Source organism: Chiloscyllium punctatum, chromosome 49 (assembly GCF_047496795.1).
Source record: "Chiloscyllium punctatum isolate Juve2018m chromosome 49, sChiPun1.3, whole genome shotgun sequence".
Lineage (NCBI taxonomy): Eukaryota > Metazoa > Chordata > Chondrichthyes > Orectolobiformes > Hemiscylliidae > Chiloscyllium > Chiloscyllium punctatum.
The window spans coordinates 25232179-25376357 of record NC_092787.1 but is presented as its reverse complement, the minus strand read 5'-3'; the positions used below and the strand labels follow the sequence as shown (position 1 = coordinate 25376357).

General features: G+C 46.1%; 3 protein-coding genes across 9 annotated transcripts in view; all 3 read right to left on the bottom strand.

The window, feature by feature from the left end:
• LOC140469425 (endophilin-B2) overlaps nt 1–11875 on the bottom strand; it is a 99569-nt gene extending 87694 nt beyond the window's left edge. The window contains exon 1 of one of the 3 annotated variants that reach the window (XM_072565931.1): nt 11531–11875. In XM_072565931.1, coding sequence (XP_072422032.1) covers nt 11531–11593 — 63 coding nt within the window. In that variant the 5' untranslated portion in view covers nt 11594–11875. The remainder of the gene's footprint in view (nt 1–11530) is intronic. The other 2 variants (XM_072565930.1, XM_072565932.1) reach the window with 2 other exon arrangements.
• Nucleotides 11876–23408: 11533 nt separating this feature from the next.
• pip5kl1 (phosphatidylinositol-4-phosphate 5-kinase-like 1) lies at nt 23409–107681 on the bottom strand. 3 transcript variants are annotated; one of them, XM_072565928.1, is made up of 10 exons: nt 107279–107681; nt 59805–59996; nt 49445–49495; nt 48474–48628; nt 47429–47553; nt 40857–40891; nt 35396–35451; nt 34331–34443; nt 32547–32709; nt 23409–27217 (listed from the first exon to the last, which is right to left on the bottom strand). In XM_072565928.1, the coding sequence occupies exons 2-10, from the start codon at nt 59973–59975 to the stop codon at nt 26788–26790; spliced, it is 1299 nt and encodes a 432-aa protein (XP_072422029.1). In that variant the 5' UTR covers nt 59976–59996; nt 107279–107681; the 3' UTR covers nt 23409–26787. The 3 variants fall into 3 exon arrangements, with proteins under 3 accessions (XP_072422029.1, XP_072422030.1, XP_072422028.1); XM_072565929.1 differs by having other exon boundaries at nt 107316–107338; XM_072565927.1 differs by lacking the exon at nt 107279–107681 and adding an exon at nt 86439–86929.
• A 15684-nt stretch (nt 107682–123365) lies between these two features.
• dpm2 (dolichyl-phosphate mannosyltransferase subunit 2, regulatory) lies at nt 123366–138642 on the bottom strand. 3 transcript variants are annotated; one of them, XM_072565926.1, is made up of 4 exons: nt 138583–138642; nt 132709–132798; nt 128685–128787; nt 123366–123791 (listed from the first exon to the last, which is right to left on the bottom strand). In XM_072565926.1, the coding sequence occupies exons 1-4, from the start codon at nt 138583–138585 to the stop codon at nt 123733–123735; spliced, it is 255 nt and encodes an 84-aa protein (XP_072422027.1). In that variant the 5' UTR covers nt 138586–138642; the 3' UTR covers nt 123366–123732. The 3 variants fall into 3 exon arrangements, with proteins under 3 accessions (XP_072422027.1, XP_072422025.1, XP_072422026.1); XM_072565924.1 differs by lacking the exon at nt 138583–138642 and adding an exon at nt 138479–138572; XM_072565925.1 differs by lacking the exon at nt 138583–138642 and adding an exon at nt 135832–135864.
• Between the last annotated feature and the right edge of the window lie 5537 nt (nt 138643–144179).

Here is a 144179-nt window from a genome sequence, read left to right as displayed (position 1 = left end):
AACTCTTTAAAAAAAAAGGATACAGTCCGAACAATAACAGTAGGCAGTTACTTCAGTCACAGGGAATATACATTGAAAGATTGGATCTATTATTCCACGTGTTGTTCTGCTCCGAGGGTAACATCATGGGCAACTGGCCTGTCGCTTATAAAGCCCATGAGTTCATGCTTTCGACACCGAGGTTATTCAGAGTGCAGTCACGTTTTTGTGGGTTAGCGGGTGCTCATATATCCCTGGCTACCCCTCAACACAAGCTCTTTTGGGAAAAACACCATTGTACATTGTGTCACAATAAGGCAATGTGTACTTTGAGGACCCAGCATCTGCAGTTATACCTGACTGCCCTTTAACAAAGTAGAATAAACAGATTAGTCAATGTATCAAGATAAGATAAAAGACAAATAGGCCATTCAGCCCATCGTTCGGTAGGCCATTCAGTCTGTTCTGCCACTCAGTGAGCATGTGGCTAATCTGATTATCTTCAAATTGCCTTTCCTGCCTTTTCCCCATAATCCCCCATTCCTCTCACCTGATTAAACCTGTTTCTCTCAGCCTCCCATGTGATCAGTGACCCAGCCTCTGCAGTAAATTCACCAAAGATCCTCACACACCACCTTCCAAACCCACGACCACTTCCACCTGGGAGTACAAGGGCAGTAGATTGATGGGAACACCAGGGAGGTGTTGGCCTAGAGGTATTACCGCTGGACTGGTAATCCAGCGAGGCAAAAGTGAGGACTGCAGACGCTGGAAACCAGAGTTTAGATCAGAGATGGTGCTGGAAAAGCACAGCAGGTCAGGCAGCATCCGAGGAGCAGGAAAAAAATCGACATTTCGGGCAAAAGCCAGGTAATGTTCTCATGACCTGGGTTTGAATCTCACCATTGCAGATGGTGAAATTTGAACTCAATTTTTTAAAAATCTGGATTTAAGAGTCTAATGACGACCATGAATCCATTGTCGGAAAATTCCACCTGGGTCACTAATGTCCTTTAGGGAAGGAAACTGCCGTCCTTAACCTGGCCTGGCCTACACATGACTCCAGACCCGCACCAATGGGGTTGCCTCTCAATTGCCCTCTGGGCAATTAGGGATGGACAATAAACGCTGGCCTGGCCAGTGACACCCTTATCTCATGAATGGTTTTTTTTTAAAACCATGCAAGCTTCCCTCTAAGCCACTCACCATCCTGACTTGGAAATATATCGCCGTTCCTTCAATGTCACTGGGTCAGGATCCTGGAATTCCCTCCCTAAGGCCATTGTGGGTCAACCCACAGCACATGAACTGCAGCGGTTCCAGAAGGCAGCTCACCCCCACCTTCTCAAGAGGCAACTAGGGACGGGCAATAAATACTGGACTCCCACACTCCACGAGGGAATAAAATAAGAATTCCACAGATTCACAGTCCTCACAGAAGAAACTCCTCCTCATCCCTGACCTAACTGGGTCACCACGTATTTCCTCTGGTCCTCGACTCTCCCACAAGGGGGATAGGAACTGGCCCCATTGACCCTGCCCAGCCCTCTGACTATCCTGTCTGTTTCAATACAGTCGCCTCCCATTCTTCTAAACCCCAATGAGTACAGGCCCGGCCTGCTCAAACTCTCCTCCGAATGCAGTTCCTCCATTCTCTGGGATTAGCCGAGTGAACCTTCTCAATGCCGGTCTACCATTCCTCACAGAGTGGACTAAAACTGTTCAGTATTCCAGCTGTGATCTGACTGGCCCTTGTATAGTTTTAGCAAGACGCCCCTATTTTTAAACTCCATTCCCTTTGAAACAAAGGCCAACATTCCACCTGCCTTCCCTATTACCCACTGAACTAGCTTTTTGTGATTTATGCACAAAATCCCTCAGTTGGCACTTTCTGCAGTCTTTCTCCACTGAAATAATATGCAGCTCCTCTCTTCTTCCTGTCAAAGTGCATTACCTCAGAGTTTCCCCACATTACATGCCATCTGTAAAGGTTTTGTTCATTCCTTTAACCTGTCTGTCTCCCTCTGCAGACTCTGTGTCTCATCCTCACAACTTGACTCCCCACCCATCCTTTATGTGTCATCCTCAAACATTGTCCCTGAACATTCTCTCACCTCATCCAAGTCTTTAATATCCATTGTAAATAACGGTGTCCCCAGCCTGATCCCTGTGACACTCCATTAGTTATAGGCTACCACCCTGAAATATAAGGAACATGAGTAGGCCATTCGGCCCTTCAAGTCTGCCCCGCCATTCAACATGATCATGGCTGATCATCCAATGCAGTGTCCTGTCCGTGCTTTCTGCCCAACACCCTTTGGTCTCTTTAGTTTGTGAACTATAGTTAACTTCTTCTTGAAAACATACAATTTGGCCTCAGCCACTTCCTGTGTCAGGCAATTCCTGAAGACATTTCTCCTCATTTCCGTACCTCCCGTGTATCTTTAGGCTGTGACCCCTCCCTGGTTCTGGCCTCTGTGGTCATCAGGGATATCCTTCCTGTCTAGTCTAGTCCTGCTGGAAATATATAGGTTTCTATGAGATTTCCCACCCCATTCGTCGAGAATCTAGTGTACAGAGGAACAGCCATCACTTTAAAACGCAATCCAGAGAATGTAATAGAGCCATCTGCTTCCAGGGAGGCTGTGCATTTGGTGTACAGCACCAACAGATTAGATTACACACAGTCACTACTGACCTGTTAACTCCACTCGGTCTAATCATATCACGATCAGGAGGTGTGTGTGTGTGGCGGGTGGTTGGAGGGGGGGAGGTGGGCAGGGAAGAAAGTTAAAAATAAAATCAGGATTCTTAGAGAAATACCAAAGATTGAAGGTGTGCACTTGCATCTGCACTGAAGATTATAATCACATTATGGGGTTAGAGTGGAGATTAGAAATTGGGTTCAAGTTAAACAGTGCTCCATTGTGTAGGAGGCTGTCATGTTCCAGATCATGGAAAGGCCTCATTGTTCTTTATTTCATTTTGATCTGTCAGAGCTCAAAACAAGCCCCTTCAAAGCTGCCAGCCTTTCAAAACCACAGCAGCAAGGAGCGAGGGAAGGAGGGAGGGAGATACAGCAGCAAGGAAGGGAAATGTGGGCGTGGGCATGCGCGCACACAATCACACACGCACACGTGCGCATACACACAAGGTACACACACACAAGGTTCACACACGTACAGGTGCACATACTCACAGGCACAGGCACAGGCAGGCACACACACACACACGGTGGACACACGCACAGGCGCACGCACACACACACACACACACGGTGGACACACTCACAGTGGACACGCACAGGCACACACACAAGGTGCACACATACATAGACAGGCACACATGTGCGCACACACAAGGTGCACACACACATATTCATAGGCACAGGCACACACACATACTCATAGGCACAGGCACACACACGCACAGGCGCACACACACACGCACAGGCACACACACACACGCACAGGCACACACACGTGCAGACACACAAAGTGCACACACATACTCATAGGCACAGGTACACACGCACAAGGCTCACACACACTCACAAACTCACACGCTAACATGCACTCTCACATACATATGCATGTGTACAGATTCGCCACACACAAACTCACAGGCTCACACATGCTCTTCCTCTCACACACACACGGCCAGTCCCGAGTCACATAGAGGAGATCCACAGGGTGTGTTAACCCAGTACAACTGAGCTCCGTGAAGGAAGCGGTAAATGCTGGTTGTGGTTGTTGGAAGTCAGTCAGCTCAGCTCCAGGATGTCTCTGAAGGAGTCCCTCAGGGTAGTGTCCAAGGGCCAACCATCTTCAGCTGCTTCATCAAAGACTTTCCCTCCATCATAAGGTCAGAAATACACAATCCTCAGTGAACATGCCTGATACTCTGCACTGCTAGTGACTCCCCAGATACTGAAGCAGTTCCTCTCCAAATGCAGCAAGACTTGAGCCTGGACAATATCTAGGCTTGGCCTGATAACTGGCAAAAAAAGCGTCACATTTGGCCCTAGCAATGACCATCTCCAACAAGAGAGAATCCAACCGTCACCCCCTGACATTCAGTGGGATTGCCAACACTGAATGCCACCTCCACTATCAACATCCTGGAGGTTATATTGATGATGAACTAAACTAGACTGAGTACATAAACACAGTGACTACAAAAGCAGGTCAGAGGCTAGGAATACTGTGGCAAGTAACTCCCCAAGGCCTGTCCACCATCTACAAGGCACAAGCCAGGAGTGTGATGGAATACTCCCCACTTGCCTGGGTGGGTGCAGCTCCAATAACATTCAAGAAGCTCAACACCATCCAGGACAATGCAGCCCCCAGCGCCACATCCACAAACATCCACTCCCTCCACCACCAATGCTCAGTACACACTGCTGTTACCATCTACAAGATGCGCTACAGAAATTCAGCAAAGATCCTCAGGCAGCACCTTCCAAGTCCACGCCACTTCCATCTGGAAGGACAAGGGTAGCAGATACATGGGAACACCACCCCCCTGCAAGTTCCCCTCAGAGCCCCTCACCATCCTGACTTGGAGAAAGATCGCCATTCCTTCAGTGTCGCTGGTCCAAAATCCTGGAACTCTCTCCCTAAGGGCATTGTGGAGGGCCCTGCAGCAGTCCAGCCTCTGTTCCAACCTGACCCCAGACTCCCTGACCGAACCCCTGCACAATGAGACTCCTGTAGCCCCAGGTCAAAACCACAGTCTCTCTCTCTCTCTCTCTCTCTCTGAGAAAGTGAGTCATACTCACCGAGATATGACCAACAACATTCTCTCTGAACACATCCCTGGATTTAGGAGACTCCCCCCAGGTCCCTGCCATCCAAATACACGGAGGAGTGCAGGCAGGGAGTCACCTGGCAGCAGGGTCTGGAGCTTGAGCCCGGAAACAGAATCCTAGAACCAGAGTAGGCAGCATCCAAGGAGCAGGAGAGTCGACGTTTCGAGCATAAGCTCTTCATCAGGAATGAAGATGAAGATGATATTCCTGATGAAGAGATTTTGCTTGAAATGTCGACTCTCTTGCTCCTCGGATGCTGCCTGACCTGCTGTGCTTTTCCAGCACCACACATTTTGACTCTGGTCTCCATCATGTGCAGTCCTCGCTTTCCCCCTAGAACAGGGCCTAGTAGGCCCTCGAGCCTGTTTCGCCATTGAATGGCTGACCTGAGGCCTGACTCCACATAACTGCCTCCTGCCTCTCTCCCTTAAAACCCTCACTGGACACCAGCTGAGAGCTTCCCCTTTCTGAGGTACAAACTGATACCTCATCACCTCCTGACAAAACACCCACAACCATTTCAATCCTGAGGTAAAGGCCCAACGGGAGGAGAGGTTTACTTCGTGCAGTAAGTTCCAGGATCTCCTCAGAAACAGCGTTGTGGTGACAGATCCAAATCAGGGCTTTGAGTGATGACATGGACCATGACATTGGGGTTCTGGGTAGGTGGGGAGTGGGCCTCCATCCAACACCAACACAGTGGGCTGAGTGGCCTCCCTGCTGCATTATCAACATGACCCTACATTCCTAGTCTTACCCACTCTTACTCATAACCAGCACAAAAGATTAGCACATTCTGTTAAACAAGCCCCAAAGTTCACTGAAAAGGAGCTGTTTATAAATCCTCAAACCGACGTGATGTTAATTGTGACAGGATTCCTCACAGATCCTGTGCCAGGCCGGGAAACGGGAAACAGAATAATTAGTCAAATTGAAGAATTGGGGCAGGAATTGTTAGCAGCTCCTGGGTTGGGGCAGAGATAATGCCAGGTCTGGCTCAGCTCAGTACAATTAACCAGCATCTTTATATAAAAAGATGAATTCTAGTCTCAAGCTCAGCAGAGAACTCCCCCCTGAAGTTACACACAGACTTTAACCTGGATCGAAATCTACTCTCCACCACCTCCCAAACGACAATGGTTACATTTAAATTCATTTTAGAAAACGGTTCAGTTTCCCAGCCGTCCTGAGTCTGGAGGAATTAAAGTGTCACACCATCAGACCATTCCAGCTGCTGGGATCTGACACCAGAGGGATTCGGCATCCTGTTCATTACTGTCTCTCTGAGCCTCATTTGTTACACTCTCTGTTTCCGTCACCATCTCTGAATCTGGGTCTCTCCCTGTCGCTCTGCCCCTGTCCCACACCCCTCCCCCATTCCCCGCTCCCTGTCCCTCTCTCTCCCCCAGCCCACGCTCCCCCGTCGCCCTCTCCGATCCGAACCCCTCTCACCCCGCCTCCCCCAACACTGTCTCTCTCTCTCTCCCCCCCCACATCCCCCCCCCACCCCACCCCGAGGCGTGTACACTGTCGCCTCTCCACCTGTCCCGAGGTGTGTACACTGTTCCCCTCTTCCCCACCTCCACCCCCCCCACGAGGCATGTACACTGTCTCCCTCTCCCCCTGTCCCTGTCCCCCTCCCCCTGAGGCATGTACACTGTCACCCGTCCCCCTCCCCCTGAGGCATGTACACTGTCCCCCTGAGAGTGTATCCTGTCCCCCTCCCCCTGGAGTGTACACTGTCCCCCTTTCCCCCTCTCACTCCCCCTGAGGCATGTACACTGTCCCCCTGTCCCCCTCCCCCTGAGGCATGTACACTGTCCCCCTGTCCCCCTCCCCCTGAGGCATGTACACTGTTTCCCTCTCCCCCTGTCCCCCTCCCCCTGAGGCGTGTACACTGTCCCCCTGTCCCCCCCCCCCCGAGGCGTGTACACTGTCCCCCTGAGGTATGTACTCTGCCCCCTCCCCCAGAGGTGTGTACACTGTCCCCCTCCCCCTGAGGTGTGTACACTGTCCCCCCCCGTCCCCCTCCCCCTGAGGCATGTACACTGTCCCCCCGTCCCCCTCCCACTGAGGCGTGTACCCTGTCCCCCCGTCCCCCTCCGGCGTGTACACTGTTCCCCCCGTCCCCCTCCCCCTGAGGCGTGTACACTGTCCCCTTGTCCCCCTCCCCCAGAGGCGTGTACACTGTCCCCCTGTTCCCCACCCCCTGAGGAATGTACAATGTTTCCCTCTCCCCCTGTCCCCTCCCCCTGAGGCATGTACACTGTCCTCCTGAGGTGTGTACACTGTCCCCCTCCCCCTGAGGCGTGTACACTGTCCCCCCCTTCCCCCTCCCCCTGAGGCGTGTACACTGTCCCCCGACCCCTCCCACTGAGGCGTGTACACTGTCCCCCTGTCCCCTGTCCCCAGAGGCGTGTATATTGTCCCCCTGTCCAACATTCCGAGGCGTGTACTCTGTCCCCCGTCCCCCTCTCCCTGAGGCGTGTACACTGTCCCTCTGTCCCCCTGAGGCATGTACCCTGTCCCCCTCCCCCGGAGGTGTGTACACTGACACTTCTCCCCCTCCCCCTGAGGCATGTATACTACCCCCTGAGCTGTGTACACTGTCCCCTTGTTCCCACTGTCCCCCTCCCCCTGAGGTGTGTACACTGTGCCCCTGTCCCCTGCCCCCTGAGGCGTGTACACTGTCCCCCTGTCCTCCTCCCCCTGAGGGATGTACATTGTCCCCTGTCCCCTTCCCCCTGAGGCGTGTTCACTGTCCCCCTCTCCCCCTGTTCCCCACCCCCTGAGGCGTGTACACTGTCCCCTGGTCCCCCTTCCCCCTGAGGCGTGTTCACTGTCCCCCTCTCCCCCTGTTCCCCGCCCCCTGAGGCATGTACACTGTCCCCCTGTCCTCCTCCGCCTGAGGCGTGTACACTGTCCCCCTGTCCCCCTCCCCCTGAGGCATGTACACTGTTTCCCTCACCCCCTGTCCCCTTCCCCCTGAGGCATGTACATTGTCCCCCTGTCCCCCTCCCACTGAGGCGTGTACACTGTCCTCCTGTCCCCTTCCCCCTGAGGTGTGTACACTGTCCTCCTGTCCCCTTCCCCCTGAGGCGTGTACATTGTCCCCCTGTCCCCCTCCCACTGAGGCGTGTACATTGTCCCCCTGTCTCCTTCCCCCTGAGGTGTGTACATTGTCCCCTGTCCCCCTCACCCTGAGACGTGTACATTGTCCCCTGTCCCCCTCCCCCTGAGGCATGTACACTGTTTCCCTCACCCCCTGTCCCCTTCCCCCTGAGGCATGTACATTGTCCCCCTGTCCCCCTCCCACTGAGGCGTGTACATTGTCCCCCTGTCTCCTTCCCCCTGAGGTGTGTACATTGTCCCCTGTCCCCCTCACCCTGAGACGTGTACATTGTCCCCTGTCGCCCTCACCCTGAGACGTGTACACTGTCCTCCTGTCCCCCTCCCCCTGAGGCGTGTACACTGTTCTCCTGTCCCCCTCCCCCTGAGGCATGTACATTGTCCCCCTCCCCCTGAGGCGTATACACTGTCCTCCTGTCCCCCTCCCCCTGAGGCGTGTACACTGTTCTCCTGTCCCCCTCCCCCTGAGGTGTGTACACTGTTCTCCTGTACCCCTCCCCCTGAGGCGTGTACACTGTCCTCCTGTACCCCTCCCCCTGAGGCGTGTACACTGTCCTCCTGTACCCCTCCCCCTGAGGCGTGTACACTGTCCTCCTGTCCCCTTCCCCCTGAGGTGTGTACACTGTCCTCCTGTCCCCTTCCCCCTGAGGTGTGTACACTGTCCTCCTGTCCCCTTCCCCCTGAGGCGTGTACACTGTCCTCCTGTACCCCTCCCCCTGAGGCGTGTACACTGTCCTCCTGTCCCCTTCCCCCTGAGGTGTGTACACTGTCCTCCTGTCCCCTTCCCCCTGAGGTGTGTACACTGTCCTCCTGTCCCCTTCCCCCTGAGGTGTGTACACTGTCCTCCTGTCCCCTTCCCACTGAGGCGTGTACATTGTCCCCCTGTCCCCCTCCCACTGAGGCGTGTACATTGTCCCCCTGTCTCCTTCCCCCTGAGGTGTGTACATTGTCCCCTGTCCCCCTCACCCTGAGACGTGTACATTGTCCCCTGTCGCCCTCACCCTGAGACGTGTACACTGTCCCCTGTCCCCCTCCCCCTGAGGCATGTACATTGTCCCCCTCCCCCTGAGGCGTATACACTGTCCTCCTGTCCCCCTCCCCCTGAGGCGTGTACACTGTCCTCCTGTCCCCTTCCCCCTGAGGTGTGTACACTGTCCTCCTGTCCCCTTCCCCCTGAGGTGTGTACACTGTCCTCCTGTCCCCTTCCCCCTGAGGCATGTACATTGTCCCCCTGTCCCCCTCCCACTGAGGCGTGTACATTGTCCCCCTGTCTCCTTCCCCCTGAGGTGTGTACATTGTCCCCTGTCCCCCTCACCCTGAGACGTGTACATTGTCCCCTGTCGCCCTCACCCTGAGACGTGTACACTGTCCCCTGTCCCCCTCCCCCTGAGGCATGTACATTGTCCCCCTCCCCCTGAGGCGTATACACTGTCCTCCTGTCCCCCTCCCCCTGAGGCGTGTACACTGTTCTCCTGTCCCCCTCCCCCTGAGGCGTGTACACTGTTCTCCTGTACCCCTCCCCCTGAGGCGTGTACACTGTTCTCCTGTACCCCTCCCCCTGAGGCGTGTACACTGTTCTCCTGTACCCCTCCCCCTGAGGCGTGTACACTGTTCTCCTGTACCCCTCCCCCTGAGGCGTGTACACTGTTCTCCTGTACCCCTCCCCCTGAGGCGTGTACACTGTTCTCCTGTACCCCTCCCCCTGAGGCGTGTACACTGTTCTCCTGTACCCCTCCCCCTTTCCCTGCGACGTGTACACTGTCCCCCTCCCCCTGAGGCATGTACACTGACCCCTCTCCCCCTGAGGAGTGTACACCGTCCCCCTGAGGCGTGTACACTGTCCCCTGTCCCTCTCTCCCTGAGGCGTGTACACTGTCCCCTGTCCCCCTCCCCCTGAGGCATGTACATTGTCCCCCTCCCCCTGAGGCGTATACACTGTCCTCCTGTCCCCCTCCCCCTGAGGTGTGTACACTGTTCTCCTGTCCCCCTCCCCCTGAGGTGTGTACACTGTTCTCCTGTACCCCTCCCCCTGAGGCGTGTACACTGTTCTCCTGTCCCACTCCCCCTTTCCCTGCGACGTGTACACTGTCCCCCTCCCCCTGAGGCATGTACACTGACCCCTCTCCCCGTCCCCCTCCCCCTGAGGAGTGTACACCGTCCCCCTGAGGCGTGTACACTGTCCCCTGTCCCTCTCTCCCTGAGGTGTGTACACTGTCCCCTGTCCCCTTCCCCCTCCCCTGAGGCGTGTACACTGTCCCCTGTCCCCTTCCCCCTCCCCCTGAGGCATGTACACTGTCCCCCTGTCCCCCTCCCCCTGAGGAGTGTACCCTGTCCCCCTCCCCCTGAGGCATGTACACTGTCCCCCTGTACCTCTCCCCCCTGAGGCGTGTACCCTGTCCCCCTGTACCTCTCCCCCCTGAGACGTGTACCCTGTCCCCCTCCCCCCTGAGGCGTGTACCCTGTCCCCCTCCCCCCTGAGGCGTGTACCCTGTCCCCCTCCCCCCTGAGGCGTGTACCCTGTCCCCCTCCCCCCTGAGGCGTGTACACTGTCCCCCTCCCCCTGAGGCGTGTACACTGTCCCCCTGTTATGTGTACACTGTCCCCCCTCCCCCTGAGGAGTGTACCCTGTCCCCCTCCCCGAGGCGTGTACCCTGTCCCCCTGTCCCCCTCCCCCCTGATGTGTGTACACTGTCCCCTCGACCCCACCCCCTGAGGAGTGTACCCTGTCCCCCTCCCCCTCCCCCCCCTCCCCGAGGCATGTACACTGTCCCCCTGACCCCCTCCCCCTGAGGCGTGTACCCTGTCCTCCTGTCCCCCTAGGCGTGTACCCTGTCCCCCAAATCCCTCCCCCTGAGGCGTGTACCCTGTCCCCCAAATCCCTCCCCCTGAGGCGTGTACTCTGTCCCCAGTCCCCCTCCGGAGTGTACCCTGTCCCCCTCCCCCTCAGGAGTGTACCCTGTCCCCCTCTCCCCCTCCCCCACTCTCCCTGAGGTATGTACACTGTACCCCTGTTCCCCCTCCACCCGAGGCATGTGCACTGTCCACCTCCCCCTGAGGAGTGTACCCTGTCTCCCTGTCCCCCTCTCCCCTAGATATGTACACTGTCCCCCTCTCCTCCTCCCCCTGAGGCATGTACACTGTCCCCCACCCCAAGGCGTGTACACTGACCCCTGTCCCCTCACCCTGAGGCACGTACACTGTCCCCCTGTCCCCCTCTCCCTGTGGCTTGTACACTGTCCCCTGTCCCCCTCCCCGTGTGGAGTGTACACTGTCCCCCTCCGGCATGTATACTGTCTCCCTCTTCCTGAGGCGTGTACACTGTCCCCCACCCCCTGAGGCATGTACACTGTCCCCCTCCCCCTGTGCAGTGTACACTGTCCCCCTGAGGCATGTACACTGTCCCCGTCCCCCTCCCCCTGAGGCGTGTACACTGTCCCCTGTCCCCCTCCCCCTGAGGCGTGTACACTGTGCCCTCAATGTCCCTCCCATGTGAAGGCCTCTCAGTATGAGCCTCCTAGAACGTGCCCCCATCGTCCATCCCCACCAGCCCTACCCTGGGGTAGGTGCAGGGAGACGGAGGGTGGGGGGTTGCCTGGACAAACAGCTCCTTACCTGAACAGCTCGACTGAAGAAAACCCCAGCGTCTGAAGCCAGCTTCTTGACGTTGAAATCCATGGCTGCTGCTGCCTGCTCCTGTCTCTCACACAAACTGAGCTAACAACAAACACATCCAAACCCTAGCAGCTTAACCCATCCATCTCAGCAGGCATCAGCAGGCACTGCCTCTTAAACTGGAAATAGCCTTGGACAGTGAGGTTCCCCAGCTGGCAGCCCCTTCCCTGGGCGACGGGACAGGACACACAGGCTGGTCCCAGCCTGACCCTGTGTTTGAACCTCACAGGGGTCACACCCCTGACGAACGAGAGAGAAACACCAGAGAAAATGCTCAAATCCCCCTGATCTCATCCACATTCTCAACAATCAGCCAGACAGCCTCTTAAAAGGGCAACTCCACGTACCAGTCCCTCCTCCCTCTCGCTGTAACCTGACCCCATCCCGGGCTCAGGCACTGTGGCCAAGTTAGGAGGAGGGTCCCCAACGGCCCGTTAAATGCCAGACTATGTCAAAAAGGTTGCAAAGCCTTGTGTTTTGTGATGTGTGATTGTCACAGAGGATGACAGCAACAACACAAATCACTGAAGTGGGGAGCTGCTCTGAGCTGGAAAACTATAGTGTGCTCTAACTCACTATAGTGGGGCCCAAGGTGGTGACAGTACAGTGAGGCCTTCTAGATATCCCATATCGCTCCCCAGAGTCAGGCCAGTCCCAAAACATTAATCCTGTTTCTCTTCTATAATGTCTTTTCCCGAGGGTGGGAGATTTCAAGATGGCGGGGGTGGGGATGTGGGAGTGCACATATTTTTAAGGTGAGAGGACAGAGATTTTAAAAATACATGAGGAGCAATTTTTTTTACACAGACTGTGAAATGAACTTCCTGAGGGAGTGGTGGATGTGGGCTCAGTTACAACGTTTAAAAGACATTTTGGATACGTACATGAATTGGGAAAGGTTTGGAGGGATATGGGAGCAGGCAGGTGGGACTAGTTTAGTTTGGGATTATGGTCGGCCTGGACTGGTCGGGCCGAAGGGTCTGTTTCTGTGCTGGAGGACCCTGTGCTGACAGACCTGCTGAGTTTCTCCAGCTTTCTCTGTGTTTGTTTCAGACTTTCGGCATTCGCAGGATTTTATCTTAATCATGTAATTATTACTGATTGTCAGTCAAAACCCACCTGGTTCACTCGTCCACTTACGGAAGGAAATCTACCGTCCATTAGTCGACTATATTTGCTGCTCACAATGTCGTCACTGGGGAAACAAAGCATGGACTGTGTGATCACTTCACTGAACACTTACGTTCTGCCCACCGTCCCTGAGCTTCCCATCGCCTGCCACTCTAGCAGGCCACCCCTGTCCCCTGACCAGCCTCTCTGTCCCCTGACTGTCTGCAGTGCTCCAGTGAAGCTCAGTGCAGACTGCAAGAACAGCACCTCATTATCTGCTTGAAGACCCTGCAGCCTTCTGGACTCAATATTGAGTTCAACAACTTTAGGGTCTGAGCTCTCCCACTTCATTACCCCAACCCCCACACACCAGGCCTTGTCATCACATGGTCTGCTACCACAAACTACCCACTGTCACCTGTCAATGGTCCCCATTAGCAGCTATTGATTCTCCCAGGTTGACCTTTACCTGATCTATCGTGCTTCCTTCCTCTGGTCTGTATCTCCACCTATCATTTACTCCAACCCATCTCCCCCCACCCCACCATCAGCACTTATACCATTATCATCGTCGGCAGGCCCTCACAGAGGAAGATGACTCTCTCCCCCTCCTAGGGTGAGTCTGTAGGCGGCTGTACAGACCGATGCAGCTACCGCGGGCACTGTTATACTTGGGGCAGGTAGTGGTCACGGGAAGGGGGTCATGATTTGGAGGAGACAGTGTCGGACTGGGGTGGACAAAGTTAAAAAGGTTATAGTACAACAGGTTTAATTGGAAGCACTAGCTTTCGGAGCGCTGCTCCTTCACCAGGTGGTTGTGGGATGTTGGTATGGCAGTGCGCTCCTTGCGTTCTTTTCTCCCAGATTCCATTTTTAGCCGAGAGCGAGTCTTGAGGTGCTCAACAACTTCCTGGATGGTGCTCCTCCACTCGGATAGTCTTGGGCTAGTGATTCCCAGGTGTCTGTGGGAACGCTGCACTTCCTCAGTGAAGCCTTGTGGGAATACCAACCAGCTCCAATCAGTGCTGAAGCAGAGTCATTGGACCCAAAACGTTAACTCTGCTTTCTTTCCATAAATACTGCCAGACCTGCTGAGTTTCTCCATCAATTTCTGTTCTTGTCTCTGACTTCCAGCATTCTCGGTTCTTTCTGTTTACTCGGTGAGGGAATGGGATTGGATAATCTGAGTTGCTTCCTCTCTGGCCGAGAGAGATTCTGCTGAGAACATTACGTGTCAGTGAAAGGTTACTTAGACTTTTAATGACCTGAATTTCTGTGGCACCTTCACTGAACAGTTAATACACTAATCAGTAAATTTTAAGAACCTTTTGGGAGATTGAAGGCAAGATGCAATTTTTATGAATTTTGGAGGTAATCAGCCATTTGGGAGGGTTCATATTTCATGGGTAGCTCCTTCACTTCAGGTTTTGCAGATGAACATTAATAACTGCAAAACTTCAATCACACACCATTATTTCGGTCTCAATTTCCAGCCCACTCTGTTAGTTACTGGTAAGTGTGATAGGAGAACCAATTCAATTCAGTAGAGTTCATAAAAACCAGCCAATAGGTTATTTATCAACGAAATTATTAAATCAAGTAATCTGGGTCAAAGCTCGAGAATCCCCTCCCTAAGGGCATTGTGGGTCAACCCACAGCAGGTGGACTGCAGCAGTTCAAGAAGGCAACTCACCCCCACCTTCTCAAGGGGCAATTAGGGATGGGCAATAAATGCTGGGCCCAGCCAGTGGGTCCGACATCCCACAAACTGAATAAATATATTTTTAAAAAGTGATCGATCCAAGTAATTCTTCCTCCTGGCAAACACAACTTTGAATAAATTTGTGCTTTGCCAACAAGACATTCTCTGAACCTATACAGCGTCATATTCACCGGCTTTTCAAATCCTGGGGTTGCGGCTGGCGAGAAAATTAAATTTATATAGCAACTTTCTGAAATGCCTCAAAGCATTCCCGCTACATTGGAGGCCTGGCTGGTACTGTCCCATAAGGAAAAGCACTGGCCATCCTACACACAGCCAAGGTGTAACAATCAGCATTGTCCAAGTACCATTATCCACCTCGGAAATTCTGTGTCACTGGTCATGGATTCTATGGGTCCTTGTGTGGGTGGTGATCCTGCAGCCACATCTCTGACCACTCACTGGTAAGAGTTTCAGGGAAGCAGCATTGGCCATTGGCCCTTGACCTTGAGATAGCTAGCATTCCCTTCTCCAGTTTATTTTCCATACTACCTCTTGCTGATGGGTCTTCTCAAAGAATTGTGCCCCTGCAAACAGGAACTTCCTCCAAGACAGTTTCAGTTGAACGAGGGTCTCCCACGCCTTGACATCTACGCTCCATTTCTTGAAGGAAGCCTTCAGAGAATCTTTGAAAACTCCTTTTGTCCTCCTCTCATTCAATTGCCTTCCTTGAGCTTGGCAAAGACAATTTGCTTTGGTTGTGGGAACACAGGCACCCTAAGAACAAAGCCAGCCCAATGCAGTTGGTTTCGGATGACCATGGCCTTGATGCTGGTGCAGCTACTGGGTGCAACTAATATCAGGAACCTGAACGATCCCTCTCTTCAATTTCATTGCAGTTTTCAAAAATTCAGTAAAAAGACCTGGTCTTGGCTGGTGGATGTTAGATCTCTTCTTAAACTGCTACAGTCCTTGGGATCTAAGAAAACCAACAATATTGTCAGGGAGGGAATTCCAGGATTCTGACCCAGTGACCGTGAAGGAACAGCGATATATTTCCAAATCAGGATGGTGATTGGCTTGAAGGGGAACTTGCAGAGGGTGGTGTTCCCATGTATCGAGATGGAGGTGGCCGTAGGTTTGGATGGTGCTGTCTGGGGAAGTTTGCAGGTTGCTGCAGTGAATAATTTGACAGAAGCATGTCTACAATATGTAAACTCAGTTATTGTGTATGTTCGAGAGAAAAAATCAAAGATTTCTAGGAATGAAGGAGCTTAAAAGATCTGGGAAATGGTGTTGAGACAAGTAACCAGCCATCACCTGGAATGGGAGCATAGGCTTGTGGGCTGAATGGCCAACCCCTTGTTTCAATGATTTTATTTTGATAGCATTCCTAACACTCCTTTAGCAGTATCTAAGGATAGGTGCATTGTTTCATGTCAATAATAGACAAGTCTCACTTTAATGTCTCATTTAAAGGACCACATCACAACCTTCGGATCTCTCCCTCAGCACTGACCCTCTGACAATGCTGGGCCCTCTCAGCACTGACCCTCCGACAGTGCGGCGCTCCCTCAGCACTGACCCTCTGACAGTGCAGTGCTCCCTCAGTACTGACCCTCCGACAGTGCCCACTCCTTCAGGACTGACCCTCCGACAGTGCCCACTCCCTCAGCACTGACCCTCTGACAGTGCAGTGCTCCCTCAGTACTGACCCTCTGACAGTGCAGTGCTCCCTCAGTACTGACCCTCTGACAGTGCAGTGCTCCCTCAGTACTGACCCTCTGACAGTGCGGCGCTCCCTCAGCACTGACCCTTCTTTTTCCTGACAATCAGCAACAGGTTTCCTGGCCATCACTAATTGATTGAATTCAAATTGCACCCTCTGGGATCTGAACGCAGGACCATGGAACATTACATGGTTGCCTGGATTAATAGTCTCATCATAATACCATTAGACCATCATCTCCCAGTGTTAATGCCCCTTCCAGGTGCTCCATTTAACAGCACAAATTATCTCCCACTGCCCCACCTCCCAAAGCTTCTCCCTTCCATCACCTCAACCCCTTTTACTGATGGCTGAGCCCTCCGTCTGCTAGGGAGGTGGTGGTGTCATCCGAATGTCACTGGGTTTTGTTCACTCAGAGGATGTGGAGTGACTCCCACGACAGCACCTGGTGAAAGTTGACTTCAATGTGGGGGAAGACAAACATCTGAAGTAAAAAAGCTTAGTTTAATTACAGCTATCTAACCACCAGTGATTGCTGTTTAATCCCCTTCAGGTTCACTAATGTACTTTGGGAAAGGAAATCTTCCATCCCTACCTGGTCTGGCCTACACAAGACCCACAGCAATGAGACTGACACTTAACTGGGCAATGGGGAATAAATGCTGGCCCAATGGTTAATAAATGCTCCTGATTTAATCTTGTGAACTTACCCTTTGACCTCCTGTGCTCTAAGGGGGAACAATCTTGGGTGTTGAGTCCCTCTGTGTAACTTTGTCCCTGTCTGTGCTGTTCTGTAAGTCTCCTGTGTCCCAACACGAGATGGAAGCATATCAGATTCAGAGGGTGTTTGGTAGGGTCAATGTTGGCAAGGTAATCAAAGGCAGCAGGGACAGTGTAGAATTAAAGGGTTGCTCAGTGGTTAGCACTGCTGCCTCACAGCGCCAGAGACCAGGGTTTCATTCCAGCCTTGGGGGACTGTGTGGAGTTTGCACATTCTCCCCGTGTCTGCATGAAATGGGGCAGGGAATTTAAAACACGGACACTGTTTCAGGACAAGGGGTTGACCCTCAGACTGAGATGAGGAGAAATTAATTGACTTTGAAGCTTGTGAATCTTTGTAACTGTCTCCCTGAGAGGGCTGCTCCCTCACTGAGGCAAGGATAGAGATATTTTTAGTTTCTCAGGGAATCGAGAGACAGGGGAACAAGCCAGATTGTGAAGCCCATGCTAACCATGGTGACATTGAATGGCTGAGCAGGATTGACAGGCCGAATGATCATCCTTCTCTCCTCACTGACAAAATTCCGTTCTTGCTTTCTGTCATCTCAATGTGACTCGGACGGCATGGTGGCTCAGTGGTTAGTACTGCTGCCTCACAGCGCCAGGGACCCAGGTTCAATTCCCGGCTCGGGCAACTGTCTGTGTGGCTTAGTCATGGGTAAATGTAGGGGAATGGGTGGGTTGCTCTTCTCGGAGGGTCGGTGTGGACTTGTTGGGCCGAAGGGCCTGTTTCCACACCGTAGGGAATCTACTCTAATTCTGGGGTACAAGTCTTTCACAGAGTCTGTGAACCACTCCCAGGGCTGTCCCTCTGAGTAATGTGAAGAAATCTTCGAGATTGGGCTAATTCTGTCCATGTCTCTGTCCTAGGGGGGTAGCTGGCTCCCTCTAGTGTTTGGGGCAGGTAGATCAACTTCATTCACCAAGTCAAACCATCGATGACTCTGAAAAGCCAGGAGACCAGTTATCAATGTTATCAGAGGGACCCCAGGGTTATACCCAGGGTTATACCCAGGGGTGATACAAAGTATGCTTCTTTCCTGCGCTGAAACAATTCAAGTTAAGTTCTAAAATTGTAAAGAAAATATAGGGAGGCTAATGTACTCGAACTAGGGGGCATATATAATTTCAGTGACATCACACTGTAAACATTTGCTATAAATTGTGTGTCTTACGATCTTATTCACCACAACCACCTGATGAAGGAGCAGCGCTCCGAAAGCTAGTGCTTCTAAATAAACCTGTTGGACTATAACCTGGTGTTGTGTGATTTTTAACTCAAAGTAAGGGGGGAGAGATTTGGGACTGAGCTGAGGAGGAACTTCTTCACCCAAAGGGATGTGAATCTGTGGGATTCCCCGCCCAGTGAAGCAGTTTGAGGCTACCTCATTGAATGTTTTTAAGGCAAAGGTAGATTTTAAACAGTAAAGGGATTAAGGATTTTGGTGAGCAGGTGGATAAGTAGAGCTGAGGCCATTGAAAGATCAGCCAGATGGTCTCCTGCTGTTCCTCATTCTTATGTTCTTATGTATAGTTCAACACAGCATTGGTGGGTATTGTGTACAGTGTTGGTCTCCATATTTAAGGAAGGGAACATATGCATTTCAGAGAAGATCTACCCAGACTGAGACTTGATTCAAGTGGTGCTGGAAAAGCACAGCAGGTCAGGCAGCATCCAAGGAGCAGGAAAAACGACGTTTCGGGCATTCCAGATGAAGGGCTTTTGCCCGAAACGTCGATTTTCCTGCTCCTCGGATTCTGCCTGACCTGCTGTGCTTTTCCAGCACCATTCTGATCTAGACTCTGGTTTCCAGCATCTGCAGTCCTTGTTTTTACCTACAGACTGAGTCTTGCCATGGGCAGGTTGTCCTTATACGGAGAGTTTGGACGGACTGGGCTTGTAGCCATTGGAGGTCAGGAGAGTAAGATCTGAGCAGGGTCATGAGGAGAGGATACTGCCTCTTGTGGGAGAATCTAGAATTACCAGTTGCTGTTAAAAATAAAGTGTCGCTCCTTCAAGGCAGTGATGAGGATTTTCTTCTCTCAATGGGTCATGAGTCTTTGGAAGATTCTTGCTAAGTAAAGGAGGGAGAGTGTCGGCAAGAACGTAGAGTATTCAGATCAACCATGATCTTATTGAACAGCAGGGAAGATTCAAAGGGTTGATTGGCCAACTCCAGCTTCCAATTTGCCTTATGTTCATATGTGTTGGCAGGTCAGAGATATAGCAGAAAAGTCATAAAAGCAGGTACAGTGTAGGATTAAAGGGTTGTTCAGTGGTTAGCACTGCTGCCTCACAGTGCCAGGGACCTGGGTTTGATTCCAGCCTCAGACGACGGTGTGGAATTTGCATATTCTCCCTGTTTCTGCATGGGTTTCCTTTGGGTGCTCCGATTTCCTTCCACAGTCCAAAGGTGTGCAGGTTAGGGTGGCCATGCTAAATTGCCCATAGCATTCAGGAATATGTAAACGAGGTGTGTTGGTCAGAGGTAAATATAGGATAGGGGAAATGGGGCTGGGTGGGTTACTCTTCAGAGGGTCGGTATTGACTTGATGGGCTGAAGAGCCTGTTTCCATACTGTAGGGATTCTATGATAACTTCAAATGATGAACTTAGAAATAGATGATGTGTCCTTCACAATAATGTCACACGATCTTTTGCAGAGACTGGTTCCCAATAACTCTGGCAGTGCAGCACTCCCTCTGTAGTACTGTCATCCTGAATTGCTTCTTCAAATGTCCAGAGTGGGGCTTGAACCCACAACGTCTCTGAATCAAGATCGGAGAGTGCTACCCAGCGAGGCAGTACTGGCCTCCTTACCCTAACTGCAGGTTTGGTCAGTCCACAGGCAACAACCCTCAGAAATCCCATTGGATTTTATTTCAGGTAATCTCAACGACCAACTTCCCTTGAATTCAGGTGCAGTTTCAGAGGATTTGAGAACTGTGAACATTACACTCTTGTTCAAATTAAAAAAGTTTCAAGGATCAAGCCAGTAACTACACCACCAGGCAGTTAAACTTTGGTCTTGGGGAAACTTCTAGAAACAATTATTCAGGCTAGAATTAATACTGTATGTGGAAAAGTGTGACTTGATTGGGAGGACTCAGCATGGATTGGTTAAGGGAATATTGTGTCAAATAACTTGGAGTTTATTTGAAGAGGTAACAGATAGGGTTATGAGGGTAACACTGTATGTTTGATACAGGCCGCACAATAGGCTTGAGGAATTGTACAACTGGTGGGCCAGTAGCAACATGGATACAAAACAGGCTGAGGGACAGGAAACAGAGGGTACTGAAAACACCACGTGCTGGAGATCACAATGGGGTCAGACAGCATCCCTGGAGAGAGACTAAGCTGACACTTCGAGTCTAGATGACTCTTCACCTAACGTTTACTTCAGCTTGGATGAAGAGTCATCTGGACTCAAAACTTAAGTGTGCTCTCTCTCCATTCATGCTGTCTGACCCCAGTGTGATCTCCAGCATTTGTCGTCTTCAGAACAGGTTCCAGCGCCTGCAGTAATTTGTTAGGACAGGAAACAGAGAGCAACGGCCAATGGCTGGAGGAAGGTTTGTAGTTGAGTTTCCCAGGGATCAGAATTTAGGACCCTTGTTTTTCCTGATACATATTCATTAATGATTTAGATGTTAGTCTGCAGCGGACAATTTCAAAGTTTGCCTTTAACACAAAACTTGAGAGAAATGTAAACTAGAGAACTTCACAAGGACTTTAACAGGGTGGTAGAGTGGACAGGTAAGTTAATGGGTAAAATTCAAACCAGAGATGTGTCAGGTAATGTAACTGGGTGATGTGATATTCCTTAGAGATGACACAAAGATAAATGAAGGGACAGGTAGCGTTGAGGATGTGAGGAGGTTGAAGAAGTCTTGGACAGGCTCGGAGAGCGGGCAAAGCAGTAGCAGATGGAATACAATGTCAGAAAGTGTAAGATTATGCATATTTGAAGGAAGAAGAGGCATAGACAATGCTATAAATGGGGAAAGGCTTTGGAAATCTCAAGCACAAAGGGACTTAGCAGTCCTAGTTCAGGATTCTCTTCAGGTTAACATGCAGGTTCAGTTGGCAGTTAGGAAAGCAAATGCAATGTTAGCATTCATTTCAAGAGAGCTAGAATACAGGAGCAGGGATGTACTGCAAGGGGCGTATAAGGCTGTGGTCAAACTGCATTTGGAATATTATGAGCAGTTTTGGGCCCTGTATCTAAGGAAGATTTGCTAGCATTGGTTTGGGGAATGTGGGGGGTGGGGTCCAGAAGAGGTTTACAAGAATGTTCTGTGGGATGATGGCTTTGACATATAGGGAGTGGTTGAGGACTTTGGGCCTGTACTCGATGGAGTTTAGAAGGATGGAGGTGGGGGGGGGGGGGGAGTCTGATTGAAATGTACAGAATACTGAGAGGCCTGGATAGAGTGGACATGGAGAAGATGATTCCTCTAGTAGGAGACACCAGGATCCAAGGCACAGCCTCAGCGTGAAGGGACAATTCTTTTCTACTGAGATAAAGAGGAATTTCTTCAGCTAGAGGTGGTGAATCTGTGGAACTCATTCCCACATAGGGCTGTGGAGGGCAAGTCATTGAGTGTCTTTAAGACAAGTAGGTTTTTGATTAATAAGGGAAATAATGGTTACAGGGAGAAGGCAGGAGAATGGGGTTGAGAAACATGACCTAATGGCAGGGTAGACTCAATGGGCTGAATGGCTAATTAGATTAGATTCCCCTACAGTGTGGAAAAAGGCCCTTCGGCCCAACAAGCCCACACTGACCCTCCGAAGAGTAATCCACCCAGACCCATTTCCCTCTGACTAATACACCTAACACTATGGGCAATTTAGCATGGCCAATTCACCTGACCTGCACATCTTTGAATTGTGGGAAGAAACCGGAGCACCCGGAGGAAATCTATACAGACACGGGGAGAATGTGCAAACTCCACACAGTCGCCCAAGACTGGAATTGAATCTGGTTCCCTGGTGCTGTGAGGCAGCAGTGCTAACCAATGAGCCACCGTGCTGCCCCAGTAGCTCCTCCTAATTCTCCTCCTACACCTTATGATACAAAGGAGATATGGAGGCAGTATAAAATAAGGGCACAATGCTACAGGATCGGGGAAATCCACATGACATGTACATGTAAAATAGCAGAACGTGTAGACAGTGCTGTTGATATGGAGGGAGGTTAAGATGAACTTATTTAAGAAACTGATTCAACCTCAGCTGAAGTACTGTGTACAAAACTAGCTGCATTGCAATAGGAGGAACGTGAATGCTTTAGGAGAGTGCAGAAGTGATTTACAACAATGGTTCCAGGCAGTAATGAGGATAGATTGGGAGAAATTGGGACTGTTTCCCCTGGAGAGGAAAAGGCTAAGAGGAGATTTGATTGAAGACAGATCAAAGGCAGGCATAAGGGTTTGAGTAGCCGATGAGCTGAGGCACAGGCAGAGATAGATACCAGGTCATCTGGTTGGGGCCGTCAGATATAAACTGCTTCCAAATATTTTGGTGCATTATTTTCAAGTCTCCTGCTTGTGAAACGTTCAGGTGCCCTCAGTGTCAGGTGGCTCTCTCAGGCAGATGTGAAATGGACACCATGTTGAAGGACAGCGCACGGGATCCTTTCTGATATCCTGGTCAATATTTGATTCCTATCCTTCAATAAATATCCCAAAATCAGATTAGAAGCAAATTATTACAAATGCTGGAATCTGGAATGAAAACAAAAAGTGCTGGAGCTCACAGCGGGTCAGACAGAATCCATGGAGAGAGAGCAAGCTAACGTTTCGAGTCTAGATGAGTCTATCGGAGCTGAGGTTAGCTGTGGAAGGGGCAGCATTTGTGCTATAGTTGGCGGGGGGGGGGGGGGGGGGTTCATGTGGAGTGCTGAGGGAGAAAGAATGTTGATGGTGCAAAAACAGATTACCTGGTCATTACCACATCCCAATTCGTGGAAGTGATCTGTGCACAAGTTGGCTGACACATTTTCTACATTGTAGGAGTGTACATCGGTGGTGAAGTAGTTGGCAACGTCCTGTGGATTAATGTATGGTTAACCATACTGTTAAGTTTGTACATGCTTTTTATTTCAGGTTCAGAAGAAAGAGGTAGTTGTATTAATCGTTGAGCACATATATAGAAGAACAGGCTCTTGTGGCACAGTGGTAGTAATCCTGTCTCTGAGCCAGGAGGCCCAGATTCTAGTCCCACCTACTCCAGAGGTGTAAAACAAATTCCTTGAACAGATTGGTCAGGAAGCCATCCATAGATAGGGGAGTATCTGTCCCACTGTGAGTAGAAGGAACTGTAAGACTGAGTAGTCAATAAACTACAGTCACAAAGGAAGGTGTTTTGGTTTCTGTCTCATAGACTGACATGAATCCTGACTGGCAGTGAACGGTTTTCAATAAATGCAAGTGTCTCCCTTTTTCGATCAGATTGATTGCACCTGAAAATACCAGAACAACAATAGGGGTGGGAAAAAAAACAATTTAATTCACCAGATTTTGCATTTACATTTTCAAATGCTGTACAATTTATTAAATCAGTTATTTGCACAGTGTGAATTAATTATACATGATGCCTGAGTGTTCACGTTCATATTTTACAAATGCATTAAATCCTCACAACTCTGAACCCACAATTCCCTGGGCCACAATGAAGAGTGCTACTGTTTGAGCCAGATTGGCACCTGACCCTACACTTGGCCTGTGGATTGTTACATGTTCTATGGTTGAATAAAGGTATATTACAAGTCACATGATTTAAAGAGGATGCATTTCAAAGTCATGTGGTTTTGTACGAGTGTTGTGACAAATTGTGGAATCCTATTGGATCCCGGTAAACATGGTGCAGTATGATCCATTGGGGCTTTGTGTGGTTCCATGGGCTTGCAATGTAAGTCACAAGGGACAGTATCCAGCGCCTCCCTATAGAGTCATAGAGTTGTTATAGTACCAAAGGAAGCCATTTGGCCCATCAAGGCCCTGCCAGCTCTCTAGGTAATAACCGTCAATCCTACACTCCACTCTCTCACCCTAGCCTTGCAAGTTTATTTCCCTCGAGTGTCGATCTAATATCAGTTTAAATCTTTGACCATCTCCATTTCCACCAGATTCGAAGGTAGTGAGTTCATTAGCGCCCCTCTTCCTCACACGTCCCCCTCATTACTTGCCAAAGACCCTGACACCTGATTTCTTGGATTATCTGACAGCAGGGAAAGTTCCCCTCACCAATCTTGTTTTAATTCTGTCACAGTCCTGCCTGGTTTGTGATACGGAGTGACACTAACAGTGTCTAAGGTTACCATGAAGGACTCTCCTTCTCACACTCTCCTCTCACCTGAGGTGGGGTGGCTCAGGTTAAACCATCACCAGTCAGCTCTCTCTCTCTCTCTCTCTCTCTAGAGAGCAGCTCTATGATCCAGTAGGATACGGCGTCTTTACCTCCATTAAATGTCCCCTCAATCTCCTTCACTTCAGGAAGAACAAACCCCGATTCTCCTCACCCTGGGAAGCGTTCTGGTGAATACCCCTCTGCACACTCTCATTCTGCTCAAAACATCACCACTGGACACAACCCTCGAATCGTGGCCTACAACATTGTACAGGGTCAGCCTGACTTCTCTCAGTTGGCCAAGTTGGTAGGAGAGTCCTGATTGCCAATGAACATTGCTAGAGAAACTCAGCAGGTCTGGCAGCACCTGTGGAGAGAAAGCAGAGTTAATGTTTTGAGTCCGGTGAGTCTTCGTCAGAACCAGTTCACTGAGCTCGAAATGTTAACTCTGTTTCTCTCTCCACAGATGCTGCTGGACCTGCTGAGTTTCTCCAGCAGTTTCTGTTCTTGTTCCAGATCTCCAGCACCCACACTTTTATGTTTTATTGAAATGGACATCCAATGGGCTTCCCAGGAGTGGGGTTAGACTTAAAGCAATCGGTGAGTGTTTAATGGGGCACGTGGAGCCCATTGACTGAGGGAGTGACCCACTCCCTCCAGCCTCCTCCTGTGCAAAACAAACTCGCTCCCAGCCAAAGATGATGCTCCCTTGGGGCAACCTCTTATTTCCCCCGCCTCTCTCTAATCCCAGTTTATTCGATGGACCCTGCAACTGAAGCAGTAACTCCCAAATACAAGTGTAAACATTAGTGAGTCCTCACAGCTCCTGACTAGGTCTGACAACTGCCACTCAGATGGTTTATCTTTTAACTAGACTGTCCAAAACCTTAGAATCTCCCATCCCAAGAGGAGGCCACTCATCCCCTTGTTTCTGTGGTGCCTTTTTGAAAGAGCTCTCCAATTATTCCCGCTGGTCTGCCCTTTCCCCCATCGCTTTGCTGTCATTTCCTTTTCAAGTATTTCTCCTGTTCTGAAGCTGCTCTCACCGCCCTGTCAGGCAGCACATTCCAGATCATCATCAATTGTTTTGTAAAATACCTCCCTCCTGCCTCTGCTTGTTACAGGGACTGGGGTGTACAAAGAGCTGTAAGACTGAGTAGTTAATAGACTCTACCTACACAGGGAGGCACCTTGTTTCCTGTCCTGCCGACTGGTATGGATGCAGGATGATATGTCTAAGTGTTAAAGCAGAGAGCCCAAGCCAGGTTCAATGTCTGTACTGGTTACCATGGTGAATGAGGACCGCAATATAAAGAGGCAATAGTTGTCACTTTGGCATCATGTGACACAGGCATGTCTATCAATGAGGTTTACAATTAACTGTCCAAATGAAAAACCCTCGAACCAGATTCCATTCCCTCACTTACCCATGAAGTGGGTTCAGTTTCACTAACTCAGCCCTGGTTAAACTGTTACTCACAGCCCGGGGGTAGGATTGGTTTCACTAACTCAGCCCTGGTTAAATCATTACCCACAGCCCGGGGGTAGGATTGGTTTCACTAACTCAGCCCTGGTTAAATCATTACCCACAGCCCGGGGGTAGGATTGGTTACACTAACTCAGCCCTGGTTACACTAACTCAGCCCTGGTTAAACTGTTACTCACAGCATCAATGAAGCGGCTGAGATCCTTCTTGGAAATTTTCTGAACCAATCTGCTCCAAGACGTTGCCACATGTCTCTGGAGCAAGTGGGACTTCAACCTCAGAGATAGGGGTTACTACCACCATGCCACCCTCTGAGTTGCCCCCTTGTAGAGGAATTCCTTTCTCCCCAACCTGCCCCCACGTGTTGATGTGCCGGAAGCATTGACAGGTTCACCTTTTGACAGGCTGGATAATGCTCTCGACCCAGATGTGGAGAGGTTTGGGGGAAGAGAGAGCTGACGAGGGTAACTCAACTGGATGTGGTTTTTCTGATTATGTACAGCAATGAAAACAAACCCATTGTTTATACATGTTACGGAGCAGTTATTAGGTATGTACTTTATACTTGGCCTAGAACTCAACAGTAATGCTCAGCAGCGCACCCCCCCCTCCACCCCCACAGTGATGAGGGTAGACAGAGGGATCATGCAAAGGTCAGGCAGCTTCCCCATGCACTCCTGAGGGCTGCAGACATCTCCAAAAGCCAGCGTTAGAGCCAGGGTTTGTGAGCGAGTGATGGATGGAGCCTATGTCTGCTGCTATCTCAGCTCCAGACCAGTCTCCCCTCGGCCGTGGGACCCAGCCGTACACTGCCCAGTGTAGTGCCTCCCCTCCCGATAACCCATCCTCAATTCCAGCACCTCCTGTCAAGACACTGACTGCACACGGTCACGGGACCGGGGTTGGGTGCGGGGGAGTGGAGAGAGCCCCCACCCTCCCCTGGCTCTCTCCTCGTCTGAAAATCCCAGCTGACTCCAGATGGTCCTCCCTGTCAGCCCGTCTCGCCCAACCCCTCCCCTCCAGATCTGGCGCCCTACACTGTGTGGTCCTCTACCCACTGGCACAGTCGCTTGGCGTATTGGTCAGGGCTGACGGTGGAGAAGGATTGACCACGGTACCGGATGGACTTCCACAGGTGTTCCAGCTTCTTGCGGAGGCCGTACACGGTGAAGATGTCGATGATGCCCACAAAGTAGCGGGACTGCGCCCCGTCGATGACATGCAGAGAGTTCCGGAAGTTGGGCAGAAGCCGGCGGTTCTGGGTGGCTGGGTCCACTTTATTGAGCTCCGAGCTGCCGGTGCTGTCAGGCCCCGCGGTCGCGGTGGGCCCGGGAATCTCCTTGACATGGCACTCATCCGTGCCACTCACTGTCTCAGCCACCAGCACCGCTGTATCCTCTTCCACTAGCCCTGGCACTGGACTACCCACCGAGGCTGTGGGGCTAGCTCCACTTACCATGGACCTGCACGGGAGAGATGGAGAGAGGAAAGATCTGCACTTACACAAAGCCTAATACTACCTCGAGAGCTTTAAGTCACATCATGTACTTTGTTGAGGTCTAACACAGAGAAAATAGGAGTAGGAATAGGCCATTCGGCCCATCAAGCCTGCTCTGTCATTCAATACGGTCATGGCCAATCACCCAACTCAGGCCCCGGTTCCTGCTTTCTCCCCTTACCCTTTGATCCCTTTAGCCTGAAGAACTATAGAACATAGAACAGTACAGCGCAGAACAGGCCCTTCGGCCCTCGATGTTGTGGCGACCTGTGAACTAATCTAAGCCCATCCCCCTACACTATCCCATCATCATCCATGTGTTTATCCAAGGATTGTTTAAATGCCCCTAATGTGGCTGAGTTGGCTACATTGGCAGGCAGGGAGTTCCGTGCCCTTACCACTCTCTGAGTAAAGAACCTGCCTCTGACATCTGTCTTAAATCTATCACTCCTCAATTTGCAGCCACGCCCCCTCATACAAGCTAACGTCATCATCGTAGAAAAAGACTCTCACTGTCCACCCTATCTAATCCTCTATTAGATATTATATGTCTTTATTAAATCTCCTCTTATCCTTCTTCTCTCCAATGAGAACACACCCATGTCCCTCAGCCTTTCGTCATAAGACCTTCCCTCCAGACCAGGCAACATCCTGGTAAATCTCCAACGCACCTTTTCCCATGCTTCCACATCCTTCCCATGATGGAGCGACCAGAACTGTACACAATATTCCAAGTGGGGCCGCAGTAACATTTTGTATAGTTGCAGCATGACATTGCGGTTCTGGAACTCAATCCCTCTACTAATAAAACCTAACACATTGTATATCTTCTTAACAGCACTATCAACCTGGGTGGCAACTTTCAGGGATCTATCTACATGGACACCAAGATCCCTCTGCACATCCACACTACCAAGAATCTTTCCATTGACCCAGTACTCTGCCTTCCTGTTATTTTTCCCAAAGTGAATCACCTCACATTTGTCTGCATTGAACTCCATTTGCCACCTCTCAGCTCAATTCTGCAGTTTATCCAAGTTCCCCTGCAACCTGAAACATTCTTCCACACTGTCCACTACGCCACTGACTTTAGTGTCATCTGCAAACTTACTAATCCATCCACCTATGCCTGCGTCTAAGTCATTTATAAAAATGACAAACAGCAGTGGTCCCAAAACAGATCCTTGTGGCACAGCACTAGTAATCGGACTCCAGGCTGAATATTTTCCATCAACACCACTCGCTGCCTTCTTACAGACATGATTTGGAAACGCTGGTGTTGGACTGGGGTGGACCAAGTTAAAAATCACACAACACCAGGTTATAGTCCAACAGGTTTATTTGGAAGCACTAGCTTTTGGAGCGCTGCCCCTTCATCAGGTGGTTGTGAAGGAGCAGTGTTCCGAAAGCTATTGCTTCCATTTAAACTTGTTGGACCATAACCTGGTGTTGTGTGATTTTTAACTTCTTTCAGAAAGCCAGTTTCTAATCCAAACTGCTAAATCAACCTCAATCCCATGACTCTGCATTTTTTCCTTATGGAACCTTATCAAAGGTTTTACTGAAGTCCACGTACACCACATCAACTGCCCTACCCTCATCCATACGCTTGGTCACCTTCTCAAAAAACCTCAGTGAGGTTTGTGAGACATGACCTGCCCTTGACAAAACCATGTTGACTAACTGAAATCAAATTGTTGCTTGCTGGATGATTATAAATCCTATCTCTTATAATTATTTCCAAAACTTTTCCAACAAGAGATGTAAAACTCACTGGTCTATAATTACCTGGGTTATCTCTGCTGCCCTTCTTAAACAAGGGCACAACATTTGCAATCCTCCAGTCCTCTGGTACTAAACCTGTAGACAATGATGACCCAAAGATCAAAGCCAAAGGCTCCACCATCTCATCCCAACTTCCCAGAGAATCCTCGGATAAATTCCATCCAGCCAGAGGACTTGTCTACTTTCAGTCCTTCTAGAATTGATAACATCTCTTCCTTACTAACCTTGATCCTTTCTAGTCTAATATCTCGTACCTCATTCTTCCCTCTACAATATTCTCCTTTTCCTGAGTGAAAACCAATGAGAAATATTCATTTAGCCCCTCTCCGATCTCCACAAGGTCCACACACAACTTCCCACTTCTGTCTTTGACTGGCCCTATTCCTACCCTCATCATCCTTTTATTCCTCACATACCTGTAGAAAGCTTTAGGGTTCTCCTTTATTTTATTTGCTAAAAACTGGTCATGTCCTCTTTACTCTTCTTAATTCTCTCTTTAAATCCTTCTGAGCTGATCTGTAACCCTCCATCACCCCATCTGAACCATCTTGCCTCATCAACACATAAGCTTCCCTCTTCTGCTTAACAAGAAATGAAATTTCTATGCTAAACCACGGTTCCCTTACCTTATCACTTTCTCCCTGCCTGACAGGGACATACCTATCAGGGACATGCAATATCTGTTCCTTAAACCAGCTCCACATTTCGATTGTCTCTATCCCCTGCATTTTGTTACCCCATTCTATGCATCCTAATTCTTGCCTAATCGCATTATAATTGCCCTTGCCCCATCGATAACTCTTGTCATGTGGCATGTACCTATCCCTTTCCATCGCTAAACTAAACGTAACTGAATTATGGTCACTCTCTCCAAAGTGCTCACCTACACCTAAATCAAACACCTGGCCTGGTTCATTACCAAGCACCAAATCCAGTGCAGCCTCCCCTCTTGTCGGCCCCTCAACATAGTGTCAGGAAACCCTCCTGTACACACTGGACTTAAACTGATCCGTCTGACATACTAGAGTTATAGCATTTCCAGTTAATGTTGGGGAAGTTAAAGGCCCCCATAATGACCACCCTGTTCCTTTCACTCCTACTCAGAGTTATTTTGCCAATCCTTTCCTCCATCTCCCTGGAACTCTGCGGAGGCCTATAAAAAACTCCCAGCAGTATGACCTCTCCTCTCCTGTTTCTAACCTCAGCCCATACTACCTCAGTAGACGAGTCCTCATCAAAAATTCTTTCAGCCGCTGTTATACTATCCTTGACTAACAAGGCCACACCTCCCCCTCTTTTACCGCCTTGCCTGTTCTTAATGAACGATCTAAACCCTGGAACCTGCAACATCCATTCCTCACCCTGCTCTATCCATGTCTCCAAAATGGCCACAACATTGAAGTCCCAGGTACCTACCCGTGCTGCAGGCTCACCTACCTTATTTCGGATACTTCTGGCATTGAAGTAGACACACTTCAAACCAGCTTGCTGTCTACCAGCACATTCCTGTGACCATGAAATCCTGTCCATGCCTCTTTACTCTCATCCTCCTGTGCACTGGAACTAACCTTGGGTTCCCATTCCCCTGCTGAGCAAGTTTAAACCCACCTGAATATCCAACTCCTTGAAAACATTCAATGCCTCAACTGCTTTCTGTGGCAGAGAATTCCACACACTCACCCCTCTCTGGGGGAAGACATCACTCCCCATCTCTGTCTGAAAGGGCCTATCCCATATCCTTAAACTGTAGCTCTTGGTTCTGCACTCTCTGGTCATTGGCGACATCGTTCCTGCGGCGAAATTGGTTACTGCAGATGCTGGAAACCAGAGTCTAAATTAAAGTGGTGCTGGAAAAGCACAGCAGGTCAGGCAGCATCCGAGGAGCAGGAAAGTTGACATTTCGGGCAAAAACCCTTTCCTGAAGAAGGGCTTTTGCCCAAAACGTCGATTTTCCTGCTTCTTGGTTGCTGCCTGACCTGCTGTGCTTTTCCAGCACTACTCTAACATTGTTCCTGCATTAACCCTGTAGATTCCTGTTAGAATTTTATAAGTTTCTATGAAATCTCTCCTTCATTCTTCCAAACTCCAGTGAATATAGCCCTCACTGATCCAGTCTCTCTTCAGATGTCAATCCTCCCTTTGGGGTAATCTTCGTTAGCGAGAGCCGCCAGTACCTACCCATGGCAGGAAGGTTTGTGAAAAACAGGAGGTCACTCACACATCCCTTCTGTCAAAAGGCAGGCTCTGAATGACTATGGTGCATGTGGTCCTGGTGAAATGGGTTCATAGAGTCATAGATGTGTACAGCAGACAGACCCTTCGGTCCAACTCATCCATGCCAACCAGATATTCTAATCTAATTTTATCCCATTTGCCAGCCTTTGGCCAATATCCCTCTAAACCCTTCCTGTTCATGTACCCATCCAGATGCCTTTTAAATGCTGTAATTGTACCAGCCTCCACCACTTCCTCTGGCAGCTCATTCCATACACTCATTACCCTCTGTGCGAAAACGTTGCCCCTTAGGTCCCTTTTAAATCTTTCCCCTCTCACCCTTTAACCTATGCCCTCTAGGTTTGGACTCTGCCACCCTGGGGAAAAGACCTTGGCCAAACTGGGGTCCCTGCACTGCCAAGCATCACCTCTGGAGCCCTGAGTACAAACCCAACAAGTACTTGTGGAAAGGCAGAGACAATGCTGTACATTACTGAGGAGTGTCAGACTCAACGATGGACTAATCACCTTCAACTCAGCAAAAGAGGTGACCTCTTGGCTCTGGGGATTTAAATAAATAATGAATTGGCCACAGAATATGTGAGAGAAACTCTTATTCAAGATGGTGGCCATGGGACATTTCACGTCCATCCAATAGGACAGACAGGGCACCCAGTCCGATGTCTCACCCACATGATGGTGCGCTCTGTCAGTGCAGTACCTCCTTGGTACTGACCTTACTGTCACCCTGGAATCTATACTCAAGATCCTCAAACTCATAACTGCCAACTCAGAAACAAGATGCTATCCACTGAGGAGGAAGATATTGGGATGTGGCACAGAAAGAGGCCATTCATTTTGCCATGGTGCTGAAAGTCATTAATACACTTTCATGAGTGGGGTGGCACGGTGTCTCAGTGGTTAGCACTGCTGCCTCACAGCACCAGGGACCTGGGTTCGATTCCAGCCTCGGGTGACTGTCTGGGTGGAGTTTGCACATTCTCCCTGTGTTTGTGTAGGTTTCCTCTGGGTGCTCCAGTTTCCTCCTGCAGTCTGTGGATGTGCGGGTCAGTATGGATTGGCCATAGTGTTCAGGGATGTGCAGGCTAGGTGGGTTAGTCATGGGAAATGCAGGGTTAGAGGGTAAGGGTGTGGGTCTGATTGGGATGCACTTTGGAGGTTCAGTGTGGACTTGATGGGCTTAATGGCCTGCATCCATGCTGTAAGGTCCTCTGATTAGGAGATGGAAGGAGCCATTCCCTGGGAAAGGGGCCAGTTCCGAACTACCCACTTACTTCTTAGTGCGGAGAATGATGTTTGCAAAGGACCAGCTTTGGCGACGCTCATCGAGATGCAGGGGCTGGTGGGCCACCAGGAGGCTGTAGTCCAGGACATTGAGGCTTCTCAGATACTCCGTGTCAACGTTCATCTGCCGAACCAGCCAGGACCGCTGCTGATCTGCAACAGAATACATCCAGAATCCAGAACAGCGCAGAAAGAAAATTTAACAATACCAATACTGCCCGAAGCTTATAGGTTCAGCACCTCACCAGCAGCATAAAGGGAATTGTTTCTTTTATGATTCACTCATGGAACATCACTGTCTGAGCCCAGCATTTATTGCCTGTCCCTAGTTGCCCCTTGAGAAGGTGGGGGTGAGCTGCCTTCTCGAACCACTGTGGGTTGACCCACAATGCCCTTAGGATGGGAATTCCGAGATTATGACCCAGCGACAGTGAAGGAACAGCGATATATTTCCAAGTCCAGTATAGTGAGTGGCTTGGAGGGGAAGTTGCAGGGAATGGTGTTCCCATGTATCTGATACCCCTGTCCTTCTAGACAGAAGTGGTTGTGTATTTGGAAGGTGCTGCCTGAGGATCTTTGATGAATATCTGCAGTGCAGCTTGTAGATAGTACACACTACTGCTACTGAACGTCGGTGGAGGAGGGAGGAGGTGTGGACGCAGGTTTTACAGTTCCTGCGGTGGCAGGGGATGGCCACGCCACCCTACGACCCACCCTCCCATCCTGGCACCTTTCCCCTGCCACCGCAGGAACTGTAAAACCTGCGCCCACACCTCCTCCCTCGCCTCCATCCAAGGCCCTAAAGGAGCGTTCCACATCCATCAAAGTTTTACCTGCACATCCACTAATATCATTTATTGTATCCGTTGCTCCCGATGTGGTCTCCTCTACATTGGGGAGACTGGACGCCTCCTAGCAAAGCGCTTTAGGGAACATCTCCGAGACACCCGCACCAATCAACCACACCGCCCCGTGGCCCAACATTTCAACTCCCCCTCCCACTCTACCGAGGACATGAAGGTCCTGGGCCTCCTTCACCGCTGCTCCCTCACCACCAGACGCCTGGAGGAAGAACGCCTCATCTTCCGCCTCGGAACACTTCAACCCCAGGGCATCAATGTGGACTTCAAGTTTCCTCATTTCCCCTTCCCCCACCTCACCCTAGTTCCAAACTTCCAGCTCAGCACTGTCCCCATGACTTGTCCGGACTTGTCCTACCTGCCTATCTTCTTTTCCACCTATCCACTCCACCCTCCTCCCTGACCTATTATCTTCATCCCCTCCCCCACTCACCCATTGTACTCTATGCTACTTTCTCCCCACCCCCACCCTCCTCTAGCTTATCTCTCCACGCTTCAGGCTCTCTGCCTTTATTCCTGATGAAGGGCTTTTGCCCGAAACGTCGATTTTGCTGCTCCTCGGATGCTGCCTGAACTGCAGTGCTCTTCCAGCACCACTAATCCAGAATCCCATCTTACTCCGTGGGACAACGCTACATTATGTTCCAATGTTCTCAGTTTCAGAAACAGGGGGCTACATCAGACATCAAAGACAGGGAGCTTACAATCACAAGATCGCAGAGCTCTTACAGTGCAGGAGGAGGCCATTCAGCCCATTGTGTGTGCCAGCTCTTCAAGTGAGCAACTCACTGAGAGCCATATACCTGTGGAGAATGGCATTCAGTGAGTTCATTGGAGGGCTAACACTGGCATTCTTCTGGTCCTACACAAGTGAAGAGAGTTATGATCAGAAGCAGAATAAGATGGATCCTTACCCAGGCTGATGGTGTTTCCCTCGAAATTTAAGTCTTTGAGCACCACGATGACATTGCTCCCCTCAGGAGCAGGTTCGGTCCATCGACTTACCTGACAACCCTTGATGTCATACCTGGAGAAAGCAGTAACATTCTTGAGCAGGGCGCTGTGTGTGTCACTCAGGGGCTCGGATTAGGGGAGGGTAATAGGGCACGGAGTAAGGGAAAGTAATAGACAACAACTCAAGCTGAAAAAGCCATTAATGAGAAGCTAAAGAAATTCTAGTACTTTACATCAGGGCAGAATCTACAGGTTGGTAACTCTCTTAGTTTGAAGAATGGCAGAAGAATAGAAACAGAGAAAATAGGAACACCTGTAGGCCATTCGGCCCTTCGAGCCTGTTCCACCATTCAATAAACTCATCCAAGTAAGTTTCCGCTCGCTCCCCATACCCTCTGATTCCTTTAGCCCTAAGAACTCCATCGAGCTCCTTCCTGAAGATGTTTAATGTTTTGGCCTCAACTGTGTTCTGTGACAGAGAATTCCACAGGCTCCCCACTCTCTTCATCACCCTTTCTCCTCATCTCAATCCAATCATTGAGTGATGGAATCAGACAGCACGGAAACAGACCCTTCGGTCCAACCCACCTATGCTGACCAGGTTTCCCAAACTAAACCAGTCCCATTTTCATGTATTTAGCCTATACCCCTCCAAACCTTTCCTTTTCATGTACCAATCCAAATGCCTTTTAAATGTTGTAACTGTACCTGCACCAACCACTTCCTCTGGCAGCTTTACCCTTAGACTGTGACCCCTGGTTCTGGACTCCCCTGTGTTTACCCCATCTGTTAAAATGTTATAGGTTTCTATGAGATGCTCCTCATTCTTCTTGTGGTTGAGTTATCTGGCAGACTGTGGCACTAACATTGTGTTAACTACCTTTATACCTGCCAGTCGCACACTTAGTCCTTTTCAAAATGAGCACACTGAGGTTTACACACAGACAAACCCCATTGGTGGAAAACCCGACAATAGTCAACTGACTGGACTTCAAAGAATCATTTTGGAAATGGTGCAAACATACCTGGCAACAATTCTCTCGTCAGGGTAAAAGACACTCTGCATTATGATGAAGTACTTCTGTCAAGAAAAGAAATTGTTATTTTCAGAAGGATGGGAACAGTATCACAGGGCTTACGTTACTGGGGCTGGTAATTCGGAGACTTATGTCTCCAGACACAAGACCTCAAATCTCATTGTGGAGGCTGGGGCATTTAAATTGAATGATTGAAATACGTCTACAAAAAAAGCGAGAAACCTCTGAATTGTCATAAAAATCTACCTGGTTCACCAATGCCCTTTAAGGAAGGAAATTAACCATCCCTACCCAGTCTGGCCTGCACGTGACTCCATACCATACCCACAGTGAGGTGGTTAACTCTTACCTGCCCTCTGAAACAGCTGAGAGGCCACTTGGTTGTATTTAAGAAAGCGATTCTCCACCAACTTCTCGCATTAGAGATGGACGGCAAGTGTCATATTTGCCAGTAATTCCCACACTCTGTTAATGACTAAAGAAGTTGCAACTCACTGAATCCAACTACTCACTCTCAGGCTGTGCTGAGAGTCTGCACAGTCCCACTTTCTGCTAGACATAACTGCTGTGTTTTACATCCGTGATTCTGCTCCAGGTGTGTTTATTTGGCTGTGACCACCCTCTGTGTGTTGTGCAGCTTTCCCCGAGGGGATTGAGGGACTCTGGGGCCTGCACTTGCTGACAGCCAGGAGGTCGCTCTGTAACTTGGGGCTCTAGACTGGCTGTCCTATTCAGGGAGAGGAAGAAGGGCTCCTGTTGCTCCCGGCCTATCAGCTGCTGGTTCTGGAGCCTCGGCACTCTCACAGAGAGGTCCAGCTGCTGCTGAGGCAGAGAAAACAGGAGCAGCAGGAGACCATTCGGCCCCTCAAACCTGCTCCACCATTCAAACTGATCATGGCTGATCATCCAGCTCAGTCCCCTCTTCTTGCTTGTCCCCTGTATCCTTTGATCCATTTATCCCTGAGGACTATATCTAACTCCTTCTTGAAAACATTCAATGTTTTGCTCTCTACAGCTTGTTGTGGCAGTGGGTTCCACAGGTTCGTCCCTCTCTGGGTGAAGACATTTCTCCTCATCGCAATGCTGAAGAACTTACCCCATATCCTTAAAAACTGTCACCCCTCAGAGCCAGTCATTGGGAATATCCTTCCTGTGTTTATCCTGTCTAGTCCTGTTAGAACTTTACAGATGAGATACACCCCCCACCTTCATTCTTCTGAACCCTGTGAATATAACTGTAACTGATCCACTCTCTCTTCACACATCTCAAGTGATTGGAACGAGGTCAGGCAGGTGGACCTCATATGATTCCTCTGGTTGGGGCTGCTAACCTGATCCAATCAGGGAACCTCGCTGACAAATAAGAACAGGAGTGTCAGGAGTTCTGCTCACTCTGAGAACTGGCTCTGAGGAAGCTGGGTTGGTGTCAATGTCGCTCCACGTGTGAATAAAGGATGACTTGGTGACAGGATCCCGGCCTCTGTGGAGTTATTTCACGTCAGTCCTGAAATCCCAGGGATCGGTCTGGTGAAACTACTCTCTCCATAGCCAGAACATCCTTCCTCAGGGAAGGAGACCAAAACTGCACACAATATTCCAAGTGTGGTCTCACCAGGAGGCTGTATAATTGTAGCAAGGGAGCCCTGCTCCTGTACTCAAATCTTCTCACTAAGACCATCATATCATTTGCTTTCTTCACTGCTTGCTGCACCTTCAGTGACTGATGTACATGGTCATCCACATCTCCTTACACTTCCCCTTTACCCGATTTTTAAAAGATTTTTTCATGTGATGTGAGTGTCACAAACTAGGCCAGCATTTATTGCCCATTCAGATAATAATTTGCCTTCCTGTTTTTGCTACTAAAGTGAATAGCCTCCCATTTATTTACATTACACTGCATCTGTCTGGAGTTAACTTTGCTTCCACCAGATCCCAGATGAGGTAGAAGAATTCGGGGAAGGGTGTGGCTTAAACATGGAGGCATCATCAGAAAGGTCAAAATGAGGTGGTCACTGATATCGGGAGCCCTGAAGCAGAGGGGAAGGAGCTCCAGTGGACTCCCTGTGGACATGAGGGCGGTCTGCCCTTTCTGTGACCCCAACAATGGGGTATGGAGCCACTGGCCTTCTGTCGGAGTGATGTTCCTCTGGCCTGCCAGCCTCCTGCAGTCTGTCAGTAAAGCTCAAGCACCTGAAAGATGGCCCCCGGTCAGCAAGCCAATCCATCCCCTGACCTGTCCAGTGCTTGTAATGCAACGGGATGTCCCAGGCTGAGAGGATTCTACCCGCAAAGGTCTGTACAATCAAAACTGAAGTGAACATTGAGCCTGCCATTCATGATCCAATCACCAGGGGACAGTGTTTCTACAGGAATGGTTGTGTCGGAGTGAAGTTGGTTTCAAGCCCAATCCCATCTCCCACATCAACCAGACATGGGGGGATTTAACCTGGCCGAACTGAGTTTACTCCACTCCCTCATACAGGCAGCTCAGATTACTCTGCAATGGGAAACTGGGCCATCAGATCACACAGTGTTACAGATGTGTTATGGCACAAAAGGAGGCATTTAAGAAAGACTGTAATATTCAAACTTTCAGCTTTATTTCTTTATTTTCTACTTAAAATGAAGAAGGTCTGCAATGTTTATCTTTCACCTTATTTTGTATGCTTTACACTGTTCTATAATTCTTGCAATGTTCAACTTTTAACTTTGTTCTTTCTTTCTACCTTGTTGTTATGATTCTGTACCTGGCCACTTGTCCCTAAGATGGTGCCTTGTGTGATGACATTATACACTTCTCACTGTATTCCTGTACTTTTGTACTTGAGTGCCCTTGACAATAAAATCAAATCACAACAATTCAGCCCATGGTGGCTGAACCAGCTGTCCAAATGAGCATCGTGTTTTACTGCCGTCCCCCTGCTTTCTCCCATATTTAAATAATACCCTCTGGCATGCCTCAGTTAACTCTGCCCTGATCACACCTCCAGGCAGGGACAGAGAAAGAGAGGACTGCAGACGTTGGAGAGTCAGAGTCGAAAAGTGTGGTGCTGGAAAAGCACAACAGGCCAGGCAGCAGCCTTTATTCCTGATGAGGGGCTTTTGCCCGAAACGTCGATTTCGCAGCTACTTGGATGCTGCCTGAACTGCTGTGCTCTTCCAGCACCACTAATCCAGAATCTGGTTTCCAGCATCTGCAGTCATTGTTTTTACCGAGCAGCCGAGGGGCAGAGAGTCAACATTTCAGGACATAAGCCCTTCATCAGGAAGTGTACCTCCAGACAGTGCATTCCAGACACAAACCACTTGCTGTGTGAAAAAGTTTTGATGCGGCTTTTCAGTGTGATACCAGGGAGGGATATGAAAACCAGGAGGAGAATTGAAAGAAAAACCAAAAGAACTGCGGATGCTGTAAATCAGAAACAAAAACAGAAATTGCTGGAAAAGCTCAGCAGGTCTGGCAGCATCTGTGGAGAGGAGTCAGAGTTAACGTTTCATTTCTAAGAAAGGGTCACTAGACCTAAAACATTAACTCTGATTTCTCTTCGCAGATGCTGAGCTTTTCCAGCAATTTCTGTTTTTGAAGAGCAGAAACTCTGATTCCAAAGTGGTTCTGAAGCAATACATATTCAGGGTCCTTGTTGAGGGGGTTTATTGGTAGGTCAGGGTCTGAGGGACATAGAGAAAGGACTGGATGTTACTGGTCTGGACACCTTACCTGTAGCCTTCACCTGAAAATGTTTTGTGCTGTACAGGAGTGGAAGCTACAACAAGGCAAACGGGACAACTAGGATCTCAGGGAATGCGAGACAGCAGTTTGTCTCTGTAGGTTGTGACTGAGAAGAAGAGAGAGGAAAATAGGTGAATTAAAGTAAATTCAGAATCAGTGAGAGGAAAAAATTAACTGGATTTAGAGGGAGAGAATGAAAAACAGAAACAGAAAGGGACAACAGAAAACAAACTTTAAAAATTTGTACCAGAGATCTCAGATTTACAAACATGATCCCAGACAGGGGTGTAATTTTAAAGATTCAACATATAAATGTTTTCTTATTTTTATGAACTGCTACTTTACATTGTCCCGCATTGTGTTCCAAAACTGTGTCCAAATCAACTTACGAACGGACTCAAGAACAGAACCTGTTTGCAACTTGGAGATTGTCTGTATAAAGTAAATCATTAATAACAATTTACCACCTCCAGGAAGGAGAGTGAAACACTTAAAATTGTCACCTTCTGGGCTGGAGAAATTGGTTGACATGTGTTTAATGTAGAGTTGTAGCAAGCTCCTAAGAATAACAGGAGGTTGAGAGTAGTGTGTTGTTAGTGGTACTGATAATGGGGGAGTGACATAAATTAAAGTCTTTTACAATCTTCTATAAATGCTGGTCATTCACCCGTTAGTAGTTTTGTGTATAGTTAGCATGCTGCAATTTTCCCACCAAAATCTGGCTTGCCGTCTTTCAATAGAGCATTCATCGTTTTAATGTAAAACAGAATATGCTGGAGAAATGTGTTCTGAAGAGTCATATCCGACTCTGTTTCTCTCTCCGCACTTGCTGCCACATCTGCTGAGTTTCTCCAGTACTTCCTGTTTTTATTTCCGAACTCCAGCATCCTTGGTATATTGCTGTTACTTGATCATCTTAAACCTGAATTACAGCAACACTTGTTACATCTCCAAACCCATCCTCCAAATTCCTTCAACAAAACCTTCCTCGCTCTGACAGCCCCTGATCCTTGTTGCCCTGCCTTTCACTGACTGCCTTCATCAAAACAAGAAAAGAGCTTGCATTTACCTAACGCCTTTCATGACCTTGAGGGATCCTGAAGCATTTTGCAGTCAATGAGGTCCATTTTGCAGCATTGTGATGTAGGAAATGCTTCAGCCAATTTGCACCCAGCAAGCTCCTACAAGCAGATGGTGACTAAATAATCCAGTTCAGTGCCTTTAGGATCAATGTTCACCAGGATACCAGGTAGTACTCACCTGCTCTTCTACTGAATGTTGCCAGGGGATCTGTTACACCTATCCAGATGGGACCATTGGTTTAATGTCATATCTGAAAGATGGCACCCCTTCAGTATCCAATCACCAGGGTGGGTTATGAAGCCAAACCATCACTTGGAGCACTTGGGGCTAGCATTTACCAGGGGTCCCTGGACATGAGTAAATATTCAGTGGGGTGTGGGGGTCAATCACCTCGCCCTGTTCTAGACAAACCTGGACAGAGAGAATTCCAACGCATTTCACAGGAGCCTCCAGATTTTATCACAAACCACTGTGGGGAATAAAGCGGCACTGACTTTCAAGACGATGACTCTTTAGTGAATGTAGCCCCAAGTCCCCCGGACGCAGTCCAGACTGAGATGGTCTGGGGGTTAGGTTCTTGTCATCTAACCATGGTCCAGCAGAGTGTATTGGAGAGAATGGGGACCAACTCACCTTCCGCCCACGGGCAATCTTGATACTGTGAACACCTGCAGGAAAAGAGGAACACACCTCAAACCTCAAACAGTCACAAGTAAGAAAACATAAGAACAGAAGAATTAGGGGCAGGAGTAGGTCATTTAGCCCCTCAAGCCTGCTCCACCATTTAACATGATCATGGCTAATCCAACCTTGGCCACAACTCCATTTTCCTGCCTGTTCCCCATAGCCCTTTACTAATTAAACATTTGTCCAGCTCATCCTTAATCCTACTCTGTGTCTAAGAATCCACAACACTCTGGGGGGAGTGAATTCCACACATTCACAAGGCTTTGAGGGAAGTAATTTCTTCTCATCTCTGTTTTAAATCTGTTGTACCTTATCCTAAAACTATGACTGCTCATTCCTGATTGCCCCACAAGAGGAAACATCCTTTCTATGTCTACATTTTGACATTTGTGATATTAAAACATTAATAACAGGAGTGGGACACAAGGTACATAAACAGGATGGTGATCCTGACCCTGGGATTACCAGACACCAGCAGATTTTACTGCAGTCTGGCTCAATTATGTATTGTTCGATGTCAATATGAAATACTTTCGGTAAACAAAGCAGTCTCTGAAAGTGTGTCAGTATTTAGATTGGACATCCTTCCCCAGGAGATGACAGCACTCTGACATTGAAAAGCATTATTCCCATTGCAGGAACCCCTGTAAATACTGACACACTCCACAGCAGCTGCCCCCCTCCCACCCCACTGGGGACTCCCCCTGTAAATGCTGACACACTCCCCCCAGGGACTCCCTGTAAATATTGACACACTCCCCGGGGACCCCCTGTAAATACTGACACACTCCCCCCAGGGACTCCCTGTAAATACTGACACAGTCCCCGGGGACTCCCTGTAAATACTGAAACACTCCCCCCAGAGATTCCCTGTAAATACTGACACACTCCCCCCCGAGGACCCCCTGTAAATATTGACACACTCCCCCCACAGGAAGTCCCTGTAAATACTGACACAGTACCCCCAGGGACTCCCTGTAAATACTGACACACTCCCCCCGGGGACTCCCTGTAAATTCTGACACACTCCCCCTGGAGAGTCCCTGTAAATACTGACATACTCCCTGGGGACCCCCTGTAAATATTGACACACTCCCCCCAGGGACTCCCTGTAAATACTGACACACTCCCCCCGGGGACTCCCTGTAAATTCTGACACACTCCCCCCGGGGACTCCCTGTAAATTCTGACACACTCCCTGGGGACTCCCTGTAAATACTGACACACTCCCCCCGTGGACTCCCTGTAAATACTGACACACTCCTCGGGGACCCCCTGTAAATACTGACACACTCCCCCCAGGGACTCCCTGTAAATACTGACACACTCCCTAGGGACTCCCTGTAAATACTGACACACTCCCCCCGTGGACTCCCTGTAAATACTGACACGCTCCCCCCACAGGGAGTCCCTGTAAATACTGACACACTCCCCCCGTGGACTCCCTGTAAATACTGACACGCTCCCCCCACAGGGAGTCCCTGTAAATACTGACACACACCCCCCGTGGACTCCCTGTAAATACTGACACACTCCCCCCGTGGACTCCCTGTAAATACTGACACACTCCCCCCGTGGACTCCCTGTAAATACTGACACACTTCCCCCGTGGACCCCCTGTAAATACTGACACACTCCCCCCGTGGACTCCCTGTAAATACTGACACACTCCCCCCAGGGACTCCCTGTAAATACTGACACACTCCCCCCGTGGACTCCCTGTAAATACTGACACACTCCCCCCAGGGACTCCCTGTAAATACTGACACACTCCTCGGGGACCCCCTGTAAATACTGACACACTCCCCCCAGGGACTCCCTGTAAATACTGACACACTCCCTAGGGACTCCCTGTAAATACTGACACACTCCCCCCGTGGACTCCCTGTAAATACTGACACGCTCCCCCCACAGGGAGTCCCTGTAAATACTGACACACTCCCCCCGTGGACTCCCTGTAAATACTGACACGCTCCCCCCACAGGGAGTCCCTGTAAATACTGACACACACCCCCCGTGGACACCCTGTAAATACTGACACACTCCCCCCGTGGACTCCCTGTAAATACTGACACACTCCCCCCGTGGACTCCCTGTAAATACTGACACACTCCCCCCGGGGACTCCCTGTAAATACTGACACACTCGCTGGGAATTCCCAGTAAATACCGATATTCTCTCCCTGAGGACTCCCTGTAAATACTGACACACTCCTCTGAGACCTTGCTATGGTGATCTGCTGACATGGTCTGACTACGATCAGCCATGGGGAATGCTTAGACTGGAGACTGGTCCTCCAAAGCCAGCTGAACTCCTGCAGTACCCTCAGTTTGAGTACTAAGTGAGAAGTTGCAGCTCGAGAGAAGACTGCTCAGCATCACTGTGAGTGACAGTGTAGCAAATGTTTATAATTCTCAGGGGGATGTTACAGGCCTGTTTACTGACATTGACTCATTGTGTGGCCATGTTATTATTTACTATGTGTAGGATAATGGCTACTAGGGAACAATTATCAGGCACTTCCTGGCTTGAAAGTTTCAAATAACCTCATAAATGAAGCATCATTTAGACCCTCCCGATAATGGGATGTGGAACAACATAATGCCCCAGGGGTGCTGGGTATCTTTTAAAAAATACATAATAACAGGTCTCCTGTGGCACTAATCAGGAAACGAGTAAATAAATCTACCCCTCGCCCAGTGCACTGCAAATGATGACAACTCTTCCCTGGTGGACCAGTTACAATAACAATCTTCTCCCTCTGCTGCTGCAGAATAACTAAATTGAGATGATCAGGGAACATACAATAACCATCTGCATTTATGTAGCACCTTCATCACTGTAAAAGCATCCGTGAGATGTTTCATGGAAGTGTTAACGGTCAGATAAAAGCTGACGGTGAGCTGCACAAAGAGGCGTCTGGCCCAGTTGACGAAAGGTTTGATCAATCAGATAAGTTACAAACAGTGCCTCGGAAGTGGGAAGGCAGAGAGCAGGATTACCAACTCTGATTGGATATATTATTGGAGATTTCATCTCTGCCTCTGATCATCCAGCTGAATTAAATCCCTTTGTCCAAAAAAGTACCCCAACTCCAACAGATTTGTAACAAATACACACAATCAATTAGTCATAGAGTCATAGAGATGTACAGCATGGAAACAAACCCTTTGGTCCAACCCGTCCATGCCGACCAGATATTCCAACCCAATCTAGTCCCACCCGCCAGTACCCGGCCTATATCCCTCCAAACCCTTCCTATTCATATACCCATCTAGATGCCTTTTAAATGTTGTAATTGTACCAGCTTCCACCACATCCTCTGGTATCTCATCCATACATGTACCACACTCTGAGTGAAAAGGTTGCCCCTTAGGTCTCTTTTATATCTTTCCCCTCTCACCCTAAACCTGTGCCCTCTAGTTCTGGACTCCCCCAACCCAGTGAAAAGACTTTGTATATTGATCCTATCCATGCCCCTCATAATTTTATAAACCTCTATAATTTGAAGAAAACAATTACAAAACACTGTTTTTTAAACACTCCCATTATTTCTTTATCCCTCCTGACCAGTGTCCAGGGGATTCATTCTTCAATTCTGGAGAATGCAAGATACTTCAAGAGGATGGGTGATTCGAGGGAAGAATCCCAAGCCAATGGAAGTACTTTATCTACCCTGCCTTTTCTGTTAATATCTTGAAGACTTCAATCAGATTGCCCCTTAATTTCCTAAATTCCACAGAAAACAGACCTAATTTATATAGTTAAAAATCACACAACACCAGGTTATAGTCCAACAGGTTCATTGGGAAACATTAGCTTACAGAGCACTCCTAAAGCTAGTGCTTCCAATTAAACCTGTTGGACTATAACCTGGTGTCGTGTGATTTTTAACTTTGTACACCCCAATACAACACTGGCTCCTCCAATCATGGCTAATTTATACAAACTCACCTCATACCTTCACCCCTGGAGTGCAGGTATCATTCTTGTAAACCTACACTGTACACTGTCAAAGGCCAGCATACCCTTCCTAAGGTGTGGAGCCCAGATCTGCTCACTGTATTCCAAGGGGCGGGGAGGGGGGGTCAAATGTGTGGCGCTGGAAAAGCATAGCCGGTCAGGCAGCATCCAAGGAGAAGTAGAGTCAATGTTTTGAGCATAAACTCTTCATCAGACATTCCATGTTGACTCTCCTGCTCCTCAGATGCCGCCTGACTGGCTGTGCTTTTCCAGCGCCACACTTTTTGACTCTGATCTCCAGTGTCTGCAGCTCCTCACTTTCTCCTAGTGTTCCAAGTGGGGTCTAACCAGGGTTTTTGTAACTGCAGCAACACTTCTGCATCCTTGTATTGTCTTTTCTCTTTGCAACAAGAACTACCTCAAGCCTAATGAAAGCCGGTATTTTTATTTCTCAGCAGTTGATGTAAGCTGTGGCTTTTAACCAATAAGACAAAACCTTTCTAAATATGAAGCAGCCACCCTGTAGGCAAGGAAAGGTAACTGGAGAAGGAGAATGAAGGAACAGCAGGTTATGACAAGACAAAAGGACCACCTTCCTCAACAGGGACCACAGAACTGCTTCCCAGTCTTCCCCTCCACCCATCGCACCCATGTGATTTTTAACTGAAAGAACTGTGGATGCTGTAAATCAGAAACAAAAACAGAAATTGTTGGAAAAGCTCACCAGGTCTAGCAGCATCCGTGGAGAGACAGGGGTGGCACAGTGGTTAGCACTGCTGCCTCATAGCACTAGGGACCTGGGTTTGATTCCAGCCTCAGGTTTGCATGTGGAGTTTGCATGTTCTCACTGTGTCTGCTCAGGTTGGCTCTGGTTTTGTCCCATGGTTCTAAGATGTGCAGGTTAGGTGTACTGGTCAGGCTAAATTGCCATAGTGTCTGGGGATAGGTGCACTAGCCATGGGAAATTTTTTAGATTAGATTACTGACAGTGTGGAAACAGGCCCTTCGGCCCAACAAGTCCACACCGCCCCGCCGAAGCGCAACCCACCCATACCCCTACATCTACATCTACCCCTTACCTAACACTACGGGCAATTTAGTATGGCCAATTCACCTGACCTGCACATCTTTGGACTGTGGGAGGAAACCGGAGCACCCGGAGGAAACCCACGCAGGCACGGGGAGAATGTGCAAACTCCACACAGAGAGTCGCCTGAGGCGGGAATTGAACCCGGGTCTCTGGCGCTGTGAGGCAGCAGTGCTAACCACTGTGCCACCGTGCCGCCCACTACAGAGTTATAGGGAGAGGGTCTGGGTGGGATGCTCTTCGGAGGTTCAGTGTGGACCCAATGGGCTGAATGGCCTCCTTCCACATGGTAGGGATTCTATGAAATCAGGTTGAGTGACCCTTCCTTAGAACTCCAGACCTGCTGAGATTTTCCAGCAATTTCTCTTTTTGTTGATTTTTTTTAACCTGTCTGTATGTTTATCTGTGCGGAAGGGGGCTTTACAGTGGGGATGGAGAGGAACGGGGCTTCAACTTGCAGAGTTATATGCTGACTGTTCATAATTATTTACTTACAATTAGAATCAATTTATTTGTAATAAATAATAATTTGTATTAAGTACAGATGAGATTGTTTCCATGAGTAAGGGAATTCTAAAGCTGGGTGGGAGGGTTGCCTTAGGATAAATGATAAAGAGAAATTTCCTCATTTAAAGGTTTGGGAATCTAAAACTGTACCTCAAAGTGTTGTGGATGCTCTGCCATTAGATGTTTTTGAGGTCAGGACAGAATTAGTTTTGGTCCCAGGGAATTGAGGAATGGGGAAAGGGGAATTGGAACTTCAAACCATCCATGACCACACTGAATAGCAGCGCAGGCTCAATGACCAAGTGGTTTCCTCCCACTCCTATTTCTTGGTTTCTTGTGAGACGCTCAGTGGGCATGTAGCAAATGGGATGAGTGGCCTGTTTCTGAGCCGTCTATTCCATGAAAGATTGACAAAGACGCACTTTACAATGAGACTGACTGGACAGTGACCAGAAATACTTGATTGTGTTTTTTACCTCAACAACAGTTCCACTATCCTCTCATGGTCAGGCAAAGTACTGAACCTTGTCTGGCCATTGTCTTTTGTTTAAACACTGGGTGGCAGTAAATACAAACGGTGGATCAGTGCTGCCTCACAAACTGCTGCCTCACAACACCAGGGACCCAGGTTCAATCCCAGCCTCGGGCAACTGTCTGTGTGGAGTTTGCACATTCTCCCCGTGTCTGCGTGGGTTTCCTCCGGGTGCTCCAGTTTCCTCCCACAATTTAAAGATGTGCAGGTCAGGTGAATTGACCATGCTAACTTGCCCATATTGCTAGGTGCATTAGACGGGGATAAATATAGGGTAGGGGAATGGGTCCGGCTGTGTTACTCTTTGGAGGGTCAATGTGGACTTGCTGGGCCAAAGGGCCTGTTTCCACACTGTAGGGAATTTAATCACTGCCTTTAACTCAGGTCCTGGGAGGAGCTCCTTCATGAAAAATGTAATGTTCCTCTTACCCAGAAACTTGACAAGCAGTGAGTGCGGGTATTTCTCCATGTGCTGAATGTAGGACCGCAGGTTCGATAGCAGAAACTCTATCTCTCGCTTCTCCTGAGTTTTCAGGAAAATCCTCTTGTCGTTCCTGAGTGTGTCAATTCAAAACAAATGAAGCAGATTAACTAAGGTGGTTCAGGAAAATTCTCTCAGAGATCAGCAGCTCAGTTCCTATTGTTCCCTTTGGGGCCCTATTTGTGTGGGGCAGATAGGTTCCAGGTGTGGACAAGGACATGAGGAGCAAGAGATGGGGAGAGGAAGAGGGGTCAGTCTCTCTGCCTGTGGAAGGAGTAACTTTGCATTACACAAGGGAGGCAGGTCACTGTGCACAGGGAGAGAGTCATTTTGCAAGGGGAGAGAGAGTCACTGTACATGGGGAGTGTCACTCTGCTCCAGGAGTGGTCTGGGTGTATCAATGAACTTCTCTCCTGAATTATTATCCTTTGCTATTATCTGTCTAGTTTAGAACATGCAGTGTTTTCCTTAACGTTTGTGTTTGTGATAGTACTGCCTTTGTAACCTTGTGTATAAAACTAGTCTGTTTGTAATAGTATAACAGAATAGCCAGCCAGGGCTCTCGAAAGAAGAGCGATTTCTACTCACCTGGGTGAATGGAATCCAGTCAGACTTATAGGTATCAGCGTAATGTTGTAACAGTGATGCTATTAATGAAGGGAATAATTAAAATTAAACTAAACTGTTTGTAAGAGTTTTTTAAATTCCAGACTTCCAAAGAGTATGATCTCTGGGAAAACCCAAGAAAGGCTTATAGGTCTGAGTCCACAAGGGATTCCCTGAGCTGAATCAAATCTGTGCTTTAAGAAAGGGAGGAAGGTCACTGTGCAAAGGGAGGGAGTCATTTCGCAAGGCGAGAGTGTGTCACTGTAGTGGGGGATGTGTCACTCTGCTCCAGAAGTGATCTGGGTCTTTTGTTACCGATTCTGTCACAGTTGCAGGAAGTTACTGCCCCTTAAATACCCATTCTCCACGTGTGCCAATCTCACTCACGTCAGGAAGAAGTTGGCCTTGCTCTTGGAGTTGCTGATGAACTGAAGGTAGAATCCTTCAGAGCTGAGGGACTGCTGGTATTCCTTCTCACTCATGCCCAGCATGGACCGGAACTTTGCAAATACAGGTCCTGCAAACGTCCTCATCTCAAAACCCTGTGACAGAGAACAGGCAGACAATCCGAGCTGTCTGATTTGACAATATTCTTAACACAAGGACAATATTAAACATCTCTTCCAAGACAGCATTCAATTACTCACTGCCTTTGTTAATTCAATATTGTGTTGGTAACAGCAAAACTTACATGATGCATCATCAATAAATTACATGATTGGTGCAGTTGGTAATGTCCCTGTCTCAGAGTCGGAAGCTCTGGTTTTGAATCCCACTCCAGGGTTTAACAGACATTTATACCGGCTAAACTGGTATATAAATGGATTATAAACCTGCAAATCCTTCCAACTCTTGACACCAATGGCTGGCTGGTGTTAAGACCAGGAGAGATTCCCAGTAAATCATGATGGAAAGAAATTGGAGTCTCTACCATCATGGTCCAGAGCTCGGTGCTATGACACGCTGGTAAAACTGTCTGCTGGCTCCAGTGGGACTAGCTCAGTTGGGAGAAGGCTGGTATAGATCACACTGGGGGCTGACAGACAGGGGTTCAATCCCCATTCAGGCTTGTTTCAGAGCCTGCCTCCCACCCTCCTACCCTGGTGGGAGTCAGAGTGCTGTGGGTCAGATTTACTCTTGGATACAGAATTCACAAAGAAAGTATTGCACAAATGCACTGAAATGTAAAGTGTTATTAGCAATGCTCCCCTCAGGACCTTACTCATCAAGGAAGGGTCCTCTAATATTATCAGAAGAAGGTCTTCGGAGCAGACAATCCTGAATGAACATGCTCCTGCTACTCCAGAGACTGATGGCTCCAATCTACACATTCAGCCAGAGGAAGTGGTGAGACATACCTTGTGTATTTGGGTCAGTACAGCTCCAAAGTCCGGGTCACTGAGTATGCCCTGAACAAAAGAGAAAAAAACCAGAAAGTACAAACAAGCAAATGTTTCCTTGCTCTCCAGTACAAAACAGAAAGACTTGCATTTACATAACACCTTTCATGTTCACGGGATGCCACAAAGCACTTTAAGATCTTCGGTCAAACATGTCCTGCAGTGTTGTAATGTAGGAAATGCAGGAGCCGATTTGTGATAGCAAGATCCCATATAGATAAACACACAGACATATCCACATGCAGACAGAAACGCACACCCACACCCACATATACATAACCACACACACAGCAATGTGATAGCGACAAGACAATAGGGAACTTTCAGAATTGAGGCATTGAATAATACTGCACAGGTGGAGGCTATTGATTCCTGGATAGAGTTATCCAATGATTCCTTGCTCCCACTCCTGCTCTATCTACGTAGGCCTGTCATTTTTTTTGCCCAGACATGTATTCACCCAACTCCCTTCGGAAGGTTATTTCAAATCTGCCTCCATCACCTTGTCAGGCAGTGCACTCCAGACCATAACAACTTGCCGTTTAATAAGGTGCCCTCACCTCCCTTTGTGTCCTTTGCCAGTCACCTTTAATCTGTGTCCTCTGGTTGTAGTCACAGAGATGTACAGCATGGAAACAGACCCTTCGATCTAACCCGTCCATGCCGACCAGATATCCCAAATTAATCAAGTCCCATTTGCCGGCATTTGGCCCATATCCCTCTAAGCCCTTCCTATTCATATACTCATTCAGATGCCTTTTAAATGTTGTTACTATACCAGCCCTCCACCACTTTCTCTGGTAGTTCATTCTATACACATATCACCCTCTGTGTGAAAAGGTTGCCCCTTAGATCCCTTTTAAATCTTTTCCCCCTCATCTTAAACCTATGTCCTCTAATTTTGGAGTCCCCCACCCTGAGGAAAAGACCTTGTCTATTTACCACCCTCTGTCTTCTACCTTTGAGCCAGTTCTGATGCCCCTCATCTTAAACCTATGCCCTCTAGTTCTTGACTCCCTGACCGCAGGGAAAAGACTTTGTCTATTTCCCCTATACATTCCCCTCATAATTTTATAAACCTCTATAAGGTCACTCCTCAGCCTCCGATGCTCCAGGGAAAACAGCCCCAGCCTGTTCAGCCTCTCCCTGTAGCTCAAATCCTCCAACACTGGCAACATCCTTGTAAATCTTTTCTGAACCCTTTCAAGTTTCACAACATCTTTCCGATAGGAAGGAGACCAGAATTGCACGCAATATTCCAACAGTGGCCTAACCAATATCCTGTACAGCTGCAACATGACCTCCCAACTCCTGTAACTCAGTACTCTGACCAATAAAGGAAAGCATACCAAACGCCTTCTTCACTATCCTATCTACCTGCGACTGCACTTTCAAGGAGCTATGAACCTGCACTCCAAGGTCTCTTCATTCACAACATTCCCTAGGACCTTACCATTAAGTGTATAAGTCCTGCTAAGATTTACTTTCCCAAAATGCAGCACCATGCATTTATCTGAATTAAACTCCATCTGCCACTTCTCAGCCCATTGGCCCATCTGGTCCAGATCCTGCTGTAATCTGAAGTGACCCTCTTCGCTGTCTACTACACCTCAATTTTGGCGTCATCTGCAAACTTACTAACTGTACCTCTTATGCTTGCATCCCAATCATTTATGTAAATGACAAAAAGTAGAGGACACAGCACTGATCCTTGTGGCACTCCACTGGTCACAGGCCTCCAGTCTGAAAAACAACCCTCCACCACCACCCTCTGTCTTCTACCTTTGAGCCAGTTCTGTATTCAAATGGCTAGTTCTCCCTGCATTCCATGAGATCTAACCTTGCTAACCAGTCTCCCATGGGGAACCTTGTCGAATGCCTTACTGAAGTCCATATAGATCACATCTACTGCTCTGCCCTCATCAATCTTCTTTGGTACTTCTTCAAAAAAATCAAGTTTGTGAGACATGATTTCCCACGCACAAAGCCATGTTGACTATCCCTAATTAGTCCTTGCCTTTCCAAATACATGTACATCCTGTCCCTCAGGATTCCCTCCAACAACTTGTCCACCACTGAGGTCAGGCCCACCGGTCTATAGTTCCCTGGCTTGTCTTTACCACCCTTCTTAAACAGTGGCACCACGTTTGCCAACCTCCAGTCTTCCGGCACCTCATCTGTGACTAACGATGATACAAATATCTCAGCAAGAGGCCCAGCAATCACTTTTCTAGCTTCCCATCGAGTTCTCGGGTACATATGATCAGGTCCTAGGCATTTATCCACCTTTAACTGTTTCAAGGCATCCAGCACTTCCTCCTCTGTAATCTGGACATTTTACAAGATGTCACCATCTATTTCCCTACAGTCTATATCTTCCATACCCTTTTCCACAGTAAATATTGATTCAAAATATTCATTTAATATCTCCCCCATTTTCTGTGGCTCCACACAAAGGCCGCCTTGCTGATCTTTGAGGGGCCCTATTCTCTCCCTAGTTACCCTTTTGTCCTTAATATATTTGTAAAAACCCTTTGGATTCTCCTTAATTCTATTTGCCAAAGCTATCTCATGTCCCTGTTTTGCCCTCCTGCTTTCCCTCTTAAATATACTCCTACTTTCTTTATACTCTTCTAAGGATTCACTCAATCTATCCTGTCTATACCTGACGTATGCTTCCTTCTTTTTCTTAACCAAACCCTCAATTTCTTTAGTCATCCAACATTCCCTATACCTACCAGCCTTTCCTTTCACCCTGACAGGAATATACTTTCTCTGGATTCTTGTTATCTCATTTCTGAAGGCTTCCCATCTTCCAGCCGTCCCTTTGCCTGCGAACATCTGCCCCCAATCAGCTTTTGAAAATTCTTGCCGAATACTGTCAAAATTGGCCTTTCTCCAGTTTAGAACTTCAACTTTTAGATCTGGTCTATCCTTTTCCATCATTATTTTAAAACAAACAGAATTATGGTCGTTGGTCCCAAAGTGCTCCCCCACTGACACCTCAGTCACCTGCCTTGCCTTATTTCCTAAGAGTAGGTCAAGTTTTGCACCTTCTCTAATAGGTACATCCACATACTAAATCAGAAAATTGTCTTGTACGCGCTTAAAAAATTCCTCTCCATCTAAACCCTTAACACTATGGCAGTCCCAGTCGATGGTTGGAAAGTTAAAATCTCCTACCGTAACTACCCTATTATTCTTACAGGTAACTGAGATCTCCTTACAAGTTTGTTTCTCAATTTCCCTCTGACTAATAGGGGGTCTATAATACAATCCCAATAAGGTGATCATCCCTTTCTTATTTCTCAGTTCCACCCAAATAACTTCCCTGGATGTATTTCTGGGAATATCCTCCCTCAGCACAGCTGTAATGCTATCCCTTATCAAAAATGCCACTCACCCTCCTCTCTTGCCTCCCTTTCTATTCTTCCTGTAGCATTTGTATCCTGGAACATTCAGCTGCCAGTCCTGCCCATCCCTGAGCCATGTTTCTGTAATTGCTATGATATCCCAGTCCCATGTTCCTAACCATGCCCTGAGTTCATCTGCCTTCCCTGTTAGGCCCCTTGCATTGAAATAAATGCAGTTTAATTTATTAGTCTTACCTTGTCCCTGCCTGCCCTGACTGTTTGACTCACTTCTGTTCTCAACTGTACCAATCTCAGATTGATCTCTTTCCTCACTGTCTCCCTGGGTCCCACCCCCACCTTACTAGTTTAAATCCTCCTGAGCAGCTCGAGCAAATCTCCCTGCCAGTATATTAGTCCCCTTTCAATTTAGGTGCAAACCGTCCTTCTTGTACAGGTCACTTCTAGCCCAAAAGAGATTCCAATGATCCAAAAATGTGAATCCTTCTCCCATACACCAGCTCCTCAGCCATGCATTCATCTGCTCTATCCTCCTATTCCTGCCCTCACTAGCTCATAGCACTGGGAGTAATCCAGATATTACTACTCTTGAGGACCTCCTTTTTAAATTTCTGCCTAACTCTCTGTAATCTCCCTTCAGAATCTCAACCTTTTCCCTTCCTATATCATTGGTTCCAATGTGGAAACTGCCTTTGCTGTTTTTGAATTCGTGTGTCGCTGGACATCGGAGTGCATCTGGGAAAATTAACAAACAGTGAATTTCACAACTAATCTTGGAGGAACCGGTTTGGGCGAAGTTCACAACACAGAATCAGATAAGTTAATTGTTGTTTTAAGTCTGTTCAAGAGAAAGGCTGTATTAGTGAGTACAGTGGGTTCTTTCTTGATTACATGTTTTTGGAGATAAGTCTCTTGATTAAACTTAAAATATAAGCCATAACTATTAATTTAACCTGGGGAAGTGTTTGTAGAGGAATAAGACAATATTTTCTGGGTCTGTAGATTGTGAAGGAGCAAAAATGGCCCTTTGCAGTGATATGTACTTCTTGTCAGATGTGGGAGTTTAAAGAGAGTTTAAGGGTTACTGCGGATTATATCTGCCATAAATGCTGTTGGATGTGAATCTTATCAGATCAAGTGGATTGTTTGGAGAGACAGATAGAAGCGATGAGGAATTTGCAAAAGCGACAGTATGTGATGGATGGCAGTTATAGGAAGGGGGGAAAGTCTCAGATACAGTCACATAAATGGGTTAACTCAAGGAAGGGTAAGGGAGGTAGGAACCTAGGGCAGGAGTCTTTTATGGATGTACTAATTTCAAACAGGTATGCTGTTTTGGAAAATGTAGGGGGTGATGGATTCTCAGGGGAACGTAGCATGAACAGCCAAGTTTCTGGTATTGACACTGGCTCTAATGCAATGAGGGGTAAGTCGACTTCCAAGAGATCAATTGTGTTAGGGGATTCTGTAGTCAGAGGTACAGACAGAGGTTTCTGTGGCCAGCAGAGAAAAAGCAAAATGGTGTGTTGTTTCCCTGGTGCCAGGGTCAAGGATGTCTCAGAGAGGGTGCAGAATGTTCTCATGGGGGAGAAGGGCCAGCAAGAGGTCATTGATTTGCCAAAACTCTCTCATGTCCACTTTTTGCCCTCCTAATTTCCATCTTAAGTATACTTCTACTGCCTTTATAGTCTTCTAGGGATTCACTTGATCTCTGCTGTCTATACCTGACATATGCTTCCTTCTTACTCTTGTCCAAAACCTCAATTTCTCTCGTCATCCAGAATTCCCTACACCTATCAGCCTTGCCCTTCACCCTAACAGAAACATACTGTCTTTGGACCTTAGCTATCATACAAGTGTTTTTACAAGGAAAGACAATTAATGGATCATGAAACCAAGTTGGGTAAAGACGGTTGTGATAATCAGTAATAATCTAAATGAGTCGCAGAACAGGCTTGAGACGCTGAATGTCCTCCTCCTTTTGCTATGGTGATCAATAAATATTTATCAATAAGGGCTTGGCAAGGTTAGTTAATACTCCAGATCTTAAGCTGGTTCAGAAACATCCAAGGCACGTTTATGGGGCTTTAAGACGTTGTGTGGCTTTATTATGTTGACATCAACAGTGTAACCACAGGAGAACTTACAGCTGTAATAACAGGGCAGCTTTAACCCTTGGGGTATTGAAAGTCTCTGTAATGTGTTTGTCAACAAGGAGATGGGCCAAGTCTCAGATTTCCAATGAAGCATTGTCAGTGACACATGTCACCTGTGAACAGAACAAAACGACTGGGTTACTACTAGAGAGAGGGACCAACTCAAACTCTCACCTGCACCCAACAATTTGCTACTGCGACGAGAGTTGGAACAACAGGAGGCCATTCAGTCTCTTTAGTCTGTTCTGTCACTCAGTGAGCTCCTGGTCGATCTACACCTCAATCACATTGAGCTACTTTTGTTCACTATTCTCCTACCAATGAAGATCAATCAATCAATTAAAAGGAAAAATTCTTCGCAACAAGAGCAGTCATATTGGACCTAAAATGTTAACTCGGTTCCTCACTCCGCAAATGCTGCAGAGATTGATCAAATGATCTCAGTCTTGAAAATGTCAACAGATACACCCCTATCCCCACCACCCAAAGTCCTTGTGGGAAGGGAATTCCAGATTTCCATGACTCTTTGGGAAAAGGTACTCCTAAGCATCTCCCCTTGTTCCTGATTCTCTCCAGCAAGGAAATTGTTTCTCTCAATCTAACCGAACACCAACCTTTTAAAGGCTGCAAACATTTTCAAACAGAGGAAATGTAATTCTAGACTGTGCTAATTTAACCTTCTTAACCACCAGGAGTGATCAGAATGGCACTGGAGTTAAGAAGACAGATGGGATAGTTGCCTTTATTCATCAATGATGTGAGGTGCTGGTGTTGGTCTGGGGTGGACAAGGTCAGAAGTTCCATGACACCAGGTTATCGCCCAACTGGTTTATTTGAAATCACAAGCTTTTGGAGCGCTGTCCCTTCACCTGATGAAGGGGCAACATGCCGAAAGCTTGTGATTTCAAATAAACCAGTTGGACTGTAACCTGGTGCAGTGTGACTTCTAACTTTATTCACCAACGCAGGGAGTTAATCTGGAGCAGTATATAATGATAGCGAGGCCAAAGGACTGTGTGCAGTTCTTGATGCCCCACTATTGGAAGGATGTGATTGCACTGGAAAGGTGCAGAAAAGATTTACCAGGATGTTGCCTGGGCTGGATTGACTTAGTTATGAAGAGAGACTAGAGTGGCTGGGGTGGTTTTCCTTAAAGCAAAGAAGGCTGAGGGGAGTACCTGACTGAAGTGTCCAAAATTGTGAAGGGCACAGATAGGATAGATAGAAAGGAACAATTCTCCTTAGTCAAGAGATCAATAATCAGAGGGTATAGATTTAAGTTAAAGGACTGGAGATTTAGAGGGGCGAAAGGAAGACATTTTTCACCTAGAGGGTTTTGGGTATCTGGAACTTATTGTCGAAAGGGGTGATAGAGGTAGGAACCTTCGAGACATTTAAGTAATGTTTAGGTCAACACTTGACATGCTACAGTGTACAAGACTAAGGGTCAATTGCAGGAAAATGGGACTAAGGCAGATAAGAGCTTCATTCTGACATGGACATGATGGGCTGAAGGGCCTCTTTACTTGCTGTAAAACTATATGACTTCATAATTCTAATCTGCACCACATCCCCTTCCAAGGCCACAATTTCCTTCCTAAGGTCCAGGGGCTAGAACTGAATATCATTACTCCAGGTGGAGTCAGACCAAGGTTCTGTATAAGTGAAACATTATATCTATTCTTCACTTCAAAATCCTTCAGATAAAAGTTGAAAACTGAAAGAAAGATTCTCATTTCTTTCTCTTCCCTGAGATGTGGGCCTCACTGAGGAGGCCAGCCTTTAGCCCATCCCTAATTGTCCCTGGCTTGTGAAATTATATCAGAGAATGACTACAGTCAACCCCATTGCTGTGGGTCTGGAGTCACATGCAGGCCAGACCAGGTAAGGATGGCAGTTTCCTTCCCAAACCAGATGGATCAATGATTTTCTGTCAAAGTCACACTTACTGAGACCAGCTTTAGAACTCAAATTTATGAACTTAATTTAAATTCCACCAGGTGCCTTGGTGAGATTTCAACCCATGCCCCCCGAGAATTAGGCTGGGCTTCTGGATCAATTACAAGTCCAGAGACATTACCACCACATTACTATACTTTTTTGTGGGATGACAGAACATCCTAACTTTGCTCACCTTCCCAATGTAACCAAACGGCATTGATCTGTGTGGAACACTTCTTCAGAAAAGATGAACATTTCCATTAACTGAACAGAAACTCTCTTCATGAAGGACTTCCTTAGACTGGTTTCCAGGCTGGTATAACCAGCCTATGGGTCTCCCCACTAACTTACACACATTTGGGATTCCAACAAATGCAAATTCAAGTGTTCATTCTTGTGACGATGCAAATTGAAACATTGAATTGCCTGTTAAAAAAATTGAACGACTTGCCGGTCCAGCAGATGACCAGCTCAATCACTGCAAGGTATTCCAGGCCCTTTGCTATGGAGCTGGGTTTAGTATGTGTGCTGGGGCTGGAGGGACCCCATCAGGGAGAGATGTTCATGACTTCTCTCTTGGACTCGCCAACTCCAGATGGATCTGTTCATGGAATTGTCACATCACTGGCCCGCCACCAATTACCTCATCCCCACCATCGACACGGTTACCACCACTGGCCAGACACATTCCTGGAATCCCATCACATGACCACCTTGTTTCCAACCACCTCACGCACCACACCCCTGACATTGGCCTTTTGAAGACAAATAGGGCTGGTCAGACCAGATGCAGGGAGGATGTTTCCCCATGGTTTGTGGAATCTAGAACTGGGGAGGTCACAGTCTAAGGATGTGGGAAAGGACTGAGATGAGGAAACATTTCTTCCCTCAGAGGGTGGTCAACCTATGAAATTTGCTACCACAAATGGCTAGGGAGACTGGGTCACCGAGTATATTCAAAAAAACGTTCAAGGACAGGGTTAAGAACGACTTTTTCCCTGCTATTATTAGACTGATAAATGGGCTTCCTAACTTCAAATAATGATCTTGTTAATGTTGACCTAGCTTCATGCCCCTCCTGTACAGTGTTACCTGTATACCTCACTCTGTCTAAGCACCCTGTGATCTGCATGTCCTTGCTCCTATGATTGACTTGTACTGCTCGTAAACAAGGCTTTTCACTGTATTTAGGTACATGTAACAATAAATCAAATCAAAAAATAAACTGATAAAGTATTATCTCTGTAAAGAATCAAGTGGTATGGAGAGAAAGAGGGGGAATATGGTATTGAGATACAGGAATTGCCATGATTGTAGTGAATGGCAGAACAGGCTTGAAGGGCTCAATGGTTGACTCCTGCTCCTAATTTATATGTTTCAACACCAATCACCTTCCAATCAGAAGATCAGCTGATTCTCCCTTACCCAATCAGATGTTTTTCTTCTGTTGGTCAACCGGTCTTCCCTCCCATCTCCAAAACTTCCCCAGGTAACAAGTTAAAGAGAATTCAGAGATTTTTAAATGCTGCTAAACAATGTTTCAACAGGGTTTCTGGTAACACTGTCAAAGTAGTCTTTAATTTCTGGACCGTACAGGATGCAGTTGGATAGATAACAGTCCTCAGTTCCTGAGAGGTGCATTTGAGATTTGATCTCAGAAAGGAACTGTTCTGTTATGTCTACAACAAATAACATCAAGTCCCATTCTAAGTGGAGGTAATCAGTAACTTCCCCGTCAATTCACAAGACTATAAAATGTAGGAGCAGAATTAGGCCATTTGGCCCATCACGTCTGCTCTGTCATTTGATTGTGGCTGATATATTTCTCAACCCCATTCTCCTGCCTTCTCCTCATAACCCTTGATCCCCTTACCAATCAAGAATCTGCCTATTTCTGTCTTAAAGACACTCACTCAGTGACGTGGCCTCCACAGCAATGAACTCCACAGATTAACCACTTTCTAGTTGAAGAAACTGCTCCAACTCATCTCAGTCACACTTAGAAACCAGACTGATGTATGGGACTTGGACTTATGCCATGCACAGGCTTAGGACACAATCCCCCTCTCACTACATTGCAGACTGCTGCAGGAACAACCCTGCTTTCGTCGGTAGAAATTGCTACAAACGTGGTCATGAATTGTTTGCTGATGTCCATTGAGACGCTTCTTTCCCCTGGCTAGTCCACCCCTGGACACTATCAGACAATTTAGACTGGCCAATTGACCCAACTGTGGACTGTAGGAGGAAACCCGTGCAGACTCAGGGAGGGTTTGCAAACTCCACAGTCAGTCATCCGAGGCTGGAATTGAACCTGGGTCCCTGGTGCTAACCACTGAGCCACCATGCCACCCTTTCCTTGACAGAAATAAATTCTGCTATATAACCGCAAGACGATTAACCCAGAGACCTAAATAATGTCCTGGGTCCCTAGGTCTGAATTTGAATTCAATAGGAAGTATGGGATTAAGGCTCTGAACACCATGGTCGGTTGTCAGGAAAAACCCATCTGGGTCAGTAATGAGCTTTCGGAAAGGAAACTGCTGTCCCTACCTGGTCTGGCCTACATGTGACTCCAGACCCACAGCAATGCGGTTGGGTTTTCACTGCCCTCTGGACAACTACGGTTGGGCAATAAATGCTGGCCTAGCCAGGGACACCCACATCCTGTAAATGAATGAATTTAAAAATGGATTGCTGTGTGAGTAAACACTGCTTTCTGAGTGAACATACCCTGATTACTGTTTGCATAATAAATGGATCTTATTTGGTGTAAAATAGGCAACCATCATACATCTCTACTCACTAAGTGAGAGGGTGGGGGCCAATTGGCACACTGGTTGACCTTACCATATGTGGATTGTCGATGGAGACTTGGACAGCCGATGTCAGCCCTTCCTTCAGCATACAGGTAAACCCGTAAAATTCATGATCTCGATCAATCTCAAACAAACCCAGCAGTTTCCATTTTTGTCTGACTCGCCACAGAAACTTCCTCTTGGCCGCTGATCTTTGGTTCATGCTGGCATCTTGGCTTTCCGTCTGGAAAAAAAAAGAACCAAACAGCTTCAGAGTCTTAAACCTCTCTTAATAGCTCATCCAGTTGAAGCCCAGAGAAGTGTCAATACATTATTGCTGGATTATCACACAGAGAACACCAAGAAACCACGATATTAACCTGCGCTTGCTGTCTTGACTAGCAATGTCATCTTTAGCTGTAAAGAGATAGTTCAGGGTTGCCAACTCCCATGGAATATATTTCTGGAGGTTTAATCATAAAGTAATCTGCCCTGCCCCCACAATTTTTCTGTATGCCATTGGACATGTCCTAGTCATGTCCTGCCCATTCATGGACTATGGGCAAGAACTCTCAACAGGGTCACACTTGGTCATCAATCGAGCTGGTTATGCCCAAATATCTTAATATGTAATTAACAAGGATAAGTATATGAAGAAAATTAAATAAGCACATGCTTATTTTGAGGTCCAATATTTTTTCTCCTGGGTATTGCTTACTACCTTGTTCAGAAAATGAATCTTTAAATGTTGGAGCTGGCAAGATCCAGCCAACTTGATGCAGCCTGATGTTGAGGTTAATTCAGGTCAGTGAGCGCACTGAAAGGGAAGCCTTGTATATTGGCTTTCACGAGACAAAGAATGCAGAGATTGAATGCATTATTTGTGGTTACAGGGCGCAACACAGTACAACAAATTCAGCCAATAACTAGCAACTGATTCATGGGATGGCAGCACTGACATATGGAGGCAGACTGGATCAGTTAGGATTATATTCACTGGGAGTTTAGAAAAATGAAGGAGGACTCCCATAGAAACTGATACAATTCTAACAAGAACTACACAGAGTAAACACAGGAAGGATGTCCCCAATGACCAGGGAGTCCAGAACCAAGGGTCACAGTCTGACGGTACAGGTTAAGCCACTTATGACTGACATGAGGAGAGATTTCTTCCCCCAGAGATTGAAGAGCCTGGGGAACTCTCTGCCACAGAAAGTGGTTGTGACCAAAAACATTGAATGTTTTCAAGAAGGAGTTGGATACAATTCTTAGGGTTAAAGGGATCAAAGGGTATGGGGAGAAAGCAGGGACAGGGGAGTGAGTTGGATGACCAGCCATGTTCATATTGAATTGCAGAATGGTGTTGAAGGGCCAAATGGCCTACTCTGCTCCTGTTTTCTGTACATTGGGGAGGGAAGACTGATTATAAAACAGCAATGAAAGTTTCAAATGACGCCCACACAATGAGGGCGTGCCAGAACACCATGAAGAATGGCTCAAGTATTTTGAACTGGCTGCAGTTAACCAACAATGACTTGCATTTATATGGCACCTCCAACACAGCCAACATATCCTCGCATGCTTCACAACCGCTTGGCAGACCAAATTCTGACACTGAACCCCAGGTTGGAGTTGATGAAGATGGTGATATGGACAACTCTGGGAAAGAAATTCCAATATTTAGGATGATCACTACAAAAAGAAAAGCAGCTGACAATGGAGCAGAGGATGGTCAAGAGACCAGAAATGGAGAATTCTCAGAAGGTTTAGGAGGTCACAAAGATAGAGATGGGTGAGGCTGGAGGGATTTGAACATAGGGATGAGAATTTTGAAATCAATTTGCTCAGACAAGGAGCCAATGTATGTTAATAAGCAAACAGAAGATGGCTCAACAGGATTTGGGGTGAGTAAGGTTGCAGCTAGGAGGCATTGCTACCAAACTGGAGATGGATGTATCAGCCAATATTAACATCCTTCAAAATTCTCCAGGCATTTCCACTCAGCTCTTCATCATCTACAAGACACAAGTCCACATTGTGATAAGACTATTAGATGGCAGAGCAGAAGTCGGTCGTTCAGCTTGAGTTTGCTCCGCTTTCAGTGAGATCGTGAGAATCCTCAACTACACTTTCCTGTCTTTTCCCCATATAGAGTCATAGAGTTATAGAGATGTTCAGCAAGGAAACATATCCTTCAGTCCAACTTGTCCATGCTGACCAGATATCCCAACCCAATCTAGTCCCACCTGCCAGCACCCAGCCCATATCCCTCCAAACCCTTCCTATTCATATACCCATCCAGATGCCTTTTAAATGTTGTAATTGTACCAGCCTCCACCACTTCCTCTGGCAGCTCAGTCCATACATGTACCATCCTCTGAGTGAAAACGTTGCCCCTTAGGTCTCTCTGGAACTATTTGGAGGCATATAGAAAACTTCTAACAGGGTGACCTCTGCTTTCCTGTTTCTAATCTCAATGCATGCTACTTCAGTTGACGAGTCCTTAAACATCCTTTCTATCACTGTAATACTGTCCTTGACTACCAATGCCACAATCTCATCACTCAATTCCTTTGCTGATTAAAAAATTGTCTATCTCAGCTTTGAATATACTTAACAATCCAGCATCTAGAACGCTCTGCAGTAAAGAATTCCATAGATTCACTCCCTCTAGAGAGAAGAAATCCCTCCTTATCTCTGTTTTAAATAGTCCACTTTATTCAGAGATGATGCCCTCTGGTCCTAGACTCTCCCACAAGGGGAAACAACCTTGCTGTATCGATCCTATCAAGTCCTCGAGGAATCTCATATGCTTCATGGAATACTCCCCACATGTCTGGATAAATGCAGCTCCAACAACCTTCAATAAGGTTGATATCATCAAGGATAAAGCAGCCCAAATAATCTGCAGGTCACTCGCCATCTAAACATTCACTCTCCTCAACATGGCTGATGCGTAGCATTTCCCAAAATGAAACATCCAACAGCTAGAAGGAGCAGGGCACCAGACACAAGGGAATATCATTGTTTCCAATCTCACATCATCATCATTCATTGACCTCCCACATAGTGGAAGCAGGCCATTCAGCCCATCAAGTCCACACTGTCCCTCTGAAGAGCATCCCACTCAGACCAACACCCCTAGCCTGCACACCCGCGGACACTATGGGCAATTTAGCATGGCCAGCCCACCTAACCGGAGCACCCAGAGGAAACCCATGCAGACATGGGGAGAAGGTGCAAACTCCATGCAGAAAGTCATCCAAGGGTGGAATCGAACCCGGGTCTTGGTGCTGTGAGGCAGCAGTGCTAACCACTGAGTCATCATATTGCTGCTGTGTCAAATCAATGATAATTATTTATTCATTCATGTGGGCTTTGCTGCCTAAAGCAGGATTTATTACCCACCTCTAATTGAGAAAGCAGTAGTGAATGAAGGTAGTAAGAAAGGGCCTCCCAGCTTAATTTCTTTGATATAACTGAGTGGCTTGCGAGGTCATGAATGTTCTGCTGCTGTGCTGTAAATGCCCACACCATTCCATATCAAATCATCAAGCACCTTCACCACACAGGCTGATCTAGTGAACAATAAACACTAGCTTAACTAGTAATACCCACACTGCAAGAAGGTTTGTCAAATTTCCCAGTGAGCACCCTCAAGGGAGCAATATAAGTCAAAGTTGGCCACTTTACAATGTTTCCAAAATTACACAGTTTCCACTTTATGCCCCTCCCTGGGAGTCCCTGCGGTCTCTTGCTGGGATCACACTGGGATGTTGGTTGGTTTCCCCACAGGATTGCTGGGCTGTGTTGCTCAACGTAGATTGAGCTAAAGAACATGAATGAGACCGATTATCTGGCTATCGAGATGGAGAGAGGGCACATTCGCTAAGCACGGACTGTAATCTTCCCAGTGCGGCATGAGCTGGCTACATTTCAAATCCAGCCAAGTCTTCAGAGCTGTGATTCTGAAAGTACAATGGCTGGCATTTAATGGGTGCCACCAAACACTGCACTGTTGTGACTCTGAAAGCAAGTTATTGTGCTGCCTGGGACACTCTCACTATGGAGACGGTATTATCTATTCCCATGCCGAAAGGAAATAAAGTCAGGGCATGAAACACATCCTTTCCTTCCAGTCCCACAAACAAGGTTGGGCCATTGGCCTCCAAACTGCAGCTGACCTTCCAAATTTGAGCTGTTTTATGAAGGAAGGTTCAAGATGCAAGTTAGACATCGCGTCTTACACAAATATGTGCCCAGACTCGTCCCTGCTTCAGTACAATGGCTGAAAGCACTGGGTCTAGTTCCCAGCACCACATTTTAAGGAGCCAAAGCTTTGGAGTAGGTTCAGAAGAGAATGATTAGAATGGCTGTAGGGATCAGCGAGTAGTGTGAGATGGAGATTCTGAAGAAGCTGGACTGCGGCCTCAAAGCTGAGAGGAGATTTGACAGAGGTGTGCAAAATCACAAAGGGTTTGGACAGAATAATGTTCCGGCCAAGGGTCAATAATCCTGAGGGTAGGATTTACAGCGAGTGGCAAAAACACGAGAGATAGCCTGAGGAGAAACATTTCATTATGATACAAGTGATTAAAATGCATTGCCTGACAGGATGGATGGGTACAGTTTCAATCAAAGCCTATAGGGTAATGGATACAATTTCAGTCAAAGCCTATAGGATGATGGACACAGTTGCAGTTGAAGCCTATAGGGTAATTGATACAGTTGCCATCGAAGCCTATAGGTAATGGATACAGTTTCAGTCAAAGCCTATAGGATGTTGGATATAGTTTCAGTCAAAGCCTATAGGTAATGGATACAGTTTCAGTCAAAGTCTATAGGATGATGGATATAGTTTCAGTCAAAGCCTATAGGTGATGGATACAGTTTCAGTCAAAGCCTATAGGTAGTGGATACAGTTTCAGTCAAAGTCTATAGGATGATGGATATAGTTTCAGTCAAAGTCTATAGGAAGATGGATATAGTTTCAGTCAAAGCCTATAGGTGATGGATACAGTTTCAGTCAAAGTCTATAGGATGATGGATACAGTTTCAGTCAAAGTCTATAGGATGATGGATATAGTTTCAGTCAAAGCCTATAGGTGATGGATACAGTTTCAGTCAAAGCCTATAGGTAGTGGATACAGTTTCAGTCGAAGTCTATAGTATGATGGATACAGTTTCAGTCAAAGTCTATAGGATGATGGATATAGTTTCAGTCAAAGCCTATAGGTGATGGATACAGTTTCAGTCAAAGTCTATAGGTAGTGGATACAGTTTCAGTCGAAGTCTATAGGATGATGGATACAGTTTCAGTCGAAGTCTATAGGTAGTGGATAGAGTTTCAGTCAAAGTCTATAGGATGATGGATACAGTTTCAGTCGAAGTCTATAGGTAATGGATACAGTTTCAGTCAAAGTCTATAGGTAATGGATACAGTTTCAGTCAAAGTCTATAGATGATGGATACAGTTTCAGTCAAAACTGGATCAATACTTGAAGAGGAAACAATATGCAGGAAATACCGGGAGTGGATGGCTCCACAACATATCAGGCCTGATGGGCTGAGCAGCCTCCATCTGTACTGTCCTAGTTTATGATTCTATAAGTAAGGTAGCGGGATGGAGGGCCAGTGATGGCCACTGTGACAGGGAGGGCCGAGTCCAAAAAGGAACACAAACCTGAGAGTTTTTAAATTGAGGCATTGGTGATTGACCTCCCTGGCTCTTCCAATTCTGGCCTCTTGCCCATTGCCAATTCCTTGGTTCCTCCTTTTGTGATGGTGGTTTAAACTATCCAGGTCCTAAGTTCCAGAATGTACCCCCTATACCTTTCTCTGCCCCCATTTAAGATGCTGATCAAAAACTCACCTCATTGTCCAAGCTGTGGTCCACTTGCTCAGATATGTCTTACATGACAACGATCATCCAGTGTTTGATAATTCCCCTGTGAAGGACCTCGAGATGTTTAACCATATTAAAAGGCTCTATGAATATGTACATTGTGCTGTGGGTGTTAGGCTGAATTCGATTCGAACAAAGCAGGGGCAGGGCTGGAAGGAGAAGATCATGGTAACATTGTTGGACTAATAACCCAGAGACGCAGGCAAATACTTTGAGGATGAGAGTTCCAATCCGAGCACAGTGGCTGGTGGATTTAAACTCGATTAATAAGAAAGCTCGGCTGAGTAATGGTGCAAATAAACTCTCGATGTGTGCTGAAAAATCTAGACTTGGTTTGAACATGGTGCTTGTGTACAAACCTCTAACATTTTGACTCTTCAGTCACTGGAAACTGCAATTCTTCTATCCAGACCTGTGGTGAGCTGGAGAGTTGATGAAGAGAGGTTAGACAGACTGGGGTTGTTCTCCTTAGAGTACAGGAGAAAGTCAACGCACTCTTGGTCTCTTTGTCATTTCAGTTTTACAAACCTTTGTCAATGAACGAGAGATACTGATCAAATATTTACACCTAGCCACTGGATTGTCAGTCTCCAGCTGACCGCAGTCTACGTCTACATAGCAATAACAATCTGCATTTATACAGCAAAATTAAAGCAAAGTACTGTGAATCCTGGATATCTGTATTGAAGAGGAGACATGATTGAAATGTACAGAATCATAGAATCCCTACAGTGTGGACGCAGGCCCTTGGGCCCAACAAGTCCACGCTGACCCACTGAAGAGTAACCCACCCAGATCCATTCCCTTACCCTATTACTCTACGCTTACCCCTGACTAATGCATCTAACCTACACGTCCCTGAACACTATGGGCAATTTAGCATGGCCAATTCACCTAACCTGCACGTCTTTGGACTGTGGGAGGAAACTGGAGCACCCGGAGGAAACCCACGCAGACACGGGGAGAATGTGCAAACTCCACACAGGTTGTTGCTCGAGGGTGGAATCGAACCGGGGTCCCTGGAGCTGTATGAGAGACATAACCAGGCTAGACAGGAAGAAAGGTTTCCCTTTGCTGGAGGGAATCAATGACCGGAGGGACATGAACTTAAGGTAAAGGGGTAGGAGGGTTAGAGGGATGTGAGGAAAAATCTGTTCACCCAGAGGATGCTGGGAATCTGGACCCCACTGGCTCTAAGTATGGGAGAGACAGAAACCGTGATCACATTTGAAAAGTATTTAGACATGCACTTGCAATGTCAAGGCAGACAGGGCTCTGGGCCGAGTGCTGGGAAATGGGTTTTGAATAGTATGTGGGTTGTTTCTGACCAGCGCAGACTCGATAGGTCAAAGGGGCCTTTCTCTGTACTGTAGATCTCTATAACTCTATGACTTCTGTCTAATCTCCTCATTACTTTTCTTCAGAGGGCAACAAGCCATTGAATAAAAACAGGAGAAAGTCAACGCACTCTTGGTCATTTCAGTTTTATAAACCTTTGTCAATCAGCCAGACATACCGAGCAAATACTTACACCTAGCCACTGGATTGTCAGTCTCCAGCTGACCTCAATCTACACCTACATAGCAATAACAATCAGCATTTAGACAGCAAAATTAAAGCAAAATACTATGAATGCTGGGTATCTGTATTAAAAACAGGAAGTGCTGGAGAAACTTAACAGGTCTGGCAGCATCTGTGGACAAAGAGAGAGGGAAAACCAGAGTAAACGTTTCCAATCCTGATTTGTCTTGACAGCCCTGGACTAGCAGCCAGTGCAGGCTGGTGGTCACAGGGACCTGCACTCGGTGCGACCAAGTGGCAGATTTATGGATCAGTTCAGGTTTCAAGAGGAAGGTGGCCAGGAGATAAGTTAACATCAGCTCTGGTGAAGTCCTGAAATGAGGAATAACACCCTGTATTGGGGAAGTGAATCGGAAGGTCAGGATTGGGGATAAGACGGAGAAGGGACAACAATAAAGAATGATAGCTCATCAAACCAATTTAACTTTTCAACGAGGTGACAGGTCAACTGTATCTGAATTCCATTTTACAGGCTTGGATCAGTAATAGTAAATATCCTTAGTACCCTAGCATTACAATATTAAAATCTTTTCTTCTTAAAGAGAGATAACAATTACCAAGAAAGTAAAGTTTGAGAACACAAAGTAAAGCAAACAAGCAAAATAACAATCTGTACCATAAGGGAGTCGGACTGTATCAGAGCCTAGATAAGGAATTCTACAATGTGACAGAACAAAAGGAAGAGATTCTGCTCTTTACAAAAATGTATGTGATCACATTTAGATATAAATATAAATTACAAGGAGTTACGAAGCATTGACAGCACTGAAACATGCCTAGTTGGACCTTTTTTTGATATGTTCAGGGAATAGGGATGTTGCAGGGAAGACTGGCCACTGTCCCAACTTCCACTCTCCTCAAAGCTGAACTCATCCAAGAAACTGCCACTCACTCGCGTCAAGGTCATCCATTGTTCTTGTGCTCACTGACCTACACTGCCTACTGCTCCAGGATTCTCCAAAGGAGTTGTATTGGGTTAGAAACAAGAATTGTCCATTGCTAATTGCCCAACTGCTTGACAACTGATTGGTTTTCGGGAAATTTCTGAAGGCAGTTATGAGTTGACTACAAATGGTCTGGGTCCAGAGTTGAATGTAGGCCAGATTAGGAGAGCAGATTTCCTTCCCTCGAGAAAATGACATGAACAGCTGGCTTTCTAAGTGATCTGGTAGCTTTCTGGTTACCATTACTAATACTAGCATTTTATAATTTCTAAATAAATTTAGATTAAGTAGTTAAATTTAAATTCTCCCAGCTACCATGGTGAGATTTGATCTTGTGTCTCTGGTTTGTTAGTGCTAGGCCTCCGAAATACTCACTCAGTGATAAGGCTAGTATTCTACTGTTGCTGGTGTCACAGAGTCGTACAGCACTGAAACAGACCCTTCGGTCTAACCAGTCCATGCCAACCATAATCCCAAACTAAACTGGTCCCACCTGCCTGTGTTTGGCCTATATCCCTCCAAACCTTTCCTATTCATGTAAATATCCAAATGTCTTTTAAATATTGTAACTGTACCTGTATCCACCACTTCCTCAGGAAGTTCCTCCTACACATGATGTACTCTGTGTGAAAAAGTTGCCCCATAACTTTTAAAAATCTTTCTCCTCTCATCTTAAAAATATGCCCCCAGTCTTAAAAAATCCCACCCTAGGGAAAAGACACTTGCCATTCACCTTACCTATAATCCTCATGATTTTATAAGCCTCCCATTCTTCAGTGAAAAAAGTCCCAGTCTATTCAGCTCCTCTCTATAACTCAAATCTTCTATCTCAGGCAACATCTGGTAAATCTTTTCTGAACTCTATCCAGCTTAATCATATCCTTTGTAAAACAGGGAGAACAGAACTGGACCCAAGATTCCAAAAGAGGCTTCACCAAGGTCCTACCTAACCTCAATATGATGCCCCAACTCCTCTACTCAAAGGTCTGAGCAATGATGACAAGCGTGCTGAGTGCCTTCTTAATCACCCTGTCTACCTGTGACACAAACTTCAAAGAATTATGTACCTGAACCCCTAGATCTCTCCCTGTTGTACAACACTACCTTGCCCTCACTGTTTTACCAAAATAAAATATCACTCTTTTATCCAAATTAAACTTCATCGGACAGTCCTCAGTCCACTGACCCAATTAATCAAGATCTCTTTGTAATCTTAGGTAACCTTCTTCATTGTTCACTATCCCACCAATTTTGGTGTCATCTGCAAACTTGCTAACCAAGCTTTCTATAATCTCATCTAAATCATTCGCATAAATGACAAACAAAAGTGGACCCAATGGAACACCACTGGTAAGAGGCCTCCAGTCTAGAAAGATAACCCTCCACCATCACCCTCTTATTATTTACATCATCTCCTCCAATCTGCACAATTTTCTCTTCTTTAACATTACGAAAATGAAACACAAAATTGAAATTTTGCTTTTGTGTTCATCAGGACTGGAGTACAAGAAACTAAGCTTAGAAAAGGGAACAACAATTTATACAACATCTCAGTCTTTTAAAATGGGGCGGCATGGCGGTTCAGTGGTTAGCACTGCTGCCTCACAGCGCCAGGGTCCCAGGTTCAACTCTGGCCTCGGGCGACTGTCTGTGTGGAGTTTGCACAGTCTCCCTGTGTCTGCGTGCATCTCCTCCGGGTGCTCCGGTTTCCTCCCACAGTCCAAAGATGGGCAGGCCAGGTGAATTGGCCTTGCTAAACTGCCCGTAGTGTTAAGTGCATTAGTCAGAGGGAAATGGGACTGGGTCGGTTACTCTTCGGCGGGTCGGTGAGGACTTGTTGGGCTGAAGGGCCTGTTTCCACACTGTAGGGAATCTAATCTAAGAGAAGGATGTCAACTGACTGGATTTTGCATTATTTTCTCCCTGAGATACTTAAAATGTGCATGCACCCAGTGCTCAAAAAGCCTCAAACCCTTTGAAAAATGAAACAAACTTAATAAAAAAATGGCAAACCCTTATGAAATAATCATATTTGATTTTTGTTTGCAAGGTTACTTCAATCTGTGCCTGTTTACAAGGTCTGAGAGTCAATTCCATCTCACTCACAATAAAAACAGGGTAAAGATGATCCTCTCACTCTGGAAAAGGGAGAATGATGTGATAGAAAGGATCAGACCATTTGATATGCACGAGTTTTCCAACTAACACGGACAAAACATTTGCTTGAATAACATTTGAAGAAAACACCAGGACTGAGAGTTTTCTTTTCACTGTATCCCTCAAAATCACGTTTTGAAAGGTCTTTCACATACTTGGTATATAGGTATTAGTAACACTTATTATCCATACCTCACTACAATGCTTTTCACTTCTACATGGGTCCCATACAAGTTGCATGACTGTTTCATGAATACAAAGCTGCTAACAATAGATTTTTTTTTAAAAATTCATTTGCGGGGTGTGAGTGTTGCTGCCTGTCCCCTTGAGAAAGTGGTGGTGAACTACCTTCTTGAACTGGTATAGACAGGGTGGATAGAGACAAGCTTTTTCCCAGGGTGAAGGATTCAAAAACGAGAGGTCATGCTTTCAGGGTGAGAGGTGGAAAGTTTAAGGGGATACACATGGCAAGTACTTCACACAGAGGGTGGTGGGCGTTTGGAACGCGTTGCTAGCAAAGGTGGTACAGGCAGGCATGGTAGATTCATTTAAGATGCATCTGGACAGATGCATGAGTAGGTGGGGAGCAGGGGGATACAGATGCTTAGGAATTGACCGACAGGTTTAGAGAGTATATTTGGATTGGCTCAGGCTTGAAGGGCCGAAGGACCAGTTCCTGGGCTGTAAATTTTCTTTGTTCTTTGTTGGTGCAGTTTTGTGCCACAAAGGACAGATGTCTTCAACATCAGGTGAAACCTGCAGGAGTCAGATCACAGGAGACTGTTCACGACACCCCCTCCATGATTTCTGCTCTCCTCCAGCCCTACAATGCTCAAGATCTGTGCTCACCCATTTCTGGCTTCTGATGCATCCCTCGTCCCCTTCCAGCCACCTCCAGGGGCTGTGTCTTCAGCGTGTTAATCATCTCCACAAACGTTTCTGCTTCTCTGCCTCTCTCACTCCTCCTCAAAGACATTCCTTGGAATCTACTGACTTGACAAAACTGACCGCTTATGACATAAAAGATGAGAATTACCTTTCTTAAAGAGTGTTGCATGTCTTCGGAACATCTTCCTACGAAGGGGGTGGAAGGACAGCCTTTGAATATTTTTTAAGCGAGAGATCGAAAGGTTTCTTAATTATCAAGCGGTGAATGGTCACTGGGGGTAGGCAGGAATGTGGAATAATCAAGTCAGTAATAATTTTATTAACAGACAGAGCAGATTTGATGGGTTGACTGTCCTACTCCTCCTAATGCATCTTCCTAAAATTTACTCAAGCAGTTCCAACATAAAGCAGGAACAGGGTGTTTGGTCTCCCATGTCTGTGCCGACCATGATGCCTTTCTGAACTAATTTCATCTGCCTGCACATAGTCTGGGCCCCTCTATTCCCGACCTGTTCATGTGTCTGTCTGAATCCCTCTTAAACGTTGCTATTGTACCTGCCTCTGCCACCTCATCAGACAGCACATTCCGGGCACCCACCACACTCTGCGTAAAAAGCTTGACTTGAACATCTACCTTAAAATTTCTCTCCTCACTTTGAAGCTACGCCCCATAATACTTGGCATTTCCACCCTGGGAAAAGGACTCTTGACTATCCACCCTATTCATCTCTTTCAATTTTACATACTTCTGTCAGGTCACCCCCTCGGCCTCTGACCCTCTCGCGAAAACAATCCAAATTTGTCGAACCTCTCCTTGTAGCTAATACACTCCATTCCAGGCAACATCCTGGGAAACAAAAACAGAAATTGATGGAAAAACTCAGCAGGTCTGACAGCATGTGTGGAGAGAAATCAGAGTTAATGTTCCAGGTCCAGTGATTCTTCTTAAGTCTGAGTTTTTCCAGCAATATTTGATTGTGTTTCTGATTTGCAGCATCTGCCATTCTTTTGGTTTTTTAACGTCCTGGTAAACCTCTTTTGAAGGCTCTCCAAAGCCTCCACATCCTTCCCATAGTGTGGCGATCCAGAACTGTACATAATATCCCAGATGTGGTCTCTCTCTAAAGTTTCATACAGCCACAACATGACTTGCCAACATTTATACTCAATGCTCCGACCAATAAAAGCAAGCGTGTAATACACCTTCTTTACCAACTTATCCACTTGATTTGCCACTTTCAGGGAGCTCTGCACTTGCACCTCAAAATCTCTCTGTATAGAAATGCTCCTTAAGGGTCTTGCCTTTTATTCAATACCTTCCATTCTGTGTCGAATTCTGTTTGATAAGGCTGCTGTTAAATGTCTTGGGTCATTATACTGGAGATGCTAAATCAATTCAATTTGCAGTAACAAACCTGACTTGATTAAATTGTTAAAAATCAGACAACATCAAGTTCTACTCCAATAGGTTTATTTGGAAGCACTAGCTTTCGGAGCACTGCTCCTTCATCAGGTAGCTAGCTGGCGTTGTGTGATTTTTAACTTCATTGACTCCAGTCCAACCTCGGACACCTCCACATCGTGATTAAATTGTTGCAAGTGTGCAAGAAATGGGAAACATCACTAAAATATTATGAGCACAAAGGGGCTTTTTATGGGTTAAGCAATCAATCAAGGGAGGTGGAGAAACTATAACCTTCCTTTGCTAACTCCCTCTGTCAGGCACTAACCGAGTTTCCCCGGTGTGAACTTCCCAGAGAATATTCTGGAGGATATTCTTCTATCGAAATCATGCTGATTCAAATACTTGCTTGAGACTGCTACTGAATGCAACCTCTGTAGAACCTGGTGGAATTTTCCACTCTCTTCCATCCACTTGTTCATTATTGCCTCGTGTAGGGTTTGTGACACAATGTAAACAGGCTCACAAGCAACAAACACAAACAGAAACAGAGAAAACACACCAGAACATTCTGGCTGAATAATGCATCACCACCACTTCTCTTGCATTTGTTCAAGCTTCCTTATAGAGCACATCTGTGTTTATTACCACATATGTGTGTATATTGTGAATATATATCAGCACAGCGGCAGAACTTCTCCAATTAAATTACTGTCATTATTATGATGCTACTATTTTAAATACAGCATTTCTAGTTGCTCATTCATCGAAGCCTTGAACAGAATCAGAGCCTCTCATTCTGCATAAAGCAATATAAAGCATAACAGATCCAGGTACTAAGTCAAAGAGTCATACAGCACGGAAACAAACCCTTCAGTCCAATCAGACCACACCATCCATAATCCCAAACTAAACTAGTCCCACCTGCCTGCTCCCGGCCCATATCCCTCCAAACCTTTCCTATTCATGTACTTATCCAAAACGTCTTTTAACATTGTAACTGCGCCCACATCCACCACTCCCTCAGTATGTTCATTCTACATGTGAACCACTTTATGTGTAAAAATTCTGCCCTCATGTCTTTTTTAAACCTCTCTCCTCTCACCTTAAAAATATGCCCCCCACCTCCCATCTCAAAAGCCTCCATCCTAGGGAAAATAGACCCACCACTAACCCTATTTATACCCCTCCAGATTTCATTAACCTCTGTAAGGTCACCTTTCAACCTCCTACACTCCAGTGAAAGAAGTCCCAGCCTATCCAGCCTTTCTTTATAACTCAAACCTTTCATTCCCAGCAACATCCTGGTAAATCTCTTCTGAACCCTCTCTAGCTTAATAATATCTTTCCTATAGTAACTAAAAGGAGGAAAAAGTGAGGACTGCAGATGCTGGAGATCAAAGTCGAGGGTGTGGCGCTGGGAAAGCACAGCGTCCGAGGAGCAGGAGAGTTGGCTTATGCCCGAAATGCCGATTCTCCTGCTCTTTGGATGCTGCCTGACCTGCTGTGCTTTTCCAGCACCACACTCTCGGCTATTGTAATTAAAAGAGTCAACAGTCTGCTCTTGTGACTGATTTAGTCAGTGAATCTTTTCAAAAGTTCATTCGGGGGATGTGTGCTTCAGCGGCTGGGCCACCATTTGTTGCTGCTCCTCAACTCTTCCTGAAGAGGGACTGTTGGAATGTGAGAGTGTAAAGTGGGAGGGAGTTTTGCCAAAATTGAGAAAGCAGGTCTACATACAATAGGCTCAATATTTTCAGGGATCATGTGTTCAAACACATCTGTACAAAACATGTGTTTCCTTGTTCAGATCCATGTATCATAGGACATTCATAACTACCCCTTTCTACTGTGCACTAGCTTGTCCAATAGTATATGACAGTTTGACTCTGTAGGATAACAACTTCTCCAACTATATAATCAAAATGGTGGTATTTTTAAATTTGCGTAGTAAGAACTTTTAATTCAAATGCAGTGAATATTCATTTTGGAAAGAATAGCTTTGGAAAATAAGTTGCATCTCATAAATTGCCCAACCGCCTTGTCACACTTAACCAATTCTATCATCACATTCACCCCACCCTGTTGCCACCCCCTTTCCATTCTGTCCATTCCTCCCATCCAACTCTTATTAACACCTCCTGTCCCTCCCATCAATCCCATCCCAACATGCCTTGAAGAGATAGTCTTTCCTGCCAGGGTAACTTTGTTGTTGGACTCCATCTTCGCTACCTTCCTCTGTTTTCATCCTGCTCCCTCACCACTCCCCACTCTTGGACCCGGGCCCGATCCACATCTCAGCCGCCTCTTACCAAACAAACCCAACAGAGAGATTCCCCTCAAACAGTCAAGATATGCAGAAAATATTTTTGTTCTAGATTTTTCTGAAAAATACATTATTTCTCTACATTCCCCTGACATTTAGTGGGTACATCATTGCTGAACACCCAGAAGATTCAAAATCAGAGCAGTGGTAGGTCATTCGGCCCCTTGAGCCTACTCTACCAGTCAATAAATTCATGGTCGATCTGATGTGACCTTAACTGAACTCTCCCACTTTCCCCTTCTAACCACCCCCCGCACCCCCCCATGACCCTTGACTTCCTTTCCAATCAAACTCTGTTATGGTTATATTCAGTGATCCAATTGCTCGCTGGGGGAGAGAATTCCAAACTCTGATGACCTTCTGGCGAATTCTCCACTCTTAACATCCTGAGAGTTGGTATTGATCGAAAGCACAAGTGGGCCTGCCATTATAAATACCACAGCTACAAGAGTAGGTCAGGGCCTGAGTAACTCACCTGCTGATCAAGTTCTCCCTAAGCTTGATTGGGTATATAGTAAGCCCAAGATACCTCCACATGCTACACAAAAATAGGCTACTTTAAGTTACCGCATGTGCATGGCCAGGCAAGATTTTTAAGAGCCCACACCTTTTAACCACCCACGTATCCCAGGAAGAATGAGAGAATGCTGCTCTTGACTTTCCACGCCTTGTCACCATCTACTGGCACAGGAGTGTGACAGAATACTCTCCACATGCCTGATGTTTGCAGCTCCAGCAACACTCTGGAACGTTCTGCTTCATCACCCACTTCTGTTCCTACCTCATCCTAAACCCAATCTCTGCTTTTGTCACCTTTAGACTTGATTGTCCTAAGGTGATCATTCCTTGCCCTTCTTGAATCTCTACTTGCTCACAATGTCATAGCAAAAGCCACCTTGTGCGGATGCTGGAGATGCAAAATAAAGAAAAAATGCTGGTAAAATTCATCAGGTCTGGCAGTATCCATGGAGAGAGAAACAAAGTTAACGTTGGGTCAGGTATGACTCTTCTTCGTGGTTCTAGATTCCAAAGAAAGCATCTCAAATTGGAAATGTTATCCATTTCTCTCTGAACAGATGCTGCCAGACCTGATAAGTTCCTCCTTTACTTTCTGTTACACAATGTCAGCTTCCCACACCCCAGTTGTCAATCAGCTCAGGCTCAGGCCTCATCAGGCAGGTGGCCCATTGAGGTGGAATAAATCCGCATCTTAAAAAGTGCTTGATCCTTCTTTTTTCTTTTGTGCCACCCTAAATCTTCCGGTCTTCCAACTTTCACCTCTTTCTATGTGTCCTTTTCCACATCCCAAAACGAGTTAACAAAGAATCCAGCTCTTGCAAGGAGCTCTCATTTTAAAGCCCTACTGACTCCTAACTCTCCCAGCTTTGCTTGATGTCCATTTTATTTCTCCTGTTATTTATTTGTCTCTCCTTCCTCCCTGATGTCTCGGTGGATGCTTTGACTATTGAGGACAAGATCGACATGCATCCTGTGACTGGGAGAGACTCCATTAAGAATGCAGATTGTCACTGGGGAGCTTTGAGTGACATTTCCTAGAAGAGGGTTTTTCCAGAGACATCACTACACGAATGGAATGTCAAGCAGTGAGATCACTCTCACTGCTGCAGGACATAAAGTTGGCCAAGGGAGAGTGAGCATGGTTAAAGACACAAATCTGGGAAGCCATGAATTCAGATCAGCCGTGTTATAATTAAATGGTAGACTCAGCTTAAAGGATCCTGTGTCCTAGGCTCCTGTTCCCATGCTTCCTCCTACTATTGCCATGCTTCTCTTGTCAAACCTTCTGAAATTCCCAGTTCCAGGGCCATACTTCTATTGGATTCACTTACTATTTCTTTCACCTGATGAAGACCAGAGCATACAAAAGGGACCATTTGCTCTATCTCATTAATCTTTAGAAACCACCACATAACACCCTACTGCCTTTTGAACCAGAAAATCATCAACATTTACAGTGTGTAAGGTCATTCAGCCCATCATGTTTAAGACAGCCAACAAGACAGACAGCCCAAGCCCACTAATTCAACTCTCAGTCTGTAACCTTGTAGATTACAGCACTTCAAATAAATATCCAAGGATATTTTAACATGTACAGAAATTTCCTGCCTCCAGCACCCTTTCCAGCTCCTCTACCCTTTACATGGAGATCAGGTCAGATATTGCAGCAATCATGGAAAGTTCAAGGAAGATCTTCCAATAACGCTAACCCTCAATTCCATTTCTCACTAACCTAAGCCTCGTTGTACGAGTGGAGAGATCACATTTGTAATTGACCCTTGTGGTAAGATCCAGAACTTCTCTTGTGAGGAGAATCTAGAACTCTCCTAGAAAGGGTACATGTATATGTGTGTACGTGTCCACACGAACACTGGGAAGAATCTAGACCTCCCTTAGAGTGTACGTGCATTTGTGCTTTTTTCTTTAGTCATTCATGGGATGGTAATGTCATTGGTTGGGCCAGCATTTATTGCCCATCCCTAATTGCCCAGAGGGTAGTTAAGAGTCAACTACATTGCTGTGGGTCTGGAGTCACATGTAGGACAGACCAGGTAAGGGTGGCAGAGATCCTTTGCTAAAGGACATGCGTGCCCATGTAAGAATTGAAGGGGAATCTAGAACTCCTCAGAGAGAGTGTACATGTGTGTGCATGTGTATCTGTGTCCACATGAGTGTTGGGGGAATCTAGAACATAGAAAATAGGAGCAGGAATAGGCCATTTGGCCCATTGACTCAGCTCCACCATTCAATATAATCATGGTTGATTTTTTCATGGGCTTACCCTTACCATTACCCTTAATCCCTTTACTGTTCAAAACTCTATCTACCCTTGTCTTAATAACATTCAACGAGGAAGCCTCAACTGCTTCACTGGGCAGGGAATCCCACAGATTCACATCCCTTTGGGTGAAGAAGTTGCTCCTCAACTCAGTCCCAAATCTGCTCTCCCTTAGTTTGAGACTATGCTTGTAGTTCTAGTTTTACCCACCAGCGGAAACAACCTCCTTGTTTCTATCTTATCTATTCCTTTCATAATTTTTTATGTTTCTGTAAGATCACCCCTCATTCTTCTAAATTCCAATGAATATAATCCCAGTCTCCTCAGTCTTTTCTCAAAAGCCAACTCTCTCAACTCTGGAATCAACCTAGTGAACTTCCTCTGCACCCCCTCCAGTGCCAGTCCATCCTTTCTCAAGTAAGGAGACCAAAACTGTACACAGTACTCCCGGTGTGGCCTCACCAGCACCCTACAGCTATAGCATAACCTTCCTGTTTTTGAACTCTACCCCTCTAGCAATGAAGGACAATTTTCCATTTGCCTTCTTAAGTACCTGCTGCACCTGCAAACCAACTTTTTGTGAGTTATGCACAAGTACACCCAGATGTCTCTGTACAGCAGCATGTTGCAACCTTTTACCATTTAAATAATAGTCCACTTTGCTGTCATTCCTAACAAAGTGGATGACCTCACATTTACCAACATTGTTCTCCGTCTTCCAGACCCTTGCCCACTTACTTAACATATCTGTATCCCTCTGCAGATTTTCAGTGTCCTCTGCACACTTTGATCTACCACTCCTTTTAGTGTCATCTGTGAACTTTGACATACTACACTTGGTCCCCAACTCTAAATCATCTACGTAAACTATAAACAATTGCAGTCCCAACACGAATCCCTGAGGCACACCACTAACCACTGATCGCCAACCAGAAAACCACCCATTTATTCCCACTCTTTGCTTTCTGTTAGTTAACCAAACTTCTGTCCATGCTCATCGTTACCCATAAAGCCATGCAACTTTACCTTATGCAGCAGCCTTTCGCATGGAACTTTGTCGAATGCCTTTTGGAAATCCAGATACACCATCCACTGGTTCCTGTTGTCCACTACACTTGTAATGTCCTCAACTCCCCACTGACAGTGTATATGTGTGCTCACGAGTACTGGGGGGAGTCCAGAACTCCTCGAGAGAGTGCATGTATGTGCTTGTAAACGCACATCTGTATGAGTTTACGTGCATGTTATGAAGAATCTAGAACTCCCCTGGTACGAGATGGGGAGTTGAGAGCTTCCCTTGTGTGGGATGGGGTGTTGGTAGAAATCACTGGGTTATCTGAAACTGGGGGCATGTCTTCAATACGGTGTCTTCCGTTTAAGTGGGAGATAAGGGGGAATTTCTTATTTCTTTGGTATTTTCTTGCCACCAATCAGTGGAAGTGGGATCTTTGAATACATTCAAGGTTGAGCACAACAGATTCTTGGAGACAGTGAGGTCTACAGATGCTGGAGATCAGAGTTGAGAGTGTGTTGCTGGAAAAGCACAGCATCCGAGGAGCTGCCTGACCTGCTGCGCTTTTCCAGCAACACACTCTCAATTACGACAGATTCTTGTTCAACTATATGCGAAAGAGGAAAGTGGAATTACAGTCACGTCAAATCAGCCATCTTCTGAAGAAGGATCACTGGATCCAAAACATTAACTCTGACTTCTTCCACTTAATCTGCCAGAGGTGCTGAGATTTTCCAGCAATTTTTGTTTTTGTTTCAAATCAGCTATGGTTTTACAGAATGGTGCAGGATCCTCTAGGGTTTCAATGGCCTGCTTTGGCGCCTATTTCTTGTTCAACGTCATGCACCAACTATCCATCGAAGGAAACATAGGCAACGTGCCTCAGATCTCTGTTAAATCCCATTTTAGGAATGACTGCCCTCCCATATATGGGAATATTGCTCGACAATTCACTGCTAACTGGTCAATGAGAGAAGGACAAGGTGAACCCCCCCGGGTAGACTCCCAGCTCCAATATACATACTTCTAGTCTCTATATCAGGAAAAGGATATAGAGGCATTGAAGGAGGTTCAAAAAGGCATTCTCTAGGTTGGCATCAGAACTGAGAGTACCAGGAAATAGAGCTCTTTTCTCTAGAAAGAAGAGATTGAGGGTGATCTTTATGACAATGAAAGGATTTGTAGTATGGTGGAAAAGAGAAGATATTTCCATCTATACAGAAGTAGAAGAATAGGGTGCAATAAATAGGAAAAACTATATCCAATACGTAATTTAGGATAAATGTATTTATCCAGAGAGTGGTCACTATATGGAACTCATCACTACTGGGAGTGATCAAAGTGAATGCTGTTGATACATTTAAAGAGAAGCTTGATGAGGGAGTAAAGTGCAGAAGGTGTTAATAGGATGAGATCAAGAGGGGGCTTAACTGGGGTACAAGTACCAGTATGAGTGAGATGGGAAAAAATGGCCTGTTGACACTCTGTATGTTCAATGCAGCGGTGTAATTCTGTGCACAAAGACACAGCTCAGGCATGGATTCCCAAAGCAGGGAATTGCAAACACTATCTCCCTGTCATTCACTGGTACATGCCTGTATTGTTCTCAATACAATACAATGCCTGTATTGTATTCCTGATGAAGGGCTTTTGCCCGAAATGTTGATTTCGCTGCTCGTTGGATGCTGCCTGAACTGCTGTGCTCTTCCAGCACCACTAATCCTGTATTGTTCTCAGACTGGCATCTGTTCCTGAACATAGACTGGATCCTGTTCTAAGATTCTACTGTTTCTTCCTTTCTCCTTCTCCAGTCAGTAAGGAAAGGATGGAGTCTGTCTGCTCACCATTAGTGAGAGGTGTTCAGTGGCTGGGAACATTTTGTCCTTCTCCAGTGTTTGTTTTAATCCTAACTTGGCCAGATAATGGATTTACACAAAGGGAAAAAAGCCTTCAGGGCCACAAGGGAAGGGTGAAGTAATCGAAGACTGATGGGATAGCTCTTCCAAAGTGATGGGCTGAATTGCTTCCTTCCATGCTGTAAGATTCTTCCAAAATCCAAACAAGGCAGAGTTCTCACAGTTGTTTGGACAAGTGTCTGAAATCAAGGCTTTATACAATGAGTCATAGAGTCATACAGCACGGAAACAGACCCTTCGGTCCAACTCATCCATGCCAATCAGACATCCAAATCTGACCTAGTCCCATTTGCCAACATTTGGCCCACATCCCTCTAATCCCTTCCTCTTCATATACCCACCCAGATCCCTATAAAATATTGTAATTTTACCAACCTCCACCACTTTGTCTGGCAGCTTATTCCATACATGAACAACTCTCTGCATGAAAAGGTTACTCCTCAAGGGCTTTCAAAATCTTGCCCCCTCCTGCCTTAAACCTATGCCTTCTAGTTTTGTACTCCCTTACCCTGGGAAAAAGACCTTGGCTATTTGCCCTATCCATGCCCCTCATGATTTTCTAACCCTCTACAATGTCGCCCCTCAGCTTCTGATGTTACAGGGAAAAAAGCTCCAACCTATTCAACCTCTCCCTGTAGCTCAAACCCTCTAGTTCTGGCAATATCTTGGTAAATCTTTTCTGTGCCCTCTCAGGTTTAACAACATCTTTCCTAAAGAACGGCTACCGGAATTGTACACAGTATTCTAAAAGTGGCCTCACCAATGTCCTGTACAGCCGCAACATGACGTCCCAACTCCTATACTCAATGTTCTGACCAATAAAGGCAAGCTTACCAAACACCTTCTTCACCACCCAGACAGGATAAATAGACAAAGTCTCTTCCCTGGGGTGGAGGAGTCCAGAACTAGAGGGCATAGGTTTAGGGTGAGAGGTGAAAGATATAAAAGAGACCTAAGAGATAACTGTTTCACGCAGAGGGTATGGAATGAGCTGCCAGAGGAAGTGGTGGAGGCTGGTATAATTGCAACATTTAAAAGACATCTAGATGGGCATATGAATGGGAACGGTTTGGAGGGATATGGGCTGTGTGCTGATAGGTGGGATTAGATTGGGTTGGGATATCTGGTCGGCATGGACAGGTTGGACCGAAGGGTTTGTTTCCATGCTGTACATCTCTATGACTCTATGACTCTATGATCATTCTCAATTCCTCAGATACTGAAGTAGTCCGTGTCCAAATATAACAAGATCAAGACAATATCCAGGCTTGGGCTGACAAGTGGCAAGGAACATTCATGCCAGACAAATGCCAGACAATAACCATCACCAACATGAGACAATCTAACCACCGCCTCTTGACATTCAATGGTGTTACCATCACTGAAACCCCATTATCAACACCCTGGAAGTTATCATTGATCAAAAAAATCAACTGAACTCATAAATGCAATGGCTACAAGAGCAGGTCAGAAGCTAAGAGTACTGCGGTGAGTAACTCACCTCCTGACTCCCCAAAGCCTGTCAATCATCCTTAAGGCACAATTCAGGAGTGTGATGGAATACTCCCCACATCCCTGGGTGACTGCAGCCCCAACAACACTCAAGAAGCTTGACAGCATTCATGCAAAAGAATCCGCTTGATTGGCATCATATCCACAAGCATCCACTCCCTCCACCACCGAATCTCCGTCGTAGCAGTGTGTGCCATCTACAAGATGCACTGCAGCAATTCACCAAAGTTCCTCAGGCAGCACCTTCCAAACCCGTGCCCACTTCCATCTAGAAGGACAAGGTCAGCAGATACATGGGAACACCACCCCCTGCAAGTTCCCCTCCAAGCCCCTCATCATCCTGACTTGGAAATATATCACCAATCCTTCAGTGTCACTGGGTCAAAATCCTGGAATCCCCTCCCTAATGGCACCAATGGTCAACCCACAGCACACGGACTGCAGCGGTTCAAGAAGGCAGCTCTCTCCCACCTTCTCAAGGGGCAACTGGGGATAGACAATAAATGTTGGGTCCAGCCAACGTCACATTCCATAAAATGAAAACAAATAAAAATAATGTTCTCCTTCCTTTGCACTTGATGCTGACCTATTGATTGAAGAGGGTGCGATTCACAGCTACATTGTGTAAACTTGATTTATTTTTCTTAAACAAATGTAACACTAATGACGTTGCTGATCATACATGAAGCACCATTCTGAAGTAATTGGGAATGGGGCGAAGGTGGAGGCTACAAGGCTGCACTGAGGTAGAACATACATCGGCTTTGACATGACCATGGCCATGTCAATGCAGGTACTTCTTGGATTTAAACACAATTGGCCAACATAGAGTCATAGAGATGTACAGCACAGAAACAGACCCTTCGGTCCAACCCGTCCATGCCGGCCAGATATTGTAATCCAACCTAGTCCTACCTGCCAGCACCCGGCCCATATCCCCCACACCCTTCCTATTCATATACCCATCCAAATGCCTTTTAAATGTTGCAATTGTACCAGCCTCCGCCACTTCCACGAGAAATCTCTCACTAAGAATATAGATCCTGTCTCTCTCTCTCTCTGCAAACTTGCCACCCTCTCAAAATTTCCAATTTTGTTATCCTGCTCAGGTTGCTGTTTCTAGAGTACACAGTCCAGAAAACATTCAGTATCTTACGCAGGTAGTTGAGACTAAACCTGTGGTGGTACAGCAAGTCATTAACGAGGTGGTAAGGGTTGATTGATTAATTATCTGGTAAAAACTGGATTAGTGGTGCTGGAAGAGCACAGCAGTTCAGGCAGTATCTAACAATTATCTGGCTGGGTAAAAATTCAGAACTAGCTTGTGGAAGGACCAGTAGGGTTTTAGTAGTTAATAAACCTTACCAATAAAAGAACAATGTCTCTGCTTCTGATTAACCTACTGGCTTGGATCAGAGTTGACAGTTTGGACAACAAATATCAGCAGGTATATATTACCATGGATCCTGACTTACTCTGATCCTCCAAATCCCGGTGGCCACACAATGACAATATGAAAAAAACAGGTTTACAACAGCATACCTTTCTAAAGCAACTTTCACTGAGGAAAAAGCACTCCATAGGAGCGTTCTCAAACAGAAATCGATCGAAATTAAGGCAGGTGACCAACCACAAGGTTAAATAGGTATGTTTTAAGAAATGTCTTAAAGGAGGCAGAGGGATTAGGGAGGGAATGCCAGAGATTAAGGCACCTGGCACCTGAGGTCATGGCTGCCAGTAGTAGAATGGTTAAAGTAAGGTACATGATGAGGAACACATTAACACTTGGGCAGCTGCTCCAGAGGCACAATGGGGATAAGTCGATGTCTAAGGCCTTTCAGCAATAGTGGACTGAGGAATTGGAAACTGTGTAGAACCACCCACGCTGTGTTTTTGTGAGCATCACAAAGATGGAACTTCTACTGAGGCAGCACACAGTGACACATGCTGGAGGGAGAGAAGTTGAATTTTATTGAACTTTCTGTAGCATTACATTTTTGTGCTCAGAGCTGTGTGCTTGGGATTTTCATCATGAATACGAGGAATGTTGCAACTGTATTAGGGCAACTCACAGTTACGCTGTGTGGAGAAAAGTTCAACTTTATTACACTTTCTGTAATATGTATGGGGAGACAGTAGGATAGTGGTGATATCACTGGACTAGTCATCCAGAATCAAAGGTAAATGTTCTCGGGAGGTAGGTTCGATTCCCACCATGGCAGATGATGAAAGTTGAATCCAATAAAGTTCCGGAATAAAAATCAAATCTAATGGCGACCATATAACCACTATTGATTACTGTAAAAATCCATCTGCTTCACTAATGGCCTTTAGTGAAGCAAATCTACCATCCTTACCTAGTCTAACACACATGTGACTCCAGACCTACAGCAATGTGGTTGTCTCTGAACTAACCACTGAGCAATCAGTGATAAGCAATAAATGGCTGCCTGCCACATTCCGTAAAGAACAGAAAAAAATCAATACAAAATGGTTTGCAATATACATGTGCAAGTTTTACAAGAGAACTATATTTTTGGCAAAAAAGATGAGAAATGCTAGACATCAGAATTGGCAGATTATAAAGATCTGAGAGGATTATAGAGCTGGAAGAGATCACACAGATAAGAAGGACCAAGCTTGTGGAGGGATCTGAAGCAAGGATGAAAATTTTTAAATCAAGGCATTGCTGGACTGGGCTTCAACAGAGAATGATCACAGGAAGGTGATCAGTGGCTCAGTGGTTAGCACTGCTGCTTCACAGCGCCAGAGACCTGATTTGATTCCACCCTCGGGCGACTGTCTATGTGGAGTTTGCACATTCTCCCTGTGTCTGTGTGGGTTTCCTCCTACAGTCCAAAGCTGTGCAGGTTAGGTGGATTGGCCAGGCTAAACTGCCCAAAGTGTTCAGGGATGGGCAGACTCGGTGGGTTAGCCATGGGAAATACAAGGTTACAGGGATGGGGTGGGTATGGGTGGGATACTGTTTGGAGGGTCAGTGTGGGCTCGATGGACCAAATGGCCTGCTTCCATTCTATGATAGGGAACATCTCTTGGTGAGAGTTAAGATGGGGGCAGAAGATATATTTGGACATCGTATGTTATCATCCCCATTGATGGTTAGTTTTGAAGCCCAGTATGAATTCCCTTTTATTTAAAAGAAAAAATACTTTTCATATTTTTCAAAATTAAGATTGTTTAATCATGGTCAAATCAAATCTGTGATAAGAACCACAACATTCTGTACTTTTGCAAACCAGGATTGGTTGATAATCCAGGAAACTCAAGTCTATCAGCTGAAAGTCTGCTCTCACTGATACCTCATTTTACAAGGGCAGTCTAACCGGACACCTACTCACCCTGAATTGTTCAGCAAAGCTCAGGCACTCAAGGAAGCACGACAAATCAGCTCAACAGCTTCAATTATTTCACAAGCTTCCCTTCCTTCTCCTCATATTTCCCCAAGTAACCTCTGACAACTCAGGAGAAACCACTTTCACTGGAAATTGACAGAATGTGGAACTTAACACCACACGTGGAGTAATTGAGGCTATTAGCACAGATGCACTTACGGGAAAGCTAAGGAAATGATATAATGAAGCAAGGAGTAGGTGGATGGACAGAGAGGTGGAGGGCAGCATATACACCGACATGAACTAATTGTGTCAATCCTTTCTGTAGCTTCTACCTATTTTCCTATGACAGCACATCAATAGTCCACTTTAAACTTTATGCAAATTGAAATGTCACTATGTATGCAGTCATCAAAGTTTGTGCCAGGACATGTCATTTAACCGACAGCACAGTATTAACTGTTAACTCCCAATTTCATTCCATGCCAGCTTCCCTGATAATTACTCCCGAACCGGAGCCTGAATAACAGATTTTCTATTGACAAAAATACTTTCTGCAGTATAAATTGAACACCGCAGCTTTTAAAATTAGATTATTTTAATTGCAGTCAAATACAATCTGTAAGAAGAGGAGTAGTGTTCTGATGCATTCACAGGACAGGGCTGGAGATATGCAGAAAATATTTGATTCAATCAACCTGCTGGGCTCTCCGGGCTCCGTGGCTCTCAAATTAAACTTGCAGGTTTGATTATCATTCCAATTTTTTTTCTTAATTATGTTACAATAAATCTCTAAAATCAAGGAAAAAAGTAAATAAATCACAGCAATAATTCCCACTCCCACCAGCATACACGCCAGGATATTACACAGATTTCACCCAGCTATTTCTTACCTCCTCAGCCATAATGCAAGGATGTTGACAACACGCTGACTTCCCTGTGATCTGCTAGATCTACTCAGTTTTTTTTTTGAGCTCCCTGGGGTTAGGTTGGGCTGATACCCACTCTTCTTTTTTTTTCCGGCATCCTCCTTTGCTAGTTAGTCCCTCCTGAGGCCTGGGCACAGCCCATATTCTCCAGTGTCTCCTCTAATGCAGTGCCTCCACTTAAAAGACTGGCTGCTGATTCCAGGGCACCCCCTACACCATAGAAACTCGCCAACGTGAAAAATCCATCACTATTCGAGATCAAGAGCCTGTGGGCCGAACCTTTACTAAAATTGCAGCAGGGGTGGTCAGATTTCACTAATGCATGTACAACCCTGGAAATAAACCTGACACAGTTACTCCTTTTAAGTGACACCCTTAAATTGTTTTAGCTGCAAACCTTACATCTGACAATATACTGTTTGTTCTTTTCTTTAAGCAGAAACATTTATGCCACTTTCCAACAATGGAATGGTGCAGGGAGGGTTTTCAGACTGTACTAGAATAAAAACCAACAGTCAGCAGGACTAATATCGACAGCACTGCAGTTAATGCTAGTGCTCCCATAATCACGCACTCGCTGATAAACAACCATGTTGCTAGGTAACTTCAAACACCTTCTTATTTCAGAGGTGCAGGTGTCTTCCACCAAAACATCTAGCAGAAAAATACCCTTACACCAGCACAACAACTAACATCAAGGTGACAGGTGTGCTTTTTACAGCCACGTTTGGACAGGTTCTTCATTCCCATTTACAACTGTGACTGTCAGATATTCTTAAAGAAAAGCCAGTACAAACACAAATGGACTGCACCTATGCTTTTATAGAAACATTGTGACTCAGTGCAGAATAAGGCCATTCATCCCATCTACACAGCCCTGCATATTTATTCTCCTGCCAAATCAATGTCCAATTTCCTTTTGAAAGTTGCTGTTGGATCTGCTTCTGCCATGCTTTTAGACAATGCATTTCAGATCACAGCAACTGACATTGCAAAAATATCTTCATTTACCATCTCGTTATTTTATAACCTATCTTAAATGCTTCACTATCAACGTCCTGGGTGTTATCATTGACCAGAAGGACCTGATATATACATACTATGGATTGAAGAGCAGGCCAGAGATTAAGAATTCTGGATTAGTGGTGCTGGAAGAGCACAGCAGTTCAGGCAGCATCCAAATAGCTTCGAAGCTATTTGGATGCTGCCTGAACTGCTGTGCTCTTCCAGCACCACTAATCCAGAATCTGGTTTCCAGCATCTGCAGTCATTGTTTTTACCTCAGAGATTAAGAATCCTGCAGCAAATAATTCAACTCCTGTCTCCTCAGCATCTGTCCACCACCTTCAAGGTACAAGTCAGGACTTTGATGGAATACTCCCCACTGACTGCGTGGTGTGGCTCTAACAACACTCAAAACATTGCACACCTTCCAGGGCAAAGCTCCACAACCCCAAATATGCAATCCCTCCATAACCGACGCACAGCTGCAGCAGTTTGTACTATCTCCAAGATGCGCTGCAGAAATTAGACAGTGCTTTTCATATCCACAATCACTACCATCTAGAGGTACAAGGGCAGCAGATACATGAGAAAAGCACCATCTGCAAGTTCCTTTCCAAGCTATTAACCATCCTGACTTGGAAATACATCGCCATTCCTTTAGAGTCGCTGGGTGAAAACCCGGAAACTTTAAAAATCATTCATGGGATTTGGATGCCACAGTCTTGGCCAGCATTTAATGTCCATCTCCACTTGCTCAGAGAGCAGGTAAGAGTCAACCACATAGCTCTGGGTCTGAAGTCACATGTAGGTCAGAACAGGTAAGGACAGCTGATTTCCCTCGGTAAAGAATATTAGTGAACCAGATGGCGTTCTAGGACAGTCCGAGAGTGGCTATGTGGTCATAATTAGACTATCTTTTTAATTCTAGATGATTACTGAACTTATGTTTCACCATCTGCCATGGTTGGATTTGAACCCATGACCCCAGAATGATAGACTAGTGTACTGGATTACTAGATGAGTGACATTACTACTAGATTACTGCCTCCTTAACAGCATTTTGAATACAGCTACTTTAAATGGACTGTAGTGGTTCAAGAGACAGCTCAACACCACCTTCATGATGGCAACTAGATATGGGTGATAAAAGCTAGCTCAGCCAGAAAAGCCCTGAGTGATTTTTTTCAAATTTAAGGCTAAGAGGGGATTTGATAGAGACATCCAAGATGATCAGAGGATTAAATCGGGTAGACAGTGGAAGTTTTTTTCCCTAGGATGATGACGTCAGCTTGTACGAGGGGGCATAGCTACAAATTGAGGAGTGATAGATTTAAGACAGATGTCAGAGGCAGGTTCTTTACTCAGAGAGTGGTATGGGCATGGAATGTCCTACCTGCTCAGCCACATTAGGGAGATTTAAACATTCCTTGGATATGCACATGGATGATGATGGGAAAGTGTAGGAGGTTGGGCTTAGATTAGTTCACAGGCCAATGCAACATCGAGGGCCGAAGGGCCTGTTCTGCGCTGTATTGTTCTATGTTCTGTGTACCTCTTGTGTCTTTAATATCAAAATATCTGTCAATCTCTTTCTCTAATATAAGCAGTGAACTGGCCTCCACAAGCTTTGGTGGCTGTCAATTCCACAAAACCCTTCATGATTTCAACCCCCCTATTATGGTCCCTGCAACTTTCTCTGTCCCAAAGAGAACAATTTCTCCAGATTATTTACTGGAGTCCATTCTGCTGTTAAATCTGATTGTCAATGCTGTCTGACCTGCTGAGTGTGTTCCAGCTTTTTCTCATTTCATTTCAGATTTCAAGCCTCCAAGGTGATTTGTTTTTGTTGTTGTGTTTCTGAAGTGTAGTCACTGCCGTACTATAGAACATGTGGCAACGACAACAAACTCTCACAAACAGCAATGTGATAATGGCCTGGTGATTTGCTTTTTGTGAGAAGGGACACATTTTGGGCAGACATGGGGGTGGGTGTGGGGGGGGGGGGGGGGGGGGGGGGGGGGAGGTGGAATTCCCATTTCTCTGTGCAAGTGTGCCAAGTGATTTTTTACATCCAGACAACAGACAGGGATTCAGTTAAACATCTCATTGGAAAGATGACTCTCTGACCGAGCAATGCTATTTCCCGACTGTCAATGCGACTATCAGCTTGGAACGAGGGCTCTGTAGTGTAGTGTCTATAGTGAGACTTGAACCCACAACAATCTGAAAGAAAGGAAGGATATTATTAAGCCAGAAAGGGTTCAGAAGAGAGTTACCAGGATATTGCTGGGTAGGGAAGGTTTAGTTACAACGAAAGGTTGGATCAACTGGGACTTTTTCACTGGAGAGTGGGAAGTTGAGAGGTGACCTTATGGAAGTTTATAAAATCATGAAGTGTACAGATAGGATTAACGTAGGTATCTTTTCCTTAGAGTGGGAGAGTTCAAGACAGGGGCGTACATTTTTAAGGTGAGAGGAGAGAGATTTAAAAAGACATGAGGTGAAACGTTTTACACAAAGAATGGTTCATGTGTGGAATGAACTTCATGAGGAAGTGGTGGATATGGGTACAATCACAACATTTAAAAGACATTTCGATAAGTTCATGAATGGGAAAGGGAGAGATGTGGGCCAGGAGCAGGCAGGTGAGACTAGTTTACAGTCAGCATGGACTGGTTGGACCGAAGGGCCTGTTTCAGTGCTGTATGACTCTATGAGAGTAATAAATACTGAGATAAACAGAAGTCGCTTTTTCCCAGTCTCGAAGTTTATTTTGTTTTTTTTCATGTGTTTCAGTGTGTCACTGACAAAGCCAGCCTTTCTTGCTTATCTCTAGCTGCCCTTGAGAAAGTGGTGGTGATCTGCCTTCTTCAACCACAGTGTTCATGCAGCATTAGAGATGGAATTCCAGGATATTGACCCAGTGATACTAAAGGAATGGCGATATATTTCCAAGTCAGGATAGTGGACAATGTGGGTGGGCTACGTGTCCACTGCCCTTGTTCTTCTAGCTGGTAGAGACCATCAGTTTGGAAGGTGCCGTCGAAGGATCCTTGGTCAATTACAGCTGTGTATCATACAGATGATCTACACTGCTAGTTCAGTACGTCATGATGCATGGGTGCCACTCAAGCAGGTTGCTTTGTCCTGGATGGTACTGAACCTTCTGAGTGTTGTTGGGGCTGAATCAATTGGGCAGGTGAGGAGTATTCCATCACACTCCTGACTTGAGCCTTGTAGATCGTGAACAGGACTTGGGGAGACAGGAAGGGAGTTACTAACTGCAGGTTTTTCAGCCTCTAACCTACTCTTGTTGTTAAAGTATTTATAAAGCTAATCCAGCTAAATATCTGGTCAATGGGAATTTCCAGAATGCCAATAGTGATATATATATTTAAAATTAAAATTTACAATAAATACAATATATTTTTAAAATTTATTTTTCTCTTAAAGTGTATTTGCGTGCTCAACTGTGGCCTCTTTGACAACACCTAATCCGGATAAATGGTCATTTATGTTACAACAATGTCTGCAATCTTTCTGTGCACACACCAGCCACCTACAACAGCGACTGCACTTCAAAAGGGCCTTTATTGACTACAAAGCACTCTAGGGAATCCTGAGAGGCGCTATATAAATGCAAGTTATCGCTGAAGCTTATCTTAAGAGCTATTTCATATGTGAATGTAGGAACTTTGCAATGTAAGGTATTTTAACTTACAAAATAGAATGTTTTAGTGCTGGGTAGGGAAGGTTTGAGTTATAACGAGGAATGGGCAACAAATGCTGACGTAGCCAGTGATGCCTAAATCCAGTGAACAAAGTTTTTAAGGTGAGAGGAGAAAGATTTAAAAAGGGCATGAGGGGCAATTTTATTTTTAGTCAGAGAGTTGTTCATGTGTGGAATGAACTTCCAGAGGAAGTGGTGGATGTGGGTACAGGTACAAGACAGTTGGATAAATACATTAGGAAGAGATGTTTGGAGGGATATGGCCAAGCGCAGGCAGGTGGGACTAGTTCACCTTGGGATTATGGTCAGCGTGGAGTGGTTAAACTGAAGAGTCTGTTTCCCTGCTGCTTGAGTCTACGACTCTAAGCCTCACCCTCAGTATTTCACATTGCAATTATCAGCAGTATTAATAAATTGCACACGTTCTTAAAGAAAAGGTGATTGAGATGGAGAGGAAGGAGAGATAACTGAGTTTCCTGACAGGCAGGACTTCACCTGGAATTTCCACACTCTCAGGGTAAGCTAGGTCAATGAAACTTTAATATTAAAATTTGTTTTGTAAAAAATATGCACACAAGTAACTTACATGGTTGACTTTTGTGAGCATCTGGATGTAATCCAACTAAAGCAATACAACAAATCAGTGGTTATAACTGCAACTGGAGTAAACACATCCTCAAAATGCTCCATCCAGTCCAGCGGCCTTTCATTCCCACCTCCAATATTTCTACAATCGATGAACCAAAGTGATCAAAGAAACTTTATCATAAAAAATACACACACACAATGCTTCTCATTTCAGTTGTGACTTTACCCCTACCCAGGGTGTTGTTCTCAGTATTATAACCTGGAAATTAATTTCTAGCTAACAACAGAGAAATCCTGAAAGGGTGGCAATCCTTACTGGTAATGTACCGATCTCGAGTTGGGATACCCAGGTTCAATCCCACCTGCTCCAGAGGGCTGTATTAATATCTTTGAACAGGTTGATTAGAAAATGTTTAAAAGAAAGTAAACCTTTCCCCATCTGAGCATTCACCAGCAATTGAATGGTTTTCAGCTCCATTTTCACATAGAACCTATTCATAGATTCATAGAGATGCGCAGCATGGAAACAGATAATTGAATCCAACTTGTCCATGCTGACCAGATTTCCCAAATTAATCTAGTCCCATTTGCCAGTATTGGGCCCATATCCCTCTAAACCCTTCCGATTCATATACCTATCCAGATGCCTTTTAAATGCTGTAATTGTACCAGCCTCCACCACTTCCTCTGGTAGCTCATTCCATACAGTCACCACTCTCTGCATGAAAACGTTGCCCCTTAGGTCCCTTCTAAATCTTTCCCCTCTCACCATAAACCCATGCCCTGGTTTATGCCCTGCCTATTTACCCTATCCATGCCCCTCATGATTTTATAAACCTCTATAAGGTCACCCCTTAGCCTTCGACGCTCGAGGGAAAACAGCCCTAGCGTATTCAGCCTCTCCCTATAGCTCAAACCCTCCAACCCTGGCAATGTCCTTATAAATCTTTCAAGTTTCACAACATCCTTCCTACAGCATGGAGACCAGAATTGCACGCAATATTCCAAAAGTGGCCTAACCAATGTTCTGTACAGCTGCAAATGACCTCCCAACTCCTGTACTCAATGCACTGACCAATAAAGGAAAGCATACCAATCATCTTCTTCACTATCCTATCCACTTGTGACTCCACTTTCAAGGAACTATGAACCTGCACTCCAAGGTCTCTTTGTTCAGCAACACTCCCCAGATTCCTGATGAAGGGTTTAGGCCTGAAACATTAACTCTCCTGCTTTTAGATGCTGCTTGACCTGCTGTGCTTTTCCAGTGCCACACTTTTCAACCCTTACCATTAAGTATATAAGTTCTACCCTGTTCTGCCTTTCCAAAATGTAGCGCCTCACATTTATCTAATATTAACCCCATCTGCCATTCAACTGGCCGATGTGATTAAGATCCCGTTGTATTCTAAGGTAACCTTCTTCACTGTCCTCTACACCTCCAAACTTACTAACTATACCTCCTATGTTCACACTCCAATCATTTATATAAATGATGAAAAGCAGTGGCTCCAGCACCAATCGTTGTGGCACTCCACTGGTCATAGGCCTGCAGTCTGAAAAACAACCCTCCACCACCAACCTCTGTCCTCTACCTTTGAACCAGTTCTGTATCCAAATGGCTAGTTCTCCCTGCACTCCATGTGATCTAATCTTGCTAACCAGTCTCCCATGGGGAACTTTGTCAAACATCTTACTGAAGTCCATATAGATCACATCCATTGCTCTGCCCTCATCAATCCTCTTTTTAACTTCTTCCAAAAACTCAATCAAGTTAGTGAGACATGATTTCTCATACACAAAGCCATGTTGACTATCCTTAATCAGTCCTTGCCTTTTGAAATAAAATCTAAAGTCTTGCATTTCACATAAAAGTGAATACTGGAGATCTCTGAAATAAAAACTAAACGTGCTGGAGAAACTCAGTGAGCCTGGCTAAATCTGTGGAGACAGAAACATTTAATGTTTCAAGGTTCTTCTCCCACAGTCAGATCTGCTGAGTTTCTCCAGCATTTTCTGTTTTTAGTTTGAAGCCTTGAGGTTTCTGACTTCAGACTTAGCGCATAGTCACATTGGCGAACAGCATGAGGCTTGTGAGCATAACTCAAACTGCACTGACTCTTTTAAACTGGCTCCAAGTGGAAATGGGAACCAAACCAGACGCTGCCTGGTCTCTTGATGATGTTGATAACTAGTAGTTGGGAAGTCAGGATTGTATAATGTCAGAGGACTTTAGGTGCATCATGTCTGTAAAAAGGCCACCCAATTCATCCCAATTCTCACATGCCTTTTCTTCTTTAATTTCTTACATAATTCTCTTTGACAGTAAGAATGAATTTGCAACCTCCACATTCTCAAGCTGTGAATTCTAGATCACATTACATGAAAAAAAAATTGAAATTCTCTTCATCTCCCTTCTCTGGTTCTTTTGTTCATTGCCTTGAAAGCTGTGTCCTCTAGTCACTGACCCGCCTGCTGGAGGAAACAGTTTCAACTGTGCCAAGGTTTTCGTGAAACATTTGAACTGTGCGAAAGCACTAAACAAGCCGTGCCGAAATCCTGTGACCTATCCAGTTCCAGGGAGAACGCCGTGCTAGAAAACGATCACATAGGCAGCCACCCAACCCTTGCCTATTCTCATCACATTATGCACATCTCCTATCAACCCAGATTCTGCTAATCTCACGAATGACCACAAGCAATAAACCTTAGTTGCATACAGGGGAGAGCACAACCCTGGCAACACCTTCAGCCAGCATGTTCCTCTTGTCTTGCATCATTTCCCGTTTGCTTACATTTTTGCCTGTGCAAGGTTAAGGCATTCAAATCCAACAGCATGGAAATCAGAATCATTAAATGTTCTCTGCAAACAAACATGGGGGAGAAAACACAAACTAATGAAACTATTCTCAGCACACGAGCCTACTTGTCAGCAATCTTACTTTTGGAATTACATTGCTACAAATGGCACAGCTTACAATCTTGTATGTGTGGTACAGGTTAGCTGGAGAATGTATCAGAACTGTGTGGAATCTCTCAGAAAGAGATATTCTTGGAAAGCCAATGCTGTCCTGCTCATCATCTCTTTCTGCACTCTGTCCACATCAGCAAAAGCCTGTTGCTGCCATGTCCTTCCTTGCAATAGGTCCCTCTCACCCACCAATCAGGTCTCCATGTTAGCCCCCAGATTCTTTATTAATTCAGAGAATGTGGGCATCACTGGCTGAGCCAGCATCTATTGCCCGTTCCTAATTGCCCCTGGAAGGTGGCGATGAGTTGCCTGGAATAGTTGCAGTCCTTGTATTGTAGGGAGACCTGCAGTGCTATTAAGGAGTTCCAGGATTTTGACTCACTGACAGTGAAGGAATGGTAGGTATAGTACCAGGTCAGGATATTGTGGAACTTGGAGGGGAACCTGCAGGTGGTGGCGACCCCAAGCATCTATCTGCTGCCCTTGTCTTTCTAGATGGTTGATGCTGTTGAAGGAGGCTTGGTGAGTTTCTGCAATGCACTCAATTTAAAATAATGACCACTGTGCTTAAAGCCCTCTCTATCCCATCTCAAGCTCTAAAGACACTCCTTTCCTCTGACTCTGGCCTCTTAAACATGCCGAACTTCCCTTGCCTCATCATTGGCAGCCATGCCTTCAGTGACCTTCACGTGAAGCTCTGTAATTTCCCCCTGAAACTCTCCCACCTCAGCCTCTGCACCTTTACAAAACACCTTTCAAACCCACTTCATTGACTAGGTTTTTGATCAACTTTGTTAACATGGCATTCTGTGACTCAACTTTCATTTTTCTTTGGGCGAAAGTGAAGACTGCAGATGCTGGAGATTAGAGTTGAGGGTGTTGTGCTGGAAAAGCACAGCAGGTCAGGCAGCATCCGAGGAGCCGGACTTAGCAGCCGAAGGGCTTTTGCCCGAAATGTTGAATTTCCTGCTCCTCAGATGCTGCCTGACCTGTTGTGATTTTCCAGCACCACATTCTGAATTCATTTTTCTATGATACTTGCACCTCTCTGAAGATCCAGGGGTGATTTTGAGGTGCTTTACAAAAGCTAAGTGTTGTCGCTGCTATTAATTACAACACGGCTTAATAGATAAGTTCACGATGGTGTCCTCCATCATCTATACATTGTAACCAGAGAGAAGATAGTTTAACCTCCTGTACCAGACAGAAATACAAATGTGTTTATCAAACACAATTATTTATTAATTCTACTTTGAAGAGATTTTCATAGCTACCAAACATCAGTTTTGAAGTGAGCAATGTTTTGATGGAGAACAAAATGAGGATTATGTCTCAATGTGGCTCGTGGTTACAGTATGTAACCCATAGAAACACTGAATGGTAACAGCATCAAAAAAAGGTCATTCAGCCCATTGGGCTCTCCGTGAGAACAATTCATGCTGTTTCCCTGCCCTGCCTCTTCCCCAAAGCCTTGCAAATGTTTCCTTTGAAGATAATGGTCCAACTCCTCATGAAAACCTTGACAAATCTGCCTCCACCACACTCCTAATCAGCACATTCTAGATCTGCACCCTTCGCTGAGGGAGAAAATTTTGCCTCATATCTCCAGTGCGTCCTTGGGTACTTGATCCTTCCACCAATGGGAACAGTCTCTCTCTCTCTCTATCCGATCTGTCAAGATCCCTTTGTGATTTTGCATCAATCACATCTCCTATTGCCCAAGGAGAACAGTCCCATTATTTCCAATTTATCAAAGTAATGCCGTCTGAGAGAGTGGTGGAGGCAAATTCAATGATACTTTTAAACAGGAAATTTTATAAGAATTGTGTAAGAATCATTGTGGACTTGATGAGCCAAATGGTCTACTTCCACACTACAGGGATTCTACGATTCTAGATCTTGAAAAGATCCACAAGGCAGTTGGGAAGATGCAAGGCAGCATGGTTAGTCAAGGTGTTGGCGGGTTGCCTGGAATAGTTGTGGTCCTTGTGTTGTAGGGAGACCAGCAGTGCTATTAGGGAGTTCCAGGATTTCAACCCACCGATAGTGAATGAATGGCAGATATAGTACCAGGTCAGGATATTATGGAAGTTGGAGGGGAACCTACAGGTAGTGGCGACCCCAAGCATCTATCTGGGGTCTCTGAGAGTACAGACAGAAATGGACACATCAGACCTGTCTCTTCTATCACTCCATACATCTGCAAGGACTCCCTGCTCTCAATCACTGGCACTAACACTATCACCACATAGTGTGGGCTGGGAGGTCTTGAGAGATCAGGAATTCACACCCATCTTACACAATAGGGATCAAAACATCGCAGCAAGATTCAGACAAAAGCTCCACAGACAGACTGAGAGAAAGGGGAAGAAGAGAGAAACAGCATTTGAGATGGTGGAAGTGGGAAAAGAGGAATACTGGGAGTAGTATTTCAAGGTGGGACCTGAGGGCACAGCCTCAGAGAGAAGGGATAATCCTTTAAAACTGAGATGAGGAGAAATTTCTTCAGCCAGAAAGGGGTGAATCCATGGAATGCATTGCTGCGGAGGGGTGTGGAGGCAAAGTGATTAAATGTCTTTAAGACAGAGATAAGATCATAAGACCATAAGATGGATAGGTTTTTGATTGTAAGGGGACCAAAGGTATCAGAGAGAAGGCAGGAGATTTGGGTTAGGAAATGTTTCAACCAAAATTGAATGGAGTTGCAGACTCAAAGCACTAATTCTGCTCCTATATGTTATGGTCTTAGAGATGAGAATGGATGAGGCTACCCAATGTTCATAACAAAACAGATAAACCAACAGCTCAAACAGAAATGAAATTACATGGTCTGACAGCCATTAGAGAGATTGCAAAATGGCAAAGGCGAGGACCTAAATATTCAAGGGTATGTGACATTTCAGAGGGACAAGAAAACAGGAGAATGGGAGGCAGTAGTTCTATTAATCACAGACACAACTTGTACTTTACAATCTATAGGTATAACCTTACATTTAAAAAATTAAGCTCTTGAAAGGGAGGACACAAATCTTCATTTAGCTCTACAGAAGACTATCACAGAAAAATTATGTCTGACAAAAACCAATGGAGTTATGAGAGGCCGTAACAGTAGAATAGATGCATAGGAAGCAATCGGTGTGGTAGATTTAGAAAGCTTTTTATAAAGTCCCATATCAGAGGTTAGAATGGAAGATTCTTGCACATAGGATAGGAGTGAATCGAATGGCATGGATTTAGAATAGGTGAACAGACAAAAAGTACAGATTAGGGTTAAATAGGCATTTTTCAGAATGGAAAAGCTGACTCACCAACTTTAAAGGCATTTAAATGGTCATTGGATAAACATATGATTGAAAATAGAATAGTATAGGATAGATGGGCTTCAGATTGGTTCCACAGGTCGGCGCAACATCGAGGCCGAAGGGCCTGTACTGCGCTGTAACATTCTATGTTCTGTGGAAGGCAATAATTAGAGGGATATCACTGGGATCAGAGTTCAGGTGCCAGAAAAATTTGAGCAAAGGATTTAAATGTAATATTTCCAAATTTATGAGCAGTACAATATTAGGAGTGGTGTTGGTGGTGAGGAGGAAGTACAGGGTTTTCAAGGCGATTTAAACCAATTGAGTAAGTAGCAAATGCATGGCAAATGCAGTATGACAGGATGAGTGTAAAGTTATTCACTTTGGTACAAGTATTATTTAAATGGTAATAGACGGGGAAATGTCAATGTACAAAGGGATCTCGGTACCCTTGTACACCAGTCTCTGAGAATAAACATCCAGGTGCAGCAAATAGTTAGGGAGGCAAGTGGTATGTTAACTTTCATTGTAAAAAGATTTGAGTAAAGGAGCAAGGCAGCCTCGCTATAGTCGTAGGGCCTTAGTAAGGCCATAACTGGAGTATTTAGTCTCCACTACTAAGAAAATATAAACTTGTGTTATGGACTAGACCAGACCATGCAAAACATTCTTAAGTAGGCAGCCCAGACCATAACTTTGCAACTTGTTTCAGTAAGTGTACAGTGAAAATTACAGGTTTTAAAACAGACAAAAATTTATTCACAAAATTACACAATGAAACACAAAGAACAGAATAAAGAACCCTTATAGAACTCAGACTATTCAAACTAGACTTAACTATACTATTCTGAATGTACACAGCAGTCCCAATAAGCAAACCCCCTTAAAAAAAGAGTAAAAATGGAACAAATACTTACAGGTTGAAGTTAGAAGGGCAGAAGGAGAGAGGGAGCCTGTTTCTACACAGCTGAACTCCTAACAAGTTCTGGACTGAACTGCTCAGCTTGAGAGCTTGACCACTCCCCTCTCATTATACAGGTCACTTCTAAAACATGACCACTTTGGCCTGAAGTCGCATCTGCTTACATATAAACAAAAAGGCCTCTCAATACCCTTTAATCTCTGTTCCAACTAGTCACCTCAGAGTTGGGAGCTGTTTATGACCCCTCTGAAAAAAAATCATGGACACAGGATCCCGAGAAAAGGAACAGCTTTTAGAAAAAAGGGACCAGCTTTGTGACATGTGCCATAGAGGGAGTTCACCAGATTGACTCCTGGGATGGTAGAATTGGAATGCAAGCAGAAATTGGGTCAACTATTCTGCATTCACTGGATTTCAGAAGAATGAGATAGGATGACATGGAAATGTATTACATTCCAATAGGGCTAGAGAGACAGCCTGCAGGGATGATGTTCCCAAGATGAGAGAATTTGGAACAAAAGGTCACCGTCTCTGGATACAGGGTAGACCTTTTAGATCTCAGATGAAGGGAATTTTTTTTCGTTCAGCAAGGGGTGAGACTATGGAATTCTCATTACTCCCCATAAAGTAATGGAAGTCATCGATTAACACATTTAAGAAAGAAGCAGATCAATTTCGAGACAGTAAAGACATCGAGAGGTATGGAGAGAGAGCAGGAGTATAGCAGTGAGATAGAGGATTAAATGTAATCCTATTGAATGGCAGTGCAGTTTCAATGGGAGTTCACGTGAATAAATATCAAAAACAGGTGCACCAAATAATCAAGGAAACTAATGAAATACTGGTCTTTACACCTACAGAACTGAAATATAAGAATGCAGACGTTTTGCTGCATTTATACAAACACCTGGTTAGACCCCACTGGGAGTACGCGAGCAGATCTGGGCACCACACCTTCAGAAAGGTAGTTTGGGCTTGGAGGGAGTAAAACATAGGTTTACAAGAATAATATCTGGACTTCGGGGGTTAAATTATGAGGAAAGATTAAACAAATTAGACCTGTTTTCTCTAGAATTTAGAAGATAAAGGGGTGGTCTGATTGAACTCATCAAGATACTAACAGGAAAAGACAAGGTAGATGAAGTTTAAGTATTTCCACTGGTTGGGAATTCTAGAACTAGGGAGCATAATCTGAGAATCAGGGACTGACTGTTCAGGACAGATGTTAGGAAGCATATCTACACACAAAGGGTGGTAGAAGTTTATAATTTTCTTCCACAAATGATAATGGATTTAGAATCAGTTGTTAATTTTAAATCTGAGATGGATATATTTTTGTTAAACAAAGGTTTTAAGGGATATGAGGCAAGGCCACGGATCAGCCATGATCTCGTTGAATGGTGGAACAGGCTCAAGGGGCTGCATGATCCACTCTTGTTCCTGCTCTCTTTGTATACATCGATAATTTCCAATATCACCTCCCGTTTAAATTCAAACGTTGCTGCATCCAGTGGAGGAGTGGGACAAAGAAAGGAAACAGTTCACGCTTCAGAACTGGCTAGAAATATAAAAACAGGAAATTAACAAGTATAAAGTAAAGTGAGAACTGGCCCTCTAGAGAGTACGCCTGGGGAATTAACAATGGAAAATGAGGAAATACATCTTTTGCAAAAAAAGGTGAAATTATAATCATCAGGGAAAGGGTACCGACAAAATATTTACAAGTAAAAGCTGACAAATCTTCAGGTCCTAAAGGACTTTCTTTGAGGGTCTTAGAAGCAGTGACTGGAAAAATCATTTTAATAGTTTAATTTTCCAACAACCTCTAGATGCTGGAAAGGCCCTATCAGATTAGAAAATAGCAAATGTAACTCCTCTATTCCTGGAAGGAGGGGAGACAACAGACAGGAAACTACAGACCAGTTAGTTTAACAACTGTCATAGCAAAATTCAGCAGAGTCCACATGGAATTGCAAAAGGGAAATCGTATAATTTATTACAGCTCTTTGAGGACATAAGAGAGGTGGATGAAGAAGAATCAGTGGATGTGATGAACTTAGATTTACAGAAGGCACTTGGCAAGATACCATATTACTACATAAAGAGCTTGTGGTGTAGGGGGTAATAGAGATAACCAATCCACTATCCACATCAAGAGAAAACCATATTGACATAAATGGGCAATTTTTAGTTCGGCAAGATGCAATGAGTCAAATGTCACAAGATCAGTGCTGGGACCTCAACCATCTACAATCTTCATCAATAATTTGGATGATGGGACAAAAATTATTATTACCAAATATATTTATAACATAAAGACAGATGGTAAACTAAGTTGTGAAGAAAGAAGGAGTCTGTTCTGCAAAGGGATATAGATAGGTTAGGTGAGTGGGCAAAAAAATTGGCAGATGCTAAATAATGTGGGAAAGTGTGAATTTGTCCACTTTATCAGGAAGAATAAAAAATCAGCAGAGTAAGGAGAGAGATTGCAGAATTCTACAGCACAAAGAGTTAGGTTGTCCCAGAGCATTTATCATGATGCAGATGGTAAGTGACTAGGAAGGTAAATTCAACGCTATTTACTGCATGGAGAATGGAGTATAAAAGTGAGGATGTTTTACAATCATACAGGGCATTAATGAGACCACATCCGGAATACTGCACCATTCAACTCTTACTTAAGAAAGGACATAATTGAATTGGAAGATGTTTGGAGAAGATCAACAAAACCGGTTCCTGGGCTGAGCAGGGTTTCTTATGTGGAAAGGTTAGAACATAAGAACTAGGATCAGGAAAAAGCAATTCAGCCCCTTGAGCCTGTTCCATCATTCAACACGATCATGCCTGATCTCATCTTGGCCTCGTCTGCATTTTCCCACCTGTTCCCATAATCTCTTACTAATTAAACATCTGTCTCCCTCCTCCTTCAATGTCCCAACATTCACTGCACTCTGGGGCAGTGAATTCCACAGATTCAAGACCTTTTGAAATAAGTAACTTTTCCTCATCACTGTTTTAAATCCCTTACCCTAAAACTATGACCTCTCATTCTAGATTGTCCCACAAGAGGAAACACCCTCACTGAACGTACTTTGGACTGATTGCTTGTACCGATTGATGCTTAAAAGAATGAAGCATACAAGTTCCGAAGGTGATAAGAGGTACAGTTAGTAAGTTTGCAGATGACACCAAAATTGGAGGTGTAGTGGACAGCGAAGAGAGTCACTTCAGATTACAGCAGGATCTGGACCAGATGGGCCAATGGGCTGAGAAGTGGCAGATGGAGTTTAATTCAGATAAATGCAAGGTGCTGCATTTTGGGAAAGTAAATCTTAGCAGGACTTATACACTTAATGGTAAGGTCCTAGGGAGTGTTGTGAATGAAGAGACCTTGGAGTGCAGGTTCATAGCTCCTTGAAAGTGGAGTCACAGGTAGATAGGATAGTGAAGAAGGCGTTTGGTATGCTTTCCTTTATTGGTCAGAGTATTGAGTACAGGAATTGGGAGGCAATGTTGTGGCTGTACAGGACATTGGTTAGGCCACTGTTGGAATATTGCATGCAATTCTGATCTCCTTCCTATCGGAAAGATGTTGTGAAATTTGAAAGGGTTCAGAAAAGATTTACAAGGATGTTGCCAGGGTTGGAGGATCTGAGCTACAGGGAAGAGGCTGAACAGGCTGGGGCTGTTTTCCCTGGAGCGTCGGAGGCTGAGGGGTGACCTTATAGAGTTTTACAAAATTATGAGGGACATGGATAGGGTAAATAGGCAAAGCCTTTTCCCTGGGGTGGGGGAGTCCAGAACTAGAGGGCCTAGGTTTAGGGTGAGAGGGGAAAGATATAAAAGGGACCTAAGGGGCAACTTTTTCACACAGAGTGATATGTGTATAGAATGAGCTGCCAGAGGATGTGGTGGAGGCTGGTACAATTGCAACATTTAAGAGGCATTTGGATGGGTATATGAATAGGAAGGGTTTGGAGGGATATGGGCCGGGTGCTGGCAGGTGGGACTAGATTGGGTTGGGATATCTGGTCGGCATGGACAGGTTGGACCGAAGGGTCTGTTTCCATGCTGTACATCTCTGTGACTTGACAGGGTGAGTGTTGATGGGAAACTGCTTCTTGTGGGAAAGACTAGAACTGGGGGTCACAGCTTATAAAATGGGAAATAGGGAAAAAATATTTTCTTTCTGAGCTGAGAGTCTGTGGATGTTGTGGACTCAAAGAGTGGTGAAGACTGAGTTAATTTATTATTATAAGAGACAGATCAATTGGCTCTCTTGTTAAAAATGTGTTGCTGGAAAAGCGCAGCAGGTTAGGCAGCATCTAAGGAGCTGGAAGAAGGGCTGGAGAAGGGCTCATGCTCGAAACGTCAATTCTCCTGCTCCTGGATGCTGCCTGACCTGCTGCGCTTTTCCAGCAACACATTTTCAGCTCCGATCTCCAGCATCTGCAGTCCTCACTTTCTCCTGGCTCCCTTGTTAGTCAAAACCCAAAGGTATCAAGAGTAGGTAGGAAAATGGATGTAAGGTCACAAACAAATCAGCAAATCTCAAGCTCAAGGGGATGAAGAGCCCATTCCAGCTCTTAATTGTGTGTTCATGCAGCAGGGATGAAGCATGCCAGGGATGAAGAATGGTGATGACATGAACATGGGTTACTAATTGTCATTGCAACAGTTAGCCATTGACAGCATTCTGGTTAAGAAGAATCCAAAGGGATTTTATAAATATGTTAAAGACAAAGGGTAACTTGGGAGAGAATAGGGCCCCTCAAAGGTCAGCAAGGCAGCCTATGTGTGGAACCGCAGGAGACAGGGGAGATACTAAATGAGTATTTTGCATCAGTGTTAGCTTTGGAGAAGGACATGGAAGATACAGAATATGGAAAAATAGATGGTGACATCTTGAAAAATGTCTATATTACAGAAGACGTGGTGCTGGATGTCTTAAATTGCATTAAGGTGGATACACCCCCTTATCAGGTGTACCACAGAACTCTGTGGGAAGCTAGGGAAGTATTGCTGGGTTACTTGCTGAGATATTTGTAGCATCGATAGTCTCAGATGAGGTGCTGAAAGACTGGAGGTTGGCAAATGTGGTGCCACTATTTAAGAAAGGTGGTAAAGACAAGCCAGGGGGACTATAGACCAGTGTGCCTGACATTGGTGATGGGCAGGTTGTTGGAGGGAATCCTGAGGGACAGGATGTACATATATTTGGAAAGGTACAGACTGGTTAGGGATAGTCAATATGGCTTTGTGCGTGGAAAATCATGTCTCACTAACTTGATTGAGTTTTTTGAAGAGGTAACAAAGAGGATTGATGAGGGCAGAGTGGTGGATCTATATGGACTTCAGTAAGGTGTTCGACAAGGTTCCTCATGGGACACCGGTTAGCAAGGTTAGATCACATGGATTACAGGGAGAACTAGCCATTTGGATACAGAATTGGCTCAAAGGTAGAAGACAGAGGGTGGTGGTAGAAAGTTGTTTTTCAGACTGGAGGCTTGTGACCAATGGTGTGCTACAAGGATCGGTGCTGGGCCCACTGCCTTTCGTCATTCATATGAACGACTTAGATGTGAACATTGGAGGTGTGCTTAGTAAATTTGCAAATGATACCAAAACTGGAGGTGTAGTGGACAATGAAGGTTACCTTAGAATACAATGGGACCTTGATCAGATGGGCCAATGGACCGTGGAGTGGCAAATCAAGTATAATTTAGATAAATGTGAGGTGTGGCATTTTGGAAAGGCAAATCAGGGCAGGACTGATACACTTAATGGTAAAATCCTGGGGAATGTTCTGAACAAAGAGACCTTGGAGTGCAGGTTCATAGTTCCTTGAAAGTGGAGTCACAGGTAGATAGGATAGCGAAGAAGGCATCTTGTAGGCTTTCCTTTATTGGTCACAGCATTGAGTATAGGAGTTGAAAGATCATGTTGCAACAGTGACAAAGATGTTGACAGGGTTGTAAGGTTTGAGCTGTAGGGAGAGGCAGAGGAGTCACTAACAGTACTGAGCATCAGGCATGATCACTGAAGATTGTATACTTGTAACCTTATGATGGAGGGAAGAATGAAGTAGGTGAAGATGCTTAGACCTAGGACACCACCCAGAGGAACTCTTGCAGAAAGGTCCTGAAGCTCAGCTGATTGAGCCCCACAAACATAACCGTCTTCCTTTGAGCTGGATGTGACTCCAACCAATGTAGCTGGATAAATACATGAAGGAGGAAAGGAACAGCAAACTATGATAGTAAGGTGAGATAAAGTAAGGGGAGGGGTGTCTTTTGGATGTAGGTTTGCTCGCTGAGCTGTAAGGTTCATTTCCAGACGTTTCGTTACCTTACTAGGTAACATTTACAGTGGGCCTCAGGCGAAGCAATGCTGAGAATTCCTGCTTTCTATTTATATCTTTGGGTTGGTGATGTCATTTCTGGTGGTGATGTTATTTCCTGTGGTGAAGTCACTTCCTGTGACTTTACTGTGACATCCAGAAATGGCAGTTTGTTGTTGCTTTCCTCCTCTTTAGTGAATTTTATGCCAGTAAGGGTATTATTGATGGTCTTAAAGGTTTCCTCTAATGGGTTTCGTTTAGTGATGACAAAGGTGTCATCCACCTAGCGGACCCAAAGTTTGGGTTGGATGGTTGGCAGAGCTGTTTGTTCAAGTCTCTGCATTGCTGCTTCTGCTAAGAACCCTGATTTTGGAGATCCCACAGGTGTTCTGTTGGTTTGTCTGTAGGTTTTGTTGTTGATGGTGAAGTGTGTGGTCAGGCATAGATCCACTAGCCTGATGATACTGTCCTTGTTGATGAAGTTAGTGGTGTTTGGTGTATGTGTCTTTGGGCCTTCTAATAGCGTAGTCAGTGTTCCCTTGGGCAGGTTAATGTTGATTGATGTAAACAGGCAGGAAATGACTGCCAGACTACTCAGACCCCTTGGCATCATGGTAGCTCACAAACCCACCAACACACTAAAACAGCAGCTAATGAACTTGAAAGACCCTATACAGACAATGAGCAAAACTAATGTCATTCACAAAATACCGTGCAAGGACTGTAACAAACACTACATTGGACAAACAGGCAGAAAACTAGTCACCAGCATACATGAATACCAACTAGCCACAAAAAGACATGACCCTCTCTCACTAGTGTCTTTACATACGGATGAGGAGGGACACCACTTTGACTGAGACACACATCCATCCTAGGACAAGCCAAACAAAAACATGTACAAGAATTCCTAAAAGCATGGCATTCCAACCGGAAATCTATCAGTAAACACATCGAGATAGACCCCCATCTACCACCCCCTGAGAAAAGGAACAGGAAGTGACTTCACCACAGGAAATGACATCACCATGTTACCTAGTAAGGTAACGAAACGTCTGGAAATGAACCTTGCAGCTCAGCAAGCAAACCTACATCCAAAACCTCAACCTGAGCTGCAAATCTTCTCAAAACTTGCTCATGAGGGGTGTTTGTGTGGAGAACTGACACTAACATTGGCAAGATGGGCAAAGATGGGCTTTATTACTGTAAATTAGATTTAATTTTTTATGAACCTTAATCTGTGTCTATATTACCATACTTTTATCAATTTATGCTCCATTACTCATGGCATGTTCTTATGACTTAAACCCAATCTAGAACCAATTGCACCGAACACTTAAAACACCTTGGTTGGGGAAGTGGTGGCTAATGTATCAGGTGCTCCAAATGCAAAACTGATAGAAATACCTGGCCATTCACAAAGTTTCTGCATCAATGCTGTCTTCCATTTAAGATAGAAATTGAAAGAAATGGTGATGCCAACCTGTGGCCTATTGGATATGGCATGTGACTTCAGTGTTTGAGAAATGATCAAACGATTGCAGATTTAAGTTCTGCTGTATCATAGAGAAATGTTTTACAATGCCTTTTTGGGGCAATTACTGCCAATTCTGTTTATTTTCACCACCTGGATATTTTTATTGGGATAAAGTAACAGGGTGCTTAATGGTGCCAGGTGGGAAGAGCTGTGTGGGAATTGGACAGCTAGCTCTTCACACAAAGATTATGGTGATAGTCAAAGACCTGGTTGAGAAAAATGCAGCACACAATGGCTGAGGAAATCTAAAGCCATCATCCACTGTCATTCTGATTAGAGTAAGAATTCCTTCCTTAAAATAGAAAACTAGTTTTGAACAAAAATCGAAGATCCTTCAAAATCGAGTCGCAGTTTAAATTAGCTATTAATTTTGTGGTGTAACTTTAAAGGCAAGAACATTTCTGATTACCTTTCACTGCTGTATCCAAGACAGTACGTGTCCAAACCTTTCAGCAGGTGCAAGATCATCTTTCCACTTGCTTGGCTGTCCCTGGAAGTGTCAGAATGTCTTATTCCCCCCTCACTTGCTCCAGTTGTTGCTGTATTCACTATGAGACACCAAACATGGGCATCGTCATTCTCCTTCCCATCTCGATGTTCTCAGTTGCTCCACTGGAGAAGTCCGCATTCGATGAACACAAAACAAATATAATGACTCTCCAAAAGGCGGATGATGATGCCCAGCCGAGTTCTGGTGAAGGAATCTCTTTCCCTAATTCATCATTCAAAAACAAATCTTCCTTCTCAAAATCAATGAATGCGCACAAATAAATCCTCTCACAATCATTTGAGTTCTTCAATGTCTTCCAGCAAGGCTAAGCAGCTATCATATCAGCATTACTATTAAATATTCATAAAGGGTTGCTAGGCAATGACACAAGTAATTTAAAACGGAACTCTTATTTATAGCCTACATGTTTCAGAACTGACCATAATTTACAAAATATTACATTTCCTACCTGCAGTGCTTTCAGTAATTGCTAGTATTTTCATTACAACACTAAAACTCACTGACAATTCCTTTCAATTAAGTGTCCTCTTCCCCAAAATCTTCCAATGGGACACTTCTCCAAATGATCATTCCTCCCGAAAGTACTAGACCCTCAGGCTATCTGACCGAAGGCTGCAATTGGAGAATGAATTCAACATTCAGGGAGGCACTTTCCTGCAATAGATCATGGCATATCATTTGGAAATTACTGCTCTGGTTCAGGGCAGCTGAATCATTGAGTACAATCAACATAACCAGCACAGAGAAAATTAATTTTGATTTAATAGCTTATGAAAGCAAGTGACTTTTTAGAAACCAAATGTAGATAGACAGAAAAGGAGTTTTGCTATTCATTCATTCATAATTGCCCCTTGAGAAGGTGGGGGTGAGCTGCCTTCTTGAACCGCTGCAGTTCATGTGCTGTTGGTTGACCCACAATGCCCTTAGGGAGGGAATTCCAGGATTTTGATCCAGTGACAGTGAAAGAATGGTGATAAATTTCCAAGTCAGGATGATGAGTAGCTTGGAGGGGAACTTGCAGGGGGTGGTGCTCTCATGCATCTGCTGCACTTGGCCCATATCCTTCTAATCCTTTCCTATCCATGTACTTGTCCAAATGCCTTTTAAATGTTGTTAATGAACCCACCTCAACCATTTCTGCTGGCAGCTCATTCCATATGTGTACCACCCTCTGTGTAACAATGTTGCCCCTCAGGTTCCCTTTTATTCTTTCCCCTCTAACCTTAAACAGATGCCCTCTAGTCCTCAATTGCCCACCCTGGGAAAAAGTCCGAGTGCATTCACCCTATCCATGCCTCTCATGATCGTATACACCTTGAGAATGTCCCCCCTCACTCTCCTACGCTCTGAAAAAAAAAGTCCTAGCTTCTCCAACCTCTCCTTGTAAAGCAGACCATTGAGTCCTGGCAACATCCTTGTAAATTTCTTCTGTACATTTTGCAGTTTAACATCCTTCCTATAACAAGGTGACCCAAACTGAACACAATACTCCAAGTGCAGCCTTACCAACATCTTGGATAACTGTAACATAACTTTGCAACTTTTATGCCCTCACTGAAGGCCAGTGTGCTAAAAGCCTTCTTCACTGCCCTGTCTATCTGTGACTCCACTTTCAGAGAACTGTGAACCTGAACTCCAAAATCCCTTTGTTCCACTACACTCCTTAAGGCCCTACCATTCACCATGAAACCCCTACCTTGATTTGACCTTCCAAAATGCAACACCTCACACTTATCTATATTAAACTCTATTTACCATTTCTCAAGCCACTTCCCCAGCTGATCAAGGTCCTGCTGCAATTTTTGAGAACCTTCCTCACTGTCCATTACTTTCCTCAGCAAACTTACTAATCCTGCCTTGTACATTCTCATCCAAATCATTGATACAGATAATAAACAGCAATGGGCCTAACCCCGAGCCCTGAGGCAATCCACTGGTCACAAGCTTCCAGTCCGTCAAGCATCCTTTCACCATTACCCTCTGCCTCCTACCATCAAGCCAATTTTGTACCCAATTTGCCAGCTCATCCTGGGTTCCATGTGATCTAACCTTGCAGAGCAGCCTACCATGAGGAACCTTATCAAAGGCCTTACTGAAATCCATATAGATTATGTCTACCGCCCTGCCCTGGTCAACCTTCCTGGTCACTTCATCAAAGAACTCTAACAAATTTGTGACGCATTATCTTCCACTCACAAAGCTATGCTGACTACTCCTAAACAAACCCTGTCTTCTCCAAGTGCATGTACACCTGATCCCTCAGAATCTTCTTCAGTAACTTACCCACCACAGATGTTAAGTTTATTGGTCTAGGTTTTTCTTTGCAACCCTTCTTGGAAAATGGCACATTGGCTACTCTCTAGTCTTCCAGGACCTCACCTGTGGCTAATGATGATGCAAAAATATCAGCTAGGGCCCCCGCAATTTCTTCTCTAGCCTCTTGCAGTTTTCTTGGATATATCCGGTCAGAACCAGGAGATTTATCCACCTTCATATATTCTAATACATCCAACACCTCCTCTACTATGATACTATGACTGTCCCCAAGATGTCACCACTAACTTTCACAAGTACCCAACTCTTCATATCTTTCTCCATGGCAAACACAGAGGAGAAATATTCATTGAGAACCTCACCCATCGTCTACTGTTCTGCACATACATGTCCACTTTGGGTCTTGGGAGGTCCTATTCTCTCTCTCTAGTTATTCTTTTTCCTTTAATATACTTAAAGTACCTCTTTGGATTCACCCTAATCTTCTTGGCCAAGGCTATCTTGTGCTCCCCACACCTTTTCATCCTCCTGATTTCCTTCTTCAGTAAACTCCTGTATACCTCCAGGGATCCCCTTGATCCCAGCTGCCTGTACCTGAGCCACGCCTCCTTTTCCTGGTCAAAGCCTCAATATCTCTTGTCATCCAGGGTTCCCTATTCCTGCCAGGTTTGCCATTCACCCTAGGAGAAAGTGAGGACTGCAGATGCTGGAGATCAGAGCTGAAAAATGTGTTGCTGGAAAAGCACAGCAGGTCAGGCAGCATCCAAGGAGCAGGGGAATCAACGTTTCGGGCATAAGCCCTTCTTCAAGAATGAGGAAAATGTGCCAAGCAGGATAAGATAAAAGATAGGGAGGAGGGACTTGGGGGAGGGGCGTTGGAAATGCGATCAGTGGAAGGAGGTTAAGGTGAGGTTGATAGGCCAGAGAGGGGGAAGGGGCGGAGAGGTCGGGAAGAAGATTGCAGGTCAAGAAGGCGGTGCTGAGTCCGAGGGTTGAGACTGAGATAAGGTGGGGGGAGGGGAAATGAGGAAGCTGGAGGGATCTGCATTCATCCCTTATGGTTGGAGGGTTCCTAGGCGGAAGATGAGGCGCTCTTCCTCCAGGCGTCGTGTTGCCATGGTCTGGCGATGGAGGAGGCCAAGGACCTGCATGTCCTTGGCGGAGTGGGAGGGGGAGTTAAAGTGTTCAGCCACAGGGCGGTTGGGTTAGTTGGTGCAGGTGTCCCAGAGGTGTTCTCTGAAATATTCCGCAAGTAGGCGGCCTGTCTCCCCATGTAGAAAAGGCTACATCGGATGCAGCAGATGCAGTAAATGATGTGTGGGGAGGTGCAGGTGAATTTGTGACGGATATGGAAGGATCCCTTGGGGCCTTGGAGGGAAGTGAGGGGGGAGGTGTGGGCACAAGTTCTGCATTTCTTGTGGTTGGAGGGGAAGGTGCCGGGAGTGGAGGTTGGGTTGTTGGGGGGTGTGGACCTGACGAGGGAGTCGCAGAGGGAGTGGTCTTTCCGGAACGCTGATAGGGGAGTGGAGGGAAATATATTCTTGGTGGTGGGGTATGTTTGGAGGTGGCGGAAATGATGAAGGATGATACGATGTATCTGGAGATTGGTGGGGTGGTAGGTGAGGACCAGTGGAGTTCTGTCCTGGTGGCAACTGGAGGGGCGGGGTTCAAGGGCGGAGGTGCGGGAAGTGGAGGAGATGCGGTGGAGAGCATCGTCAACCACGTCTGAGGGGAATTTGTGGTCTTTGAAGAAGGAGGCCATCTGGGTTGTTCGGTATTGGAATTAGTCCTCCTGGGAGCAGATGCGATGGAGGCAAAGGAATTGGGAATATGGGATGGCATTTTTACAGGGGGCAGGGTGGGAAGAGGTGTAATCTAGGTAGCTATGGGAGTCGGTTGGTCGCCCGAGATAGAAATGGAGAGGTCTAGGAAGGGGAGGGAGGAGTCTGAGATGGTCCAGGTAAATCTGAGGTCGGGGTGGAAGGTGTTAGTAAAGTGGGTGAACTGTTCAACCTCCTCGTGGGAGCATGAGGTAGCGCCGATACAGTCATCAATGTAGCGGAGGAAAAGGTGGGGGGTGGTAACTGTGGAAGATGGACTGTTCCACATATCCGCATATCCGACGAAGAGGCAGGCATAGCTGGGGCCATGCGGGTGCCCATAGCTACTCCTTTGGTTTGGAGGAAGGAGGAGGATCGGAAAGAGAAGTTGTTAAGAGTGAGGACCAGTTCAGTCACTCGAAGAAGGGTGTCAGTGGAAGGGTACTGGTTGGTACCGCAGGAAAAGAAGAAGCGGAGGGCTTTGAGTCCTTCGTGATGGGGGATGGAGGTGTACAGGGACTGGATGTCCATGGTGAAGATAAGGCGTTGGGGGCTAGGGAAGCGAAAATCATGGAGGAGGTGGAGGGCGTGGGTAGTGTCCCGAACATAGGTGGGGAGTTCTTGGACTAAGGGGGACAGGACGGTGTCGAGGTATGCAGAGATGAGTTCGGTGGGGCAGGAGCAGGCTGAGACAATGGGTCGGCCGGGGCAGTCAGGTTTGTGGATTTTGGGCAGGAGGTAGAAACGGGCGGTGTGGGGTTGTGGGACTGTGAGGTTGGAGGCGGTGGATGGGAGATCCCCTGAGGTGATGAGGTTATGGATGGTCTGGGAGATAATGGTTTGGTGGTGGGAGGTGGGGTCATGGTCAAGGGGGCATTAGGAGGAGGAGTCTGCGAGCTGGCGTTCAGCCTCAGCGGTGTAAAGGTCGGTGTGCCAAACTACCACCGTGCCTCCCTTGTCTGCCGGTTTGATAGCGAGGTTGGGGTTGGAGCGGAGGGAGTGGAGGGCTGCACATTGCGAGGGTGAGAGGTTGGAGTGGGTAAGAGGGGTGGACAGGTTGAGGCAGTTAATGTCGCAGCGGCAGTTGGCTATGAAGAGATCGAGGGTGGGTAAGAGGCCAGCACGGGGTGTCCAGGTGGATGGGGTGTGTTGGAGGTGGGAGAAGGGGTCGTCAGAGGGTGGGCAAGAGTCCTTTTGAAGAAGTAGGTGCAGAGGTGAAGGCGGCAGAAAAAATGCTCGATGTCTCGCCACGTGTCAAACTCATTGATCCGGGAGCATAGGTGGATGAAGGTGAGGCCTCTGCTGAGGACTGATCTTTCACCCTCAGAGAGAGGGAGGTCTGGAGGGACGGTTAAAAAAACGACAGGGCTGGGAGCTAGGACCTGGTGTGGGGTTGGAGCTGGGAGTGGGGGCGGGGTTAGGCATGGGGGCAGAGTTGGGCGTGAGGGCGGAGATCGGCATGGGGGCAGAGATCGGCGTGGGGGCAGGGTTAGGCGTGGGGGCAGAGATCGGCGTGAGGGCGGAGATCGGCATGAGGGCGGAGATCGGCATGAGGGCGGAGATCGGCATGAGGGCGGAGATCGGCATGAGGGCGGAGATGCATGCGGCGTAGTCGTTGTGCAGGTGAGTGACATCACTGGGGGCGGAAGTAGATGCGGCGACTGCAACTCCGGGGGCAGAAGTGGTTGGGGTAGAGCTGACTGTAGGGAATGTAGGTAGTGGCGCGTGGCTGCAAGCATGGAGCGGAGGATCTGGAGGGAGGTCTGTTGCTGGAGGCTTCGGATTTGTTGTAGGTACTGGTTGTCCTGGTTGGGTCCAAATTTTGTTGGTCTGAACGTAGTCTGGAGTCCATGTGGGGTCAGTCGGTTCAGTAGGCAGGTGCTGAGGAAGGAGATGTGGCTGTGGTAGCAAGTCTGTTTGAGGACGTGGCTGAAGAGCTTCAGGGCAGAGGAGATGATCTGGGGGGTGCAGTGAGAGAGGGACTTACTGAGATCCTTGTAGAGGGAGGAGGAGAGCTTCTTCAAGGAAGGCATCCTTGCAAGAGGATTCGCAGTAGGTTAAAATCAACTAGCAGAAAGTGAGGACTGCAGATGCTGGAGATCAGAGCTGAGAGTGTGGTGCTGGAAAAGCACAGCAGGTCAGGCAGCATCCAAGGAAAAGGAGAATCGACGTTTCGGGCATGAGCCCTTCTTCAGAAATGAGGAAGATGTGCCAAGCAGGCTAAGATAAAAGGTAGGGAGGAAGGACTTGGGGGAGGGGCGTTGGAAATGAGATAGGTGGAAGGAGGTCAAGGTGAGGGTGATAGGCCGGAGAGGGGGTAGGGGCGGAGAGGTCGGGAAGAAGATTGCAGGTCAAGAAGGCAGTGCTGAGTCCGAGGGTCGCGACTGAGAAAAGATGGGGGGAGGGGAAATGAGGAAGCTGAAGAAATCTGCATTCATCCCTTGTGGTTGGAGGGTTCCTAGGCGGAAGATGAGGCGCTCTTCCTCCAGGCGTCGTGTTGCCATGGTCTGGCGATGGAGGAGGCCAAGGACCTGCATGTCCTTGGCGGAGTGGGAGGGGGAGTTAAAGTGTTGGGCTGGTTTCCGAGGGTTGGGACTGAGATAAGGTGGGGGGGGGGGTGGAGGGGAAATGAGGAAGCTGAAGAAATCTACATTCATCTGCCATTCACCCTCACAGGAACATATAGGCCTCGAACTCTAGCTATCTCGGTTTTAAAGGCCTCCCACCTGCCAAAGGTCCCTTTGCCTGCAAACTACTCCAGTCAACCCCTGCAAGCTTCTGTCTAATTCCATCAAAATTCTCCTTTCCCCAATTTAGAACTTGAACCTGTCGACCAGTTTTCTTATGAGATTCTCCTAGTATTTCTGTTTATGTTTCAAATTTCCAATATCCGTATCTCTTTGGGGGTTTAGAAGGTGCTGTCTAAGGATCTTTGGTGACTTTCTTCAATGTAACTTGTAGATAGTGCATACTGTTGCTACTGAGCACAGCAGTAGAGGGACTGAGTGATTGTGGATGTGGTGCCAATCAAATGGGTTGCTTTCCTTTATTCATTCACAGGATAAGGGCATTACTGCTCAGGCAGCATTAATTACCAATCCCTAATTGTTCAGAATCAACCACATTCCTGTGGATCTGGAGTCACATGTAGGCCAGACCAGGTAAAGACAACAGCTTTCTTCTCTAAAGGAACATGAAGGAAGTAGATGGGTTTTTCCCCCAACAATCAGTTCACGGTCATCGTTAAACTCTTAATTCCAGATATTTACAGAATTCAAATTCCACCACATACTGCACCAGGACTTGAACCCAGGTCCCCAGAATATTATCTGGGTCTCTAGGTTAACATTCCAGCAATAATACCACTAGGCCATAGCATCCTTTACCTTGACTGGTGTCAAGCTTCTTGAGTGTTATTGGGGCTGCATTCATCCAGGCAAGTGGGGAGTATTCCATCACACCATGATTTGTGCCTTACAGATGGTGGAGACGCTTTAGGAAGTCAGGAGGTGAGTTAGTCACTGCAGAAGTCCTAGTCTGTGACCTGCTCTTGTAGTCTCTATATTGATAATGGGAAGTCTAATTGAATTTCTGATCAGTGGTAAGCCCCAGATTATTGACAATGGTTTCAGTGATAGTAACACCACTGAATATCATGGGGCAGTGGTCAGATTCTCTCTAATTGGAGATGGTCATTGCCTGACACTGGCAGCATGAATGTTACTTGGCCACTTGTCAGCCCAAGCCTGGATACCGTCCAGATCTCGTTGCATTTGAACACTGACTTCTTCAGTATCGGAGTCACGAATGGTGCTGAACATCGTAATCACCACTTCTCACCTTATGATGGAGGGAAGGTCATTACTGAAGTGATTGAAGATGGTTAGACCAAGGACACTACACTGAGGAACTCCTGCAGAAATGTCTTGGAGTTGAGATAGCTGACCTCCAACAATCACAACCATCTTATGTACCCAGGTGTGACTAACCAGCAAAAAGTTTGCCCCGATTCCAGTGTTGTCAGGATTCCTTGATGCCACATCCATCAAATGCAATACTGACATCAATGGCTATCACTCTGATGTTACCTCTGGAGTTCAGCGCATTTGTCCATGTTTAAACCAAGGCTGTAATGAGGTCAGGAGTTGAGTGCCCCTGGCAGAACCCAAACTGGGCATCACTGAGCAGATGCTGCTTGACTGCGCAATTGATGACACCTTCCAGAACATGACTAGCAATTGAGAATAGACCAATGGGGCAGAAATTTGCGGAGGGCTGTATTTGTCCTGGACATACCTAGTCAATTTTCCATTGTCAGGTAGATGCCAGTGTAGCTATTGGAACAGCTAAGCTCAGGGAGCAGCAAGTTCTTAAGTACAAGCCTTCAGTCCTATTAATGGAATGTTGGGATGGCCCATAGCCTTTGTAGTATCCAGTGCCTCCAACTGTTCCTTGATTTCACATGGAGTGTATTGAACTGGCTGAAAACTGGCAGCTGTGATGCTGGGGACCACTAGAGGAGATTGAGGTGGATCATCCATTCGGCACACTGGCTGAAGATTACTGTGAATACCTCAGCCTAAACTTCTGCACTGTTGCGTTGGGCTCTTCCATCATCAAAGATGGGAATCATCCACAATTCACAACTGGATGTGGCAGGACTGCAAAGCATAGATCCGATCCATCGGTTTTCAGATCACTTTGCCCTGTCTATCATTTCCTGCTCATGCTATCTGGCAGCTTTATCAGGTTGACACCTCATTTTTAGGTACGCTTGTTATTGCTTCTGATGTGCCCTCCTGCACTCCCCATTAGAGTCTGTCTGATCCCCTGGCTTGATGGTAATGGTTGTGTGGGGCATATCCCAGGTGGTGAGGGTGCAGCGGGTAGCACTTTATGAATGCCCAGTGTTGAGCTGCTAGAGCTGTTTGAAGTCTGCCCTATTTAGCACAATGTTAAAAATCACACAACACCAGGTTATAATCCAATGTGTTTGTTTGGAAGCACTAGCTTTCAGAAGCCACTTTTTCTTCAGATGGTTGTGAAGCAGGGCCATAACACACAGAATTTATAACAAAAGTTTACAGTGTCATCTAAGTAAAATGATATATTTAACAAACCTAGACTATTGTTAAGTCTTTCACCTTTAGAATGGGTTACAGTTTCATTAATATCTAAATCCCAGAACTTCAAGTCATATTCTCAAGGTTTTATATTTAAAAAAGTGATATCTCAGCTCAGACAATGTATTAAAGGTGTGAAGTTAGAGTCTGTCTGTATCCCAGTCTCAAGTGAGACTGGTTCTATTTCCAAAGTAGAAAGTGCAAAATATTATATGGATTGACTTCCTGCAGGTTGTGCATTTTTTGAGCAAATTAGAATGCATCGGCAAATACAAATTCACCCCATCGACATAGATGTGTACGTGTGTGCAGGAGAGGCACATAGAGAATGTGAATGCGTGCATGAGTGGGTGCGCATGTGAGAGTTTGTGTTTGCACGTGTGCAGGCTTGGTAAAGTTTGGGAGTGTGTGTGTATTATATATATGTGAGAGAGGCTGCGGTGTATGTGCTCAAGTGTGTGTGTGTGTGTCTATAATGCAGTTGGGTCACCTGTAGTGTGACATGAACCTAAGGTCTCAGTTGAGGCCATCCCCATGGGTACCAGCTTCGCTATAGCCTCTGCTCGGCCACTTTGCATTGTTGCCTGCCCCCAAAGTCCACCTTGGAGGATGGTTGCCTGAAGTTCCAAGGCCAAATGCCCTTGACAGCTGAAGTGTTTCCTGACTGGGAGGGAACACCCCATCTGGCGCTTATAGTGCGCTGTCTATTGATCCATTGTCATAGCATTTGCTTGTTCGCACCACTGTACCATGTCTCAGGGTACCCTTGCCGGCAGCGTATGAAATAGGCCACATTGGCTGAGTCACATGAATACTTGCTGCATACATGGTGGGTGGTGTCCCCACATGTAACAGTGGTATCCATGTCAACACACTGACACTGCTTGCAATGGTTGCCGTGACAAGGTCGTACAGTATTGTGGTTGATGCTGTCCTGAAGGCTGGGCAGTTTGTTGTGAACAATGATCTGTTTAAGGTTTGGCATTTGTTTAAGGGCAAGAAGTGGAGGTGTGGGGAAGGTCTTGGCAAGGTGGTCACCCTCATCGACAATATGCTTCAGGCTGCGAAGAACATGGCATAGTTTCTCAGCGCCCAGGGAGTACTCGACAATGAAGGGTACCGAAATGTGCGCAAGGATGCCCTCATAAGAACAGGATACAATGCTCAACTCATTGATCGCCAGTTCCAATGTGCCACAACGAGAAACTGTAGTGACGTCCTCAGGAGACAGACACGGTTTACAACCAATAGACTACCCTTCGTTGCCAGACACACACACACACGCACCTCTCTCTCCTATATATGAGTACACACACAAATAAGACTATGGGGTGAACTTGTATTTGCAGAATTATATTGGCAGATACATTCTATTTTGCTCAAAAAACACAATCTGTACGCAGTCAGTCCATGTAGTATTTTGCAATTCCCACTTTGGAAATAGAACCAGTATGATTCTAGATTGGGATACAGACAGACTCTAACCTCACACCTTTAATGTACTGTCTGAGCTGAGATGTCACCTTTTTTTCATAAAACCTTAAGTTATCTCGAGAATGTGACTTAAAAGTAGTTTGGGATTTACATATTAATGAACAGAAACCTGCAACACATTTTAAAAGGTGAAAGACTTCATCTAGGTTTGTTAAATATATCATTTTACTTGCGTGACACTGTAATCTTTTGCTATAAATTCTGTGTCTTATGGTCTTGCTTCACGACCACCTGATGAAGGAACAGCGCTCCAAAACCTAGTGCTTCCAATTAATCCTGTTGGACTATAACCTGGCGGTGAGATTTTTTTAAACTTTGTTCACCCTAGGCCAACACCTGCACCTCCACATCACAGCTATTTAGCAGAGTGATAGTGTCACACACCACAACAGAGGTAATCTCAAAGTGAAGGCAGGACTTTGTCTCCATAAGGACTGTGTAGTAGTCACTCTCACTGATACTGTCTTGGACACATCTGTAGTCAGTACATTGGGAAGGATATTCCATCAGATCCCTAACTAGTGCCTTGTAGATAGTGGACATACTTTGAGGAGTCAGGGGCTGAGTTACACTGCAAGCTTGCTTGCCTCTCTACTGTCAGCATTTACCGCTTTGCTGAGCATTTCTGGATAGGAGGTTTAGAAAATGACTGATATCCATTAGGCTACAGTATAAACATTGAGATTTCCAAATTCACTACTGAAGACCAGATGGCAGGGAATGTAGGAATGGTCTTCATGTGAGGCACATCAACCCTGCTTGGACTGTTCCTGCAGTGTCATTAGGTCAAAGCCCTGTAACATCCTGCTGAAGCAGCTCTGAGAATCCTTACAGCACAGGGATGACAACAAGTCAAGATTTAGGCCATCGTCATAACCTCAAGAACAAACCTCTTGCCTTGCCAGTGATGCTAGAGATTTTTTTTAAAGTGTGCTGGGGACTACCTATAATTCCCAAGTGAATCCAGCAGGCAGAATCCTCTGGCTTTGGGGAAATGGTGTAAACAAGCTGGTGTTCAACCAGATTCAGTGTGCAGCAAGAGAAACCTTGAGATGCATTCCAGAATTTAAATGCTTTCGGCAAAGTACAAAACATGCCAAATCTTTGTCAAGACCAAGATTTTCAATAACACAAATAACATTTATCTGGAAAATGCTAGATTTCTTATTTAATAAGTCTTGGTGGAAAAATAGGGATGTTTATGATAGTGTTTCACACTTGGAGAAACAGGGCTGAAACAGTCACTTGGAAAAACAAGGGCAAAATAGACTTCAAAAACAAAAAAGATTTTCCTCTACTACACAGTAAATGTGTTGATCCACAAAACCCCTACAAATACTTAAAGACTCGTTAATAAATGGAGACTCACTGATCAGAGAGTTGGGCATCAGCTTGAATAGAGGATTGGCTTGAGGACAGAAAAACAAGTTAGAAAACAGGACATGGTTGCTTTTTTTGACTGAAGGATGGTGATGTTTCTGAAGAGTCACTGCTAGAACCACATGCTTTTTGGTAAACAAATGACTTGGATATTGAAATAGAGCAAAGTTTCAAAACTTACAATGGCACAAAGCTGGGAGGTGTGGCTCTACCTCTGAGCTTAAAGACCTGGGTTCAACTCTCACCTGGAATAACAATTCCAAACAGGTTGATGGTTTTTCATTTTGGAGGAGTGGCAGACAGTGAGGATGAAACCAATCAACTGCAACAGTATTGATCTTTACCACAAGTGGAAATATCATATGCTTAACCTATCAAGCCCTTTCATAACCTTAAAGATATCAAATGGATCACCCCTCAAACTTTCTCCTTGTTGAAGAGGAACTCCAGCCTGTTTAGACTCTCCTAGTAGGTGTGACTCTACACATCTGGAGATGTTTGCACCTTCTCTGGTGCTTCTATTTTCTTGTAAACCAAACATGAAAATTGTGCTCATTATCCTAAGCATATGCTAACCAAATTCGACAGCAAATTAAAATGTAGGCCGAAAAGCAAGCATTTTCCTGTAATTACAGGCCCCACCCATGTCACTTAGCAAATCACCCTGAGACCTTCACAACAATCATATTCAGGTGGAACAATAGATTCTGCTTACAATGAACTAATGTTTCTAATTATACATTTCCACAACAATATACTAACCAGCCCACCTGTAGCATGCTATGTCTGAAGTAAATAAGACAGCCTCAATCACAACAGGTTTAACACTTTCCACAATTACAGTAAACATGCAGCACTTTCCTGCACTTCTCACATCCAATTTCCAGAGAGAAAATATATTTAGCATGCCAAACAAACAAATATTTTAAAATCTCACACAGGGATTGGTGTGTCTTTTAAACCAAGGAGTTTCCCAAATTCAATTCCCCAGGCTGGTCTGGGTTAACATCTCAACCAGGTTGGTAAACGAGTGGGGCGTATGGCAACTGGAAGCTCAGGGTCTTTTGTGGGTGGAACTTAGGTGTTCTGCAAAGCAGTCATCCCCCAGTCTATGCTTCATTTTCCCAAATTAGAGAGACCACATTGTGAGCAGTGAATGCAGCAGACTAGATTGTGAGAAGTGCAGGTGAGGTGCTGCTTCACCTGGAAGGTATGTTTGGACCCTGGGATACTGGGGATGGAGGACGGAAATGGGCAGGTATTACACCTTTGCCTGTTGCAGGGGAAGTTGCTATAGACCAAGGCGTCCTGGAGGGAATGGTACCCATGGAAGGCGAACAAGGGAGGGGAGGGGAATGTGTCGGGTGGTGACATCTCACTGATGGTGGCAGAAATAGTGGCTAACGATCCTCTGGATGTGGATGCTGGTGGGATGGTAGGTAAGCACAAAAACAATCATATTGTTGTTGCTAGAAGAGAGGGGGTGAGGGCAGAAGTGTGGGAGATGGGTCAGACCTGGTTAAGGGCCCTGTCAACAACAGTGCTGGGGAATCCTCGGTTGAGGAAAGTGAATATTTCAGAGGCTCCTTGTCGAAGTTGATCTCATCAGAACATGTGGAGATGGAGGAACTGGGAGAATGAAATAGAGTCTTTGCAGGAAACAGGGCATAAGGATGGATAGCTCAGGTAGCTGTGGGTGTCAGTGGGTTTATAATAGTGAATATTAGTGGCTAGTCTATCCCCAGATATGGAAACTGATGGTGAGGAAGGGAAGTGAGGAGTCAGGCTAAAGTGAGAGCGGGGTGGAAATTGGAAGCAAAAATTGATTAACTTTTCCAGTTCCAGACGAGAGAGAGAAGCAGCACAGATGATATTATCGATATATCGGAGAAAACAACTGGGTCCCCAGTTATGCCTGTCTCTTTGTGGGATATGTGGAACATTCTTTGTTCCAGTCCTATTCTGCCCCCCTTCCAAACTCCTCCTCCAGCAACATCTATTTTTGTTTCTGATTTACAGCATCCACAGTTCTTTCAGTTTTTATTTTCCAGTTAAATCCAACTTCAGCGACTTGTCAGAGTGATTCACACTTGGGGAAGTTCTTATTTTCTAACTAAGAACATCCTCCTCCCTCACTGAAGTGATTTTATTGCTTGTTGCTAATAGACCTTTTACTCTCAAATCTCGACAAGCCATTTCATGCTATATCCCGCTTTACATGTTTTGCAACAGCAGGGTTTCTCCTGCTCGCTGTTAAACATAAATCTATATAGAATACTTTAAATCATGAGGATACAACATATATATGTCAACCCCATTTTTCCCACCCCAAGGATCATGTACTCAGTACAAGCTGACCCTTTCACCTAATTTTCAGCCACAACTTTTCACCCCACAATTGCATGTTTTACTTACCAGTGCTTTAGAACCAGGCACATGGGACTGAGCAAGTGTTAGGAACCACGTTGCAATGATTGCTAGGAGCTTACGACACACCCAGTCTTTACTTTGGCTGATGAAATTCCAAAATGGCAATCAAACATACTGACAATTCACTTTTAAACTAAGTATAAACTGTCCCAGTTTCTGGAAGACTTTTTTCTGTGGTTTCTCTCACAACTTATATTCCAACATCTACACTAATATTACTGTCCCTTTATGGTTGTGCATTTCAGGTCAATTTATGAAACAAAATGTGTCCCACAGTTAAAAAACACAAATCTATTCCCAACATGACCGTCCCAAAATTCAAGTTGATTATAAAACCTTGTGACATGATACAGAGGATCCAGATATACTCCCATACTTAATGCAATTCCCATTTTGCAGTGACACACAGGTGATTTGTGAAACTGTAGAGTAAGGTTGGACTGTAAAACACAGCAGGCACTCACAATCCAGGACAAGGCTGTCTCTGTAATCTGGAACCCAGCCTCCACCTGAAAACATCTTGTCTCTCTACCATCTGTGGCCAGACTAACCACATTCAACTTGCCAAGTCTGCTCTGACAACACCTTTCAAATGGTAACCTTAATCGCCTCGAAAGACAAGGGCAGCAGGAACATGGGAGTCCTGTCACCTGCAAGTGCCCCAAGGAATGCACCATCCTGAACTGACGATCTATTGCCATTGCTGAGTCAATACTCTGAAACTAACAGCACATGCTTTGCAGCACTTCAAGACCAGTGACTTGTGATCAATGATGGCTTTGCCAACTGCACACACTTCCTAAGAGTGATTTTTCTTTTCCAAAAAAAAAACGAAAAAAGAAAAACAGCTCACTGTTGCATTAAACAAACCTCCAGGGAAAAAAGATGCTGGATTTAAACAAAAGCTCAAGGGAGCCTGTATGGCCTCCCAGATTCTTTATAACCAGAATATTTATAATGTTGAGAGAACAGGACCCTTCCAATAGCACACAAAACAATTATAACTTTGTCAGGCAGCATGCAGCTCTGTAAGTGAGCAATTGAAGGTACTCGCTCTCATTCTGAGGTTTAGGGTGCAATTTGTAGTTTGCCATTTAATGCAGCAGTTACTGAATGAATGTACTGGTACATTCCATTCATTCAGTACCTACGTTGTGTGATAACTGCAACAGGATTCTCGCCAAATGCATTCCTGAAGACAGGAGAAGCTGCTGTGTTTTCATTGTACTGCAGACAAAACCACAGTGAAGCTTCAACAACTGAGTTTAGCTGTATGTTTTAAACAATAACATCATTATAAAATGTGAAACATGGTCTTTGGAATTGGTGAATGTAGTTTTTGTGCTCAGCTCGTCCCCAGTGCTTTCTCAAGCTCCACGGTATTTCAGGAACTCAACTCTGCTTGATAAGAGGAGCTATTTCGGGCAGCCTCTCCAATGTACAACAATTACGCAATTCTATAAATAGGTATAATTCACGAGTCCTAATTTTATCCAAGTATTACACAAATAAAACTGATTTTTTTTTGTGTACACATGAGTTTCTGTCCAACTAAGCATGATGTTCAAACTGAACACCGGAATTACAGACATACTGACACAAGAGGGCACTGTGCCCAAGTCTGGTGTCAGCTGAATCCCATCGCAGACTGGAACACAACATTGATGGAATACAGGAGCCAGTCAATAAACAACAGTAAGATGGCATCTTAAAGCAGAAAGGTTGGTTAATCCGCTGTCTGTAGTTAAATCCTCTGCTTAATCCGTTTTCTGACCTGGACGAGCTGACATTGGGATGATCTGTTTTTTTAAAAAAAATCTTTGAAATCCGTCTAATCCGTTTTCTTTGCAGGTTTCCTGCTTTTCCACATAACAACAGCAATGAACGTTCCTGGAAGAAGAGGATACAGTAAGCACAGGTCCACTTTTGCACAGAATTTACATCACAGAAATGGGCCCATCAGACCAATTTCAGTACAGACCTCCTCCTACACTCACCCATCAACAACACAGCCTTCGACTCCTTCCTCCCAGTCTATCCAGATTCCTGTTAAATATATTAATTGTAACTTCTCCTTGTGATTCCACATTCTTACCTCCCCCTGGGTAAAGTTTGTCTTGGATTCTTCACTTGAAATATTGGTGGACACCTTTTCTTAAAAAAAGAATTCACAGGATGAGGGCATTGCTGGCTAGGCTGCCCATCCCCAATTGCCCAGAGGGCGGTTAAGAGTCAATCACATTGCTGTGGGTCTGGAATTACTTGTAGGCCAGACCAGGTAAGGATGGTAATTTTCTTCCCTAAAGGACATTATAATCTGAAAATTATGGGCTCTAGTCTAGTCACCATTACAAATGGAAATCATAGAATCTCAACAATATGGAAGCAGGCCATTCAGCCCATACTGACCATCCAAACAACATCCCACCCAGACACACCCCATCCCTGTATCCCTACATTTCCCATGGCCAATCCACCTAGCCTGCACATCCCTAGACACTATGGCAATTTAGCATGGCCAATCCACCTAACCTACACATCTTTGGAGTGTGGGAGGAAACCGGAGCACCCGGAGGAAACCCTAGCAGACATGGGAGGAGGTGCAAACTCCCACGTGGACAGTTGCCAAAGTCCCTGTCGTTGTGAGGCAGCAGTGTTAACCATTGAGTCCACATCCATCCCACCAAATGCTTCACAATTTTAAAGTGCTCTATAGCATACCCTCAGGCTTTACTGTTCTCATGTAAAATGAAATCCAGTCTGTTTCTAACAAATTCTAATCTCTCATTTCCCTAACAAATTGTGACTATACTTTATTTCTTTAGGCATTGCTCAGTTTCCTACTGGCTACAAATACCACCTTCTCCAATAGCAAGTGACTCAAATGCTACATTCACAGGCTAAAAACAGACATTGCAAGAACTTTGATTTGTTCTGTATCTTTCATATCCTCAGGGTGTCCAATAGCACATCAGTCTCAGGGAAATATTTTTCAAGTTTTAGTCATTGTAGTTAAGGCAGCATTTAGACACAGTAACAGCCCACAGACTGCAGCGTGACACACGCAATGTTTTTGTGATCTTCGACAAGGCAGAAACATTGACCAGGACATGAGAGTCAACTCCCCTGCACTGCTCTGAATAGTGCAACGAGATCTTTCACATCCAGCCGAGGGGGCAGATGGAAAATTAGATTAATGTCTGAAAGATGGAACTCTCTCGATGCTGGGCTGTATGTTTATTTTGGCAGCGATGTTAGGAATGAATCACAAGTTCTTAAAGAAAGTGAATTTGAAAACATCTCAAAGCAGAGTCTCAGAGCATCATAAGACATTGGAGGAGTGTACAAGGAGGCCATTCAGCCCATTACATCTGCACTGTCATTCTATGAGATTATATTGATTTGATAACCCTCAAATCCACTTCCCCGCCTTTTCCCCACATTCCTTATTGATTAAAAATCAGTCTCTCTCAGCCTGGAATGTACTTCATGACCCAGCCTTTATAGTAAAGAATTCCACAGACTCTTAAAGATTTTATCCCCATCTGTATTAAAATGGGTGACACCTACAATTCAGATTCTACCCTCTGCTCCTAGACTCGCTCAAGGGAAAACAATTTCTTTGCATCAATCCTGTCAAGGTGCTGATGTTATATATTGTTATGTTTTAATAAAATCACCCCTCAGTCTCCTAAATTCCAGCAAGCCCAAGCCCAAGCTACTCCACTTCTCAAAATCCCTCGATGCCTGGGGTCAGTTTAGTGAATCTTCTCTGAAACGTCTCCAAAGCCAGTGTATTTTTCATTAAATAAGGGGATCGTATTCCACCTGTGGTGTCACTAGTGCCTTGTAGAGTTCCAGCAGATTTCCCTAATTGTCTTAATCCACTCTTTTAGAATAAAGGTCGACGATTCATTTGTCTTCCCTATTACCCGTTGTACCTGGATGTTTAGGATTAAAGCACAGGGACTCAGACTGGACATTGGCTAACGTGGTGCCACTGTTTAAGAAGGGTGGTAAGGACAAGCCAGGGAACTATAGACCGGTGAGCCTGACCTCGGTGGTGGGCAGGTTGTTGGAGGGAATCCCGAGGGACAGGATGTACATGTATTTGGAAAGGCAAGGACTAACTAGGGATAGTCAACACCGCTTTGTGTGTGGGAAATCATGTCTCACAAACTTGATTGAGTTTTTTTGAAGAAGTAACAAAGATTTTTGAAGAAGTAACAAAGAGGATTGATGAGGGCAGAGTAGTAGATGTGATCCATATGGACTTCAGTAAGGCGTTCGACAAGGTTCCCCGTAGAAGACTGATTAGCAAGGTTAGATCTCATGGAATACAGGAAGAACTAGCCATTTGGATACAGAATTGGTTCAAAGGTAGAAGACAGAGGGTGGTGGTGGAGGGTTGCTTTTCATGACTGGAGGTCTGTGACCAGTGGAGTGCCACAAGGATTGGTGCTGTGTCCTCTACTTTTTGTCATTTACATAAATGATTGGGATGCGAGCATAAGAGGTACAGTTAGTAAGTTTGCAGATGACAGCAAAATTGGAGGTGTAGTGGACAGCAAAGAAGGTTACCTCAGATTACAACAGGATCTTGATCAGATAGGCCAATGGGCTGAGAAGTGGCAGATGAAGTTTAATTCAGATAAATGTGAGGTGTTGCATTTTGGGAAAGCAAATCTTAGCAGGACTTATACACTTAATGGTAAGGTCCTAGGGAGTGTTACTGAACAAAGAGACCTTGGAGTGCAGGTTCATAGCTCCTTGAAAGTGGAGTTGCAGTAGATAGGATAGTGAAGGCGGTGTTTGGTATGCTTTCCTTTATTGGTCAGGATATTGAGTACAGGAATTGGGAGGCAATGTTGTGGCTGTACAGGACATTGGTTAGGCCACTGTTGGAATATTGTGGGCGATTCTGATCTCCTTCCTATCGGAAGGATGTCAGAAAACCTGAAAGGGTTCAGAAAAGATTTACAAGGATGTTGCCAGGGTTGGAAGATTTGAGCTTTAGGGAGAGGTCGAACAGGCTGGAGCTGTTTTCCCTGGAACATCAGAGGCTGAGGGCTAACGTTATAGAGGTTCATAAAATCATGAGGGATAGGATAAATAGAGTCTTTTTTCTGGGGTGGGGGGAGTCCAGAACTAGAGGACATAGGTTTAGGAGGAGAGGAAAGTTTGGAAGGGATCTAGGGGGCAACTTTTTCACAGAGGGTGGTGCGTGTGTGGAACAGGCTGCCAGAGGAAGTGGTGGAGGTTGGTACTCCCAATATCTAAAAAGGCAAGTGGATGGGTATATGAATAGGAAGGGTTTGGAGGGATATGGGGCAGGTGCTGTTGGGTGGGACTGGATTGGGTTGGGATATCTGTTTGGCATGGACAAGTTGGAACAAAGGGTCTGTTTCCGTGCTGTACATCTGTGACCCTGTGTTGCAGCGTTCGGCCATGGCTCTCCATTTAAATAATACTCGGTTCTCCAACTCTTCCTGCCAAAGTGCAACATCTCACATTTTCCTACATGACATTTTTTTGCCCACTCAATGTCTACAGCCATCTTCAGGCTCAGTACATCATCCTCACTACATGCCTTCGCATCTACCCTTGTGTTATCTGCAAACTTAGCTATAATGTATGCACTTCCCTCAGAGTGATAGATATTGTAAATAATTATGGCCCCAGCACTGAACCCTTTGTCTATTCAGTCGTTACTGATTGCCATCTGAAAATGCCTCCTTTATCCCAATGCCCTGTCTTTTACTATTTAGCCAAACCTTTACCCATAGATTATCATCTTACTAATTAGCCTTCTGCGCAATACTTTATCAGAAGGCTGTTGAAAAGCTCAATATCTTTGATTGACTGGTGCCTCAGTATTTATTCTGCTTGTTATCTCCTCAAAAGAATTCTTATGAAATTGTCAGGCATGATTGCCCCTTTGAGGAGCCAATGCCAATTATTGCTAAACTAAAAGAGCTACGAAGTTTTAAAAGCCAAAAAGAAACCAAAATAAAAAGAGAGAAAATAAATGGAGGTCAAACAAGACAGCAGGATTAAAGTGAACATCAAGAGCTTCTTTAAAAATATAAAAAGGGACAGGGAAGCCAAAATTCAGATAGGTCCTTTAGAGCATGAGGCTGGGGAAATAATAATGAGGAATAGGAAATGGCAAAGGAATTAAATAAAGTATTTGCATTAATCTTGGCGGTAAGGATGTTAATTGCTTTCCAAAAATACAAAGTAATCAAGGGACAAAAGGGGCAGAGGGAATTAATGTAATAACAAATCACTAGAGAAAACATACTGGGAAGTGAATGGATTAAAGGCTAGTAAATCCACTGAATGTGAAGGCTTGCATCCCAGAATGTTTAAGGAGTTGGATGCAGAGATAGTGGATGCACTGTAGTAACATTACTGGAACCTTTTGACTCTGAAAAAGTCCCAGAGGATCGGAAAGTTGTCAATGTATTATTCTTGTTCAAAAAGGAAATGGACAACAATAGGCCATTTCGCTTGACATCTGACATTGGGGAAAACGTTAGAGAATATTATAAGAGAATAACAACAGCACAGCATTTAAAACGTGTAGTATAATCAAGTAGGGTCTTCTGGCTCAGAGGTGGGGACACTTCCACTACAGTCCTGTTTTGTAGTGAACTTTAGTTTCCTCCTCCTCCTACAGGAACCAAAGGGGTCAGCAGTAGTTTCTGGCTGACAAAGCACAGAGTCTTTTGGTGAAACACTTACTGAGCAACAGAAAGAGAAGCCAGGGTACTCACTTACCTACTAATAAAACCAGGAGAAGACCAGCAACTGCAGGCAGGATCACAGCATACTCACGCGGCAGGAAATAACTGTGAAGGATATGGCTACTGTCCACAAATGGCTGCAACATAAGAATTGTTTTGATCATTGGATTTATCCACAATTTTTCAAGAAGGACAGAGTGAAAAGCGTCTTTATTCCAGGGGTAGGCTGCAAGATTGGACAGTAAACTTAAATGTTCGCAGATTGGAGCTTTTAAGCAGTGAATGACATTTGGACTGTTCAATGGTGATTATTGTACATGTAAATAGCCAGATTGCTACCTCACAGGCTGAAAAGGAGATTAAAAAACGGAATCTCACTGCAGATTGGGTGGCACGGTTGCTCAGTGGTTAGCACTACTGTCTCTCAGTGCCAGGGACCTGGGGTTCGATTCCAGCCTCGGGCAACTGTCTGTGTGGAGTTTGCACATTCTCCCCGTGTCTGTGTGGGTTTCCTCCGGGTGCTCCAGTTTCCTCCCACAGTCTAAGGGTGCGCAGGTTAGGTGAATTGGCCTGGCTAAATTGTCCACAGTGTTCAGGGATGTATAGATTAGGTGCATTAGTCAGGGGAAACGTAGGGTAATGGGTCTGGGTGGGATACCCTTTGAAAGGGCAGTGTGAACCTGTTGGGCCTAAGGGCCTGTTTCTATACTGTGGGAATTCTAATTCAAAGTGACTGCCACATGCTTGGTCTCCACAGTCATTTTTGCTCTTGTTGAGTGTTCAGAGCCTCTCCATGATTCCATGCATGTTGACCAGCGACGGTACGCTGATTGTGGCATTGACTTCGGATTCCAGAAATCACTGCCACACATGGACCTCAGAGGTCCACACAACTGGAAAGAAAACTAGAGATAATGCTGGTGGCAATCCCTCAGAGCAAGGATGACATTTAATCACGGCAGGAACATGCACTTAGGAGTATTTAGGACAGGGAGGCAACTGCAGTGCAGCTCCTGGGCCAATCAGGAAGCTAAAGTCGTCTATGTATGGAAATATAGGAGATGGATGAAGTACTAAACATATAGTTAAGTCAGTATTTACTCTGGAAACGGTTACAGAAGCTGGAGAACTTGGGGAAGTAAATAGTGATATCTTGAAAAGTATTCATATTACAGAAAAGGAAAAGCTGGATGTCTTAAAATGCATAAAAGTGGCTAAATGTCAGGTCCTGATCAAGCATATCCAGAACTTTATGAGAAGCTAGGGAAGAGATTGCTGGACCCTTTGCTGAGATGTTTGTATCATCGATGGCCACAGGTGAGGTGCCAGAAGACCGGAAGGTGGCAAATGTGGTACAATTATTTAAGAGGGACAGTAAGAAAAAAGCCAGGAAACCATAGCCTGATATCAGTGCTAGGTTTGTTGTTGGAGGGACTCCCGAGGGACAGGATTTACATGTATTTGGAAAGGCAAGGATCGATTAGGGGTAGTCAACATTGCTTTGTGCGTGGGAAATCATGTCTCACTAATTGATCGAGATTTCTGAAGAACTGACAAAGAAGATTGATGAAGGCAGAGTGGTAGAAGTTGTCTATATGAACTTCAGGGAGGAGAAAGTGAGGACTGCAGATGCTGGAGATCAGAGTTGAAGAGTGTGAAACCGGAAAAGAACAGTTGGTCAGGCAACATCTGAGGAGCAGGAAAGTCGATGTTTTTTGCATAAGCCCTACATCAGGAATGAGGATGAAGAAGGGGTTATGATGAAGAGTAAGATGATGATTCCTGATCAGGTGCTTATGCCCGAAATGTCGATTGTCCTGCTGCTCAGACACTGCCTGGCCTGCTGTGCTTTTCCAGCATCACACTCTTCGACTCTATAGGAACTTCAGTAAGGCATTCAACAAGGTTCCGCATGGTAGACTGGTTAGCAAGGTTATTTCACATGCAAACCAGAGGGCTAGCCAATTGGATACAAAATTAGCTTGAAGGTAGGAGACAGAGGGTAATGGTGGAGGTATTTCTTTCAGATTGGAGGCCTGTGACCAGTAGTGTGCTGCAAAAATCAGTGCTGGGTCCTCTACATTTTGTCATTTATATAAATGATTTGGATGTGAACACAGGAGATATGATTAGGAAGTTTGCAGATGACACCAAAATTGGTGGTGTAGTGGACAGTGAAAGAAAATTACCTCAGAATACAACGGGACCTCAATCAGATGGGCCAAGGAATGACAGAGAGTTTAATTTAGATAAACATGAAGTGTTGCGTTTTGGTAATCCAAATTGGGGCAGAACTTATACAGTTAATGGTCAGGCCTTGACAAGCGTTACCACACAGAGACCTGGGTGCAGGTGAGGAGTTCCTTGAAAGTGGAGTTGCAAGTAGATAAGGTGATGACGGTGGCATTTGGCACACTTACCTTATTGGTCAGTGTATTGAATACATTAGTTAGGATGTCACGTTGCGAATGTACAGGACATTGGTTAGGCAATTTTCAGAATACTGCATTCTATTATGGTCCCCCTGCTATAGGAAATATAGATCATAGAAAGGTATAGCACAGAACAGGCCCTTTTGCCCAGGATTAATCCTAATGTAAAATAAAATGACTAACATTTGCACCTCTCAATTCACTGCTATCCATGTGCCATTGTTGTTAAACTTGAATGAGTTCAGAAAATATTTACAAGGATGTTGCCCAGTTTGAAGAGTTGGTCTATAGGGAGAGGCTGAATACGCTGGGGTTTTTTCCCCTGGTGCATCAGAGGCTGAAGGGGTGACCTTTATAGAGGTTTATAAAATCATGAGGGGTATGGATAAGGTGAATAGCCAAGTTCTTTTTCCCAGGGTTGGGGAGCCCAAAAATAGAGGGGTATAGGTTTAAGGTGAGAAGGGAAAGCTTTAAGAAAGAACCTGAGGGGTAAAGTTTTCATACAGAGGGTGGTGCGTGTATAGAATGAGATGCCAGAGGAAGTGGAGGAGGCTGGTGCAATTACAGCATTTAAAAGGCATCTGGATTGGTACATGAAAATAGGGAGTGATATGGGCTAAATGTTAGCAAATGGGACTAGATCATAGAATCCTTACAATGTGGCAGCAGGCCATTCGGCCCATTGAGTCCACACCGATCCTCCAAAGAGCTTTCCATTCAGATCCACGTCCCCTACTCTATCCCTGGAATCTTGTATTTCCATAGGTAGTCTACGAAACCTACACATCCCTGGACACTACGAGCAATTTAGCATGGCAATCAACCTAACCAACACATCTTTGTACTGTGGGAGGAAACCGGAGCACCCGGAGGAAACCCACGCAGTTAAGGGGACAATGTCTGCATGCTTCTCCAAGGGTGAATCCAACCTGGGTTCCTGGTGCTGTGAAGTAGCAGTGCATCGTGCTGTCACAGTTTAGGATTTCTGATTGCATGGATAAATTGTTTCCATGTAGTGTAACTATGAATCCTGCTCTTACTGCCTTTGTTAGGTGCACCAGAATGTGATGATCTCAGTCGTGAGCTTCTGGCCTAGAGATCAAGACACTACCTACTGCACGATAAGACATCCTATTTGGAGGTCAGTATTGTAACATGTTTCATCATGTTTTCAGGCAGTGTCTTTCAGATCACAACAATTTACCTCATGCACATCAAACCGCCAGCTTTCCTGCCTATGGAAATCTGCAACTTCTGGAACTGGCCTACTTGCCAACAGCTTAATATTCAGACATTACTTTAACAGAAATGGTTAATATTAGATTATACAAATTATGTTGAAACGCTAGAGAACTGTGAGTGCTCAGTGGTCAAATACCTTCCATTCAGATATTGATAGAATTCTGGACACAAAGTGAATTGAAGAATATGGGGAGCAGGTGGGAAAGTGGAGTCGTACTCCAAGATTACTCAATCATATGGACTTGGATAGAGGGGTCACAAAGTAGGAAATTTAAACAATTCTGGAAATTAATCCAAACGCTTAGCATCTTCTTGTTTCATGGAATTGTTTAAACTATTATCTAAACCTATCTGATGCTGAATAATTTTACAATCAGCACTCACCAAGACAATGACCCAGATTGTGTAGTACGTGAAAACCACCAAGCTGAACCCTACCAGGCCCATTCCAACCACTTGGTCTGCTCCTGTTGCCTGGGAGAGAGAAAATGGGGAGATTAGATTCTCTACGGTGTGGAAACAGGCCCTTCGGCCCAACAAGTCCATACCGCCCCTCAAAAGAGAAACACACCCAAACCCATTGAATCTCAGGGAGTCCCTCTCCCACTGCAACTCCTAGGTCATTTCCTCTGCCCTGAAGCTCTTCAACCATGTTGTGAAACAATCTCGCTATGCTACTTTCTCCCCACCCTCCTGTAGCTTATCTCTCCACGCTTCAGGCTCTCTGCCTTTATTCCTGATGAAGGGCTTTTGCCTGAAACGTCAATTTCACTGTTCCTTGGATACTGCTGTGCTCTTCCAGCATCTGCAGTCATTGTTTTTACCTCTATATTTATCCCTGACTAATGCACCTAACACTATGGGCAATTTAGCATGGCCAATTCACCTGACCTGCACATCTTTGGATTGTGGGAGGAAACCAGAGCACCCGGAGGAAACCCCACGAACCCACGCAGACACAGGGATAAAGTGCAAACTCCACACAGACAGGTGGGAATCGAACCCAGGACCCTGGTGCTGTGAGGCAACAGTGCTAACCACTGAGCCACCGTGCCACCCTAAGGGATGTTAAGGGAGAAACATTGAAAAGCACATATTTTCATTGATGGCTGGTAAAATTCACACCAAATAACTGCCAGTCATTAACTAGCTCTAACAGGGAAGAACCTAACCACTGCCCCTTGATGCTCCCAGTTGAATTCCTCACAGTCAGTATCCTGGGTTTACCACTGATCAGAAGCCTACCTCAACTTGTGGTGAGCGACTCACCTCCTGACTCCACAAAGCTTGCTCACTCTTAAGACAAGTCAAAAACATCATGGAACTCTCCACTTAGATGGAAGGATGCAGCTCCAGCAACATCCAAATATCCTCCATCTCCAGACCATAGCAACACGATGGCTGGAGGAAGAGCGCCTCATCTTCCGTCTAGGAACCCTCCAACCACAAGGGATGAACTCCAATTTCTCCAGTTTCCTCATTTCCCCTCCCCCCCCACCTTGTCTCAGTCCCAACCCTCGAACTCAGCACCGCCTTCCTAACCTGCAATCTTCTTCCTGACCTCTCCGCCCCCACCCCCACTCCAGCCTATCACCCTCACCTTGACCTCCTTCCACCTATCGCATTTCCAACACCCCTCCCCCAAATCCCTCCTCCCTACCTTTTATCTTAGTCTGCTGGACACACTTTACTCATTCTTGAAGAAGGGCTCATGCCCGAAATGTCAATACTCCTGCTCCTTGGATGCTGCCTGACCTGCTGCGCTTTTCCAGCAACATATTTTCAGCTCTGATCTCCAGCATCTGCAGTCCTCACTTTCTCCATCTCAATACTATCCCAAGGCAAAATAGACTGCTTGACTGGCACACAAACCACTACCTTCAACATTCACTTCCTCCACCTCGATGTACAGGGTAATGGCACCTTCAAGATGCATTGCAGCAACTCACCAAGGCTCCTTCAACAGCACCTTCCAAATACACAATCTATACCTCGAGAAAGACAAGGGCAGCAGACACACAGATACCAATACCTGCAACATCCCATGTGAAGCACGCACCATCCTGACTAGGAACTATGCCATTGTTCCTTCAGTGTTATTACATCAATATCCTGAAATTCTTTCCATAGCCTCACTGTGGGTGTACCTTCTCCTCACGAACTACATTGGGTCAAGACAGCTACTGAACTCCAGAGCAATGAGGGATTGGCTACAAGTGCCGGATCAGCCAGCAACACTTGCATCCCAAGAGTGGGTGAATAAACTAAAAGCTTCAGTGTATTGAATTATAGCTAAACTTCAGATTGTTAGATGTGTACCATAAAACCCCCATGAGTTCCACCGAGCTCCTTTAGTAAAAACCCAATTCATATAGCACCAGGAACATCCATAAGTATCCAAGGGTTCTTCACACAAGTCACAAAAGGAAATATTAAGAAAACTAAAAGGAGGAGGAGGAGTTCAATTAACATTTAATGAACATCTTAAAAAGAGGTTTGGGGAAGGAATTCCAAAGCTCAGCCTGAAGGCAGGGTCACCAATGGCACAGCAGTTAAAATAGCAGGACTAAATGATCAAAAAGAATTGCAAGAGCGTGCATACAGAAAATATTGGGCAGAGATCATCAATAACTGGAAAGTTTGTTCACTCGAGAGAAACTTTATTAAATAGGAATGTAGATGCAGAAGCCTGATGCTGCATGATCAGTCTAGACCACGGCTGATCATCTACATCTATATCACTTTCCTGTGCTATCTCTAGACCCCTTGATTAGATTAGATTAGATTAGATTACTTACAGTGTGGAAACAGGCCCTTCGGCCCAACAAGTCCACACCGCCCCGCCGAAGCGCAACCCACCCATACCCCTACATCTACCCCTTACCTAACACTACGGGCAATTTTAGCATGGCCAATTCACCTGACCTCCACATCTTTGGACTGTGGGAGGAAACCGGAGCACCCGGAGGAAACCCACGCAGACACGGGGAGAATGTGCAAACTCCACACAGTCAGTCACCTGAGGCGGGAATTGAACCCAGGTCTCTGGCGCTGTGAGGCAGCAATGCTAACCACTGTGCCACCGTGCCGCCCACATGATGTCATTGCTAACTGTAAATCTATTGACCTCTCATGAACTCACTTACTGACTGAGCTTCCACAGCCCTCTGGAGGAAAAAGTTACAAAAATTCACTATCCTCAGGTCAAGAAATTCCTCATCATCTCTGTCTTAAATGGCCTGCCTCCCCTCTCACGTTGGAATAAATCTACTTCAGAGGAATATGTGCAGAATAGTTAAATGCTTGCTATAACAAGCAAGTTGGAAAGTTAACAGAATGCTGTTCTTTATTGTAAGGGGGATTGAATACAGAAGTAGGGAGGCTTTGCTTCAATTAAACAGGGCACTGGCCAAACTACACCTGGCATACTATGCACATAAAAGGTCTCCTTAATGAGGAGAAGGAAAACATCTTGAAATAGTTCAAAGAATGTACAACAGACAACACCTGGGAATGATTGGTCATCTTATGAGATGTTTGACAGGCTTTTCTGCAGTTTTGAAGAACAAGAGACAATGTGATTGAAATATTAGACTCTGAAAGGTGGGTGTGGAAATGGTACCTCGATGTAGAATCGAGAAACAGAAGTCACTTTAAAAATAAGGGGCACCCTTTAGGGCAGATCGGCCAATTGTCTAACAATGGCAATGAATCTTAGGAAGATATCCTTAAACCCTGTGACAGTGCGGCGCTCCCTCAGCACTGACCCACCGACAGTGCGGCGCTCCCTCAGCACTGACCCACCGACAGTGCGGCGCTCCCTCAGCACTGACCCACCGACAGTGCGGCGCTCCCTCAGCACTGACCCACCGACAGTGCGGCGCTCCCTCAGCACTGACCCACCGACAGTGCGGCGCTCCCTCAGCACTGACCCACCGACAGTGCGGCGCTCCCTCAGCACTGACCCACCGACAGTGCGGCGCTCCCTCAGCACTGACCCACCGACAGTGCGGCGCTCCCTCAGCACTGACCCACCGACAGTGCGGCGCTCCCTCAGCACTGACCCACCGACAGTGCGGCGCTCCCTCAGCACTGACCCACCGACAGTGCGGCGCTCCCTCAGCACTGACCCACCGACAGTGCGGCGCTCCCTCAGCACTGACCCACCGACAGTGCGGCGCTCCCTCAGCACTGACCCACCGACAGTGCGGCGCTCCCTCAGCACTGACCCACCGACAGTGCGGCGCTCCCTCAGCACTGACCCACCGACAGTGCGGCGCTCCCTCAGCGCTGACCCTCCGACAGTGCGGCGCTCCCTCAGCGCTGACCCTCCGACAGTGCGGCGCTCCCTCAGCGCTGACCCTCCGACAGTGCGGCGCTCCCTCAGCGCTGACCCTCCGACAGTGCGGCGCTCCCTCAGCGCTGACCCTCCGACAGTGCGGCGCTCCCTCAGCGCTGACCCTCCGACAGTGCGGCGCTCCCTCAGCGCTGACCCTCCGACAGTGCGGCGCTCCCTCAGCGCTGACCCTCCGACAGTGCGGCACTCCCTCAGCCCTGACCCTCCGACAGTGCCCACTCCCTCAGCCCTGACCCTCCGACAGTGTGGCACTCCCTCAGCCCTGACCCTCCGACAGTGTGGCACTCCCTCAGCACTGACCCTCTGACAGTGCCCACTCCCTCAGCCCTGACCCTCTGACAGTGCCCACTCCCTCAGCCCTGACCCTCCGACAGTGCCCACTCCCTCAGCCCTGACCCTCCGACAGTGTGGCACTCGCTCAGCCCTGACCCTCCGACAGTGCCCACTCCCTCAGCCGTGACCCTCCGACAGTGTGGCACTCCCTCAGCACTGACCCTCTGACAGTGCCCACTCCCTCAGCCCTGACCCTCTGACAGTGCCCACTCCCCCAGGCCTGACCCTCCGACAGTGTGGCACTCCCTCAGCCCTGACCCTCCGACAGTGCCCACTCCCTCAGCCCTGACCCTCCGTCAGTGTGGCACTCCCTCAGCACTGACCCTCTGACAGTGCCCACTCCCTCAGCCCTGACCCTCCGACAGTGCCCACTCCCTCAGCACTGACCCTCCGACAGTGCGGCACTCCCTCAGCCCTGACCCTCCGACAGTGTGGCACTCCCTCAGCCCTGACCCTCCGACAGTGCCCACTCCCTCAGCACTGACCCTCCGACAGTGCGGCACTCCCTCAGCGCTGACCCTCCGACAGTGCGGCACTCCCTCAGCACTCACCCTCCGACAGTGCGGCACTCCCTCAGCCCTGACCCTCCGACAGTGCCCACTCCCTCAGCCCTGACCCTCCGACAGTGCCCACTCCCTCAGCCCTGACCCTCCGACAGTGTGGCACTCCCTCAGCACTGACCCTCTGACAGTGCCGCACTCCCTCAGCCCTGACCCTCCGACAGTGCCCACTCCCTCAGCCCTGACCCTCCGTCAGTGTGGCACTCCCTCAGCACTGACCCTCTGACAGTGCCCACTCCCTCAGCCCTGACCCTCCGACAGTGCCCACTCCCTCAGCACTGACCCTCCGACAGTGCGGCACCCCCTCAGCACTGACCCTCCGACAGTGCCCACTCCCTCAGCACTGACCCTCCGACAGTGCCCCCTCCCTCAGCCCTGATCCTCCGACAGAGCGGCACTCCCTCAGCACTGACCCTCCGACAGTGCGGCACTCCCTCAGCCCTGACCCTCCGACAGTGCCCACTCCCTCAGCCCTGACCCTCCGACAGTGCCCACTCCCTCAGCCCTGACCCTCCGACAGAGCGGCACTCCCTCAGCCCTGACCCTCCGACAGTGCCCACTCCCTCAGCACTGACCCTCCGACAGTGCCCACTCCCTCAGCCCTGACCCTCCGACAGTGCGGCACTCCCTCAGCACTGACCCTCCGACAGTGCGGCACTCCCTCAGCACTGACCCTCCGACAGTGCGGCACTCCCTCAGCACTGACCCTCCGACAGTGCGGCACTCCCTCAGCACTGACCCTCCGACAGTGCGGCACTCCCTCAGCACTGACCCTCCGACAGTGCGGCACTCCCTCAGCACTGACCCTCCGACAGTGCGGCACTCCCTCAGCACTGACCCTCCGACAGTGCGGCACTCCCTCAGCGCTGACCCTCCGACAGTGCGGCACTCCCTCAGCACTGACCCTCCGACAGTGCGGCACTCCCTCAGCGCTGATCCTCCGACAGTGCGGCACTCCATCAGCACTGACTCTGTGATTGTGCATCATTTCCTCCCACCTTCACTCACCATTTCCAGTCGCTGCGGGCAACCTTCCACTTCCGGGGTCACGGGAGGGGGGGAATTCGTCCAATTGACCAATCAATGAGAGCAGCCCCGCCCCTAACGGACCATCTCCCGCCTCTTCCTCTTCCCCGCCCACACCTCAGCATTGTCCCTCTCTGATTGGTGTATATTGCTGCCAATCATCGCCACCCGTGCCGGAACGCGCATGCCCATATTTACGATGACGACACCTCCTTTTGCAGCGCCCCACATCGGCGCAATACGGTCATTACCTCAATACATCCTCAGTGCAAACCTCGTCCCAATCCATATTCCCCAACCAAACCCAATCCCCAATCTATATGCCCCAACCAAACCCAATTCCCAATCTATATTCCCCAACCAAACCCAATCCCCAACATATATTTCTCATCCCAAACCCAATTCCCATCCATATTCCCCAACCAAACCCAATCACCAATCTATATTCCCCATCCATATTCCCCAACCAAACCCAATCCTCAACAATATTCCCCAACCAAATCCATTCCCCAATCTATATTCCCCACCCCAAACCCGATCCCCATCCATATTCTCCTTCCCAAACCAATCCCTATCCATATTTCCCTTCCCAAACCCAATCCCCATCCATATTCCCCATCCCAAACTCAATCCCCATCGATACTTCCCTTCCCAAACCCAATCCCCATCGATATTCCCCATCCCAAACCCAATCCCCATTGATATTCCCCATCCCAAACCCAATCCCTCATCCATATTCCCCATCCAAAACCAAATCATCCATCCCAACCCCTCATCCTATCACCCCTCAGTACAAAATTTCATCCCTGCACCCATATTCCCCATCCCATACCTAATCCCGCATCCCAATCCCAACTCCCTATCCAACCCAATTCCCTATCCCATCATCCCCTTAGTCTAATAGATGATAGTACTAATGGTCTGCTCTCTTGTCTCTCTGGTGTTGTCCCTTTCTCGTTATAGAGGTGTACAGCACAGAAACAGACTCTTCGGTCCAAATCGTCCATGCTGATCAGATATCCTAACCTAATCAAGTCCCATTTGACAGCGCTTGGCCCCTATCCCTCCCCATTCATGTACCCATCCAGATTCCTTTTAAATGTTGCACTTGTACTTTTACAAATTCACTCAGAGGATGTGGGGTATTGCTGGCAAAGCCAGCGTCGGCTTGGTTAGCTGTTTCAGAGAGCAGCTAAAAGCCACCCACATTGCAGCGGGTCTGGAGTCATGTGTAGGCCAGACCGGGTAGGACGGGAGAAAGTGAGGACTGCAGATGTTGGTGATCAGAGTCACGAGTGTGGTGCTGGAAAAGCACAGCAGGTCTTCCGCCTTGAAACACTTCAACCCCAGGGCATTAATGTGGACTTCACCAGTTTCCTCATTTCCCCTCCCCACACCTTACCCCAGTTCCAACCTTCCAGCTCAGCACCGTCCTCATGACCTGTCCTACCTGCCAATCTCCCTTCCCACCTATCCGCTCCACCTTCCTCTCTGACCTATCACCTCCATCCCCACCCCCATTCACCTATTATACTCTTTGCTACCTTCTCCCCAGCTCCCCCCCCCCACCTCTCATTTATCTCTCCACTCTGCAGGCACCCTGCCTCCATTCCTGATGAAGGGCTTTTGCCCGAAACATCAACTTTCCTGCTCCTCGGATGCTGCCTGACCTGCTGTGTTTTTCCAGCACCATTCTGATCTAAATTCAGGTTTCCAGCATCTGCAGTCCTCACTTTTGCCCAAGCGATTCTCCTGCTCCTCGGATGCTGCTTGACCTGCTGTGCTTTTCCAGACTCGGTAAGATGGCAGATATCCTTCCTTAAAGTAACGCAGGTGGGTTTTTACGTTAACAAGTGATACTTTTTTCTAGCCACCTTTAGATTAGCTGTTAACTTCACGACTACTAATTTCACCAGAGTCCCTGGTGGGATTCAAACCTGTGAGCCAAGGCTAACAGTGAAGTGGGCAGTCCAGCGATGATATCGCTAAACCACTGCATCCTCTGACACCAGCCTTCTTCTCAAAAAGGACTCTGCTGTCCTTCCCTCATCTCCAACCTCCCATTCCTCTTCAAAGTTTTTGAACATGCTGCTACAGGAAGGAAATTATTAAGTTGAAGAGGGCTTAGCAAAGATTGACCAGAATGTTAACGGGATTGGAGTATTTGAATTATAAAAATAGGCTGGGACTTTTTTCATCGGAGAGTAAGAACTTGAGTATAGATGTTTATCACATTATAAGGGGTTTGGATAAGTTGAATAGCACAGGGGTTTTTTTTCCCTAAGGTAAGGGAGTTCAAAACAAGGGGCATATTTTTAAGGTGAGAGGATTGGTTCATGTGTGGAATGAACTGCCAGAGGAAGTGGTAGATGCGAGTTACAGCATTTAAAAGACATTTGGATAAGTACGTGGATGGGAAAGGTTTGGAGGGATATGAGCCAAACACTGGCAAATAGGACGAGGTTAGTTTGGGATTATTGTTAACGTAGACAGATTGGGCTGAAGGGTCTGTTTCCGTGCTGTATGACTCTATGACTCTACAATGTGCTATTGTCTCCTAAATTCTGGTCTAACTGTCCTTAACTCCAACCAGGCTTACATTCCTACTCCAGTTGCAAAACAGCTCATATCAAATGTCACAAATTACATCCTGTGACAAGGTTGAATTTTCCCTCTATGTTCCTCTCCACCTGTCCTTCCCCTTTGACCCCACCAACCACATCATTCTCCAGCTCTACAGCCTCCCTGTGCTGTCCTGTAGGGGGTGCTGCTCTTTTACCTCGTTCCATCTATCTCATTGTAGCCCCCCCCCCCCCATGGGCTCCTCTTGCTGCCCCTGTCCCACTGTTTCCAGTGTCCCCTCTTCCCCCACCAATGAGATGGAGATATTATTACACACCTCTGGAACACATGGGACTCGAACCCGGAACTCCTAGCTGAGAGGTACAAGGCAGGAAATGATCTACTGGTATTATTGCTGGACTGTTAGTCCAGAGACCCAGTATTGTTCTGGGACCCTGGGTTCAAATCCTGACTAAGATCTAATGATAACCATGAATCTGTTATTGGAAAAACCAATCTGGTTCAGTAATCCCCTTCAGGGAAGGAAACTGCCATCCTTACCTGGTCTGGCCTACACGTGATTCCAGACCCACAGCAATGTGGATGGCTCTTAATTGCCCTCTGGGCAATTAGGGACTGGCAATAAATAATGGCCCAACCAGAGACACTTACATCCTGCGAACAGATTACTACCACAAGAGTCCTTCCCACCAAGGATGTTCAGTTGGCTCTATCTCCTATACATGCTGCCCCTCACTAACACGATCTAAAAGCACTATGTTGGCTTTCACACACTTGAGCCCCTCCTGCTAAACCAGGGATCCAAAGAGCAGAAAGTTCCCGGCAATCACGTCCTGGAAAGGCAAAATCTGTTGGTGTTGTTAACCCCCCTCTCTCCAAACTCTGCTTCCCGACGACCTTTCCATCCCTCTCCCTGAGAACAAACCCGCCTATTACCGAAATAAAACAAAAGAAGTGCAGACACTGGAGATCTGAAACAAACAGAAACACAAACACTCCCTTCGGGTCACAGGACCTGGAATGTTAACTCTGTTTCTCTCCACACAGATGCTGCCAGACCTGCTGAGTTTCTCCAGCACTTCCTGTTCTTGTTTCTTTCTAATTGTTGTGCGCCAAGTCCTGAAATGAGCTTCTGACTGGTATGTTTCTGTGCCATCACAGAGACTGCCTGTTTTCACCTCTGTAACAGTGCCCAAATTTACCCTCACCTATTGAAACCCTCATTTGCATTTTAATCATCTCCAGACTGACTGTCTTTCAGTTAAATTCCCCATCACAATGCTGTACTCTCTGACCCAGTTGCTCCCCAGTTTATCTGTTTTTCATCCGTGTGTTAAATAGGGATAGAGAGAAGGCACAGGAATTATCGAGTCATGATAGTGCACAGAAGGCAAACATCTGTTCAGCAAGATAAGCTGCAGTGCTTGGGTAAACAACAACAACCCACACTTACTTAGCGCCTGTAAACATCTCTAGTTGCTTCACAGGTGGAAGCACATAAGGAAATATGTGAGTACAAAAGCAAAGAGGTGATGCTGAACTTTATTTAAGACCTTGTTAGATTGCAGCTGGAGTTGTATCATACAATCTCTACAGTAGCAAATAGCAGACTATTTGGCCCATCGGATCCATACTGACCCTCTGAAGAGCATCCTACCAAATCAAGCCCCCTGCTCTTTCCCTGTAACCCTGCATTTACCATAGCTAATGCACATAGCCTGCACAATGCAGCAATTAGCACAGCCATTCCACCCTAACCTGCACATCTTTGGACTGTGGAATGAACCCAGAGCAAACCCATGCAGACACAGGGAGAATGTGCAAATTCTACACAGTCACCTGAGGCTGGAATTGAACCCGGATGCCTGCCTCTCTGAGGCAGCATTGCTAACCACTGAGCCACCTGAAAGCACTGTGTGTACAGGTGTGGGCAGTACATTATAGGAAAGATGTGAATGCATGGGAGAGTGTGCAGAAGTAATTTATATGAATGGTCCCAGGAGATGAGAAACTTCAATGATGAGGATAGATTGAAGAAGCTGGGACTGTTCTCCCTGGAGAGAAAAAGGAAGACAGGAAACCTGGTGGAGGTTTCCAAAGACATGAGTGGGCTGGACAGAGGACATAGGGAGAAATGTTTTCCACTTGTAAAAGGAACAAGAACAAGAGGACGTAAATTGAAAGTGATCTGCAAACGAAACAAGGGTAATGTGAAAATATTTTTCACTCAGCGAGTAATTAGAGTGTGGACTAGGCCTTGAACTGTGGTGGAGGCAGGTTCAACTGGGGCAGTCAAGAGGGGCATTGGATGGTTATTTGGCTAACAATAAAGTTCCAGGTTATGGGGGAAAGGCAGGAGATGGATGCCAGGTCACGATGCTTGTTGACTGAGCAAGTGCAGGCCAAATAGCCTCCTACACCATAACAATTCAGAGATTCATCAACATGACCAAAAGCTTAATTGGTCACAGAGGCAGATGTTAAGGAGTGACTTGAAGGAGACAGAGGTTTAGAGTGGGAATTCCCGCTAACTAGCTGAAGGCACAGTCACCAGCGTTGGAACGATGAAAGTCCAGGGGGAATGCGGAATATATTGGAAATAGAGGGTGCGGAAATCTCCGAGGGATGTAAGACCATGCAACAGAGATGAGGGAAGGACGTGGAAACCAGGGAACGGTTTGAAAATAAGGATGAGAATTTAAAAATAAACAAAGAACTGTGGATGCTGGAAATCTGAAAACAGCAATCGCTGGAGAAACTCAGGTCTAGCAACATCTGTGGAGAGAGAGAGCAGAGTTAACATTTCCAATCCAATGAACATTCCTCAGAATTAGTAGTAACTAGGAAAAGGCTGGTATACCTGTCAAAGATAGCAGGTGGGGAAAGCACTGGGGCTAAAGGAGTAAGTGATAGGTGAAGCCCAGAGAGAGAGGGAAAGACAGATAGACAGACAGGAAGAAAGACAAGCCGCTATCAAGTCGCTAAAAATGGGTTTG

Excerpts from the sequence above, each read along its gene's own strand:
- pip5kl1 (XM_072565927.1), bottom strand. Across the intron at positions 48,629-49,444 it reads TACTGACCCAAATACACAAG|GGTTTTGAGATGAGGACGTT; the intron begins GTATGTCTCACC and ends TCTCTGTCACAG. Across the intron at positions 34,444-35,395 it reads GACGAGAGAATTGTTGCCAG|GTATGACATCAAGGGTTGTC; the intron begins GTATGTTTGCAC and ends TGCTTTCTCCAG.
- dpm2 (XM_072565924.1), bottom strand. The coding sequence starts at position 138,562 with ATGATGCACAATCACAGAGTCAGTGCTGATGGAGTGCCGCACTGTCGG. Across the intron at positions 128,788-132,708 it reads CAATCTGGGTCATTGTCTTG|CCATTTGTGGACAGTAGCCA; the intron begins GTGAGTGCTGAT and ends CTTATGTTGCAG. Across the intron at positions 123,792-128,684 it reads TCTCCTGGTTTTATTAGTAG|GAACGTTCATTGCTGTTGTT; the intron begins GTAAGTGAGTAC and ends CTCTTCTTCCAG.